The sequence below is a fragment of the Choloepus didactylus genome, chromosome 2 (genome assembly GCF_015220235.1).
Source record: "Choloepus didactylus isolate mChoDid1 chromosome 2, mChoDid1.pri, whole genome shotgun sequence".
Taxonomy (NCBI): domain Eukaryota; kingdom Metazoa; phylum Chordata; class Mammalia; order Pilosa; family Megalonychidae; genus Choloepus; species Choloepus didactylus.
Window position 1 is genome coordinate 46,271,211 of NC_051308.1, and position 144,179 is coordinate 46,415,389.

The window sequence follows — 144,179 nt, forward strand, 5'->3', positions numbered from 1 at the left end:
TTTGACAATATGATTCTGTAACAGGTTATCTTAGGAAGACATAATATTCACCAAGAACCAGAGTGGGTTCACAAAGAACAAGTCATACTGGAATGATCCCATACTTGTCTTTATAGGAAAACTAGACTCATGGGTGTGGGGATAGCAACTGAGGCACTGGATAAGGTGCTTCATTACTTGATATTTGGGGATGAGATAGAGGAAGAGGGCCCAGAGGGAGGAAGAAAAACATCACAGTTAAAAATAGATTGTCACAATTCAGTCATCTAATTATGCAAACTTGAGCAAGTTACTTAGAATTTCAGAACCTTAACTGCATCATCTATAAAATAAGGATTGTTATATTTGTCTCTACGTAAGGATTGTTGTGACAATTAAAATAAGCCAATATAGGTAAAGTTTTTCATGGTGACGGATTCAAAGCAATCTGTAGGTGGTGTGTGTTTGAGAGTGTGTGTGTGTGTATGTGTGTGTGTGAGTGTATGTAGCAGGGGTCACAGGTTGAAGATATGGCTTTTGCTGTCTGACAAATGTTGAAAATAGACTGAGGAGGCTTATGGGAGAGAATTCATCCTAAGGGAAGAGGAAAACAGGTATGAACTTGACCAGAAAACAAAGCCTCAGTGTAGGAGGAGGAGAGCAAATATGACTTGATTTCTGGTCCAGCCACAGGAACTCATGTCTGGTTCCTAGAGAGAGAGGTTATACAGGTAAACTGTCAAAAAATGTTTAACAGTCATGCCAAAATCTATTAAGATATCAGGGGTCCAAACAATACTGCACTTGGAGCCTTCCAACAAATTGTAGCTCAAAACCATGAGAAAGTTGGTCTCACAAAACTTGCCACAAACCACAGCCCACTTTGGCAAATTGAAGACTTCGTTGTAGCAATGGTGGTGCCTGACAAGAGTTGAAACAAGCAGGAGCAGTGCTTTATGGGAAACCTTCATGCTGCATGGAGGATGGCAGTGGTTCCTGGCAGAGGTAGCTGGTGTTATACCCAGCTGTGATGCAAGCTCTGCTCACAGAAAGCAAGAGTACGAAGCAGAAGTGGCAATGAGGCCTGGTGGATAGCACAAAGTGACTAAAGAATGGATATATTAGCAAATGTGAGAAACCACTGAGAACACCTAGAAGAATTGCATTTGGAGGACAAAGTGGAGAGGGAGGGAAGGTTAAGGAGGAAAAGATTCTCTTGGACTGGAGGGCTTGCAGAAGGAGGGGAAGGCAAAACCTTTCCAGTGAGTGACTTCTGTGTTCTATGAGATCCTATTGAACTGAAAACTGATGGAAGCTGAGACAAGTTTGGTTTCTAAAGACAATGGGGTAGATTTGTAACTGGTTGAATGTTGATGGCCAAAGATTGAAATCATCAAGAGAGAGGGTTGTAGAAGTATACCATGAACTCTATCATCACCCATACTGTGTTTTATTTTTTAAACTTTATATCAGTGGTTTAGATAAAATTGTGAAGAGCACATTTATCAAATTTGCTGTTACAAAAAGGAGAACTGCTAATACTGATAGCTCTTACTATATGACAAGTACATATGGCTTAGCAGCAGCATATGTGAAAAAGAGTTAGAGCTTTTAACTAACACTAAGATCAATATAAAAAAATAATGTGAGTGACTACCAAAAAAAAGAGAACAATGTGTTTTTAAGAGCCATTAATAGTAGCTCATATCTAAAATTAGGGAGATGAAAGTTCTTATTCTGTAATATTTAGAACATACATGAAATATGTTGTCCAGATGCTAAGTTTAAAAAAGACATAAATGAAGCATTTATAGTATATTCTGAAGAAGGTAAGCAGGCTAGAAAAAAAGACTCAAAACCAAGTCCAGTGAAGCATTTCTGAAACCACTGAAGATTTCTAGCCTGGAGAAGGAAAGACTCAGTGAGAGAGCTGCAATAGTTATCTTTGAATACAGTGTGAAAGATTGACTAGAGTTGTTCTGCAGGATCTTTTAGAGCTGGGACTAGTAGATGAAGATGCTGGGAGATGGATTTTCACTCAGTGTGAGAGAAGACATTTCTGAGCGAGATGTGTGACATTAGAATGAGCAGCTTCAAGAGGCAATGAGGTTGATTTCACTAGAGGTATTCAATCACGGCCTGCACAATGACTCAGCAAGGGCATTTCAGTATTTGAGTGGGATTCAACCAAATGGCCTTTCTCACTTGTAGGTGGTCAGGCTTGATTAGTGGTCTCTGAGAGGCCATGATGCATTTGATTAAATCTCAGAATCATTTCTGATTCATTCAGCAGGCAGAAGAATAGTGTCAGCTGTGTTCACAGAAAAAAATTGGAACTTTTAGAAAAGCCATGGATGTGATATCTGAGTCAAAATTCTACTTTCTTTGTAAAGATATTTACATTTTCAAGTTTTTTCAAGATATAAAATAAAATTAAAGCAAAATTGCAAACTTTGGTAAAAGCCAACTGATGACCACAGTTCAATGTCAACACGGGGTTATAGTGGAAGAGATGGTCACCATACTACCACCTTACCTCAGCAACCATGGCCTCCAAAGGTATGAGTCAGATCATTCTCACACCACTGGAGAGAATACAGCCCTCTGCATCCTGTACCTTTACCTTGTATTGTAGCTATTTGAATCCATATCGTTTTTGCCCCTATAGATTGCAGGCATTCAGAGTTAGGAACAGCTGTGAATTAGCTTTGGATCCCACAAAGCTCCTAGTATAGGCCTTTACATACACATGGTGCCTAATGAATAGTTACTAAATTAATAAATCAAAGCTTTCTACTAAATAGTTCCCAAAGAAAATCAATCCAACAGATTACTTGGTTGTGTATGTGTGTGTGTTCGTGTGTAATCATGCTTTTGAAACTTTCCAAGTTCAACCTACCTGATGGTATGAATTTTCAGTTTAGCCATTTGTGTTGAAAGACAAATTACAGAGTGGAAAAAAAAATTCCCATTTCCAAAGGGAATTAACCCAGTCTAAATTAAATTTATTAGTCATTTATTGAGACACTACTACGTGAAACTCATCGGGCCAGGTACCATAGGGATTGCAAAGATGACTGATGTTTAACGTATATTTAAGAAGCTTTCAATATTGTGAGACAAAAAGATGGCTGAGCTGTTTTAAGTGTCCTTACCAGCCGGTCCTACTTTATCTGCTTAAGAAATGTTAGGAACTTTGAGGGTTGAGGGTAAACAAATTGCAAAGAACATAGGAGATAATGAGAGAGAGAACCCAGAAACATGAAGGGGGCTAGAGCCCTAGTAAAAGGAATATTCCCTGATGACGTGAATAAATATCGAACTCTTAAAACGGTGAGGTTGAATATTTAGTCTAGTTATCTGCTCTGAGGTCAAGCACATCATTCCTTTGCCATTACTATTGAAATCTTCAGTAAACTGTGTTCTATTAGAACTTTGTTGAGTGAGAGGTATTTGGGGTAAGAGAAGGAGCCACATTTCATTTTGGGGTCCACATGGGTAAAAAATATGATCAGCTACACAAGGTGAGAGATGAAAGAGACTGAAGATTCATTAGAAGGAACAAATAAGGGCCAGAGTGACTATTCGAAATGTGATAGACTCAGAAACCTGGGAAACATTGGGAGAGACCCTGGATTTCCTCCCACATGGAGAAAGGAGATTTGAGCCATTAAATCTGAAAGGACTAGGCAATCCCAGTAGGCTGAAGGAGTTGAGGTCAGATAGGTAGTTGATACATTGTTTTGCAAAGAAAAGAGAAATTTAATTTGGTAAAATAGACAGATGTAAGCAGGGAAATACAAAGGAAGAATCCAGAAATCATCCAAGTTTCCTTTGAAGCAATGGAAGACAATGGCAGAACCATTGATAATGAGAACGTGATAAGTGATAGTAAGAGTGTGATTTAGATCCAATTGAATTAACAATAATGGCAGCATATTTTAGAGGAGCTATCCTAGAGGAAATCAGAAATACAGGGCAAGAGCTAAGTAAGATTAGGTGATATAAAATATGAGTGTTAGGTTAGAGGTGATAATGGAAGTCATGAAATGGAAACCTTTAGAAAGATTGATATGTGATATCCCAAATTAAGAGGTGGTAGAAAGCCAAAGATAGTCGGGGACAGGGAGCTAGGAGGAGAGCCAAGAAGTTAATACAATGGAAGCCCAGGAAGAAAGGACTTTCAATAAGAGATTGATCAGCAGTATCAAATACAGCAAAGATAACATGGAGGAAATAGATAAGGGGAAGACTGTTGGATTTGTACTAACATGCATACCAAAATATTTTACTTTTACATAAAATCTTACAGGATTCAAACATCATGATCATCATCAAATAATGATCCTGTTATGAGAAATGCAAAGGCTATGGAAAATATTTATGCTCTTAAATATATTTTCCTAATGTCTTTACAATCTAAAAGGAAAGGTAAGGGAAAGATTTGACCAGCACAAACATACACAGATGGAATAATTAGGATGGAATTCACATGGTACGAGGTATTACCAATTTCCAGCTTGTGAGTCTCTAAAAGAATATTTGATAAAAATAAATTTGAATTCAACCAAAAAAAATTGGATTTTTCCTTAGAGTTCAATATAACAAGATGCCCCTGGAGACTAACTGAAAAGAACTCAAACGTAATATCTAGGACACACATTCAGAGAGGCACTAGAATTTAGTGCTACCCCCAAGTCAGTCAGCACTCAAAAGCCTAGTAGAAATTGGCAATTTATATATGTGATCGCTGATGCTTTGCATAAAATAACCCTTATTCTGATGATTGTACATTCCTCTTCTTTAATATCCTCCCCCCAGCCTTCCACTTGGAATTTTTTCCTTGCCACACCTCTGACTATTTCTAGGGTGCCGCCATGTTGCTGTACCCCTCTTTCATCTCCGTTCTCCATTTCTTTTCTTCTCCACTCTCAAATTCCTGTTCATTTTTTTTGTTTGTTTCTTACATATAGAATTCCAGCTATTTCTATTATTTCTTTCTTTTATAGGTCTTCTTTCATTATTTGGGAGTAAAGTAAGTAGTTGCATGGAACTTATGGGAGCAAGAAACTAAAATTTAATCACAAACCCTCGCTCTCTTTTCTATTGTTAGGATTCTACTGAGGCTCTGCCTGCAGATTAGCTTGTTGATAATGTGTGGTGGTAGCCTTGACAAAGAGGTGCCTAGTAGGTCTCCAACTCCAGGGAGCAAATCGACTAAAGTTCCCATCAGCTGTGCTCTGAAACCCATCACCACAGTCACACAAAGCCATGCTTCCCCTGGGCTTCTCCCAGCCAGTGAATGAGTGTGGCAGGGATACAAATGTAGGCTGGACCTGGTAGACACTGGACTCCCCTGATGGCAGATTTGGTTTGAGGACTCTCTGAGATCTTGTGGCACCTTCCTTAAACTGCACAGAAGACTAGGACACTTCTCCCCAACCTAACCTTCTTCTCTCCTTCCATGGGGGTCAGTCTTGCATTACCATTTGACAGCTCTTCCAGCTTTCCCTGGTTATCTTATTTCTATCATGGGCATTTCCCCTAACAAAATTCTTGCACATTTAATCCCATCTTAATGCCTTCATCTTGGAGGACTTTGGGTAACACACATGCCGAATAGAAACAAGGAATACAATGCCCTCAGTCTTAAACCTTGGTATTCTCACCAGCATTTGGCTCTGCTCACACAGCCTACATCAAAATTATTGAATGGAAGTGATCTTATTTGCAATGGGGGTGGGAGAGTTGGCTAAACAAGCAAACCTGGTGAGAAATCAACAAGATATTTCTTGAGACTTGTGATCAGAAATTCAAATGCTGGAAAACCTTTGCTTAAACCTTACACTTAACTACACTCACTTTCCATTGTATTTCTCTCTCTACTCAAAAATAGGACTGAGTGAATGGAACTTGGTCGCATCTGAGTCTTTGATCTGTTAACAGTTTTCTTCAATGTTGCCTGCATAGTTGCAGGAAAAGACTGGCTCAGTACTCCTATAAAATTTTCCTGACTCAGAGAACAGAAAGCTAGAAATTTGGTATGCTACAAATGATCTATAAAACAGTGAGATAAAATTTTTCACTTATCAGATTGGCAAATATTTAAAAGATTGATCTCATTCAGTGTTGGTGAGCAGATAAGGAAATAAGCAACCTCTTTATTCTTGCTAAGAATATAAACAGGTACAAATTTTTATTAGGGTTAATTTGTCAGGCTCTAACAAAATTAAAGATGGATGCAAATTGTGGTCCAGAAATCCCATTGTGGAATCTTTCCTACAGAAATTTTTAAAGGGAATAGAAAGAACTATATGCAAGGATGTTCACTATAGCTAATTATAGGGTTGTCTGCAGTAATAAAACACAGAAAGCCATCTAAATGGCTAGCAAGATGAGACTGATTAAATAAGTTAGAGAACATTCATACCTAGGAATATTATGTAGCTGTTAACAGGGCTGACACTAGCCCAGAGGGCAACTTTGCTTGCATTAGAAGAAAGATAACTCCTCCTCTGAGTGAATAAAGCCAATGCCAGGAGGCCTGAATTTGTGTATCGAGTGTGGGCTGGATTTTAACTCCCATTATCCCCCTTTGCCAGTTGCTCCTTTGCGATGCACAATCTGAAAAATACTTAACAACTCTGGATGTTAAAAATAATGAGATAGTGTTATATATAATGCCATGGAAAGCTGTCCATTGAACTAACACCTTACTCCAAGAAAAGAAAACAAAATCAAAAAGAAGGAAAGTTGGAGCATAAATGTTATCTATTGCTGCATACTTAATTCTCCTAAATATAGTGTCTTAAAAACAACAAATATTTATTATCTCACAGCTTCTTTGGGTCAGGATTCCCGGCACAGCTTCATGAGATCTTCTGACTTAGGGCTTCTCACCAGGCTGTAGCCAAGGTGTTCACTGGGGGCTGCAGTCATCTCAAGTCTTGCTTAGAAGAGTCAGCTTCCAAATTCACTCGTGGATGTTGGCAAGATTTAGTTCCTTGTCTGCTGTTGGACTGAGAGCCTCAGTTCCTTGATGGCTGGTGGCTGGGGGCCACCCTCAGCTTGCTCTGTGAAGTTCCACAAGGCACTTCACAATATGGCAGCTGGCTTCCATCAGAGCCAACAAGGGAGAAGAGCCACAGAGACGGTGTGAAGATGGAAGCCATGGTCTTTTATAACCTAATATTGGAAGTGACATCCCATCACTTTTGTTGGATTCTGTTCATTAGAGACAAGTCACTAGCTTTTGGTCCACATGTGAGGGGAAGAGATTGCACAAGGGCATGAACACCAGGTCATTGGGGTCATTTGGAACCTTTGTAGGAGCCACTGACCACAGAGAATATGTATTAAACCGGCAATATGCAAACAGTTATCTCTGAAGCAGAGAATTGGAGGAGGTGCTTTTAAAAATATTATTTTAACCTGAAAGAAAAACTGCAAGAATAGTACAATGCACTCCCATATATCCCTTTTCCCAGATTCACCAATTATTGAAATTTTGTTCCATTGTTTTTCATGCCTTCTCAATATGTATGTTTGTATATGTACACATTATTTTTTCTTTCTGAGCCATTTGGAGATATCACATCCCTTTAAGAACTCCTTAATATCTCTGTATTTTCTAAGAACACTCTCTCTTATATAATGCAGAAAGATATTAAAATCAGGAAATTTAACCTGAATACAATACTATTATATAATCCATATTCAAATTTCATCAAATTTCTCAGGAATTCCTTTATAGCTCTCTCTTCTTCTTTGGACCACGATCAGATACAGGACCATACATTTATTTAGTTGCCATGGCTCTTTAGTCTCATTTTAATTGGGAAGTTTCTCAGTCTTTCTATGCGTTTCTTGACCTTGATATTTTTTGGAGAGTACATGCCAGTTACAAACAACTTGGGTTTGTTCAGTGTTTCCCCATAATTAAGTTTGTTATACATTTTTGTCAGGAATATCACAAGTATTGTGGGGGAGGGATGCTTTTAATAGGCATGTATTATTTGAATTTGTTATAATGAATATTTACTTTTGCAATTAAAACTGAAGATTTTAATAAGGAAGAAAACCCCCCTCTCCATTATCACCATTGGTACTACTACTCCTTTCCATTATAAATGATGGGATATGGCTTTTGCAGTTTCAATCAGTGCTGACCATGAAGCTTATTTATTCTCACCATCCTTGTGATCATCGCACTCTCTTAGATGGGCTAAAAAAAAGCCAGATACTTGGTAGCAGTCATCAGTTAAATAAATAAATACTTCGAAAATGAAATCTTAACACATGGAATGACTTACTAATCTTTAATGACTATCAGCTGTGATGACAGTTACAGCTGGGATGTCAGCAAAAAATTCAACTGTGGTTCACACCAACATTACCTGGCCAATGATAACATGAGAGAATCAGCCAATCTTCAAAGGACAAGGAGAACTTTCTAATTTTAGATCCAGCATTTATTAGCACTTCAAATGAATGGGTAATTACTTTTAAACACTGCAGCTAGAAGAATGATAACCAAACTTTTGGCAGCTTCATTTCCAATGAGGAGGAGAAGAAAGAAAAGAAATAAGGTTGAAAATGGAGGAAATCATATTATAGACTGAATCTGAGAAAGGATCTCATTCGAAGATGTGTTGTTTCTCCATGATCCTCTAATGTCTTTTTTATCACTCTTTTCCATGCACCTTTTCTGAAGCGTGGTCATGGGATCTGTCTGAATAAAAACCTTCCAGGTAGAACACGTATTACAGATAAGCAAGGAAAGCAGGAAGTGTTTAACCACTAGACAGCTTTTGATTTTGCAGTAGGAAAGGGCAAAGGAGCCCTTTTTGGAATGTTCCCATGGGCACCCAGCATTTGAACTCAGGCTGCCTTCCTGACAGCTTTTGCCACCCTGATACAGACATCAGCCTCAGTGCTGCAAAGCTCTGCCCACCAGGAACACTGGATTCTGAGCTTGTATTGCGGGCTTGGTTGCACACAGTTGTTGTTCTCTTTCTCTCTCACGCATTCAGTGCTGGATTTTTGACCTCCATTGGCACAATTTCCCTATATTCTCTTCCCCAACAGGCTCAGGGCTTGGTCGGGAGCCACCACACTCACTTTGCACCTCCTTGACTCTCGTCTTATTATCAGATTTTCTCCACTTCTCCTTAACAGGAGACTCTGGGGAAGGGATTGTTTTGGCTGGAATTTGACAAGGCACAGGTGGTTTTACCAGCTGCAAGTTCTTTAGTTCTTGTTGGCCGCCCACCAACTCTTGGTCTTTTCACAGTTCTTTCTGTGGTGGAGGTGTAGGAGGAGGAGGGGCAGGAAGGGACAGTAGGTCCTTGATGTTGTTGTTCAACATCAACAGCTGTCTCAGGCTGGCATTGAGTCCAGAGCATTTCTTCAGGAAGGATCCCCCCTCCCCCGAATGTTTTCTCCTTGAGACTGGAGGGAGCTGAAGGGAACAGTCACAAAAATGGCAGCTCCACTGCATCTGGGTCAGTTAACCCAGGGATGCAAGGACAGCGTGCTCCCCTTCCCACGCGCCCCTGCTCCAGATGAGCCTGGCTCCCGCTTTCAGATTGCCACCACTTTCAGCCTCCGAAATTCAGGCTCAAACTCGGCAGCTTGCCTCTTCACTCCCTAGCTGGTTGGAGTCCAATGACACCAGCATCATCTCCCAAAATAGACGAAAATAATCCTCAGCTCGGTCTCTTAAATGCCTCTTTTTGAGGAAAGAAAAAAGGAACTTAAAACTTAAAAGAGTTTTTCCTTCTTCCTTTTCCTTTCCAAGCATCTTTTTGATAGCAACAATAAAACACTTGAATGTGCTGTTTGACCTCCAGTTCCACCTCACACACTGTTCTCTTCTCAGCCCTTTTTATTTTGAAAACATTCATTTGACGCCTTTCCTTAGTACGATTTCAAGCCCCTGCACATGTTTCTTCAGACTTTCCTTCCTGTGAGGCTCTGCTTGAAAAGCCTGGTTCTGTTCTCTCCTTGATGTGTGTGGGCGCTCGCCTCCCCCATTATTCTGAACCCATGTGAAAGGGGAATCTAAAATGGCCCTTTATTGGTTAATTCATCTCCCCCTTCTTTCCTCCTTATTTCTTCTGATCCTTCTGCTTCATTTCTCCTTGCCCTCCTCCTCCCTAATCGCCTCATCCCTCAGCACTAGACATTCTTGGATCTTCCTGTTGGCCTTAGCCATTGATTAGGTCCAAGGACTATTAAGCAAACTCCACAGGGTGTGCAGCAGGGGGGACCTGACTGAGACCACCGGGCATTTTCAGAGGCCCTGACTTCTTTTCTTTTTTCCCAGCCCCTTTACTGCTGCACAAAGTGCTGATTCCTTTCTCTGTCCCTGACTAAATTGCCTGATTGCCTCCTGGAATTTATCGTTCTTTCCTACCTCACCCTTTTGGTCAATCCTGTGAAATTTTCATGGTTGCCTGATTCTTCTATGTCCTTCTCAGTTCTGATTTGTAAAAGAAAGCTACAGGAGGCACACCTTGGATAAGTTTGTGTGTATTGAGTTGGGTTCTCCCAGTCCAGAAGCAGCTCCTCCAGAGAATATAAGCCCATTAGCTGTTTAATAATGCTTTGTTGATATTCCAACTCTGTCTGTTTGCTTTGCACACAGAGCATTTCTTTTAAACCCAAACAGTCTGAAATGAGGTGCAGAGAGATATGAAGGTGGAGGTGTGGGGTATGTGTTTGGGGATGGTGAGGCAAGGGGGGGGGGGAGGATCAGCAACAGCAGCAGCAGCAAAGACGACAAGAGGAAAGATGGTGAAGGGCTTCCACATCCCAGATTTTCCTGGGGGAGGACACAGTGGTGCCACCACTGTAAGTATGGATTCCTGCAACTTCAGAAACACTCATTCCCAGAAATAAGCATAAACAAGCACTCTAAAGCCCGGTATAAATGATTATTGGATTACCCACTGCTTTGGATCTTCTAAACCTCCTGTTTAATCTTCTTCAGCCAGAACAAGCAGGAATGGACATTATTTGCTTTAGCCAGCACTGGCATTTTTTCTTTTAAACCATAGTTCCATTTTATATGTCATTCCAAAGTATTCATCATACATAGGAGATGCTGGATATACCTGTCAATTCAATAGAGAAAATCTGCATTTTTCCTCTCTGTTGCTCTTTGCTTTAAGGGCCCAGCAGTGCTGCTCTTTAGCAATATTCTTTTCCCAGTAAGAGCTCACATCCAATCTGAATGCTAAATAATGTTGTCACGAGGTTGCATGGGCACTGGTTAAGATCTATGCCCAAACTATAATGAATCTCTCTTCTCCATAACTGTTATTGTGGCCAAAATTGGTGAACAGCCCATCCCCAAGGGAGCAGTGGGAGGAGACTGGAATATTGTGTTGGATTCTGTCCTGGACATATCTTCAGCTAGACTCCTGGAGCAGTTTAAATCAAGGGCTGGGCTGAGTAGGCCTGAATGGATTTCAAATGACAGATTTATGGAGGGAGGCCCAATTAGATCATGGTAATTTGTAGTATGACAATATCTTTTGCTCAAGATCTCAAAGCAAATTTCTGCCTAGATAGGTGGGCAAAACAAAGATCTGCAAATGTCAAGGAATATTCTCAATGTCAAAAAACAAATCTTTGGGCAGCCTGGGATGACAGTCACACCTTGAATTTGTAAAACACTCTATAGTTGAATTGCGTATTCATATAATTTTATCTTGAGTCTTACAAAATCCTTCGATGTAGTTAGGAATGGTAGGAGTGTTTTCCCTATTTTAGAGAAAGAAGAAATGGAGGAATTGGCAGGCTCAGTGATCAGTCCAAGACCATATACTCAGTAGTGGGATTGATTTTTTACATAACCCATTGGCTTGATAGGGTTCCTGGCAAAGACCTAAGAAATGAAGTAGTGTAACTCAAAACAGCAAGGGCAGAAGGAAACCTCAAAATTCTGAGACTCTGATTCTAAGGACTCAGCAGAAAGGAGTATGCTATGGCTGAGGAATTCAAACCACAGAAGAGCCGAACCGGGGAGCAGTAACGGGAGGGCCAGGGATTCAGCTGGGTCAAAAGCTTAACATGGATGGCAAAGAAAAGTGCTGCAAGTACTTGGAAGTTTGGAATCTGCACATCATGGTGCAGCATTGGCCAAAATATATTGATTATTATATGTGCTGCCTTGAGGGTACTGTGGTGGCATGTCAATCATTTTAATCCAAGCTGCAAACACAGGTGGGGATGCCCTCAAAGAAGAGGAAAAGTCACAGATGGAATTCCTGAACCGTCTCCCAGTGGCCTTCCCTCTATAGGATCACAGAGAATTGCCTGAGCTGCTTGGCAAGATTTCCATTCCAGTGACCATTCATTTATTGATTCATTGGGAATCCATTTCCTGTTGGTCCCCATGAATGCGATTATGGTGATGCATAGATTTTTGCCTTTAAGCAGCCTATGCACCAATAAATGGGCTCCAATATGTGCCTAAATAATAATGTCTGAGGTAAAAGTGTTAAGTGTAACAAAAGAGGCATGTCTTAGTCTCTTCCTAGGCTAGCTTGTAATGGGCATCATCTGGATCTTTTATAAGGGACAGACTGAGTCTTACTCTTTTTGGTTTCCCCAGTAGGACTCTCTGCACTGGGCTGATATTCATAAATATTTGCTGACATCTTGGTGACGGTTTTCTTTCCCTTTTGGTTTCTTAAGTTCCCTTACTGAAAAAGGTAGTTTGGGTATTTATTTTTCCAATCTCTCTCTCTCTCTCTCTCCCTCTCTCTTTCTCCCTCTTTCTCCCTCTTTCTTCAATATGAATACTGTGCCATGTTGGAGATGGAACCAATACCTCCTACTAAATGACCCATCGTGATTAAATGCAATGACAGAGTACTTGTATTTTCTAATGCCTAAATGTCCCTGGCATGTTATGACCAACATTAAACACAGTTATACCCATTTAGCAAATCCAAATATCTTCATTTCTAGAGAATAAACAAGAAGAAATAAAACAAGCTTCTAGTTCTCAATGATGGTAACGTCACAGAGACCCCAGCCCAGGCTTTCCCTGCCTCCTTCTTAGACTTAAACCCAAGTGGACAGATAATGGATGAAAGGCAGCTGTGGGGGTCCTGCAGAATCTCGAGACAGTCTCCCCTGACTGCTTAAGGACATGGCTCATGAGAAAAATCACAAACTGTGGGCTTGGCAGATTCTCCCGGAGCAGGAGGGGAAGGTGATAGCCTTCTCCAAAGTCCTAGAAGGGATGGGTATTGAATAAATCACAACAAATATGTGATATGTCCTGCAAATGGTATGAAAAATTAAATACAAAGAAAAGTGAAGACAGGGCTTCTCAAATGACAGAGCTGGGAAGAGAGTGATGGGGGGAAGTACAGTGAGGAAAGGGGATGAGGCTGGGGGGGCGGGGAAGGGGCAGAGTGCTAAATTTGTGAAAAGAAAAACACTGATTTTGTGCATAGTCTGAAAGATGACATATTTTCCTAGTCCAGATGGCAATTTTTTTTCAGAGTTTTACTTGCATTTTCTGATTGAACAGACTTTGCTTGGATACTGTTATTACTGTTAGAACTCGGGGCCCAGGCTCCTGCTTTCTCGCCAATGCAGGTTGACACTGCTGTTCAGGTGAAGGAGAGTTCAGAATCTCGGAAAGCGAGTAGCAGCTTGCGCTTCTGGGTAAATGGAACGATGAATCCCAGGCAGCCGAGCCCGCCGCTCCATAAAATGGAAGAACGTTGGCTCCCCGTATGAATTCTCTTTGTGATTTGGAAGACAAACACCTCTGCTGAGTTATCTGTGAACAGGTGCTGCAGATGGTTGGCCCCTGGTTCTTACAGGCTGTGTTGGAAGCGAGGGAGGCTATTTCACTCTGCTTCGGCCCCTCTATGTCGTTAGCTAAGGGTGGGCTCTCCAAAGATAATGCATCATGTGCACTTTAAGTAAATTTGAGGAAAGTTGAGGGCATGTGGAGTCCCATGTTAGGTCTCACTATGGATAGGTAATGCGTTATATAAAGTTGCTTCTATGATAAAGTCATTGTGCAGTTTGGAGGTGTGTCATGATTCCTTTCACTACAAGGCAGAGCATGCATTACAGTTTCTTAGGGAATCCCAGGTGATAGGGAATTCCTCAGAATCCCTTCTCATCTTGGTACTGGAATATAAGAGATATCTTTATAACAGCAGAGCACATTGAGGGTAGAAATAAAGGGAGGGCACAAAAATCACCTTCCAAAGTGAGTGTTTTGCTTTTCTTGAGATTTCTCGATAATGATGGATGCTCCATTCCTTTGTTCAGAGATGTCAGCCTGTGAATCAGAGACAAAGCTCCCTCTTGGTTTTAGTTGTCACTGATGTCTATTTATAATCATGGCCAAATGTGACCTCATCCTCTAGGTTCTGCAAGCTCAGCAAAGTGAGGCCAGGTTAGCCTGGCCACAGGTCTCTGAGGAGCACCCCAGATGCTGCAGTGTGTTAACTGTCAGCAATGCCAAGGTTTTTCTCTTTCTGCTACTCCTGAAATGCCTTTCAGCTCAGCACCTCAGAAAGCAAGGTGATTGGAGGAGCCATCTTTGAAATCAGAAATTAAATGGAAGTCCCTGATTCTGGGCAACAGTTGCTGATTTTTCCCTCCCTCTTCCCCTTTTTCCCTCCCTCCCTTCCTTTCTTCCTTCATTCCTCTGTTTTCCTTTTTATTTCTTCTTTTCTTTCCTTTTTTAAAGAATAGAATGGAGAAAGGAGAAAATGGTGAAATCACTCAGAGTTGGATAAATCCCTGATGGAAAAGCCTCCTGGGGGCCAGACCACAAAGAACTTCCAAGGATTCAAGCAGACCCTGATGGCTCCTCTTAAGTGTTTAAGGATTGGGACCGAAGCAGACAACACATCTGAGAAAATGACAGCTCTAGTCTAGTCTTGGGAGGAGACACGGTGCTAATAAGCTCTACCTAATTTCACAGTCCATTTCTTGGTTCCCCTCCCTCATCCAATCAGCATTTACTTCATGCCACCTATATGCCAGGTTCTGTCAGAAGATATCTACCCATTTTTCTGGGGTTTTTCATCCTTAGTTGAGGAAAACTCATTTAATGTTAAAGCTAGAGTTTTACCTTTGAGAAAAACTCTCCATTTCCATGCCATGGTCTGTTTTGTTGAAGTCAGTGGGCAGTTTTCCTTCTCCAATCCAACAGTCTTTACTAAGCTACCGATGGCTCTAATGACTCTTTCCTTTATATTTCATTCAATAAATATTTTTTCAGGATGCCTGAAATAGTATGTCTTCAGGTCTACGAAGTTATAGAAATCCATTGATTGGTTAACCCAGTTGAAAAATCTGTTGAGCCAATTATTAAAGAAAATTGACTATTCGGTCAAGAGCAGTTGCTGTAGCTGCACATTATGTGGACAGAGTGGGTGACGCTGGTGAGGCCTTGTACAGACGTGGCTGCTGCCCATCCGTTAACCAGCACAGACTGCAAGGTAGGACCCTCAGGGAACCCAAATATACTTGGGGGAAAACAGCACCAGAGGAGAAGATTTCTGCAGTAGCTGGGGGCAAGCAAAAGATGGTACACCTTGGAAGCAGGTGTATGTTCTGCCCTCAACTTCTACCAGTAAAAACCATATTTAAACTAGATCTGTGCCATAACAAAGATGTATACTGCAGTGAAACCTACATCGATTGTGTGTGTGTGTTTAAATTTAATTTTTCTTAGATGAGATTAACCTGAATAAAGATGAAAAAAAAAGGGGGAGGGGAGTAAAAATGTGCAGCAAGAAAATGTCAATACAAATATTCCTCTTTTGCCAATGTCTCCATAAACTAAAATCCCAAGCAGCTTCTTTGATTTCATTTTTGGTAATTGTGACAGAAAATTGCATCTGGACTGACAATGTGTATACCATGCTTCAGCCCAGTGTGCTTACAAATTGCCAAGTTAAAGCAAACCCCCAGCAGAAAGGATGGGATTTTGCACAGAAATACTGGCAAACCTTTAGGAGCAGTGGCATTTACTGACACTACATCCTGGGAAAGAGAAATGAACTGGAAACTGTACATCAGCACGATCAACAAGGTCAACTGAGTCCTGAGTTTTCTTCTCAGCCCTCCTCCAAATGATTTGGCTTTCCAGATTGCATCTGCTCTTTCCCTTTTGTAGATACAGAAATTATGCAGTGTCTAATTGGAAGTCTCCTTTCCCTTTTTCCTTTCCTCCTGAAAATTTGTTCATTTTGAGATAATCTGAATATTTAACAGGGACAATGAGAAAACTGTCACAGATGAATCTCAATCACCTGGATGGGGGAAAGTTCCCTTTTTTAAGAGCTAGAACATAAATATTTTAGCAAATATTTAATTCCATCCTGATTTCCCTGTCCCACCCAGAAGTCTCTTGGCCATCTCCCCCAGGCTGTCAGTGAATATGTTTTAAAGAAATTTAAACTTATTTCAGTGTCTACCTTAGTACACCATGAATATTTCTTAACCAAATAGAAGTGACTTTTGCATACTTCACCATTTAGGATTAATGTGTCTCTATAATAATGAAGGATCTAGAGTTAGTTAGAGCTAAGAGTAGATGTTAAAATTTTCATTTTCCTCGAGCAGTGGTTGCCAGCTTTGCAACCCTGGACCTCCTGAGTTTACAGAGTGACTTTAAGAGGTCAGCACATCCCTGTGCCCATCAAACATCATCTATGTACAGAATGAATGAACCAACACCGGGCTGTAGGGCATCACAGAGGGGCCTCATCCCAGAAGACGTGGGGATTCCCTGTTCCAGAAGAGAAAACTTCCAAGCTCTAATCCTGGGCTTTTGCTGAGTTCACTCAAAGAGTTAGAAAACTCTGATCCTCTCCTTGACAAAGAACAAACAAAGAAACACTATATATACACAATCTAAACACTAAACAGAAATAATATGCTGTGTATGTGTGTGTTATTTGTTTATTTGACTGTATCTATAATATAAGCCAACATGAAAAAAATACACCAACATCTAGTTAATCTCAGACAATCATGTCAAACAACGATTAACTAATTCCTTTGGTGGACTATAATAAAAGCAGTTGTTTGATTAAAAGCAACTGCTGTTTCATCCTGTTTCCTTTAAGATGAATAGGGGCTGGTATTTTGTCTCTCTTTTCTGTAAACCTGGCAAATATTAGGTGTTTACAGAATACAGTTTTACTTATTTATATGCTGCAAATAATTATACCTTAATAGTAATTGCCCTCTTCACTGAAATATAGTACTATTTGTATTTTTTTAAACGTACATGATCACTAGCGGTCACATGGCAAGAATTCCCACTAAAACAGGAAAACAAAAGAAAAACCTGCACAAAGTCTAGTGCTCTTTAACATGTTTGTCCCTGTGCAATAAGTCAACGTCCAGTCCTCTAAATAATTATCAGACAGCCCCATCACGCTAAAGTGGGTTTCTATCAATATTGAGGTTATCTTTGCTTTGCCTCGGCTGACCCTGAGTGAGAAAGAAAGAATATCCCGGGCACACCTAATGGCCACTTGCAGCCAAGAGCCGAGGAGAGGGCAAGTATAGCCAAGCAGCGGAATCAATCACCAGACTCATTAACCCGGCAGCCTCCATCCCCCTCCACGTGCTCCCCAGCCTCACAACTTGCCACCACCCCACCTTCTTTATGCTCTGCACCCACTCAAATCACCTTCAAGGGGCTGTGCACCTGCTCACTACACCGCATTTCCCTCCTGGTCCACATGTTCTTGCAAATGTGCAGCTGAAACTTAAAAGAGATTGTTTCCAAAACAGAACCCTTGCTGGCCCCAGAGCTCACACACACACACTCACACACACACATACACTAAGATGGCACCAGCACAGGAGCACAGACACCCCTCTGCTGACATTTCCTAGCCTCCCTTCCTTTCCTGCCCCCCACCACCCCAAGCCCTTCCTCACGTCCAAGGATGCCATGCTGCCCTCATTTGCAGACCCGCGGGCCACTGCCTTCCCTCTCTCCTGCTTGGAAGCGGCAGCCTCCCATCAGGGCTTTGTCTGCCAGCCCTGTACTGTACTTCATTAGGCGGCCCTATTTAATGGTTTCCACAAAAGCCATCATTTTAGCCCAACTGCCTTGACTAAATTAAAATTTCAATCTCTGTTTTAGTGTTCTGCAACTGATGTATACATAAGCAAAACTGGTCAACATCTGCCAGTGGGTTGGCCAAAAGTTCTGTAAAGATGTACTTCACGTTTCTGAAGCATGTGCAAAGTAACAGCGTCCTTATCCTCCCGAGAGCTCTCATGGTTTTACTTCACCATTTGTTCAAACGCACTTTAGCTGCGTATGCGCCGCACAGTTGATTCTCCCCTTGGTTGCCGTTTTATCTGTAGTGTCGTTTTGAGTAATTGGGGTATGGTAGCTGATCAACTTACAGGTTTCTCATTGGCAGAAAGGGACAGTATTGGCACCAAGAAAGAATATGATGGGTCCTCTCGGTGCATAAGCAAGTATCCCTCTCCTGCACTTGGCTACCCAAGGCCATTAGGAAATAAGCTTAATAAAGCCTCCAAGTGTCTACGTCTTCCCTCTTCCCAGGCAGAGGGAGGCACCTATAGAAGAAACATTGCAAACCAATGTGGAAAGATGGTCAATGTACATATTTAGTCAGTGATCTGTGAAAGTTTCTGAATTAGTTTTTAAAGCTTTGTTAAGACCAGAACGCACAGATGTTGAAAACAAGTTCAGATGTAGCGACAGATGGTATTTGATTATGAAGCAGACTGTTCATATAATACAAAGATGCTGCTTCTGCCATACACAAGTAACTGCAGAGAGTGCAGTAGAAATTTTGGAAGGCAGGCAGTTTGAGAGGGTCTTTGTGCAGCAATAACTTTCCCATTTTCCAGCAGTGCTAGAATTGGGATAATTTTCTCCTTTTCTTTTCAATCGGCGCCTCTCTCAGCTCTTCCACGCCCCGCCTCCCTTCCCAGCCTTTATTTTTTCTCCTGCCTTAAAAACTCTTTTCTCTCTTCAGACAGTTGTCTCACTTCAGCCTCACATCGTTTACAGCAGTGGTGTCAATTTGGAGAATGTGTGGCATCAGGGGCAGGTGCATACCCCAAGTTAGGAGGAAATAGGAAATGATTGCCAATGTTCTCATAATCTAAGGAGGAAGACTTCTCAGTTCTTACACTTTGCAATGAGAATTTTTAAACAGAAGCCAGGATAATTATGGCTTCGACTGTGAGGTTGCTACAGCATTTCTTTGCACCACTGGGACTCAGCTGCCTCTTTCGTAAAATGGGGATAACAGTTGCCTTGCTTATCTCTCAGGGGTGCCAGGAAGATCATATAGGATGCTGGATTGGAAAATATATTGAAAAATAGAAATTGCTATGCATATGCATGTGCTTTTCATGGTCAAGCTCTGAAACAGTGCGTTCTAAGAATGGGAGAGTTCTGTACCTTACGTTGAAACGAGAGATCGCCCTGTACCTTGGGAGTTCTTGATCGGAAATCCACTATCTTCCTTACATCTCAGCCCTAGAAAAATGGTATGGTATCAGAAGTTGGGCTTATTTAATAATCTGAGGCCAGCAGAACTCCTGGCTGAAAGAGGTGTGCCCTCCAAATGATTTTTTACACACTGGGGACTTTTGGGGATCAGTCACTTAGAGAATGTGGTGCCACCAGATCTTAGTCAATGGTTGAGTTTGCAGGTGAAGGTTCTGTTTGTACTGTCAGGGAAGGGGCAACCTTAGATAGCAAAAATGTTATTCAACAGCCTCAGTTCCAGTCTCTAGTGGGTTCCAAGCTTTCACATCTAGATAATTTACCAGGTCTTGTTTCTAAAGTTTCCATGGCTCTTTTCCTTCTCTTTCTCAACACCTTTGTGTCCCTGTCTGTGTTGTGGTGTTGGTGGTGGGGGAGGAGGGATCAGGGTTAGGGCATGCCAGCACAGCCTCATTCCTGCACAACTAGCAAGCCCACCACCCGTCCTCTGCACTCCAAGGCTCTTGTTTTGAAGAGCTTACTATGTGCCAAATAATATTTAACAAACACAGATGAGCAATAGGAGAGGAGAGAAAGAACAAGCATGCCAAGATCTATTGGAAGAGATTTTGAGGAAACATTCTCAGACACACAGCTCCAGTAGAGAAGGGGGTGGGTGCAGAGTAGGGAAGAGCTCATGAAGGAGGTGTATGGAGGGAATGGAGAGGAGTTTTCAGGTACCCTCTGGGGCCATCCTGTGATGTTTTATATACTGCTTCTAAAAATACCTTCTTCTTGTTACTTCATTGGTCCACAGGGCAAACAAATCAACCTAGCTTTATTGAGGGTAATGCCGATATGACACTAATTATAATAAATATCTGGGGTTTGATTAGCCAATAAGAAAGGATTTGGATTCTTGCTCCAATTTGCAAATTTGTGTTAAAGCCATTGTATCTTTATTGAAAACGGGACCAGGGACAAAATTTGTGGGGCTCAGCCCAAAATAAAAATGTGTGGCTCCTTATTCAAAAATTTCAAGATGGGGACAGCAGAGTATTAAGTCAAGTGAGGGGTCTTCTAAGAATGCAACCCTGTGCAACTGCACAGATTACATGCCATGATGCTGGCCCTGATTGCAGAGCGGAGTTGGAAAAGTAAACTTCTCTGATTATCTCCCATCCAGAGTGTCTGTGACATTTGGGAGACTTCTGTGCTTTGAGCATCAATCTACTGAACCATGAGACTTTAAACAGATTCCCAAAGGTGTGGGAAAAAATGGAGTATGGTGACCACAGAGTCATAATAGAAAATGGAGTAAGTGGAAAGCAGGCTGGACAAGGATTCAGAATTCCTGGATTTAGACTCAAATCCTACCATTAATCAAATTTATGATCTTACCCATGAAGGGGGAATAATCAGGCCTTCCTGCACCAAGGGTCTCTCAGGGTTGCTATGTGCTCCAGGGACGATGATGTGAATGTGTTTTGTAAAGTACAGAGTGCTGGCAAGGTGGCATTCTTGGTTCAGGCAATATGCCCTGCAGGGTAGGGGGAGGTGAGTTAGTGAACTCACCAGCTAGTGAGGATTTATGGGGCGTCCTTTGTGCCCAGCACGGAGGTGGGTGCTGTTAGCTACTGCAGTGATGACTGGGGAGACTCTGGGGCTTGAACCAGGCTGACGTAAGCCCTGTCTGAGTGGTCCCCTGTGTACTGCCCATTCCCCAGATGCTGGAAGAAGAACCTTTAAGTGAAAGTATGCAAATGCTTAGGAGGTACATGAACCACCCAGCAATATCCACACAGGCAGGGAAAGGCTGCGTTAACCTGTCAGAATTACAAATCGCCTAGTGAACTTGATGGTGTATAGAAAGAATTTTGGTCTCTTGATGAATCAGTGCTAAGTCAAATAGAGAGCTCTGTTAAAGAGGGAGACACACAGCTCTAAATCCAGAGCTGAGAGCTGGGAGAGGCGGCTGGCCTCAGTTCAGGCTGTATTCTCTTCCTCCCTCCCCTTTCTCTGACAGCTGTTTTTAATGAGGACTAACCAGGTGATGGGGTCAGCTCTCTCCATCCCCATAACTTCTACACCAGGGCTAGAATCTCCAAGGGAAGGTTGGTCATCACCTTGGCCAGGAATATCTCTGACGCCAGGAAATATAAATAGCTTACTCTTGCACAGGGGCCTTGTTTCCTGTTTGGGGGACAAATTGTCCACATTACACTGAGAAGACCCGGATAGCTCACACCCAGACGCCTGCCCCGTGGAAACTATGAGGTAACAAATTTGCATTGCTTTAAGCCACTAAATGTGTGGTCATTTGTTACACAGCAATAGAAAATGAATACATACTATGGCGTTATTATATAACAATCACCATCACCTATTGGGTGTCCAACTTACCTACCTTTGCACCAGGGTATTTATACTGTGTTCTCTTCATTAATTCACAGAAGGAACTGGTAATAGAGGTATTTTGAAGCCTGTTTTAGAGATGATGAACTTGAGGCTCAGAAAGTGCAGGTACGTTGTTCAGGAACATGGAATAAGAGATGGGATGAGGGATTTGAACCGAAGTCAGTCTTATTCTAAAGCTCCTGCTAACTAAGTGTGGGGACAGTTTTCTTTTACTGTGATTTCTGCCTTTCTTCCCAGTCTCCATCCAATCCTTTACCTTTCTTGTTTGTTAACATACCTAGATCCTGCTCTGGCCTTGAACTGCCCCCTCTTCACTCATTTCTGCAAGGATCTGGCAAACCTAGCCCAGAGCGCTTGATGCATGTGCCCCGTACAAGTCTCCAGGTTCTGAGTCCTACCTTCGGGGACTGGTAGCACCCCTGAGCATGCCTCAGATGGGGTCCCCTTAACAGTCACCTTTGCTGCCTCCTGGCCTGAAGTTCCCTGAGATGGAACACTTTAGGCTCCAGTGATCTTCATACCCGGGACCCACAATGCCCTATGGGACCCTGCCACTGACACTGTAGTAGGCGTAAGTTTCCTATTGCTGCATAACAAATCGCCACACATTTAGTGACTTAAAGCCATACAAATGTATTAGCTCATATTTTGCATGGGACAGGAGTCTGGGTAGTGGCTAGTCAAGTCCTCTGCTCAGGGTCTCACCAGGCTGGAATCAGGATGTTGCCCAGGACTGTGATCCCATCTGAGGTTTAGGGGGCTCTTCCAAGCTCACCAGTTTTGGGCAGAGTTTGGTTTCTTGTGGTTGTAGGTCTAAAGTCCCTGTTTTGTTGCTGGCTGGTGATCAGGAACTGCTCACAGTTCCTAGAGGCCACACTCAGGTCCTTCCCATGTGGCCCCTCCAGAGGAAGCTTTCAACATGATTGCTTGGTTTTCCAAGACCAAAAGGAGAATCTCTCTTTTGAGGGCCCACCTGATCAGGTCAGGCACACCCAGAAGAATCTCTCTTTTGATTAACACAAAGCCAGATGTTTAGGGACCTTAATTCCTTCTGCAACATTCCTTTGCCTTTGTCATATATTGTACCTGAATCATGGGAGGGATATCTCATCATAATATTAACAGGTTTTGCCCATGCAAATAATGGGACTAACCAAAATGTGCACACCAGGGGATGGGAAACTTGGGGGTTGCCCAAATACTGTCTACCACACAGAATTGAAAGAGGGACTGTCATCTCTGAAGACTAAAGGTCCCCATGAGGTTAGATGTAGCTGCTGGAGTTCTTGATGAAGCTCAGGGGACCAGCAGTTCCAGGTGGATGGTGGCAATTGCATGTTATGATCTCCCAAGTCAGGACATAACACTGACAGCTTGGGGATCCCTTGTTTCCACATTTCCATGGTTTGCAGTAACACATTTTCTTTCCATGCATTTTGTTCCCTTTATTTATGTTAGGGACACAAGTTATTATTATTTTATCAGGAAAATGTCTGTTGTGAGTACAGACAATTTTCCTTCTTGCCCCTAGTTTCTAACAGGGAATGATTTATTGCTCTTAGAGACAACTCTCAGGCTCTCCTTTGTTGTGTGAAATCTAAGTAATGGACATATGATAGAGAATATTAAAGAAACCTGGGAGCTATATAGAGCATGTAATGTGGTATTTAAGAGCATACGATCTAGAGCCTGACAGACTTCACCACTTACTAGCTGGGTGACCTTGGGCAAATAACTTAATGTCTTTGTACCTCCATTTTTTCACATATAAAAATGGTGTAATAATAGCATCTGCTTTATATGATTATGAATATTAAATGAGTTGATATGTGCAAAGTAGCTGGAATAGTGCCTGGTATGTCATAATTCTATAAGTGTTTGGTATTATTGCCATTCACAAAGTAAAGAGCTGTGAGAGACTAGGGAGGGTGGAAAGATGCTTAAGCATACAGAGAATTTGGGGAAATAAGAGTGGAAAGTGGGAGTTAAGAGTGGTTGAGTTTCAGAAAGTTGCTGCTGATGTGGCACAGATGGGGATAGAGGACTATTTGCTGTTTGCTGTGCTTTAACACTTTGTCTTTTGGTATTTCATCCAGAGATTGTAGAAGGATTTGAAGTGATTTTAGTTTTTGTACCAAGGAAGAATGTCTTTAAATGCAGCATCGGACTTAGACTGGGCTATGTGGACTTTGAGACATAATTAGGTTACATGCATTGAGTCACAATCAGTGTCCACTGAATGCAACTATGACCCATGTATTGTGCTAGATACAATGAATTAGACATAGCCTCTGCCCTCAAAAAATGTGGTTTGTGTATGTATATGTATCAGATACAATACAGAATGATACACATGATAATAATAGCTAATATTTATAGAGTACATGCTATAAACAGAAGTAATCCAGGAAAGGCCATAAATAATTTTGTTTGGGAAGGATTCAGGGAAGGTGTTGTGAAAGTTAAATTTAAAAATTTAATCAAGGCATAAAATGTACATGGTAAAATATCAAATAGTGCAGAACAATACTTTCTCCACTCTAGAAACAATCACTTTTAATTATTTGTTTTTATTTTACCTGTTGGATATTTTCATAAATAAAATTTATTATTTATGGACTTTCTGCTTAGCTTACTTATGTACTATTCTCACTGCTTCTCAAATTCTTTACTTCATATTTTTGTAATTTGATTAAATATTTTTGAATCATTATTTCCAGGTATCTATTGGGCATCATTGATGCGTGAGGCTCTGTTCCAAGTTCTTAGGATGCATCAGTAACCAAAAAATATGCTGTCTCTGCCCTCGTGGAGCTTGTGCTCTAGTGTTGGAAGATAATAAATGAACAAATAGATTTATACTATGTCAGATGATGAGAAGTGCTAGGAAAGAACACAAAGCAGGATAAAGATGGGGGTGCCAAAGTCCCCAAAATAAGGTGACATTTGATCAGAGAACAGAAAGAAGTAAGCAATGGAACAGTTTGAATACCTGGTGTTAAGCATCCCAAATAACAGGAAGAGCAAGCTCAAAGGCCCTGAGGCTGAGATATCCATTGTGTTTTTGAGCAACAGCAAGGAGGTCGCTCAACCAGAGTGGACGGAGCCCCCTGGATGGCTAAACCAGAGTGAAGGGAGAGAGGGATTGGGAAAGGAGCTCAGAGAGATACTGGGCACCAGTTATGGAGAGACTTGAGACAGTGGGAAAGATTTGAGTTTTACTCTGCATGAGATGGTGGTTTTTTTGAACTGTAGAAGGTTTTGAGCAGAGGAATAACTTCATCTTGCTTACATCTTAACTAGGTCACTCTCGCTGCTGTGTTGAGGATGACTTATACGATGGAGCAGGGGCAGAAGCAGGAAAATTAGGTGAGAAATGCCACTACTTAGGTCACAGTTGAAATGCTGGTTTCTGGATATATTTTTGAATGTTAGAGCCCACAAAATTTGCTGATGAGTCATGTGGAATGTGAGAGAGACAAAAAAAGCAAGTCTTGCCCAAAGTTTTTGGCTTCAGCATCTGGAAGGATACCATTGAGTTTACTGAGTTAGGGAAGACTGTGGGGCAAGTGGACTGGGCTGGGTAGAGGATTTAGAAATTCAAGTTTTGGGTGTGTTAAACTTGAACTGTTCAGTAGACATCCAAGTGGATATGGTGAATAAAGAGTCAGCTATAACAGTCTGGGAGGTCACTCAGCTGGGGCTACACCTTTGGGAGTTTTCAGCTGCGAGACTGGATAGGATCACTTAGGTGTTGTGCATAATGGAGAGAAGTCTGAGAACAGCTCTAGGGTGCTCCTAGCTCCTCTACTGGTTACCTTTGAAACTTTAACTACAATATTTAAATCTCTCTTTCCAGTTCTATCACCTTTTGACTGTTCCTTTTAACCACCCAGATTAGGATACTAATATTGCCGCTTGCTCTCTCCCTCTGTCTTCTAGCCATATCTTTGCTTTTACATTTTCAAGCTTGATAACATTTACATTATTCTCTATAAACATATGTTAGTCCATATGCTGATTCTGAATGATAAAAAACAGTAAATAACATTTACATTATTACAACTGTATAAATTTTGGACACTGCTAAGCCAGTCAGAATTTCAGGAGTATATTTCCTTCTTTACTAGTTCAAAGTCATTCATTAAAGTTATTGACTCTCTGCTACATATAGGTAAGATCAAAAAGATTTTCTGTCTCTCTTTAATTTACTTTTTTATCTTATAAGCTACTCATCTGTTATTTGTATTGCTACAACAATTTTCTTTTGCTTAGTGTTTGTATTAGGTATCTTCTTTCTAAAATGGATTATCATTTTTTCTGCTCTTACAAGTTGCTTAAAACAATGCTGCATTTCCATTTGCTTTAATTGCACTATAATTTTAATTTTACTTTCTTGTATTTTGTTTTGTTTATTTTTTGCTTCTAGATTTTCTGTTAAATTTTTTTCTTATTATGAAAAGAAACACAATTTCTTTATCATTTCACAAATATTTTCTAGTTTCTTTTTTATCCACCCATTGTGCAGAATTCATTTTATTTCTTCTAAAAACATCCCTCTTGGAACATTGTGTTCTTGCTCTAATTTGGACTAATTGAACTCTAAACCTGATGCACAGCTGTCATCCTGTCCTCTGAATAATTCCAAGTTTGTTTTTTTTCTTTATTGCACATCTTCCTCTTTCTAGGTTTTCATCTTCACTTTGTTGGAATACATCTAAGATAAATGTTTCAAAAAGAGTGCATGGAAAATAGACTTTTTGAATCAGTGCATATCTGAAAGGGTCTTTATTATTCTCACACTTGATTGATAGTTTGGATAGATAGTATATGCTAGGTTGTCATATTCAATATCTGAATAGTGAGTAGCAAAGAGTTCAAACAGTAAATAAGAAAATAGAAGCATTCTATTTTTGTAGAGGAAAAACTTATGTAATTGTATGAAGGCATGAAATAACCAGGTATGAATTGGGAACAACAAGCAATTCAATATTATAGGGGCACAAAGAGCAAGATTTAGAAGGAAAGGAGAAATTCGCAGGAATGAAGTTGAGAGAAAAGGTAGGGGTCATATCCTAAGGAGTCTTGTCAGCCTTGTGAAGGGGACTGAATATAATACTGAAGCAATGGGAAGTCTTAGTCCTCATTGGGGAATACCATGCCCAGAGACGTGATATAGAAAGATTGATTGCTTATAGTAGTAGCAGTATGGAGGACTCACATGAGATTGGGGGGAAAGGAGCCAGCACAAAGGAAGTAGACTGTTTTGGTGGGAGTGGAGAATGGCAGACTAGGAACAAGGAATGGATCATAAGGACGCTAAAAGCCATATAGCAGAGTTTGTTCTTGACTCTGGAGCAATGGAAGACACCCTAGATTTTGAATAGAGGGACAGATTAGTGCTTTAGAAAAATCACTCTGGCTACAGCATAGGAGAATGAGTGGAGGTTGGATGGGAAGACTGGAGTAGAAACTGAGATGAGGGTTGATGGTGGCCTGAGCCAAGGTGCTGACAGTGCAGCTGGAGAGAAGTGGGTGGATTTGAGTAATACAAGTGGTTGACTGGATTTGGGGATTGAGAGAACAAAGAAGAGTGACATGGGTCTTCAGTTGGGCCAGTGTGTATGGATGATGATGTCACTCACTTAGGAAAAGGCCTTTTTGGGGGAAAGATGTCATAATCTAGGATGAAATAGGTCTATCATGTGTGGATGTATTTTCTTCTTTACTTAAATGTAAATCACTTTCATCTGCCCTTTGAAGGAAGGAAAAGAACAGTGTTTTCCTCCTCTGATGCCGTCCCTCCCTCCCATCCTTTCCTGGAGTCATCCTCTTCCTGGCTCTCTGGTTCTTCTTTCAGGCCCCCAAATCCTCTCCATTTCCTCCAAGCACGGGCCCTTTGCACTTGCTATATGCTGGACCTAGAACTATTTTCCCTCCTCTTTGCTCAAGTGACACCTGCTTGTCGTTTGGATCTCAGCACCAAGAGCCTGCCCACTCCTTTCCCAGCCCTGTGGACTCTTGTACCACCACATTCTTTTCCTTCATGTTACTCACCTCTTTCAGCAATAAACTACTTTTCAGTCTGTGAAGTTCGTTTCTGTGAATCACTGTCTTCCCCATTAGAGCGTAGCCTCCATGAGGGTAAGAACAATTTCTATGTTGCTCATCAACGTTTCCCTGGATCCTAGAACAAATGTTTACTGAAGGAATGAATGAGAAGAATGCCCTGCAGCGTAGCTGTGGCTGTGACTACAGAGACTTCCTTGTGCCCCAGAATGACTTTTCTCAGACGCCTCTTAGCAGCTGTTTGAGAGTTGCATGACTAATTCCCAGACAGCAGCTTTATCACATGCCAACCTCTGGGGCATGGTCAACGGTTCTGGCAAAACTGAAACTTCAAGGCCTCTAGGAAGCTCCATTTCATGTTGTGAGTTGAGGAAGCCATGCCTGCTGGCAGGTCACTTTGAGGTAGCAACTTGCAGTTTACCTGGGAGACCAGTTTGGCACACCCAAAGGTGATGCTCTTCTTTTAGCATGTTTTCCATCATAAAGACATGAGCTCCTTGAGTGCAGAGATTGCATCTTGTCCAAGAATGTCCCCAGGACCTAACAGAGTACTGGGCACATAAGATGAGCTCAATACGTATGTGTTAAATAAACAAAGGAATGCATCAAGGAAGTGGTGTTATTGATCTGCCATCATATCATGTTTAAAAAAACCCTTAATTTCCTTTTTTTAAAATTGTTTTCAAAAGTATAAAAGCAATAACCCTGAAAAAGTTCAAAAACTAAATATGGCTATAGAGAAAAAGTAAATGATGCCTTCATCCCTCCTCTCATCTTCTCTCAATTCCCAATATAGATATGATTAATCTATATCTATGTATCTATCTATATGTCTGTGTATCTATCTGTATCTATCTGTCAATCAATCATCTATCTTCTATCCATAATCTGTCATCTATCTATCTATCTATCTATCTATCTATCTATCTATCATCTCTATCTACTTCTGGTACAAATGGATCCAGAACACTCAGAGGCTAGTAATATGATATTTCCTATTCTCCCCATAAATCAAGTTAAATGTGCCTGTTACTGGATTGAACTGTGTCCCCCAAAATACATGCTCATGTCTTAACCCCCCAATCTTGTGAATGTGAACTTATTTGTCAAATGGGTCTTTGAAGATGTTATTAGGGTGGGCCCTCATCCAATACGACTGGTGTCCTTGTAAGGAGAGGAAATTTGGACACAGAGTGACAGAGGCAGAGCGAGGTGCTGTATGATGGAGGCAGAGGTTGAGTTATGCTGCCTCAAGCCAAGGAGCTCCGTGGAGCGCCGGCCACCCACCAGAAGCCAGGGGAGAGGCACAGAATGCCTTCTCCCCTTTCAGACCCTGAAAGGATCTTGCCAACACTTTGATTTTGGAATTCTGGCCTCCAGAACCTGAGACAATAAATTCTTATCATTGAAGTCAGCCATCCTGTGGTGCTTTGTTACAGCAGCCCAAGAAAGCTAAGACATATCTGTATCTACCCACTGTTAGAGTTTTAATGTACCAGCTTTGAGAGACTTTTACATTTCCTATTTTGTCATCTTGGCTTGATATCACATTCTCTATCTGAAAAATCTCAAGATAAGTTAACTAAGTGCTTTGCGTTCTTATGGTGAAGCAGAAAGTTAAGGAAGCACTTCTGAGTCCAGATCCAGCTCTGTGGAACTCTAATTTGCTTAGCTCGGTTTTGTGGCATGAAACTTTTAATTTTAATACTGTTTTATTGTGATGGGACCACACCTATTATCTAAGGTAGGCCTCTGCCATCTGTGAAAGCCCAATAAATAGAAAATTAAAGTTAAAAAAAAAAAAACAACTAAAACAAAAACCTCCATCTCCAGAGCTGGCTGATATCCAACCTCAGTTATCTGGGGGACTCTCTTCTTCTCTTGAGGTTGCTTAAGAATCCTGGGTCTTATGTGATCTGGGAAGATTGAGTATGAGCCCTGGGTCTCCAGTTAATTGTGTCTCTGTTTCTGGCATTTCCTGCTTAAAACCCTAAAGGCTACCTAAATACTAGAAGCAGGTAGCTCTGCCGAGGCACCTCTGCTGCCATGACAAGCTTGGTCACAGGCGTCTTTGCCTCCATATCCAGTGCCATGTGTTTAGCACTTTATCCACCTGTGCATCCCACCTATCCTTCCACCTCAGGGAAGCAGCTTTCTGCACCCCCAGAAAGCCCACACTCCCATCTCCTGCCAGTCACTGGGGCATGGAGTTGGTCTACATCCTTCTCTTCTCCTTGAGGCACAAAAACCTCCATCTTTTCCTTCTTTGGGAAAATCTTGCCAACCCACAGGTCTGTTTAAAAGCTTGTAAAGTCCCCTGGAATGAGTGGGTCTAATTCAACAACATAAAGACCAAGCTTCCTTTCTTAAAGGGAAAGGAAGAAAATTTTCCTCCTCCTTCTCTTCTTTCTTTCTCTTCTTCTCCTTCCCTCTCCTGTTCCTTCTCTCTCTTCATTTCTTCTTAAGACTAGCATACAGGAAAGACATCAATTAAATTTCTCAATTACTTACTCTGTTAGATATATAAATAAATGTTAAACATAAATGAGACCTTATGATATACTGTCTTTCATAGACTCTAAGATGCTTCAATTTCTAAGACATTCCATCATTTTATGTTCTACTAAGAAAAAAAAATGCTACCTGTTATAATTTATTGGACACTGTTGATTGCATAATGCATCACAATTTCAGCAGTATCAAAATATGAAAAAAATGCTTTGAGAATCAACAAATTATAGTAGTGTTATTCTGCTCCTAGCATTTTTCAGTTAATAACTTGTCTTAGAGAATTTTCTGTGCTGATATATAAAAATCAATCTCATTTGAAACCATTCTATAGAATACCAAGTAAAGATATAAAATAATTAATCTAATCTTTCCCCAGTGATACATTAAGTTGCATCTTATGTATTTTTATGTTTTGCCTCAATGAAGATCCTTAAGCAATTTTGTGCATGTTTCTGAATATTCCCAGTTCCTAGAGGTAGAATTACTGGATCAAAGGGTTTGTACATACTAAATTTTCACAGTTACTGTCAAACTGTCCCCTGCAATTCAATCCTGTGATAGTGTCAGGGAGTGCCCACTTCCTGATGCCCTTGTCAAAACTTGATAATATCAATATTTTCCATTTTCTCCTATGCTAATTGGTAAAAAAATGGCATTTTGTTTTAATATGTACATCTCTGATTGCCACAGAGGTTAAGCATATTTTCAGATGTTCATTGGATATATATATTTCATCTCTGGTGTTTTGACTATTCATGTCCTTTGCCCATTTTATCTTTGAGTGATACAATTTTTCACTGATATAAAGAGTAAGGCAATGCTTTATATATGATACATATATTTTCTCTCCACCTATTTATTGTCTCCAACTTTTTCCATGATTTTACTGTTGTTGCTTAGATGTAACTTTTTATGTAGCCATATCTTTCATTTTATTTGCTCATGGTTTCTGGGTTTTGTGTTGCTTAAAATGTCTTCCAAATTGAAAGACTGTAGAATTAATTTTCTAGAATGTTTGTGCGTGTGTGTATTATTTGAATATATATTCTCAACCTTATGTCTATCGAGAATTTATTTTTGGGTATGTCATCTAACTTTTTTCCCATATGATTAGCAAATTATCCCAGTCCAATTTGTCAAATGTAATCTTTTCATCAACTAAATTACCGTGTTTGCCTGCATCAGTTTCTGGATTTTCTAATCTGTTTCCTTGACCTGTTTTTTCAATCCTTGTATTCATAATGTAGTATTTAATTGCTATGACTTTATATTTTGTTTTTTTATCTGTTGGGGCAAATCACCCTGTTATTGTTCTTCTTTTTCAAGTTGTTTCAAGCATTTTCTCTCGTAGGTGAACTTTAGAATAGTTTCTTAAGTTCCGTAAAAAGTCTTCTGAAAATTGATTAGGTTTGCATAAATTAATAAATTGTTTGCATTAATATACAGAGTAAAGTTACAGAATATATTAGGAAAATAGCATATTTTTCATTTTGGTTCTTCTCATTTAAAAAGTTACCCTACCTCTAGGTACCCCCTTTCCTTTCCTGAAAAAAAATGAGGGTAATAGTATTAACTGCCTCCTAACATTTGTGAGATGATTAAAGATATAATCTGTGCAAAAATCTTAGACAATTCCTGGTACATTAAGGGAACTTAATGTTAGTTACTATTATTATCATTATTGTTTGATGTCCAATTGTTTAGGGCTCCTTTAAATAGTTTTTCAATTGATTCTCTTGGACTCTCTAAATAGAGAATATCAGAAAATAATAAAAATTTGCTTTTTCCCATACTAATTTCTACCTTTTCTTTTTTTCATTATTATGTTTTGGAGATCAGAGCCCACTTTGAATTCTAGTAGAGAAAGTGGGCATCCTCATCAAGTTAAGAGGTATTTTCTAATATTATTCGGTTGAATGCTTTATGAGAATTAATTTTCTTTAAAAACTGGAATGACTATTATTATTATTATTTTGATATCCTAACAGAATTTCAGATTTTCTAGCATTTTATTTAGGGTATTTGAATTTTCTTTCATAAGTGGGGCTGCATATGCTTTTTTTAAAATTTTTAGAGCCCAAATTACTCAATTTTAATATCAAGGTGGTGCAAGTCCTGCGGAATAAATGTCTTAATATACCTTGTATGCTTAAAATAACCATCACATTATCCTTTTCTTGAATATATGTCAGCTATCACCCCAAAAACCATTTGGGCCAGGTGCTTTTATGCAGGGGATAGGGGCTGAAGTGTAAGTCTCTCATTGGATAAAATACACAATTTAATATAAAAAATGAGAATGATCTGATCTCAGAGTAAAACTGAGAGTTCTATATTGTCCTTAATTTTTCATTTGTCACATTGCTCTAAACAAGTAAACCAAACTTTCTGTTTTCTTTTTGTTAATTAGGGAAGTTGCAGGTTTACAGAAAAGCCATACCTAAAATACAGAATTCCCATATACCACTCTATTATTAACACCTTGCATTAGTGTGGTCTATTAGTTAAAATTCATGAAAGAGCATTTTTACAATTGTATTATTAATTATAATTACACTATTAACTAAGTCTATCATTTACAATGGAGTTCACTTGTAAACCAAACTTTTAAGGACAGAAGTCACATTACTCCGCCCTGGGCTCAGTCCAACCGGAGGGGTAACTTTTACCTTTCGTCTGCCTAGGACTGAAGGCTGCACCACACAGATTGGAGGCCTCAGGCTGATGAGGAAGAACTGAGGTTGTGTGTGGTCTACTGGAAGGAAAGGCAACTCCCCATTATCCCCAGGTGCCTCAACTACTGAGAACATCATCTGCAAGAGTCTGGGGTCTCTTTCCCCATTTCTTCCCCTAGTCAGGCTCTGGTGATATGGGAAGTACCAACGCGGAGAAAAAAGCCAGATATAGAAGGGGTTATTATGTGACTTCCTCTCAAGGCTGAGGTGTTATCATTCCAAAATGAAGGGTAAATATGCTTTCAATGTTCTATTGTTCATGTTAATCTTTTCCCTTGTCTAGGTTGAGTACATTGGAAAAATGTCTGCATTTAATATGGAAGTAATTATTGCCATGAGAATCTTTGAATATCAGCTTATACAAAATATGCATTTGATCATCTCCTTTATGCATTTGACCATCTACTTTGCAAATAACCATTTTATCGAAAGTTGAGGAAGCAAGTTTGTTTTGAAACACCTGGGAGAACTCATGATGTTGGAACGAGAGGAAATAGCTTGGTGGATTCCAATCATTCTCATGGGGCTCAAGAGAGGAAGTGACTAAGGGTTATAGAATCTACAAGAATTTTTGGATGTGATATGTTCCAATAAAAGATGTCAGTAGAGAGAACTCTAGTTAGAACATGTCAACTGAGGATGCTATGAGTCCTAATGAATATCACATCTCTCTTGTACAAGTTATACAAGTGATTTATTCAATTCAGTGAGTAACTGAGTCACATCACTGATACCCAAATAAAGGATATAATGGCCTCTACTGTTTCTGATTAAAAAAAAAAAAAAGGCTCCCCAAACAAAGATCTTCACATAGAGGTTATTTTTGGCTACATCCAGGTCTAGGAAGCAGTCAAATAAGCACAAGTTTATTTATATATATGCATTCTTTCAAATGTCAATGGCGTTCACATGGATTTTGCTAAGGCAAATTTTAAATGAATACTGCAGTCCTGAATGTTATGTTTAAATTTTTCTTGTCTCTATTCATTTTTGCTGCCATGGTGTCCCCTCAAGTGACACTGGCCTGATTCCACTATGTCAAATGTATGCAGCAGAGAAAGGGGATACACCAGCAGCTGGAGGAGCTGAACGGAAGGAAGGAGACTTAATCATATTAATCCCATTTTAAGCAACAGGCACTGTGTTAAATGCTTTCAGATACAATACCTAGTTTAATCCTCATGGCTCTCCTGCAAAGAGAGCATTGTTATGATTATTTGCCCAGATGAAGAAACTGAGGCTCAGAGAAATTAAGATTTGAACCAGGGTCTGTTTAACTCTAATCATGGGTCAGAAATGTCAGTTCATCCTGAGTACCAGCTAGAACTACCAGAGATCTTAGTCCAGGCCTCCAGGAAAACTTGGGTCCAGATCTAGGGATAATTGAGGCCAAATATGAGTCCAAATCAGTAGGATCAATTCACTTTGTTGGGGGCTTCTTGATTGGCAAGATACTCTGTCAAGACCTCCCAGACGGGCATATCAAAATTCTTTACAACAAAATGAAGGCTCTGCTCCTCATGGGAAATCTGTTATCTTCATCTTTCAGCTCAAAGACCTACTTTCTGGAATTAGGTCACGGACTTGCAGGACTTCCCGTCTATGGTTTTGCTTAGTGAGTGAAGATCAGATGAAGAGTGCTGAGGAAGCTGTAGGCAGAGAGAATCAGTGGTAATTCTTTCCTACAACACTGCACTCCATTCTTCTAACATACCTCAAGTGCATGCCCTCGGCTAAAAGAGATCTGGCAAGAGGAAGATTAACAATGATGACAAAAATAGTCCCTGACTTGATAAAACAAATATCAACTGGGTCAGGGGACAAGAACTGCCCATAACCAACCTTGGGATCTCATATGTTCTTCATTAGGACAGGATTGCACCATCTTAAGTATTTCACCTCATGCTGACTCTGAAGTTAGACCTTATAGCACTGCCCTTGAACTCAGTCAATATTTGCTGTTGGGGGTGGGGTGGGGAGAAAGGATACAGATCAGCAAGAAGGGTAAATGTAAGATTTTCTGGAATAACTTTTGGTTTTCCCTAAGCTCATAATTCCTTATTTGTTGACTTTTCAGAACTGATCTTTGAAGACAAGTCCAGTCAGGCATGTTTTACATGATGTTTTACGTGATTTACATTGTTGGTGGGTGGTGGTGATGGTGGTAAATTTTTATTAAATAAAATGTGGCTTTGTCTTGGTCTGAGCTCCCCAATTTCCTCTCAAGATAAAGATGAGCTCATTTGAACCTATCCGTTGCTGGATCAGTAAACACTCTGCATGGGTCAAATTCCAGCCCCAGCCCCTGGGCTCCTGGACTTCGGGAGCACATTGATTTTTCCTTTCCTGAGGCTTCAGGGTGAGAGGTCAGGGCAGGTGGGATGTGGGTGGTCCAGACTTCCTCTGCCTTCCAGCTCTATCTCCATCCAATGCTCTGCCCAAGTCTCCGATTCCCAGAATTATGAGCATTGTCTCACTAAACCTGGGGCTAGTTTCAAAGCTGAGTGCTCCTTCTACACCGTCTCTCTCCATTTACCCATTTTGCCCTCGACACAAACTTACAGCATAAATTTTGTGCCATCCATTTCTCAAGTTAATTTCTTTTCTGATTACCCACCCTGAACTCTGGTCTTCCTGCTTCTTTCTCAACTCCACTCCACCTCTTCCTTACCTGTAGTAGGGAACTGCAAATGCATAATCACATGGATTGAAGCAAAACACAGCTAATACAATAATTTCTGTAGCTTTGATGTCCTTCCTCTCATAGATAACACTTACACCTACATGCCACTGGGAAGATTATACCTTTTGGAGGACAGGGTACAGAGCTCACCCTTGTTTGTGTACTCTGCTTGCTTCCTTGACCATGCACTCAGTAAGAGGTAAATTGGGTTGGTAAATTGAGAAAACAAAAGAAAGTGGAATAAGGCACTGATGTTGGCATTTAAAATGTCAATCCCCAAAGTGTAGGGGCAACCCTGTCTGCCACTCTTCGAGGTTAAGAGTAATTCTGTCCGCCTGGCTTTTCTGTCTCCTTCCATTTATTGGGCACATTCTGTATCAAGCAACCTACATAAAAGATCTCATTTATTCCTCAGTTTGAGGGGTAGGTGTTATTTTATTAAAGAACAAACTAAGTCTTAAAAAGATTAAAAGCCAAACAAGTCATGGACTAGGCCTCAGACTCCAGTCTGCCTACGCCGTAGCCTACGCCAGCCACTGTGCTGCTACGCCCCCCCACCTTCATTAGGAGACCCCCCCAACAGCTGGGGTGAGCCAGTCAGTGCAGGCACCCGTCAGGAACTCGCCTTCTCTGCCAGTGAAGGGCACACTACTTTTGTCTCTTCATGTGCCTCTTATAAATAAAATCTCTGCACACTTGCTGAAAAAATTTCAACACTGCAGCAATGTATAAAGTAGCAGTGAAAATTGCCCCTCACCTACATACTTCCTTGCCTTCTTCCACTCCTCTGAAGTAGCATTTTTTTACTCTGTTGATATGTGTTCTCCCAAATTGTGTGTGTGTGTGTGTGTGTGTGTGTGTGTGTGTGTGCATGTTTGCTGGGTAGTTGTAGATACATCAATTTTAAAAAAAAAAAACAAAAGTGGAATCACATTATATAAAAATATTCCTATATTTGCTTTTGAAATTCAACAGTATATCATGGATAACTTCCCATTTCGCCATGTAAGTATTACTCGACCTCAAAATTTAGTGGGTATACAATGTTCCATAGAACATGGACTCAAAATACACATGTTACAGTTAAAAGCACAAAAGAAGCTTTAAAAAAAGTATAGTTTTGGGATGGCTGTGGTGGATAATAGGGAAACCATTATTCTTGGGGTCAGTTCTACCCAAGTTAAGTCCACCTTAAAGAGGCACAAAATCACACAATTTATTTTAACATTTCACCTACTGATGGACATTTATGTTGTCTACAATTTTCCATTATTCCATATAATCCTGCAATGAATACCACTGAACATGCCACATAAAATTTAGACAGATTAACTGAGGTCCTTCCTGCTTCAAACTCCAGTATCTGTGACTCTTCCTCATTCAGTCAGGGATAAGCATTGCTTCTAGAAGGGATTCACAGAGCAAATGATCGGACTTTTGGCTTTGGAATTTCTAACTAGGGTCTTAGAACTCAAGAAAATGGTCTTCAAAGTCAAGGCTCTTAATTTACCAGAGCATGACTTTTTGTAATAGAAAAGAGGTTTTTAGTTTTGAAAGTTTAAGCATTAAAGAAATCAAAGCATAATGCTCAATTCACATCAAGGAGCAGCAAGGGAACAGATGAGGAGCCAACCTAGCCCACCCTCACCAGCTGGAAGAAGTTTGCCTGGGCTAAGGGACAAATGGATGTAAGCAGACCCTGAGGGATGTCTCCGGAGAACGGCCCTGCACCTTATGCTCTGGTCAGAGTCTGGGGCTTGGGTACAGTTGTGGTCTAGCAGAAGGAACTTGTGCCTGTGTTCCACCTGGCAACAGAGAACAGAGTAGCCGTGTGGAAATGGCCTTGGCCAACATGGTGTGGCTTCTATAGGGCACAGAGGGCTGTGTGGGCACCAGGGGCTGCAACAGCCTCAGCCTCAGAGTGGCTTAAGAAAAGAGACAAACTCTGCTGTGCCCAAACCGCTGGATAGAGGTTATAGTGAGGGTCTGAGGATGGCTGAGTGGAACGTGGTATGAACCATACTGGCCAGAAGCCCACTGTGGTGATGGCCACTTTAACAAACAAAAGCCTAGTGCAGTGAGGACAACTCAGAATCAGATGTCTCATGACGCCCAATTCGGGGACCAGAGGGGACAGCATTGTGGAAAGTCAGCAAATGACCAGAAACCCCCTTCTAAGGCCTCTAGGTACCCAGGAACTTAGAAACCACCTAAGGGAAAGGAGCAGAAAGGGATGGAACCTAAGTGGAAACTGCTGAGCAGCCTGAAAGTGACTGGATTGTTTTCTGACATCAGACAGAAAAGGAGCTTGAGGTAGAGATTGAGTTGTTAAAAAAAAAAAAAGTAAAGAAAAGAAAGTCACACATTTTGCCCTGAGTGCTTTGCGATACCTGTCTGTACCTTCATGCAAATATTTCTATAAGTTGTTTGCTAGAGGTGGAGTTGGTGAGGCAAAAGCATGCACATTTTAAAAAAATATGAATATTGCCAATTTCTTTCCAAAAAGGTATTTCTGACTCGCATTGCCTGTCCCCTGGACAGTTGGAGAGCACCTTCTTTCTCACACCCAGCTGAACTCTGGATGTTGCACATCTTTAAAATTTTTTGCCAGTCTTACAGGGAAAATGATAGTCTCTTCTGACATTTTTACCACTGTCTATTGCTGTGAGTTTTGGGCATGAGTTCTCCTATGGATTCTCTCTCTTTTCTGGAGTCCCAATCGGCAGGGAAAGAAAAGGGAGAGAGAATTGTCGGGGAGGCTGGTATTGCTGTAGTGGGGTTGATTCCACTTCACATAGGTTTAGAAAATTAAACATAAGAAAGCACATTTTTGTGTATTATATCCACCATAAAATAAAACCTCAGAGTTATGTTGCTCATAATGCAATTCTCATAGCTTCACCAAATTACCTTGAGTCAGCTAGGTCAACACTTCTTTAAGGGCTAGTATCTTATCCTTTCTTCTTAGCATATAAACAGATAGATAGGTTTTAATTTTTAAATCAACATGCCAGGAAATGAAAATGTCATGAATTCTTTTATGTAGAGTGACTAGTCTATCTATAGTCAGGATTATTTTTAATGCAATTTTATTGAGATATATTCGCACACTAAACAATCCATCCAAAGTGTACAATCAGTGGCTCACAGTATCATCACACAGTTATGCATTCATCACTTTCCATTTTCAAACATTACTTTTTGGGGTTTCTCTCTTACTTTCTCTCTTTCCTTCTTTTTTTCTTTTAAATTTTGAGGGAAATCCATAAAGCCATACTAGAGGAATTGAACTTTTTCCAAAGACTCAGAGTTCTAATACAACATATTAAAATGAGATATGGCCTCTGAGTTAGGCAAGCTGGCATGTTAAAATGGCTGAAAGGGCAAAGGCTACTTGGCCTTAGTAAAAGAAAAAATTAGGAGGCAGTAGCAAATAATGGTCGAGTTAGCTGACAGACCCAACAGGGAATATTTTTTTCCATTGTCATTAAAAGGAAGGAGGAAGCAAATGAACATATCAAGAAACCCCTTCCTGCTTTTCACCCAAGAGCAGGTCAAGAGCTTCCTTCATCCCAGTTTGTCACAAGTAATGAAACTTGCTTGTTTGTAGGATAATGTTTTTCTTACTATACCGCTGGATTGGATTTGCTTATATTTTTATTTAGGATTTTTGCAGTTGTATTTGTAGAGGTGGACTTCATAGAATGAATTTGGTTGTGTATATTAGGGTCTGAATTTTTTTATCCACTATGTTCTATTTTTTGAATGATTAACAGACTTCACCCATAAGACCGTAAAGGCCAGGTGCCTTTCAGGTTGGAGAGGAAACTTGTGTTTTGAACAACTTTTTCAATTTCTTGGCCTTGGTTCTCTTTAAGTTTTAGCTTCTAGAGTATATTTTGATACCATCTTTTTGCTTAGAAATGCATCCACTTCAATGAGATTTTTCACAAATGTAACTACAGTGGTGAATCCAAAAATTCTTGGATATTGAGTGGAGAAAAGACACCAATAATACATAATTGTCAATCTATATATTAGTCATGATTTTCTCTAGAGTGCAGCATCCTCCGCTGAGATGCACATGCCCGAATCATGCTTGGACACATGCATGTTTTCTCTTCTCTGTGCTGGACTTCCTGCTCAAACTTACTGTCAGTTTCCAGGATTTGTGAAGGGGGATTTAGGGAAAATGTTTCTTCTAGTTACCAAAGAAAATGTTTCTTCTGGTTACCAAAGATTTCCCAGTTGTGAATAATTGGAAATAGGACCATTGATTTTTGGAATTATTTCCCAACAGGTCAAGGGTAACAACAATGACAAGAAATCCATAGCTTCAGTTTTCATGGTCTAGAGCTGCTCATACCAAGGAATTTCCAATACCAGCAAAGCACAGAGTGCTATTTGCACAAGCACTGGGGAAAACCCAGTGCTTTCTACACTGGTAGATTTATTTGCAGAGACACAGGCATTTTTTCCAGGGTGGCTGCCAAACTATCTCCTGAGCCTGTCTAGCTAGCACCTGGGCGACTCAGCAGGGGGCTTTGCAAATAATACCCTCCCCTTTGCCAGGGTAGAGGCAGCCTAAGTGATCCTGTTTCGGCCTGTTATGGCACCTTAATCTTTCTAAGCTGCTCCACTCCTATTCTGGGGCGTACTCCAGCATGGCAGGCTGAAGGTGTGGCCACAGCAGCTCTGTGCCTGGGGAAGCAGCAAGAAGGGGGCAAAGGCTTTCAGTTCCTAGAGAACCCCTCCTATGTTCTTCAAATTTTGAATGTCCTGGGGACTTAGGGTGGATCTGGGTGTAGTTCTTTGATTACAACTTAAAACAGCATGGTCCCACAACAACAGGGCCTGACTGGGGAAGAAGGAAGGGAATTAATGGTGATTTGGCATCAACCATGCTCCAGGCTCTGTGCTGTTTCTATGGTGTAAAAATCTTTTTTTGAAGCTTTGATAGAAATCAAGATTTTAATCTTCATATTTATCCTTAATTGGCTCTTACCTTATCCACTGGGAGTATTGTTGTGTTGCTGTTGTTCAGCAGAGAAGGTTTCTTTAAATGAGGGTATGAGAGAATTTATTTGTTATTTAATTCTCATGTTCATACTTAAAGATGTTTTATCATACCCAATGAGATGATAGTTTTTAGCAGAGAACTCCTTTTTGTTTATTTTTAAATGAAATGTTTATTGCACCCCCATATAAAGATGAAGCTCCTATGCTTAAAAGAGTCCCCAATCGTTGGTCCCAAGGTAACTCTGCATTACCCTAGAGATCTAGGGGGAGAAGCCATTGCATTAGATTATCTCTAAAACTTCTTCAGGGCTAATCACTGTTCTCTGTAACCAGTGGAGAAAGGTCCCTCTACCTGTCAGTTCTTATGAACGATTTTGGGAAGATTTGGAAGGATTCTATGACCATAGGCGGGAAACAAGTCCTGAAGAGAGAGAGAACGGAAGCCTGTGAGGCCGAGATGCCTTGACAGAGCTTACTGCCCTCAGGCAGGAGGATGAACAGGGCACAGCACTGGGTGGTGCCATTCAAGAGTCACAGCCTTACCTTGAGCGGGGAAGGCCTCCAGCTCCCAATCACCCCATTCAGTTGTACCCCACATGGAACCAGTAAACATATATTCCTGTGCATGTAGCTTTTTATGCATATGCCACTGGGAACAGGAATATATCAAGTCAGTGAAATCTTGACGCCATCTTTATTAAATGGCTTATCCCTGTGAACAGAAGGTGGGTTGGGGCAACACGGGAGCCCTGAGTGCTTTGGCAAGGGACAGAAACCCTTACCAAGGGAGAGCAAATCAAGAGAAGGGAGAAAAGGATCCAAGTCCCACTTGGCCAACTTCAGAAGTTTGCCTTTACCTTGTCCTGAAACGTAAATTGCCTTTTTCACAACAGGCGAAAACCATCCTTAGGAGAAAGTCAGCATAGTGGTGCAGCAATTCTGACAATCAGCTAGCCCTTTATAGTTCATGACACTCTCCTGGGAGACCCAAGGGTCTGAGGCCTGGCTTAAGTTTCTCTGGATATGACGTAAATATTTTTAGAATAGAATTGATTGGAGCCAGGTCTTCTGACACCTAAAGCAGGCTCTCCTGATTACTTTTCCTCTAGTTTCAAAAGTTACCCTTTAGTTTTTACCTCAATGTCTTGACCCTTCCTCCAAAAGTTTATATTATTGGGAAGGGGGTGAAATGCCATTTCTTTCTTTAGTAATCTTTCACAATTTTGCCTAGTTATTGTATCAGCTATTTTCTTTTGTGTCTACTTTCCTTGTATTTTGTCTTTTAAAAAACAGGATTGTTCATAGACCCCAGGACTTGGTATTATATTATAAATATTTTATATTTTTCTATGACTTTTATTCAGAGACATTTATTCTTTACCTTAATACGTGTTACTAAGCAAATTGTGAAAATGATTTTTAGCTGCTTGCTTTTAGGAAAAATTTGTAAATCATTCAGGATGACTTTAAGGGAGACAAAAATGAATAAAATCAGACTTTTCTTTATTGTTTTCTTGCTGGGAAGTTTATACTTTCAATTATAAAATGGACACTAATAAATATCAAGACATATGAAGAACAAAGTTTATGATCGGGAATCATATTAGTGTGAAGAGTGGTGGTACATACTATTCCAGACCAACCTAATCAGATAATTTGGAATCACCAAAGCAATGATGTGAAGCTGTATTTCTAATAAATCTACTCTCAGAAAATATTATCACCTCTGAAACTTCTTAGAATTTGGTTGCTACCTGGATGATCCAATTTGGTTCAAAGCAGATGTGTTAAGTAAGTTCAAGATGGAAGGGTATACGTTATGCTAGTGCAAATGCCAATAACAGTGGAATGAGGGGAAATCCCTTTTTTCTTCAATCAAGGAATGACTATTTTGGCACAGAATTATAGACATTTTCTTTTGAGTGATTTAGTTTTGAGGACTAGTATTTAAATTTGTGCCATTGATAAAAAAAAGAACTAAAAGTAGAAATACAGTTATCATTTAATAAATTATTGATATTGTGTTGATTCCAAGCACTCTCTGTCAACAGGGTCAAAACACAAAGTGCTTTTTTTTTTTTCAATCATGCATGTGAAAATGAAAGAAGAAATCTGGGAGATTAAGAAGACTCAGTGGATAATAGTAAAGATGGACAGAAAGGAGGTATAGCTGCAGCAAATGATGTAAAGTAGAATCGACTCCAAGCAGGCCAATGATTTCTGCTAAATCCTCAGGTTTCTGATTCCAGGGTAAAAAAATACAGGATTTTAATGCAAAGCAAAAGAAATCTAAGGAAATTTCAAAAGCCATACAGCGAATGTTCTTAGTATGAAGCATGCTATCAGTCATGTTTAAAATAATACTGAGAAAGGTTTCAACTTTTTACATTAGAATTTGGTCCTGAGCCCAACCAGAAAATGAACAAAACAAACTCTTGATCCCCACATTCCAAGTGATACACTGGCCATTCTGTGACTTTTGGGAACATCTTTTGTTTTTTTTAGAATCAATACACATTAGCAATCATTGAATTAGGAGTAAAACATGACTTTGAGCTAAAGGTTTTGTTCTTTTTAAATTTTGAGGGCTACATAAAGTTTAAACGGAGAAATGAGGGTACAGAGAGAAATCTAGCCAATTACTACAATCTTCTGAAGTAAAAAAAGACCATATCCATGAGTTGCATGCATTGCTGTTAGGCTTGAATAACTAAGAATGTAACTAAAGGAAAAAATCCTTAATTGATATTACAGTCACAACTACCCTGATATCCTAGAATTGGATACAAGTCCAAAAACTAAATATCACACATTTTCAAATGAAAAATCAAACGGCACTGAGCTTGTAATGTATATTTTATTTTGCACAAGCTTGCATATATACTGCACATACATTCAGTTTAAGAGAAGATGGAAGGCACACAAGGCAATTGGACTACTGTATCCTTTAAGTGGTACAAAGCAAAAAGGTAAAAGTTTGGAGAGTATACAAAAGCTTAAAACACACAAAGTAAAATCCCCTTCCCCCCTCCCACCCAACAACTTTTTTCCTGTTTTAAAATTTAGTAGCTGCCAAACTAAATTTTTTTACTTTTACTTTAAAATCAATTGTCTACTGCACCTTTTTATTTTCTTTTTAATATGGACAGGGAGTCTCATTGTTTTTTATCATATCAATTAATATTACAGTACATCCTTGGTAATACAAAATTGTACACCTTCATCAAATAAATTAGGATAAATTAAACCAATAAATTATGCAAAGTCTCAGAACAATAGACAATAACAAAAATCCACAATTGAAATTGCCTCTAGCTAACAAAAAAAAAAAAAAAAATCAAAAATTGACTTTATCAGTTCAGTTATTGTACTATATTTAAATCAAAGGGTCTTTATTACAAAAAAAGAGCTTAATGCTATTTACAACATATTGCTAAATAATATAAAGGCAGTGTTTTGTCATGGTTTGTAACTATATACATATGAGAAATGGCTGGGACAATATAAGGGGGAAGCCACAGCCTTTGATTCTTCTAGGTAGCACTGAGACCAACCCCCAGATATATTTTTTCTAACTTTAATTTTGCAGTGGTGATATAAATTAAAAATTTTTTTTCTTCTAATGTGGAGTAATTTAATATTTTAAAAATAGAGAATGAATAAATTTTCACAAAAGAAAGCCAGCTTGTTTGCCTTTTCTACTCATATTTGTGCATTTTAGGGGGTGTCAGATTTGAGTGAAGGCCCAGTTGAAAAGACTCAAAGTCCAGATGCTTCCAGATTCTGTTATATTCTTAGAAGGGTAATTATAAGAAGATGCAAAGGTTAAATACCAGTTTTGATCCCAGCTCTGAATATGAGCATTTTAGCTTTAGTTTTATAGATGGTTTACGACCAACAGATCTACAGAAAACAAAACTGCAATTCCTTCAACATAACATTTAAGTGCAATATAGTAACTGCTTACTCATATAAACCAGTTACATTCTTTTAAGGGGAGCTTTTTGAAAACAATGCTTCTTATAATTTGCAAACATAGAGTTTGTACCAGAAGGAAACATTTGTACTAGTCACACCAATGAGTATAATATACATGGCAAAGAGATTTTGCACTGTTCTCCCATGTACAGTGTTTCTTTCCAGGGAGTCTGTAAACTACTTTTTCTCCGATGAATTTATGATTGCTTCTGGGGAGCATCCTATTTTTAAAGCCCCCAAATCTTTAGCTTTATAACTTAATATTAACCTGTATGTGGGTGTATGGGGAGGGGTTACTTATTAAATATCTTCATGTACATAGAAAAGAAATTTCATAAATTTACAGAAACTGCATTGCCCTTGCCCTTGACATCTGATGAAAGAGACTGTTATCTTTTAAAAGTAGAGAGCAGGATTTTCAAGAATGCTTTCAACTGTCTATACAGTCACTGTAGTGTTCCTAATAAATTCAACAGATGTTGTGAGAATGTAGTTATTTATTAAAATCTCATGTCTTACGTAACGACAGCCATGAGGTTAAATATTTACATTGCTTTATAAAAGTTCCCCTCTTGGTTTAGTGTTTTTGTTTTGTTTTGTTTTCAAAACTTTTAAAAATGATATTCACCCACATCCCTAGTACAGTAACAAAAGATTCTGCAAACATAAAACACTTTAAATAATACTCAGAGGCACAAAGCAAACTTCAGGAATATGTGGGTGAACATTTCCTTAAATAATTACTACATTCTAACATCTTCCACGTGTTTTACCATTTAATGTGAAACATCTTCATTAAACAGCCAGAGATACAGTAAGAATGAAATGTTTTGTTGTTGCAAATAGAACATTCGTTTCACAAAACATAACAAATGTCTAAAATAGGATCTTAAATCTAGATAGGAAAAGGTAAGCTTTCCACTTCACACACATATATATATATGTATATTTTACATGTGTGTATATGTGTGTATGTGTTCACATGTCTGCATACACATATATAGCACATGGTATGAAATATTGCTTCTATACTACTTTTCATTAGGCTAAGAAAACACAAGATTTGCACCACAGTTACAAAAAATTGGCTTCTACAAGAATTTTCAAAACTTGAATGCTGCTCAAACAATTGAGGAAAAAATAATTTGCGGTATCAAACTGTTCTAAAAATTCTCTTCTTCAAAAACGTATTCTCCCGCTTTGTTTTAAAAAGACACAAAATATGCATAGCTATTAACGTTATGTCAAACAGCCAGAAAAAAAATCGAGTGTTTATTGCAGCTGTAATAATTGGAAATAAAGTCAAAAAGATGAAACTGAAAGCCACAGAAGGCACAAGAACAATTGTACTTGTGGGAGAAAACTGGTATTTTGAAGGATTTTTAAAAATCCCCCCGCTGGTGCATTTTAGGTCTAGGCACAGACTATAAACTCAAGGGTATATGCAAAAATAATTTAGAGTTAGCAGAAAATAAGTGGTAATGTGGTATTTCAACATGGACTGCAGACTTTTTTTTTTCCTATGTAAAATGTCCCTCATCTTTCACCCTCCCACCATAAAAAGTTAACTTCCTTCCAACTAGCCAATTTTCACTTGGTGACAGTTGATCTAACATTTGAAAAATAGTGATTTTTTTTTTCTTTTTTTTTTTTTTACTGTTAATTAAATAGGAGTCTTGAGAGATAGGCTTTTGTTGTTTTTTAATGCAGTGGGAGGCACAAGATTTTATGATTATAAAAGGGGACAAACCACCTAAAAGCAAAGTGATTGAGTTCTGTCTTCAGGACAAAAGAGGTGAGTTTATCCTCCTGGTGCAATCTCTACTCTGAAATAATTTCTACGCCTCAGTGAGCATTGAGAGGATATTATCAGTAGATAAGCACATCAACATTTGGTTGTGAACACAAACTTTCACTTCATTTGTCTATTTAAATTAGAAAGGCAGGGAAAAATACTAAAAATCCAAATAAAGTCTGGAATCAATACTATTGAATTCGCCCCAGATCAAGAAGATACCTAGCAATCTGTCTACAGAATAAACCAGGGCTTTGCCTTTTACCTTGCAAATGGTAAGGTGATATTGATATGAATTACTAAGGAACACCAAAGACCCAGTGGTATACTGATGTGGATAGTGAATGCCATACTCTTTCACAGTAAGGAAGTCAAGAGACTGTGACCACAAATTGAGATTGCTTCCCTACTTTGTGCTGATCAGATTTTTCTTTTCCATCTTATTCTGCTGCAATGATTATCTGAACATGGCTTTCCTAAAAGCCAGCAAGAACTAATAGCAAATTGGATCTAATAATTCTGTGTGCATCACACGTGTTAGGCGAGTGAGAGCTGGGAGATCTGGTTGGTTTTGGGTATGGAATCAAGTGGTTGATGCTCCAGTCCATCCTGCTGACCACTCTGTCCACACAGAGAAAGCCTGCACGGCTGCTGAATGATGCAGCATAAGATTGCACCATTTAATTTAAAGTCAGCAGGTTCTAAGGCTTTGTGCTGACAATAATTGCGTTCATACATTCCTGTCCATCAGCAGAATTTATAAATGACACTAAATTACAGCGATTGGGTCAGCTAGTTAGTCACATGGGTCAACCTGCATTCTCCAAAGTCAAATGGATTTCTTTTTTTAATTAAGGAAAAATGGTACTTATGTTCTATATGATCTAAATACCAGATTTGTTACTGTGTCAGTTTAGGAAGTGTATATCAAATTACCTGAGGGGCAGGGGTTTGCAAGACATTATTAGAAAGAACAATGAATTCTTACTGCATCTGCACACAAAAACCCATCTTAGAAAATGACACGTGTGAATGTCTTATGATTTCTTTGAAAGCAAGTATGGGACATGACACACCTTTGAAAAACTGAAAAAAGAAATTAAAAAGGGGGAGAACCATTGAAGAAAGCATAAAATAGCAGCTAGCTTTCTTAAGTGTGCTGAAATTGTGTTTTTTAGGTTAACCCCAAACTTCTCTATGCTATACACTCTTCTCACATTTTGGTCAATATTAGCTTTTGAATTAGAAAAGACTTTATCAACTGCTTTAAAATGCTACACCCAAAAGGAGGAAACACTTCATTGGACTGTGACCACTTTGACCACCCATCAAGGGTTGTGTGGAATTGTTTATGAAAATAGGTCATTCTCATATGTGCCCTTCTTAGGAGGTGAGGGTCAAGTCAGCTAACAGCTGTCAACAAACTACTGGTAAAAGCAGGAATTTTATGATCAAGATAGAATTTCCTTACCATAGAAAGGTATTCAGAAAATAGTGTTTTAGAAAACAAGTATTAAATATACAACAAATAATAATCTTTTAAAGCATATAAACAAAAATTGAGCAAGGAGTAAATTGGAAAGTAATGTGCCTTTTTATACTGAAGCAATATGAGGATAATTAGAAAATGACAAAAGGTTAGGGTTTTTCTCTATGAAGGAGGATGTATACTCATTTATTTTGAAAATCACATTGTAAACTTGAGAGAGGTGGCTGGCTAAACAATCATGCATAAATTTCCAGTCTTAAACTTGAGTCAGTTTTGTGCAAAATTGCTTTGCCTCCATAAGGAACTGGTACTAGAGTTTGGGGTGTTTATAATTTCTCTTAGGGAAAACTTGATAGTTAATAATCATTTTTCTTTTTGCCTTTTGGGGTTCTTTTGTTAAGTAAGGTGCTCATCCACCATTGGGTTTTTGTTTTTTTTTTAAAACCTGTAAGAAAAAGCAACTTACTGAGCTCAAACCAAACAAAATATTTAAACTTGTATAGTGGTTTCATTGAGTTTCAGACCTCTTAGCAGTAAAAACAAGAGACACATCATTCTGTGCTGTGTCACCAGGTTTCCCTCGGACAACTGCCATTTGCAATAACCCATCAATCAAGCAGAAGCATCTTTAACAAATGCCCTTCCTTCTCATCAACATTTCTTTTTCCTGAAAATTAAGCCTATTTTAGGTCTCCAAATGTTAAGGGCCTTGGGCAAAAGTAAACTAAAAGTGAAAGGAAAATAACCATCCCCTTGCAATGGAAAACCAAAGAAAATGAAAGATCGTGAGGAGGAATTACCAGCTGATTTCCATAACATATCCATGCCTCCCATACACATATATATGAAATAAAAATTTAGACACAAGTAACTTGGACATCCAAAGAGGACTGCTACTATTCATACATTCAAAAAGAGTTGTTGAAATTCCTACTCATGAAGCAGCTCTTGTAGGCAGTTCGGGGATTTGAAAATCTCAGGGACTTCACTATCCAGCTTGCAGATGACCTTGTAAATGGCCTTCTTCCAGGAAGGATCAACATCTTTGCCTGCGATAATGGCATTGAAAAACTCCCGTAACGTGATCTGCGCAACTTCCAGGAATCTCTCTGGAACCTGCTGATACAAGGAGACAATGGCATTAATAAAGTTTTCAGTTTCAAGTCTCCAGTTCTTCAAAGGAAACTGAGCTAAGTTCTTTCTTTCAGAAAGGGGCTTACATGGCACCTGTATTTTCTAAAAATGGCCGGGCTCTATTCTCTTATGTAAAGTTGTTATATATAGTAGCATTGTAATGTGAGGTTGACAGCTTTGTAGAGTTTTAGAAAGAGACTCGTGAAAAGACATATACAGACCTCTCAAAAAACTAGGATTGCAGTGTGAATATTAGGGTAGAAAAGAGGGACATAACTGTTGTGATTCTTCACTTTATTAAATAGGTGTCTCCCAGAAGAAAATCTCCAGCTGATTTTTCAGAATTTGAAAGATATTTCCTTTTGATTTCCAGTACGAGAACAAAATGTGCTCTCCAAAGTAAAAGAATGAGTGATCCTAGAAATGAGCCTGGACCTGGCATCAAGGGATTGAGAATGCCTTTTTGACCAAAAGGGGAAAAAAGAAAGGTAACAAAATAAGGCTACAGTGGCTAAGAGATCTCAAATAGAGTTGAGAGACTCTCTTGGGTGTTATACCTATGCAAGCACCAGCTAGATATTCCAAATGCCCACAGTATGCCATGCCCTTACCAACAGTAGTCCCGAAATACTAAACAATACCTGGATCCCTATCTGAGACTCTATAAAAGCTTCACTCACTAAGTTTACTTTTCAGAAACTTAAATCCCCTGGAGTGTTCCTATGCCAAGTAAGTCTCAAAACCCAGAGGCAACAGCCTCTTCAAGAACATCAGCCAGACGCAACCCCCTTCCCCACAATATCAACACCCCTTTTCAATATGAACAAGTTAGGGTGGTCACTGCCCATATATCCCTGAAGACTGAGACAGTTACCTAATGAGAGAGAGGGGTAGCAACTGACGAGATAGGATTTAACAAAGGATTACGAATACTGAGTCTTTATATAAATAATTTTTTTTAGTCTCTAGGGTACTAAAATAGCTAGAAGGAAATAACTGTCATGGTGGAACTGTAACGTAGATGCTTTGAAATTGCTCTATAGCTACTTTGAAAGTTATCACATTTCTGTATATATGTTATATTTCACAATAAAGAAATAACTGAAATGGTGGAACTGTAACCCACAACATTCTTTGAAATTTGCTCTCTACTTGTTAAACCATGACAGTTATCACTTTTGTGTATATATGTTATATTTCACAATAAAACATGTAAAAAAAGAAAGAATAAATGATCAGTCTTCGATATAAATTAAACCCATACTTCAAATGAAGGAAACTTTCGAAAATCTTCATTTCCTACTTGTGTCATAGGATTGTTGACTCAAATGCTAAATTGTATGTTAAAATAATCTGAACTAGAAAGGGATCTACTTACATAAAGGAGGAAGATAATGCCATCAACACTGTCAAGCAATATAATATTTGAACTGAATCGTAAAATACTACATCGGAAAATATAACCTGAGAGCCATAGAGCTCTGTAACAGTGATTTGTGCAGCTGCTGCTATACTACTACTAAACATTTATTGAGTTATTATGTTTAAGTACTGAATGTGAATTATTACATTCTCTTCTCCCAATATCTCTATGAGATAAGTTCTATTATTTTGCCCCCTTCAAAATGAGAGAACTGAGGCTCAGAGATATGAGGGGTCATTAGATTCCAAGATAAACCTTCTCCCAAAATTCTTTTTAGGATACCCATTTGTTAAGCAGTTTCTTCCTTAACAATTTGTGTGTGTGTGTGTATGTGTGTTCTCATATTGTTTATTTAATAGTCTTGACCTCTTAACTAGGCAAAATAGTAGCTATCAGTGTATTTATTTAGTATTTGTAAATTACTCACGGTTAAGCACGGCCTATCTGTCCACACACCAAGAAAATAGGTTCATAAAATCATTCTGTGAACTCATTTTTTTTTGCAAGTACATCTTGACACTCAATAAATTTCTTTTAGTGTGTACTTATGCGTAAGTAATGTTTTATTTTTTATATTAAGTAAAGATAGATGAAGAAGTAAATGCACTGTAGTTATATGTATAGGCAAATCTGTCTCCACAAACACAAGAGGAAAGATTTTCATCTTAGTTCAGACATGCCACTTACTAAAGTAAAAGGAAAGTATTTTCAGGTTTAACATGTTAAACACTTTCCTCCCCACTTTTTCTTAATTGTTGCAATGGACCTTTTTATAATGATAATAGCTATTAACACTAGAATAATCACAAGACATTGCAGTTTTTCACATTTAAAATCAGACAAAGAAGTTCATTGCTTTCAATGGCAAGCCACTTCTCCCTTGCAGAAAAGCCTAATAACTCCCCTGAAAAAATAAAAGGGCCCTATCTGCAGTTGATCAGAGTTTGGGGAAAGTAAGACTTTTTGCTATTCCCTCCAAAAAGATCTATTCACTTTCCAGTATCTCAGGACGCAGCTCCCAAAGCTGCCTGGAAAATCATCCAACGTGCTACCTCCTCCCTCGGGGACTTGCAAACCCATTCCCTCATGAGAGTTCCTCTGGATTTTCTATAGAATTCCCACCCCCACCCCCATCCCCAATCTCCAGTATCCACATGAATACTTGAAGGATAGGAAGGGATTGGGGCAAAGACTGGCTCTCCCACTCACCTTATACTGAATAAAAAGTCATTAAGCGGCCTTTTTGAGTATGCTCCCTTCCTCCTCCCAAAGACAATTCTTCACATTTTATCATATGGGCAGCATGGAGGGAGAGAATCTGGCTGGCTGGAGAAGAGTTAGTTAGGCAGTGCGACTATCCACTCTAACTGCTTGGCTTGGGAGCTGTTAGCCAAATGCTACAGAAACATAACCATAGGCATTTATTAAAATGAATATTTCAAGAAGTGTCGTTTCAGTGGCCACTGGCAACAGAGCCATGGTGGAGACCTTTGTTCCTTGAACACTCGGGGATGCGACAGGGCATGGCTGAGAGCTGCGAGGGGCGGGCCAGAGAAGGCCAGAAGCCCCCTCCCACACTCCAGGGTCTCACAGGAGATCTGGGGTGCTGGGGACCGAGGGAAGAGGGGCACTGTTTGAGAAGGCAGGAGGCAGGAGATGCATCTGGAACAGCATCTGCACTAGAGGAAGGAGGGAAGTGTGGTTCTAGGATTTGCCTGAGACAAAATCAAGGGAATGTCTTTGAGGTTTATGTACAACTTCCACCCTTTATTCTTAGCATTCATCATGGTTGTTAATGGGTTTTAGTGGTTTTAATCCTGTTTAAAATATTCAATTATTATGAATAATAATCATAATAATAATCATGGGCTGGTTTGTAATGTTTTCTGTATTTGTATCTTGATGTGATTTAACTTTTCACCTACTTATATCCAGTTTTAATTAAATTGTCATAAGGTGTCTTTAGATAAAGAACCAGATTTCTATTCTACCACAACACCTAGCAGAGATTTTTTTGCATAGTCATTTGACAAATAGGTCAGAATGAGATCTTGCCTTCTGCTTTACTCCACATTGGAGTCAAACTTATCTTCCTCCCTCAATACTTTGTAATAAAAAGGAAATTTAAAATAATGATAAAATAAGGTAGAATTTAAAGAGTTGAAGCAGATCTCAGAAATCTTCATTTTTATAGATGAAACTAAGAATCATGTGACAATAACTTGTCCAGGTGTCTTGATATTAAACCATGCTGGCTCCCTTTTAATCCATTTTAGCAGTTTCCACTTATATGAGTCATCAACACCTTGACAAGCTGTGGGTCTGTGATCAAGAAAAACCACAGAGGAGCTAGTAACTTCAGAATAAATGGAAACTATATAAAAGATTCCCAGAAAGAGAATTTGGTTATTGGCTTATGTTTGGGAAGGGATGGATTCTTTGTGAGTAAATAAAATGGTATGCTAATTTACTCTAGTGCTTTCCTTAAGGCAACGCTCATGCACTGGACTGGACCTGGACAAAAGCAAGTTACAATGAGATCATTCAATACTGGAGCAACTAATCCATTTTTGTGGCAACAGAAGAAGTTTACTGTTGGACAGCAGCTATTCTTTTGAGAGGGTGCCAAGGTATTCCACCCACAGGTAGAAATATCACCCATGAAAGAGGTACCCTCACCCTTCTGCTTGAAAACTTTTCCCAACTCCATTTAACAGAGTAAGGGGGTGTCCTTTCTGATGTTTGTTTTTTGGGGGGGAGGATATCTCACAATGCAGGCTTATGCGAATGACGTTGCCCGTATTTTTCTGCACCGCTTCACACCTAATGACTTTCCAATCACTAATAAACATCTGCAGAAAATCCCTTAGTGACAAGTAATCCCTTATCTAGGTTTCTTTTAATAGAACCCAAGAATCTGCAGAATGAACCCTAGAGTATCTCCTCAGCATCAGGTGGCAACAGTCAATCAAGTCACTGGAATGCAAGACAATGCAGGCTGCTGGAGGAGGGGGAGGGGGGAAGGCTGTGCCTTTGGACATGCCACAGGGAAAAAACAAAAGGCTTCCAAAGTCTCTGGCTTGAACTTTGAAGCTATTGTGGGAGCTGCTTTGTCAAGGGTTCTTCAGGAGAGGAGAATGGAAACTTTGCTTTGATAAAAAGGCACCCCAATAGAGGAACCTCACCCCAAATGGACTTGCCTCTCCTAGCCTTGATCTTTGGAGGACAGTATCATTATGATGAAATACTTAAATACACTCATAAATTTGAAGGGGGCTGGCATTGGCATCAACCAATTTTCCACAATTGTTTGTACTTGTGTGCCCTCCGGGCAAATGAGGGCCCTGAGGGCCCTGTGGGCTTCAAAGAAATGGGAAAATGGGAGGATGTTTTCACCTGTTTCAAGTCTGCTCAGTCAGCGGCTGCGTTGCTGTGTATTGGGTGGGAGGTGTCTTTCTGTTTTGTTGTTGTTGTTGTTGTTTTTTAATTTTTTTTAATTGGAATGAGTGGCAAAGACACATTTTTCCCCCCTGTCTTCCTCCTCCTCTTCCCAGTTGCTTTACCTTCAAGGATGATTTGTTTTATTAAACTGGCTGTCCCTAGCCTCTGCAGTACATAATAAAAGCCTGACATAGCAGGCTGCCTGCCTTCTGTGTCCTGCAGATACTCATCATAAGTGTCAGGACATACCAAGGTTAGCGGTCACTGGAAGTGTGCTTGGCTGGCCCAAACCTTGCCAAACGCACTTGGCAGCTGAATGAATGTCACAGAGAATAGAGGGGGAATTACAAAGGTTAAAAAGAAGACAGCCTCTCCTATTTTCTGGAGACAGACAAGCTGATTTTTCAAACCTCTGAAATAACCATAAGCTCATTCATTGGCCTCTTGGAGGGGATCTAAATCTCGCCTCTTGCACAGTTCTCCATCCTTGATCCCCTTGGCAAACTGGCCCACTGGCCTAATTTCATTAATGAAATGATTTTTACTATAATGGATGGATGAGGATCCAGGCATACATCTGTCTCCCAAGCCCTTCCCCAATAACCAAAGGTTGAAATGGTTTATCAATAGATAACAACATTATCAAGAGAGAGAATCTTTCCAGCTCAGCTTTTTAAACAAAAAAATTTTTCCCTTCCAACTTACTTTAATGGGGAAACTGAAAAGGAAACATACGTATGGGTAGGTCTGACTAACTGATGGAAAAGTAAATGCTTGGCTGATATTTTGGTGAATCAGTTTGTGTGGGTTTTCTTTCTTCTTCCTCCTCCATTTTTTTTTTTTTTTAATACTATAAAAGGGCAATAAAATGCTGACTGTAAGAAGACAATGTCAAGGAGAAAAGGGTATTGGTATTTTGGATACTCTTCACTGCTCGCCTTGGAGAGAGTTATTCTTGTCACAAACCCTTTTGTCTGCATCTGCTGACTGCTTGCCTGTAGCCAGCAGCATACTTTAACTGTTTTGTCACCTCCTAACATCACATGCATCAGCTGTTGGGCTTTTGTTACGGGTATTGTAGAACTAATCCGCTGTGGCTGTTCTACTGTGCAGTAAATAAAACAGAAACGGGCTTCTCAGACAATTCTGCATGAATATTTCAGATGGCTTTTACAACTCTGATTCACAAAATCAAATAAATAAATAACTCCCACAGCCCCCCACAGTCCCGACCCCCACACAGAAACAAAACCCCTCAATCTAGACCCAGATGCCTCTGAGTCAACTGTATTGAAGGCACAGACTTGAGCCTTAAAACAGTTGTTTCAGTGAAGTTGAAGGAAGAGTGCTTTCTAAACTTCAGCACCATGTTACTCATATTTGTTATTAGATTGAAACAAATCTAATGCTGGACACTGGGTAAGTGGCTCTGAAATTCTGGAAAACTACTTTTCTCCTTGGACCTTTTCAAAGATTATGTAATTCCATCAGAAATGTATAGTTTGAGTTGCCTCGTCAAACTGATTTTATTGCCTCCATCTCATTTTCCTCCCTTCTGCACACCTGAAAGGGGTCAGAGGAAGAACCTTCTGAATGTTTAGTTCAGTCTAAGACCCTTTCCTAAATGTTTAACATGTACAGGTACACAGAGGGAAAAAACAAACTTTGGGTTGGTGTTTTCAAACCTTAATTTGCACCATGAGCTGTCTTATGATGTGAACAGTGGACTAATCATAAAGCAAAGCATTTTTCTAGATGACTTCTTAGTGTCTTTGGAGAAGTTAAGAGAAAAGGGGCCTGTGCACGCATGCACGCACACACACACGCACACAAAGATCCTAGGAAAGGAGACAAACAGTTGAAGTACTTTCCCGAGCATTCATTCACCCTGGTGTGCACATGATTCCTCTAAACAAACTCTCCCATCCCTGCTGTTTGTTAAGTAAATATTGATCAAGGAGAGACATATCTCCTGACAGCAGTGGCACAAGCTGGGGACTTATACTGCAGACAGAGTGGACTTAAATGGATAAACTCAGATGCTTTATAACTCCTCATAGAGATTATCAGATGCAAAGCAAGAACAAATATGTTATTGCTGCTTCTCTCCGCTGTTTCACTTTCACTGAACTCTACGGCTGGAGACAGAAAAGGGGAACCATGGAGCTAAAATATGGTCACAAGATGCTGTTACTAAGAGTCTCCCTTTGCAGTCATGCATGCATTTATCCTGTGTTTACAGCCGGGGACTAACTGACCCTTCAGAAAAGAAGAAATGGTGCGGGATGTTACACATAGAGAGACATAGGCCTGTATTCCAATGCCCTCTCATTACACGGAAGGATCAAATGAGAAAGCAAACATGAACGTGCTTTAGAGAACATAAAATATCATCCAGTGTAAGCTGGTGGTTTGAACCTGTAAAGAAGAGCTCTCAGTCCTGGGAAGTCTTTCACTGTGATTAGTAAATATGTGCAAAGCATTATTTTGAGCGATGCTTTGAGGGGGGTTGCCCGGGCAGTTTTATTAGTTGAGAAAAGGTACTTTGTGTTTCCTCAGCTTGATTTTGGTCATTTCATGATTGTGGTTCTAATCTCTGTTTTCTACGCTGTCCGTAGATGAATGGAAATGTACACTTCCCTGGGAAGGCCAGTAGCAAGGTGTTATAATAGGGATCCCAACAAGTGACTAAATGGCATTTAAATTGTGTTAGGATGCTCGCATGTGTGCTTAGAAGGACTAGCATCATCCCGAGGGCACTGGCTCAGAAGCAGCACTCAGATGTCTGCCGTGTTACATTGAGTGAGGCAGAGGAAGGTTCTGCAACGACTGGGCTTTGGACTAACATCTCTTTCGTTCTGATGCTCCTGCTCCGAGTGGCATTCAGTTTTGGGGGACCTTAAAGGATTAGAGGAATCTAATGCCCACACAATTGTAGGCCCCAAGAGTGGGCCCACTTCCTAGTAACATGTTTTGCTGCTTAAATATGTGAAGAGTAAACGCTTGTAGGAAGCGGCTATAGTTCAAGGCTGTCCTTAAAAAAACAGTTTCCTTGGTCTAAGCAAAGCAACACACGGTAATAACAGTCTGTATCAATTTTTTTTTTCCACAAAGCTACAAAAGAACAATGTCCTGTTGAGCAAAATTCAGTAGCATTCTGTAAACATTAATTTAAGGAAATCAATAGACTCAGTGAGCTAAAGCCATATTGCAAGATAAACTGGTCAGAGTGCCACTTTGTCAAATAGATTTTCGTTTTCTCGGCTAGATAAAGACAATTTCAAAATGGGGCAAACGTGTTGCAACCAAGGTTTGAAAAGTATGTGGCCTTCAAATAGTCTGCTTGTTCCTACTATAAAGCTGGATAAACATACTTTAAAAATGATAAGATTGGCTTAGAATTGATTTTGCTTCCAAATTTTACGTACGGTAGATTTCTTCGTTGTCGCATAGGAAAAGAATAAAACAAACACCATGCATTCAAGAAGAGAAAACGTACTTGAGAGAAGGGGTTAACTTGTCTTGAGAAAGAGAGCTTTGGGGGAGGTCTCAGTTGACTTTAAAAAAGAAAGAAAGAAATCTTTATTCATGCTGACCTGATGGGCAACAGGCCTTCCTGCCAAAATCCCAAAGCCAAATTCTCTGGCGAGTTTGGGATCAGCGGTTTCAGACGGTGGAAGCTGCTCCTGCTCCATGCTCCCCGTGCTGTGTCATGTTAATGTGAGGAGGGGGCACGGGGATGCGGGGAGCACGGGGATGGGGGGAGCACACCCAGGGAAGGCCTGGGGAAGGCAGCGGAGCGGATGGCCCACACACCAGCCCCAAGATTTCTCTCAGCCAGACTGAAAGAGTGGTGGGGAGAATTAGAAAATGGGGCAAAAGGAAAGCATCTCTCCAGGCCTGCTGCCATGGCAGGGGTCTGCACCGAGCTTGTGGCATGTACACGTCCAAGTTAAACCATGAGATCCAGCAAAGCCATCTCTGCCCTTACAATCACCGGTGGAGTAGCAACCAGAAATGAACGATTTCGTGGAAGTGGCCCACTGGGGGAAATGGAATAAAAACTAAACACTCACAAGGAAACTGCCAAGGAGGGAGTCAAGGATCTCCCTTGGATGGATAGTGGGACTTCACAAAAAAGGCTCTGTGGAGCTGGACTTCAGGCTGCAGTGCGGGGAGCAGGGTGCCGCTATTTGTCTTTGTGTGCACCTCTCTGACACAAGCATGAATCAAGGGCAGAAACATCCCCTAAGTATTTATTTCCTCACCAGAATTTGTGTATTTGTCTTTTAAAAGAGTGGGTATTTAGAAAATATAGAATTCACAATAAAATTTCTATATATTTTTACTATGTATAGATAGAAACACCATATAAGTATCAGCAATGTGCTAGAGTTGAGCATTTTGAATAATTCTGACTTCCAAGTAACAGAAAAGGAATTTCTTAACGTCTTCTAGTCTATCTATTAAATTTTGCATACATTCTTTATTATATAAGCATTTCATTGGCAATGCTGCCTGTCAGTATCAATACAAGTAAAACCGTCTCTCTTACGGCCCCAGAAAAGGAGGAACTAGTTTGCGGGGAGCAGAATGACATGCCATTATTATAAACTCTATGAGACTGTGCAAATTAGTTCGAGGTGATGAAATTTGGTTTACTGAACATGCTTGGAAGTCTTGGCGTGACATATGTTAGGAAACAAAATGACTGCCATGTTATTTGTGGTAACGGAGTATATTTTCCTTCTCTCCCAAATGCTGCACATGTCTCCAGGAGTGACTCCAAGTTTAAACACACAAAATAAAACAAGAATGAAATCAAAGAAAAAGCGTCAAAAACTAAAACTAATCCCCGCCCCCCCAACCTGAGATACTACTCAGATACTGTCTAATCTTAAAATCTGGAAGATCTCTTCTGGGATTACACATCCGGTAGGCTGTTCAGGTAAGAGCTGGATCAAAACTGTTCCATCAAAGAGTCACGGAGTTTTGGAACTTCAGAACTAGAAGGGACTCTGAGAGTTCAGGCACTGTAAGAGAGAAATAACCCTCAGCTAGGGGTTAACAATTTTATTTTCTGTAAAGGGCCAGATAACAAATATTTAGGCTTTGTGGGCCAGATTTAGTCTCTGTTGCATATTCTTCTATTTTACAATGCTTCAAACATGGAAAAACCACTCTTAGCTTGGGGGGACGGGGCGGGGGTAAAAACACAGACCAAGGGCCACATTTGGCCCATGGGTCACAGTTTGCCAACCCCTGCTCTTAGCCAAACTTGGGGGCTAACAACTTTTCTGAAGGCCTAACACTCTTTCATTCTGCACTAATCCTGGTGTGCCTTGCTGGGCCTGTACACCGGTTGTTCTTGCAGGGTTGTTGGAATGGACTCACCCAAATTCAACCTGCAATGTAACTCTGTTCCTCAGATGCAGTTAATGCTGCCCATGTCTATGGGAAAAGAGTTAATAAATCACACACAGAGAGATGGTCAAGAACCAGGAGAACTTCAGGCTCTTCCTGCTTTGATTAGGCGCTTTCCTGCCAGTAAATATTTAATGTGCTAAATAGGGAAAACTATTCGTGTTCCATGATATATCTATCCCCTCAGCTTGATACATTAGATGAAAGAATAAGCACTGCAAGCAGTGTATCAGTCCCACTGCAGTGTTAACTAACTTTCCTTCTAATTGGCACCATGAACAATATGTCATCACTGTCCAAGTCCAAGACAACATGATGCTCCTTGAAGTTCGACCTTTGCTACAATTACTAGGCAAGATGGTAAAATAGATAGATGTCCCTATTATTGGACAGATTATTCAAAAACAACATGGCATGAACTCTCCAATATTGCATGAAGGGAAGCTGGGACACAGATAATCCACAGTAACTCCTGGTTTGTTCGAGAATGCATTACATGATTATTTTCTGAGGCAGATTTACCTTTGTAATTAGGCTTTGCTTCGGCTAATATTAAAATGAGTCTGCTTGTCCTGTGGGCACGTAGATGGAGCAATGTCAGTGGTGGGCCTGAGGAGAAGCTGCTGGGAAGTGGGGATCAGACAGGATGCTGGGAACAGCGTTGCTCATGGTAAGCACCCAGGAAAGTGCCATGTGATACAGATGGTAATCAAACAGAGCGTCAAAGAACTCTGGATCCTGGATGACATTGCCAATCATCTCACAATAGCTGATCATGCCGCAATAATATCTGAGATGCTTTGGGAAAGGACAGGATTATCAGTCTCAGTCCCATCACTTGGTTTTGATCGAAAGATCTTTGTTCTGTCCCAGAGATTCCTTTTTGCGTTTCTTAGGAAACCCTATTGGTTTCTCCTCCACAATTACCCATGGCCAAAACTAAGGATGGGCTGTACTTCAAAAGCTACATTAGCACTCATGAAGGGCTTGGACATCTGATATAAGAATGGTGACTAGTTTGGAAAGACACAGAAAGATTCCAGAATAAGCTCCCAGCCTTGGGAGGTTGCTCTACCTCTACCAACACCTAGTTGCATTTCGGGTGACAGGGTGGGAAGTTTTAGGAAGCTGTCAAGACCTGGAATTGGCCCTGTTGAAAGGCAGTTTCAGGAATCAACATACAGATTATCTCATACATCTTCAGGTCATTTAAAATGACGTTATCTTTGCCCCTGTGTTTTTCTTGCTAAACGTTGTCAAGCTTAAAAGAAGAGGAAAATAAATCTCTGGCTGGTGAATATTTTATGTCCCAAATAATATGTTAAAGTCTACCAAGGTAACTAAGTTATGGGTGTTTTCTCTCTTTCATTATAAGCAAGAAAGTTAATTTGCAGTTGTAAAATTATTATGGGACTGCAAACCTATTTGCTGTCGTAGTTGGAAATAATGATTCTGATTTTTAGTCTGGGAAAGCACATATTTCCAAACCTTGCAGTATGAATTTTGATAAGGGAAAGACTTTTTGTGTGGTAACAGAAGGAAAATAGGACTTATTTACACAGTGAATGTTCACTCTGTAGAGGAACTTCCCTCCAGTTATACATCTTCCCCTTACTTTAGCCACCTCCACATTTGATAAAGATGCCAACATGTTTCAAAACCAAACTTGAAGGAAGGGGCCTAAATAATTGTTGCTCCTGTAAGTGAATGGCACTAATTACTGTATTGTGTTTTTTAATAGGGAGGTGCATTTTTGCTAACTTGAAGGAATATGCTGTATTTTGAATAAGTGTGTGACTTAATATTTGGGTTTTTTTTTCTCCTTTAAAAACTGGACCTGAACACAAGCTTTGAGTTGATATTTGTAATAATCTTAGGACCTGAAAGACTGTAGCATTTAGTGTGTCTTAAAATTATGTACTGTACCAGCCATGGATTTTTGTAAATATACCTGTCTCCCTTTATTGTATTATTTTAGTAAAAAATAAATAAATAAATTTAAATTTAAAAAAATGATGTATCATTGAAAATAGGTTATATGTTAAAGGAAGTGCAGTGGCCTTGAAACCATAGCCTTTCATGTTCTTTCACCTACTTCAGCTTCATGTCATTTCTCTGCTTTTGCCCCTCCTCAGGTCCCATACAAGTTCTCAGTGAATATGTTAGCTTTAACTAAAAGTCACTTTTAGTACCAGGTTTTACTTCAAAATTTTAGGATAGCCTTAAAAAAAGAAGTTGGGTACAGTAACTATAAGATACACGAAAAATTCATTACCCAATGACATGTGAGGATTTGCTATGTACCAACCCCAAACTCACAGGGGAAAAAAAAATCCCAGTGGAAAAGACTTTTATGATCTAGATTGCTATCCTTCTGGGAATATTTAAAGGAAAGGATGCTGTCGGATTTGCAAAAATTACCAACCAAGCCTAGTAGTGCAGGTAGTTATACCATCTAAAACAGCTCATTCCATCCCCAAAGAAGGGAAACACTGTATATTATGTAGCGGGTAATACATATCACAAATGCTAATTTTCTGCATCGAGGTGTGGCTTAGGTTGAAATCTGTGTGGAGTGTGCAGACTCCCCCTTAGTCTGTCCCCCTCAGCATCGTCTTCCGGAAAACCCACATGCATGAAGGCTTTGAGGACAAAATTTTTCATTGTTTGGCCACCCCAGCCAAAGCAACAAATAAAAGTGAGCAGCAAGTAGACTGGCTAGTGCCAATTCAGTCAATAGATTGTTTAATAATTTTGTAAATTAATCTCTATAATCCCAGCAAGGGAGTTGCTGCGTCTCCAAGGGCACTGCTGAGATTTGAATCTGCAGAGAGGGCCTTAGGAGAAAACTAAAATGGGTGCCCTAGGGAGTTTTACTCAGATAATTAAGCCATAGCAGAGCCATAAGGGTACACATGGCCCCAAGGGGAGCCCGTCTGGATAACCAGGGCCTCCACACTCACCACTTAAAGCTCTGCGTTATGTCTGGGATTTGAGAGACTTTATTTTTAAGAATGCACAGTGATCTTTCTTAGAATCACAGAATTTCAGAGCTACAACAAGCTCTGAGTTTCATCTTGTCATTTTACAGGTGAGCAAAGTAAAGCCCAAGAAGGCAGCTGTTTCCAGAGGGAAGCCGACCCTCCAGTCCAGAGCTCATTCCATTATACCCTGTCATCTCATTGCCAAGTTCCTCATCTGAAACAGGTAATTCCAAACTCCCAGAGATGTTCTGTTGAAGTCTTGGGGCAGGAAGAACTGCTTTCTGGTTTTACAACCAGTTTTTCTTTGAGTATTTGTCCCAATTCTCAGAACAGGGAGGATATGAGAGTTCCCTGCTTGCTTGTTTGTTTTCCTATTTCGGGTCGGTAGGAAATGAGGCAATAGTTGGGTATCCACGTGGCAGTGACACAGTACCTTTTACTTGGCTCTGCAGATGAAAAAGGGCAAATGCTTATACAGCACTTACTATGTGCCGCTTAATTCTCACAACTCCGTGAGGTAGGCACTGTTATTTCCCCCTCTTTTCAGATAAGGAAACTAAGGCATAGAGACAGTAAGACACTTGCCAATGCATCACTGCTAGAAAGTGGCAGAGCTGGGATTTGATCTCAGGAGCTGTCCTCAGAGTCTGTGCTCTGAAGCTCTACAATAGTATTGGTCCACGACAATTGACAATGGAAAGATCCCCCAAAGGGTTTTCTCTTTAAGATTTCAAGGTGGTGCTTTTATATAAAATGGTGCCTCTTCATAAGTGAACATTTTGATTTCTGCCTGAGAATAATATCAAATAAAGTAGAAACCAGAGCTTTTTTGACATGGTTGTCATTTTTATAGCCTCAAGCCCAAGTCTAAGGCTGTGTCTTCATGTCAAACACCCTGATGCTTTATCTACCAAAAAAATTGAAAACAACTGGGAAGCAGGCTGGATCTGCTCCTTTTAAAAATTCGGCTGGGTATGTCCATCAGATTTGCCAGACTACTTGACAAGGGTCTCATATGTTGGTCTCAGAGGATAATTTTAACCACTAAGTGCTACTGAGATGCTACTCAAGAAATGCAACTTCCAAGGACAAACTTCTGGGGCAACCGAAAAAGTCCCACTGAGTGTGCATAAAACACAATTTCCAAAGTGTGGTGTGGCTGCCCACACCTGGAATTCTGCCCTGTTGTTTAGCATCATAACTGCCCCTCAGGAAAACAGTCATGCCGGAAAAGCATTACAGACGGGCAGCTAAAATGATCAGGGGCAGCCCGCTTACTGTATGAGATTAGGCTTTTAAAAAGGATTAGAGCCCCTTAATCTGGAGAGATGAAGATTAAGAGGGAGTAATGATCAAAGTCTATAAAATCAGAAAGGAAATGGAGAATATGGCCACAACCCTGTTCACAAATCCCAGGATATTATGACAAGGGATATCCCTTTGGAGTTTGAGGGGCATCACGTTAAGAGCCATGAAAAGAAGGTACTATTTGCACAGTAAGCAATAAATTTAAACAATTATTATCTCAAGGAGTGGTACATTCTGAGAAGAGGGTTAGATTTAAAAATGGCTTAAATAACCGTATAGGTGATAAAACCATAATGATCTAATACTAGGAGGTAAGGAGTGTCCTGGGCACCTCCTGAGTCTTTTGAAGATGATTTGATTGCATGGCGGGTACCAGCCACTCCGCACATGCTCCCTGCCAGGGCTGACCCTGGGCTCAGTGCCCCACTAATCTGACCACCTCTCTCCTCTTCTTCTCAGCTAGGTTGCTGCTGGGAGGCTCCTGATAGTTGGAACTGGGCTCAGTGACCGGAATGCTCAGGAACCTGGTACAATACAAGCAGCTCATTCCTCAGAGGGAGATTTCTTTAATCTTTACCAGGGACTCTGTCCTAAGATTCTGAATTAGAATTTAGGGCAACGATCTGACCATAATTCTCATAAAATATATGTATTTATCCCTTTAGCTATGTCTCAAAACTAAAACCTATGTTTAAATCAGAGAAGGAGACATTTAAAGCATCTTATGTCACAGTGGTTGGGGGATAAAAGCTAGCCAAACTCTCCATTGGGGAAGCGGCTCATAATATGCTAACACAGATCAATTAATTCAAATTTAAGGGGAAATTAAACATACCAATTATGTAGTACCCATCAAAGACCAAGATAATAAGTCCTGAAATTTACTGTAGTTAATGTAGAAACCAATATACCTTTAAAAGCTGTGGCTTTGTTAAATATCTAAAATAAAACTTTTAGAGAGAAATGTTTATGCTCATTCCCAGAACAGCTAAGTGTTAACCACTTTAAGTATCTAATAATAGGTCACTGTGGAGGGCTGGGGAAGTTATGACAGCAGAAGGAGGAGGAGAGGGTATTTTGGTAGGGGTAGAGTGGAGATGAAGATTTCATTCAGAGAAAAGGAACCTTCGGACGACCGTAACATGCACAGTGAGGTGTGAAGAATATTTTCTGTACTCCCATTTTAAATTGCTTTCTGAAAACCGGTAAAAGGTAGCAATGCTCAATAAAAAAATAAAGGAGCCAAGAAAAGAGGGAGGGAAGGGGGAGGAGAGGTGAGGATGAAAAAGAAAGGCGTACATATAATCAGTAATATCTAACAACCTCTAATTCTAACCCTGTCTCCCTTCTTAACCTGTAAACAACAACGTGGCATCTTTTCCAACTGCAAGTTTGAGAACGTAAGTCCTTACGGCTGAGAGCTATTCAAAGTCACTATTCGTTTTGGGAGTGAAAATGTACAAGAGGTCAGAAGGAGTGTGATGGGTTAAGGGGGAAAGAGTCACCTTGTTTCTTATTGTAGACCATGGAGTGATTTGGGCAAGAAAACTGGGACATCTGGAGTTCAGAAGTCGAGGAAAATGGGGGAAGAATCAGGAAGATGAATACATGATCATCAGCTACACAAAAGAATGGAGCAAAAAGAAGCCTGGATTTGGGCACTCGCGTCTGGCAAGGAGGCCGGCAGCAGGGCTAATGAAGCATTTGTGGCGTGGGACGTTTGCCAGCGCAACAAAGAAGATGTGCTTGGGCTCTGCAGATGTGCCAGGGCCCCCAGAGCAAAATAATGACATAATCACCATCAGTGTCACAGACCAGACTGTACACAAGGTGACAGGGGAGGGGAGGCCTGGGGGACACTCACAGGGGGGCCACCACGACCCACGGCGGCTGCTGCCCTGTGGGCTGGGATACGGGCAGCACTCCCACCTGCCTAGCCCTACCTCCACCCTAAATTCTAAGGGGAGGCTTGTCCCTACCTTTGGTGGATGTTCCCATCTAAGCCCAGCTGCTCCTGACAGAAATCTGTAAAGCTTAAGAGAGATTTGGACTGGATGGAAAAAAGCTGACTACCAAGGAGCAGGGGAGAGAAGGAAGGAAAGTGTTTTCTGAGCCAGACTCCCTTGTCTTCTGGGAGAGCTCCAACTTTCATTAGCTTGACCCTAGCCACACAAGCCAAGGTATAAATATCATCAGGGGTGTCAATGTTTCACACTGTAAGGAGAATACAAGAAATATTTAGGGGGAACTTGATGGGGAGCACGAACGAGCAATAAAAGGAGCACCCCAATGCAAAAGCAACAGGAAGGCAGGAGAAAACCGCCACTGCCCACTTTAAATAAGGCCTCTCGGCGGCCCTGGCACCTGCCTGTGGCTCCTGCTCAGTAAGGTGGGTGTGTTGGTACAGCTGTCTGGCTTTTAAGTGACTTTTGTCAGTTTGAAAGTGAAAGTCTGTTTGAGGAGCTGAAAGAACAATAGCTCAGAGCCCGGAAGAAGAGCTTGCAGCACAAAGGACTTGGCTATACTGGTGTCCCTTTTCATTGCTTCTAATGAAAGATTCATAAGAATAACTTTAATTTTTTATGACCTCCTTTTTGGTATGACTGTATTAGTTGTGTCAACTTCCATACACAGGTTCTCTTTAAATACCAAAAGGTTTGTCGTAAAAGTGTTTTCAGAGCACAATGGGGTCAGAATCAATTGTGGCCGTCCTAGAGGTCTCTTCCTCCAAGAGAAATTGCTATGAGGGAGGCAGAGATTTCCTTCAAATATGATTCCCTTCAACCTCGACGTCGTCATGAACACTGCAATGTACTAGTCTTAAACCTTTCTAATTTACTAATTCAACTGCTCCTCGGAAGAATGATTATATTTGTTTTTCTTGGCTTCACCCTATTTAACAGGAACAGTGGTATAATGATCATTAATAGACAGTTCTCCTTTTCCTATATACTTCTCGAATAGCTGTCTCTGGATTGCCTCTTTATTTTGTGTCTCAGCCAAAAAAGGGAGGGAGAGGAGCAGATTGTATTTGTTTTATGTCATGTTACAAAATAGCACTGAAGATTGGCTTAAGGCAATCATTAAAGGTGAAATAATGTTTTTAGGCTGGTAAAATCTATCTTCAAAAATTATATTTCTATCCTGAACCAAAAGGAATGTTTGCAAAAATATTGCATGTTGCGAATGTATACTGACGTATTTAGGAGAAATAAGCGAATTTTCTGGCATAAGACTGAAAAAGAACCAGTTAACGTTAAATAAAATGCTGGGCCGAAAATGAGCAAATTTGATTTAAAATGTTACCTGCCATTTGAAGGGGAGATCGTCAACTTTGAACAAGCTTTAGTTTGCTAAATGATTTTGTTTAATCTAGATGAAATAAACAGGCTAGTTTTCAAAAGGTTGTTAAAACTTCTTCAGACATTTAATCCAAGATGGGTTGAACACAATGACAACATCCCACTGAAAACTACAACCACCACCGACAGCTCTCAGAAGAGAACTTGCTCTCTTTCTCCTATTGATAACCCTTTGTGGGACGAAGAAAAAGAGCCGAGGCAAGGAGAACTGAATGTCAGACAATAGACATCACTCCACACACTGTCTCTGAACTTTCCTCATCTCTGAAGGACAATTAATTATGAAGACCTTAGGGGTAGGTCGAAGCAAGGGAAAACCCTGTGTCGTCCCAGCACTGCAGCCGCTATCTCTGTGTTTGCTAAATGGCTTCGCCTGTTGGGGTACAGCCACGGAGAGAAGCAATAGATCATGGGATGGGGGTGGGGGGGTGGGGGAGGAAAGCAAAAGATTTTTTTGTGTGTGCGCCTGCCCTTGTATAATTCTATTCTCACTGTGAATTCATCCATACACAAAACACAAGGACAATTTTTTTTTTTTAAGAGAGAAAAGCCACAGGGTAGGTTACAGTCAGAACGGTCTCTCAGTGGTGTGTTAAAAAGGATGGTCTTTTCACCAAATCATTTCACAGAGGCAAAACAGACAAACACAAAGAGTTGAGACTTTTTCTCCTACATTAAATGGAGTAACTGATAAGGTCAGACATATGATACCTAAAGACATGAATCTGTGAACTCTTGAAGTCAAAGGGCCTCTCTGTGCCGAGGAACAATCTTTCAAAGGAAATAGATCATAGAACTCCACTGAATCCCCTTTAAACTTTATGAAGCAGGAGGAGAAAAAGCTCTAAGTAGGGAAGCTTGACAGAAGAGCCTTGAACTATTTTCTGAAGGAAAGATGAGACCCTCCCTAGGCTGCCACAAAACATCTTTTTTTTTTTTTTCTAAAGGCTCCTCTGAACTTTGATATGTGCCAAGACACTGCTATTGAAAGCTGTATAATTATGTGCTATAGCCACTGTAGAAAATGCTTTGTTCACCCCAACAAAGGACAATAAGCAAAGTAAAGCGACATTACCCTGTATCTTTTTCTTTAAGAATGTTGAGAAAGGTCACGGAATGCTATAACTAATAAAGCTGTTGAGTAAGGAGGTTTTAAAGTTGATCTTACTGTGCTTGAATGTAACCCAATGACAAAAAAGACACAGGGAGCTAAAAATGCAATGACATTACCAAATAGCTGGTAAATCAATAGGCCTGCTTCATTATACTGATGAACACCTTGAATCCCAAAAGGAGAGCGCTATAAAAACGGAGCCTCGCGGAGCCTCGTGCATGTTCACAGAATTCTACCTCTACCCCACCCCAACCCTTTAACCCCACTTGGTTTCTTTACTGCTCTCTCCTTCAAATTTCAGGCCAATAATTCTGTAGAAGGAATATGTGCCCAGACAGCCTTGTGTGTACGTATATTTGGAGAACATCCATTTAGTCTCTTAAAGGATCAATTTGGCTTGTCAATGGTGGGACTGGCAAGGAAAGAAATGTAAGGGTTTCTTTCCCTCTTTACCACCCACCAAGAATGTGTTGTGCGATCATTTAAACAGCTTAGTGGCTTTGAGGCCAAGAGACTGCAAGAGCAGTCTTCCAAATGATCACTCATATTTCTAAGTATCTATTTGGAGCAGAGGGAAGCGCTTCCTAAATCCACCTGTCCTCATTTTTCTTTAAAGAGATGACAATGTAAATGAAAGACTTCCAAATACATTAAATCTTAAACACGTGTTCTGCTGCAAGCAGGAGTGGGTTGCGAATGGGGGTAGGGATGGTGGAGAGAAATATATAAGTAGGTGTATTTGTGTGTGTATGTGGTGGTGGAGTTATGTGAAGGGTGCTGCTTTTTAATTTTCTCTTTCCAAGAGGAAATGAGAAAACACGTAAGTTTGTGGAAGTACCCTTCTTGCCTGTCACGTCACCTAGAAAAATGTCAACTACACATGGTCTGCGATGGAGCAGCTTCCAGTGGGATATCAGTACCTTAGGAAATGACATTTACAAACCTGGTAATCAGTGGATCCTAAGGCCTCTGTCCAAAACCCTGAGTCTTTTTTGAGGGGAAGGGAGGTTAGCCACTCCTACTGGTCACTGGGACCCTCTACAGGCAAGCGGTTAGCCACGGAGGGGCCCATGGAGGCTGCCTGTCTTACTGCCTTGGGGAGAAGAGCTCCCTCATGGCACCCCAGAATGAGAAAGAGTACCCCAATGTGCCTGGATACAGATGTCACACACATTCTCTTCTCAGCTTACATTCAGACCATCCCAAACCTCACAACTTTTGGATCATGCCGCCTTTCTTAGCTCACCATATAATGATCATTACCTTCCTTACTTGCCACAGTTGAGTAAAACAGAAAAACAATAAAACCTAACTTATAGTGTCCCTAAAGTCAGAAGTATTGGTATGATTTAAAAACTGGGAAGGAATCCCAAACCTTCTTTTCTCCCCATAAAACATTTTTTTGGAAGCTCTTCAAAGTGAAGTGAGAATGAAGCATGGAAATATATACCATAACACCTGGAAAGACAAATTCATTGTTGCCAATCTCATTAAATGTGAGAAGCAGGAGTGAAGGATGTAACCTGTAATTGAATGCCCCTCCTCTTGTACACATTTGCAAACTCACATTCAGAATCAAGATGTTCCACCCATGTTATCGTGCCAACTTTTGCCCCTTTCGCACAAACTAAAAAGCATAGTTCTTTTTTTTTTCCTTCAGTGTCTTCTTCCACATCCCCTGGGTCTTCTCAAGCTCTCACCACCCTAAGTCTGAATGCTGTGCCAAGAATCTTGGCAATTGTGTAGACTGATACAAAAGGCAGAACAAGCTCTCCTGTCACTTAGAAGGTCCTGACTCACAAAGGGCAGGAAATGCAGGGTCTAGAATAGGAGAGAGGCACAAGCCACTCCCTCTTTGCTAGTGATAAACCTTCCCCACCTGCTTTATTTTCCTGTAGGCCAGAGGTCAGCACCCTTTCTGGCCTTGAGAGTCAGCAGCAGCAGGGGCTGCAGAGGATGGTGCTAAGCTGTGACAGAGGTACCACCAGAAAGTTTATGAGAGAGGCAGAAATGGGACAGAAAGCTGAAAAAAGACAAGGAGTAGAAGGAGAGAAAGAAGGAAGGAAAAAAGTAAGCATGACAGGGAAAGCACTGGCTACATCCTCAGGCCCCTTTCTCTCTCCCTGCCCCTGCCCATCCATAATTACTTTAAAAACAGCAAAACTTTAGGAACATGGAAACTTTTCTCCTTATTACATTAGAAATGGTGTCATTAATATCGTGCCCATTAATTAAGTTGATGTTGGTAAACATTTAGAAGAGGGCCTGCAACATGGTACAGGGTCAGCTAATATTGTCTATACTATTATTGCTACAAACAACTGGATGAGAAACTTAAAAATGCCTTCAATAAGACATTCATTATTTGGCCAGCTAAGACTCAGTTAACTGGATCTTTGGGCATCATGAAGCCACAACTTTCTCTACCATGCTCCATATCTCTATTTAAGAATTGAAAGAAAAATAAGGTATACAGTTCTGTACTCTGCCTTCCTCTTCCCTCGCTCATACTTAAACTATAGATTCAGTTTACTTGAATCTGTAGTTTAAGCATGAGAAACGTAAATACAAAGTGAAGTAGCACACAAAATATCAGTTGAGGTATTTGGCTTGAGGTGCTGTGTCTACTTTTGGCTCACAGCCACGGCCCACACTGCTAAAGCTCCAATGATAAGGCCAGTGGCTTTTTAAGCATGTCACTTGAGCACTGACCTCCATGCACAGAGGCATGGAAAAGAAGGGATCACCTTATCTGAAGCTTTTGTTAGTAAATGCGCCAAACTGAGAGGCTAAATTGAAAACTACTTAGTAACGTTAGAATCCTATGTGATGAAGAATGTGTATCTGTGCATACCTACATGTGAACGTGTGAGGGAAGAGGGCAGAATTCATGGTCCTGCTTCTTTCTCACTACATTGCTGGCAATATCCTTCTTCTAACTGAAAGAGGAATTAGAACCAGAATAGTCTAGTAACTTGTCTGAAGTCACATGAGAAGTGACAAAATTCCTCCCCAGGCCCCATATTCCTTGTACTGAAGTGGTCTTAAAATAGACACTGCAGATAAAGGAGAGGTAGCCTGGCTGAGAGTGGCTATGATTCACAAAGAGAAATATCAGATGTTAATCATATTAAAGGCGGATTTAGATGATGCTAAATGGAGCAGCCTGTTGGGTACCTCTTGATGCCAGTCATCCCCAGTTTGTGCCATTTTGGCCCATGAGCTGTGAGTAGGGGATTAAATTCCATCCAGGTAAGGTTTAAACAACCCTGAAAATCCTAATGTGCACTTTAAGGATTTGTTCTCTTGAGTTTGTTATACAGAAATATGCAAAAATCAACCCATGATTCTTGGGCAATTCTTTTATGAAGCTTGATCCATCCTGCCAACTGAAAATTTATATCATAAACTGCACACAGTCCAATAGCAGACAATCGAAGTCTCTTAGCTTAAGGTTTTGAGCAACAGACTTATCAGAAAGAAAGAAAAAAAAAAAAAAAAAGAAATGAAGCTTTAAATTAAGACTTCTTTATAATGTTTAGCCATAATCATATACTTCAGCTTTAGAAGAAATTTGTTGAGCATTCTGCCAATATAGTACACCATACTCGGTTACAGCAGAAACTTTAAAATAGTGAAGCAGTACAAAAAGGATCCCTACCTTTCATGTGTTCAGCAAAAGAAAATTTTAATTTACCCTATGGTTGGCAAGAAAATATATTTTCTTGGATGACAAAGATAAATTGGTGGCTTACAGTAAAACCATTCAAACTTTCAGAGTCAAAAACCATAACTTCACCACCACTAACTTTCCACACTGAATTCTTTATGATCCACCATAGCTAATCTGCACCACCAAAAACAGTAAGGGAGAGAACCCAGAAAGGAAAGGGCCAGCAGGGAGGGCACTAGGAATCAGGTCCTGTTATTGACAAGGCCAGACCAAGGTGCCACTCTCTCCTCCCAAATAGAGAGCTTCCTGGGCATTCATCGGTACCTACTCACATGAGGAAGGCAACAATTTTAATGTGAGGCTCCAGCACCAGCAGTTGTGGGAGAGAAGATTCCTACAACAACCCGCCAACATAGTACAAGAAATGGACCAACTTGATCAACCCACAGCCTGTCCAATCATCAGGGGCTACAGCCTGCAGAATTCGTGCTACATTCTGCTTCCAGCTATTGTCACCTCAGTCAGCAGGGCTCAGCAAAATGCCTTTGTGAGTACTGGGAGATTTGCTAGTATTGTCTTGTAGAGAGTCATCATGTTATGATAAAAACTGTTTGCTGAGGCACCACATTAGAAATGCCTTACTCATCGTCACACATCCTTTATTGTTACATGGATATTGCTTTCTGGAGATTGTCTATACTGCTTTGTGTGTATCTAGAATATGCATGTTGTAGATACATACTAATATCAAAGTCTAGGAAAAACCAGCCACGTGCTTGTACACATATGCACAATGAAGGCAGGAGTCTCTCCCCCAAAAAGGACAAATACAAAGACAAAAACAGTAAAAAAGATGTTGATGGAACTCTTATGATCTATACTTCACAAATTCTCATACCATTTCCTCCACAAAGGAAATACATATCTTTAAGAGTTAGAAACCATGGAATCACTCCCTCTCCAACATTTCCAGACTTCTTTAGAAAACACCTTTTATAGTTACCATTGAATATAACACATAATGGTTCAACTGACCTCCCAGACCCTATATATGAAAAAAGTCTATTGGAGCAGAGACCTTTGCTCTGGAAAGGGAATCACTAAAATATCTGCTGCCATTTTCCTTGGTTTCTCCAGTACCCTTCTCCATGGCCCAATAAACCCTCCACACAAGAGCAGAGACAGGGAACGGGAGAGGAAATGGAAGAGGTCAGCTCCCATGATCTGGGGGATGTTTACCTGAGAAACCAAGACAAAAGCAGATTTGGGAATTTTTCTACAAAAGATACATTTTTTTTTTTTAAAAAAAGGAAAAAGGTGATGACCAAAAAATAAAGATTAGTTCCTACCTCAAAGTCATTTGCTTTATTGTAGTGCATGTTCAGAGCCCTGTACAGCTCACAGTCTCTGGTTATAGACAGCTCTTCAGTACTGGTGACCCCATCATTGATGGCTTGACGCGCATACTTCTCCATCTGAATGTAGTAAAATTCACGGAAATTGCTAAACCACTTGATGAGCTGAGAGGTAATGCATCTGTTGAACTGTTAAATTTAAATGTTGAAAAGGATAAGAATATTGCCGTTTCCTTCATTTATTATTTGAAGCATTTTAAAAGTTTCCCTCCCCTCTTTACTTGGTAAGGTATGTTTTAAATTCCTCCAAAATGGCAGCAAGATTGGTGAGAGGAATGACATACTTACAGAATATTATCAAACATACCAATAATAGAAATCACATCACAACTCTCTATATTGCAAATGGAAAATTCACATTGTAAATCTGATTTTCCTTAAACCAAATGTCTTTTTAGAAACATTGTTCTTAATCTTCCAGTGAAACAATACCATTTTTATACTTCTTGTGGAAATTCATTCAAGCTATAGAATCCTGGGAAGTGTTGTACCAGAGATGATGAGTCACATGACTTCACTGCTAGCATGATTTGTTTAAAATGAGAACTCCATGCCACCACATCACAGCCTCGTTCAACGCTGGAAAATGACTTTCATGCAAAAACAGGAAGAATATGGCCTTTGCTTGTTTTTGGTAGTGAGTGATCCCCATGCCTATCTGGCCATGATTTCACTCAACATCAGCCCACAGTACCCATGTCCAGTGCCGTCTGGGCAGACTGCCGCGCTGTTCATCTGTTCTCTACAATCAGCACTGGATGAGACCCATACTCCCTTCTGCTGGTGTCCATGCTGTTAGGGAGGTGTGGTTAAGTCATAGTGCAGAGAAGACATAGACACAATCTTTATTACATTTTTTTAAATGCCAACTTACTATAACATGATTAGGTTTTAAAACTTTGTTTACCAAGGTTTCCCTATGACCTTTTAAATGAAGATGTCTTCTTGGATTCACTGCAAATGATACCATCCTTATTGACAGTCCTCTGTTCACGTAAAGGACAGATGCATCTCAACTTGCCAAGTCAAAACCAATAAATCTATAGCTTTATATCAGGCTGCCTGACAGACAACCCCCTGCCTTTTGTCATCACAGGCATTCCCTTCTCTGGGCCCCCAGAAAAAGATGTACATTCATCAAAAATCAACAAAGAACACTTATCAAACACTGGCCATGAGAACATCCAGACTCCAAAAAGATGACAGCTAAAGTGTGTATTCGGGCAGTAATTACTACACAGAAACTTGTTTCTATACTAGCAAACATAATAAATGAATGAAAATTTATGGCAGAGAATTGAAGTAACAAGGAAACAGAAACAGGGAGACTGGTGTTTCTCCCAAAAGGCCAACTTGCATCATAATTGCCATGCAGTTGCAAGGGTCCTTACAGATAATTGACCAGAAAATGATTAAGCCATCAGCAAATCGCTTCTGCTTGCAAGAGTTCAAACATGTACTTAACCTATCCAAGAATTATATTTTCACTCTGTGTGTCTGCTCTGTCTCTATTCAGCCTTGCGGGGAACCCGATTAAAAAGACAACTGAAGGACCCCCGTTATCTGATCTTCTGGTTGCCGATTTCAATAGAACTTAAACCCATTACGATTTGCTGAACTTGGAGTTCTTTCCATTTTATCTCAGCAGTAAAATACACTGTCCAAATTTCCAGACACTGAGATAAGGACTACAGGCCCCCGTGACGGCTTACTGTTCCTTTTTAATTCTTTTAGAATAAGAAACAAAACATTACAAAATGATAGCAGGCTGTGCACTGGGGAATGAAAATTGCTTTGACATGGAGATTAGGCTTCTGCATTGTTACAAGACATTGTCTCATATGGACAAGAGTACTGTAGAGGAAAAAAAATAGAAGGGCATTTTTTTTTTCTAGAATGGTCATGAATGACCTAATGGGGAGGACAAAAAAGTAAGTGCACTTGCTATTATTTAGGAATGGGACATAAAGGGAGATTTAAAGCTTATTGTTGGAGAATGGAAATACCAGAGAGAAAGAATGGACAAAAACAACAGACGCCCCAAACATGAGACAAGTGAAATGACCAACACAACGGCTTGAAGAACAGCGTTTCCCTCCACTAGAAGTGAACTGAAATTTGTTCGGTTTTAGTTGCTGGCTAAAAGCAAAAAGCAAACCCCCTGTTTGTTTTCCAGATAGTCACACCGGGTGAGAAAAAGTGTTAAACCTTAAAGAGTTAATTTCTACCATTCTGTAGTGGCTTACAAGAAAAGGATCAATTGTTCTATAAAGGAAAGCTCTGTAGTGTGTTAATGTGTTACTGCAAAAACTAATCGCTACAATAAAGAGGCTGTGTTTCCACAGTGTACGAGTCTCTGTGACTTTGATTAATGCTTCCCACGGGACATCTCAGCCTCAATATGGGCTGAAGAAACTTCCTAAATATTCAATGAGCATGGTCAAAAGATGTATAAAACAAATCAATCTGACACCTTAATCTGGCTAGGCAGCAGTTGACTCAAGGGGTGGAGGGAATGAGATACATCATTTAACACTGCCGGGTTGAAAAGCCTGTGAGCGTCTGTTCTTCAAAGCTAAAATGACACCGAATCTGTTGTATTTAGTGGTCTAAGAGTTATTAGTTTATACATTAAAGTCTGCACCCAGTAGGGGACAGGAAGATGGTACAGCCCATCCATCCTTGGCATCTCTCTCACATTTGCCCACTTGCCCTTCTCAGAGGATTTGCAGCCATGATGAGCTGAGCTTTTCGTCAGGTTCAAGGTCATTGTGAGGGAATTAAGTCGGACTCTCTGTGAGAACATAGAACTTTGTTTAGAATCTTACTCTAGGAGTTAAACTAAATCAGCCCTGGTTTCATCCTTCATACACTTCATCACTGTAGAAGAAGAAACTCTCTTAACATGCCAACATCTTGGGATCAAATATGATTTCCTTCCTCTTTCTGTTTAAAGTAATGTAAAAGCATATGCCTCCTACCCAAATGGAAGTCACTCATCAAAAGTTAAGCAGTGTATCCATTCCAAAGAAAAAGAGTGTGCTGCACTCCTTCTCTGGCTCACCTTCTGGAGCTGGTCAGAGGACTGGCCTAACCCAGCACTGTCCTCCAACTGTGACTTTGATGTCCACCCAGGCTACACCTTATCCATGGAACAAAATAGTTTCTGTGCGTGTCTCTCTGCTTTTAACTTGCAAAACTAACATCTAATCACTGCTTGAAATGACTTTATGATTTGGAAAGGCACATTTTGTTAGCATTAGGAATTTTCTCTTACATGAATGTAGCCCATTGAAGTATAGGCTGGTATCTTTTTGGCAAGCGTTACTTGATCCACAGAAACAGGAATATGTCTTTTTTAAGACATAGAATACTCTGCAGGGTTTCATTTCAGGGTTTCTTTTTACCAGTTTCTAGGGAAGGACCTCTCAGTTCTCTAGTGGTTTCTTGAATACTGATCAAAATAAAATTTTGGATTGTGTATTGACATATAGAGAAATACCTAGCTATTGCAGCCTGGCAAATAAGTATCCACATTTATATATATTTTATATATATCTACAGATGTACAAAGCTATATATACATGTATTTAAAACATGTCTTTATATCCCTATCCATATATAATTTACATATCTACATATGCATTTATGCATAATGTGTATAGGGCATAATATACATATACTTGTATATGTGAGCATATACATTGGATTTCCAGATTATTCTTGATATTAAGAAATCCCAAATGCTTTGCCTTAGTTCTGGGAAGTTTCTAGATCACTTGCCTGGCTATGTTTCCTTTTCATGATGGTAGCATCAGTGTTAGCTCAGGGAATAAAAATTCATTTATTACTAGCCAAAAAAAAAAAAAAAAAAAAACATAATTAGGAAAGTTAAAAATGTATAATTCATTCCAAAAATAAAAGAGAAATGACCTTCAGTGATTTTTTTGTTTTGCATTATATGCCCTATTGTTTCCCCTCCATTAGAGTGAATAATTGGGAGTTATTAACTAGACTCACATATACTTTAACAGCTTTTTCCTTCCAGCATAGATAGAGCATAGATAGAATCTATAATCTGAATATTAGTGTTTAAAATAAAATATTCATCCAGGTATTTAATTATTATTTGCATAGAGTACGTGCCTATTTGCAAAGCTGAATTACTGATATATTCTAAAGGAATGAGAACTATTTCTTATGGATTTACATTGCATAATATTTATAAAACTACAGCTCAACAATCTCCCCCACCCTTGCCTCCCACCCCCTTCCACACATACCCAAACACGAATGCTTGTAATATTTACATCTACTTGTTGGGTAGTGTTGCTGGCTCAGAATGGCTGCTGCTTTCCACCCTCCAGGTGGCTGTATTTCAATGGTAGGTGAGTGATCCCTATGTATGCGGTTTGTAAAGCTCTTTGGCATCCTTCTGGATGAAAGGTGCTATATCAATGATATCAGGTTTTCTCATTATTATATCACAACACTTCAGGTCATTGTACTCAGGGGCGAAGGAGGTTACATGGACATCCACACACGCACACACCCAGGCATGCATGTGCGCACATGTTAGTGCTTTCACTCCCCTCCCCCTCGTCCTCCTCCAAGAGCTAAAGTGTTGGAAGGATTCCCTGGAAGAAGACTTTGCCAGGTTCTCCTGGGCTCTAGAAGCTGGCTGGCCCTCAACCAGTTGACAAATTCTCTTAAATTTGTCTATTCTAGAGGGTCCCCCACGAAGCCCAAACCCTTTTTCTGGCCTACTGTATCACTCAGCCTTTTTTGTGCTTAATGATTCTGAACCAGCTGTTGAAGTTACTGGCTTTCTCTGACTTCCCTGTCTCACCCAGTTTGTTGGCACTGAACGAGGAGAAAACATGCCTTCCCCTTAAGAAGCACAGCCAGGGAAGGAGAAAGATAAAAGGCTTAAGTTGATACACAATTCAAAAGCAAACAGGAGGGGAAACAGAACTTTTCTTTTAAGGCCAAATAAAACATCAGTGAAGGCAACTGGAATGAGACGGCCTGCAAAATGGGGCCAATGAAGCAACTTGGGCATCGAGTACAAAACAAGCAGCGTGGGGGGCAGCCATAGAGGAGTGAACATGTTTTGGCAGCCTGTGAGTTCTCAATGGCAGAAATAGGAACTTGTACATATGGGGGTGGGGAGGGGAGGAGTGGGGAAAAAAGCAACCAACCCTAATAAACTAATCTCAGCTAATGCAATGTTTATCAAGTTCCTTGGATAATGATACCATGTGTGTCATTATCATCATCAAAACCCAATCTATGTTTTAAAAAGTTACAGATGATTAACACAACATCAAGTTGATGCAAACAATTACTTAAAACACACACACACACATACAGACACACACGCGCATGCATACACACTCAGAACCAGGAGGTCCCAATATCTTGTAGAATAAGGGAGGCTGCAGCTGTAGGCCGACAGCTTTCATATCCTCATTTGAATAATGTGTCCTGAATCTGTCACTTTATTCATTCTCCTTATGCTCAGTGTACTCTACATCAACAACAAATTAAGTTGTAAATAAGAGACAATCATCACTTTTGTTTTTAAGCAGCTACTGCATAGTGAATTTCAATGTACGCTCCTTTTCGACAGGGAGAAAAAGAGGTGCTAGAGTTTGCTTTCATAAGCACAAATATGGGGAAACCAACAGAAACAAAAACAGAAACAGTTTACTGTTGCTGAAGGGAGGAAAAAAACATTCTCTAAAGCACATCCATCCATTACCAGCTGAACTTTCTTCCAAGAAGCTACTAAAACAGACTATAGAGAAAACCCATGTAGCTTATTAGTAACAGTCCTTCAGTCTTTATACACAAGGGGCATCTTTGCTTGGTTCGCTTTTAGACAAAAAGACAAGTGCATTAAATCAATTGCAACACAGGTGTATTAAGGAACCAATTCCATGTTCAAATCATTACCACACATGTAGGTGAAAAAATTGATAATAAAAAAATGTCCCTACCTTTACATCGGAGAAGTAGGTCTTCAGCATATTGGAGCTGGGATAACGGGTATAAAAGAACATGAGCTTTGCTTTTTTCAAGTGATTGGGTGACAGTCCTTCCTGCATGTAGGATGCAATTGGTTAAGGAAAAAATTTCTTTAAACACAAGGAGCTGCCACCTCTACCTCTATGACCAATGCCATCCCCGCCCCGACCCCCAGAGAATCTGAAGGCTGACCAAGCCGCCGTGTGAATGACTTGGGGGTCGATGGCCCTGGCCATGTAATCCATTGCTAACTTGCTGCTGCTTGTTCAAAACAACCACTGCCTCTCAGAAATTACCAAATGTAATGGTGAAGATGCACAATTTAGTTGGAGAGACTTGGCTACTCATGGTGAGGGAAGCAAAACATCCCCCCCCATTTTAGGTCTGTATGCTGTCTATATGTTCACTTGTTGCTAAGGAGACAAATGCACCCACATGCGCTGCACAACTTTTATCATAAGAGTTTTTTTCCTTCTTTGTCATTACAGTCCTGTTTATTATTCTCTCCACACCATGCAGTTTGCATCAAATTATTATACTGATGTACATGAAAACATAAAAATGCATTATTTTGAACATTGTTATACAAAACTTCACATTTTACCTTTAGGGATAGCAGAGCATCTTGACTCACTATCTCCCTATCATATTATTATAGCCTTTTAATTGTTTGCTTTTAAATAAGAGCTAAAACTTGGGAGGGGCCATTTTGGCACAGAAAGAATGGAAGTTGGGGGTGTTGCTTTTGTTAAAGCAACGATCCAAAACCAAATACAATTTGCCTCTCCTGGATTTAGTTAACTCCTTTAAGAGTGACACAGGAGTTGGGGCTAACAAATCAATAAATGTGGGTTACCAGATCAATAAATAGCCACTTACCCAAAATAAGAAGGCCTATTTATCTGGAAACATCATTACCTTTTAGATCTGTAAACAGCAGCAACTAAAACCGTTCCCAAGAGAATGTGAGGCTAACCATAACAATCCAGGCTTCCTGATTCTCCCCCAGATTCTTGGCACTCCTCAGCAGACGCGGAGCTGGGATGGCTCTGGTCACATCTGTGCTGCAGCCTGGCCCTGCCATTTCCTCAGCAAATTAATGGCTTTATAATTTATCAGAAATGAAGATGCACGTGGAGAAAATCAATGTGGTCCCCCCAAGGTCAATTAAGGGTCCTTCCTAGAAGCTTCTCTAAGGAGCTTCTCTTAAAAGGGAGTCTGGGCTAAAGAAAAAAAAAAAAAAAAAGGAAAGAAAAGAGAAAAACATGCATGTTTGTGCAAACTCACACACACACAACTACACAACCAAAATTTCACACTTTATGAAGAAAGGTCAAATAAACACAGTTATTTAGGAAATGGTAAAGTTTTCCAAATGATCTTCGTCAAGTACACCATGACCCATCTTAAGAATGAAGGGAAACCAGCAAGCTACTTGGGAGGCATAATCAAATTAATATTGATAAGCTCCTGACTACTTATAACAGGATGTTTAACCAAATATTCTGAGAATTTCTTCAATGAGTGCTCCCTTGAATATCCCATGTGATTTTTCAAAAGAACATCTTTATTTTTGTAAATAGAAAAGTTAGGGATTGTGCTTATTTTTTTCCCACTGAAAATAAAAACCAAAGAAAGAAATTTTGGTTTTATGTTTGTAAACCCAAGCAGCTTAACTGAACTTGTGTTTTCATTCGAGATCTTGAATGATTAGAAAGATGGTAATTTATGACTGACATACTTCTTGTGCCAAGGAAAGAGCTGAAAGGCCCTTCAGTAACCTCCATTAGACTGATAGAGAAGACTGACTAAAGGAGCCCAGCACCCTTCAGGGCCATCTGTCCAAATGGATAAGTGAAATAATAGTTGCAAGCTGTCTCCTCTTGCCCGTGATAAGAGTTTTAGGCAAGTCAAAACTTCAACAAATATTCTCAGATCTGGGTTCTAAATTTTCTCTTTCAGAACTAAACAACATTAAAACAACCTTGTACTTTTAATTATTGGTGAGGAAGAGTCCTAAATCTTTTACAATTTGATGTCATACAAAATACAAGTTGTTTTGCTAGGGTTCTCAGATAAGCACAGAGCTATCAAATCTCCCAGAAACTTTCAATACATTTCAATTATGCTAAGATGTTTCAGTTCCTTTTATTGAAAACACATAAACGATTCATCCTGTTTTGATCAGGATTTAGAGGCTTTTATTTAATGCAAAACTTATTCTAATTTGAATTTCTCAAGTTAATTTTTGCTTTAAAATGTTTCCTGTTGGTAATACTTGGAATTGGGCAATTGAAATGAAACACAGAATAAATCTTTATCTCTTGCTCATCATGTAATTAAGATAAATTTCCCATAAAATATATGCTTCTAATAAACTATTAAAAATAGCTAATGAAACATTTAAAAGCCAAGAGTTAGATAATCCTTTTTTTTCCTCCTCAAAATAAATCTGAACTGACCAATTGGTTAATTTCCCTTTTAAGTGCTTGTGCTGAAAAGCAACTGTTCTTCCAAGAAAGCACTAGCTGTTTCCAGGATACTTACACACGCACAATGACTCATGATGGAATAGATTCAGTAAACATACAGCTGTACTGAACACGAGCTAAGCTCCATTCAAGGCCAGGAAGGAAAATGAGCACAAATAAATATTAAGGAGGTAAAGGGGGGTGGGGGTGAGGGGGGATGGAACGCAAACAAGATCTGTCCCAGCAGCTCATGTGGCTTTGCCTCAATTCTCTTAGCCATAGCTTTGTGAAGACAGATGACATTCAATTCTATGTGTAATGCAAAATAGACAATAACTGCTGAAACTTGAGACAGCTGCCAGGTGTAAAAAAAAAAAAAAAAAAAAAAAGAAAAGAAAAAAGAAAAAGAAAAAAAAAGAAAAGATGATAAATCCATAAATTAATGAAAGACATCTGCTTGGGAATATAAAAGATCAGAGAAGCAGGGTATTGCAGCCGAACCTAAAGCAGTGTTCAAACAACCTCAGAATCTAAGTGTTGTCTGTTTACTAAGAACAAAATAACCTTACCTAAACAGCAGCAGCGGGAGGAGCAGCAGAGGCAGCAAAAAGGCAAATGGAAGAATAATAGGTTGTGAAGGCTGGAAGAAGAAAATTCTTTTTTTCCAGTTGAACTCTGGATTGTGACTAGAGATTTTACACACTGTTGTTCCAACCAAATAGATTGGGCCTACTTACTAATATTTTCTAAAACACTTTGAAACCGAAAGAATTTTAGCTTTCCCCTTACTCTTCAATTTTCTGTTTCTAAGAGGCTTTTCCCCTAGAAACACTTAATGGAGAAAAGATTGAAACTCACTCATTTAATGATGGTAGTGATAGAGAAAGTTGTTGTTCCACAAGATGCACAAGATGTCCAGAGTAATCAGTGGAAGGTGTAGCTTATGGAAATATTTTCTTTTTAAACTTACTTACTTCATAATTTTTTCTGGGTACAGAGGGAGGACTGGGGAGCCCAGTTTTTTAGTCTTTAATCTAAATGTATCCCTATAGATAACAGAATTATTAAAGCCCCAGAAGACTTCTAAAAATGTAAAAGATCAACTTCTATGGATTGTTTCCACATTTTAGAAATCCATTTTTAATACAGGGTTTCAGCAGGATTTTAATTTCAAATTACTAAGGAATTTTCCTTTCCAAACTTCAAGTATTTTTGGCATTCTCCATAAAAGTCGAGCAGGGAAAGGTGTCGCAGAGACAGGCTCAGTTTCCTCACCTGTGCATCCTAACAGCTTATAATACTACTCTTGTGCTTTAATTGGGTGTATGCAAATGTTTGAATCCTAAACAAGGCTATTTCTCTTGAGATGCAAAGAGGATGCATGACAAGGAACATCATGAAGAAAAACAATTGGCTGGCTGTTTCTTTTGGAATTTGAATAAAACTTAATATTTGATTAAATGGATTCATTTGCAAAGATACTGAACATATATTTTATACCCAAGACATGAACTCTTGGAGCAGGTGTGCTGACATTCAGTTTAACACGCACACATTCAGCATTTCCTTCCTATTGAAAAAGGAGAATGATACAGTTTGTTCTATTATATGGAACATATATGTTTAATATGCTGTACTTAGAATGGATTTATCTAAGCTGATGTTCTTAACAGTTCTTATCTTGGCTACTTTGCTCAAAAAAATAGATGATGCCCTTGGAGCATGAAAAAAAAAAACATTTGTTAAAAATTAAATAACTTATAACAATTTGGAAAGATATGAATTAAAAGTAAAAATATAATAATGACAAACAGCGATATTTCATCCCATTTCTATTCATTTCTATTGATCCTTTCTACGAATAGCTGTATAACAAGTTCAAATACAGTCCTGAAAACTAAAACTAAAGTAAAACACCACTCACTCTGCTTCCCAGAAGTTTTATCACACTAAAAGCTTGAGAATTTTGCCTATTTCCCCTATGAGGTAGGGAAAGAACTCATTGCTACATAAAAGATGAAGACAGAAGAAAAGTTGACCCAATCTCCCAACCAACACTCAGCTCCTTCCTGGCTTCAGAATCGTGTGGGCTACAGAAAAGGTGGCTTGCCTATCTTCTTCCTGAGAAATGACATGTAAACGTGAATTAGAAAAAAAGAAAAACAAAAACAGAGAATTGACAGCCAAAAGGTGGAAAACGTAATCATTAATTGCAACAAGGTGCCTAAGTTATTTAGCTATCAAAAAAGAAATAACTGCAGGTGTAGGCCACTAACAGTTCATTTGAACATGGAGTTTCTAAACCATCCATCTTCAACAGAATTTTACTAATGGTAGGAGAGAGAAGTTATTTCTCTGGAGAAGAAACACCTGTATCTTCTTTAATGCCTTTAATACGTATAGAAATAAAAGGAACTTCTTTTCATTCAAATTCTCAAATTCCTCAGAGGATTTAGAGAGGGTGAGACAGTGAGCATAGCTAACACTTAAAGCAATCCAAAAGATTCTTTTTCCTAGATGGTCCAACTTACTAAAAATGAATAAATAAAAAACACAGGTATGATTATATGCTAACAATTGAAATCCAATTTAGAAAAAAAACCTAGTCAATGGAACTAAAGTGTTTAGAATGGACTCATAGGACTTTGAAATCTGGCTTCAAATAGTTAACCAGCAGTAGGCATGTCTCTTTACTTTGAAAATGTGTGTCTATATGTGTGTGCATGATAAACAACCCACCATCACTGCTATATTTGCAAAAACATAGTTAAGAGAATTCTGAGGAGCAATAGCAATGGTAGACCCCAATGGTAGTCTGGACATTAGCCTGGCAAGAACCTCAGAAAATGCTCTTCCTTCAAAGGGTTAAAAAAAATCCACAACATTTGAGTCATTGGGTCTATTTACTTTGCTATATTCCAATCATTTTGACTAATATTTGTTGCATGCTTATAATTAGTGAGGCACAGTGCTTGGCACAGCTTTGATTCATGACCGGTGGACTGAACTTTTAGATCTTTGAAAGAAAGAAATTAAATCAGCAAACAAACCAAGACTTACTTTCTATTTATATATCTAAGTACTCAACATCTTCTCTTTCTCATGGCACTATTCTTTTCCTCCTCATTATGGAAAGAGAGTCTGTTTAACTGCCCAAGTGGGCTTCATACTTGTGGGTCCCATTCACCTTTTCAGAATTCTTCACTGCTGTCCTGAGATTGGCTTTAATGCTGACCTCCATTAACTAGGAAAACACATTTCCACCATAGCTGGGACTTTGCACTTATGTGGCAGCCTCTGGAGTGGGTTTAGATACTAAAATGTCAATCTCTAGTCATCAAGACTATTGCTCAAAATCCTCAATTTAGCAACAGCCAACTTAATTGCTAAATTTTATATCCATCTGGTAATTTATTATTTAAAAACTTGCTTCCACCTGTCCTAAAATGCTACTATTCTACTACCCTAAAACACCAATGCCCACAAGATTTTTAAAAAGTTCCTGAAAAAGGCCAATTTACAGAGAAAAAAATCATCGGTTAAAAATAGCTGGAGTTCAGGATGGTTCTAATAAAAAACATAACTAGAATTTCTACATAAAACTCAGGTTCAGAATTAAAGTCATAAAAAGACAACCTTTTAAAAGCCTAATACAGCTGAGTTTTATATTTAATGGGGCACTCTCGCTTTCCAAAATAATTTGCTTTGTGAATGTTAGGACAAAAGATTTCTGTGTATGGCTGAACAGAGGTTAATCATGCATAGAGGCAGCTGCACCAGTCCCAAAGAACAGACCTTGGGTGAACGAGAGACCGATGCCGTTGGAATAAATCAGTACCTGTGTATTTCCTTTTAAAAAAAGAGGTTTCACTTAAAGATTAAAGAGAAAATCTAACCTCTCCACTCCACATCCATCTTTCTCCTATCCCAACCTCCCACCTATAAAGTATTCTGCCTAAGATTTAACCTGGGCTTCTTTAAACAGACCAGGAGTCTTGCTGACAGTTTAAAGGGAAAATTCTTCTTATGGTATCTTAGGGATCTGAAAACGACTTTTATTCTTTATTATAAAACTTACCATCTTTTAAAAAATATCTGATTGAGTACAATATTTACAATGAGATTTTTTTTGCCCTTTCTTGGAATCTACTCTTAAAAAAAAAAAAGGATAAGAAGATAATACAGGAAGAACAGCAGGAAAAACACTTCTGAAAAAGCACCTTATTAAATACCAGCTCCTTGAGGCAATTAACAACTTGACAAAGTGTTAAAGATTTTGGTTCAGTTTTAAGCTTTTGTGGGGTCAGAAATGTTACAGACGCGTCGATAAAAGCCTATTACTTTGAATAATGAGAAAGATTGCATCTTTAAGCACATACTAGTCTACATTATTTTATGCATTGTGGAAACCTAACCTTTTGGGGAAAACTTGTTTTTTGCTTTGTTTTTCCTTGAGGGAAAAATAAAAGGATATTGCACTTCCCGAATAAGGTGAGATTTCGGACATATCCTGAAGGTCACCACACTCGGACTTTATGAGAGACAAGGAGAGCCCTTCGGCCGTGCTGGGTGGGTGTGCTGGGGAACAAGGATGGTGGCTCAGGTGGTGGGATGACATCTTGGTCCTCAGACTTGTTGTCTCCCTAGTTAAGTCTAAGGATTCAGGAGAGGCTCTGTCTTTTCCAGAGAAGGAGCTGGAGGGAGCACCTAATGGACTCTGAAATGGGTAGGCCATCAAGGGAAGGGGGAAGGGGTGGCGGAAGGTGGATGTGGTGAAGCCGGCGGTGGCAGAGAGAGGTGACTGGTGCAGTGGCTGGTGGTGACCGCCAGCCGGGGGGCCAGAGGCAGACTGGTCAGACGAGTTTTTGCGCACAACCAGGGGCAGTGCTTCTGTCTGGTCTGTGGAACTAGGCATCTGCACGTTGCTAAAGGTGTCCAGGGGGTTCGGAATGATGACATCGCCAAAGCACTGCAGGCGCTGGTTGGCAGTGTGGAAATTGTGGTTTTCCCCATTGACTGCAAACCTGGCCTGGGGGATCTGGAGAGGTGGGAAGACCTGAGGAAGCTGGCGGGAGGGCTTGGCCGAAAAGACTTTGACCACAGTGTCCACAACTTGCGACATGGCAGTGTTCAGTTCCTGTTTCAAGGTCTCAGCCAAATGTTTGCCTTCTGGTTGTAAGGAGTTTGGCCCGTGGTCTCTTTCTTTGTTGTTGCCCTCTCGTTTCGGCTTGTTTTCCGCCATCTCCTGCTCTCTGATTAGCGCTCGGGCCCGGTCAATAAACTGGCCTGGGTCGAGCTCACACATCTCATTATCCGACCTCCCGACAGAGTCCTGGGCCCTGGCATCCAGGATCTCCGAGCGCATGCTGTCTTCAGACAGGTTACCATCTTCATCATTTTCAGAATCAGTGCTGTCATAGATTTGGTAGAACTTTTCCTGCAGCTGGCGCAGCTGTTTCTGCATGTCCTCCAGCTGCTGTTTCAGCTGTCGGCGCTCCTCTCGCTTCTGTTCTTTTCGGGCTGAAACCAGCTGCTGGAAACTCTGCTGCTGCTGCTGGGGCAGCTTTTGCTTGCGTTTGTTTTCTCTGTAACTTTCCCGGGGACTCACAGACTGCGGGGCCATCTCTCTTTCATTTTCATTGCCCCTTAATGCCACACTAGGGGAATGGCTCATACCCCGAATTATATTCTCAACCCGGGCGCGCTTTGCTTTCAGGTGCTCATCACAGAAGCGATCCATATCAAACTGGCTCATAGTAGGCCTGCCAAAAGGGGAAAGACACTCTGGGGGGCTGTCTCTTGAAGAGTTGCTGCATATATCCTCCTGATGTACTTCGGAGCCTGTGCTAGAGAGACCGCTGGCTTGGAAACTGGGCTCTGTGCCACCATTTTTGTTCATGTTATTTTTCAACAGCTGGGAAATTATGGTTGCTCCTGGAAAAGGCATCATGGCATCTTCATATGAGTTCGCCCTCTTCAGCAGCTTGCGGAGTACATTTGACTTTTCCCCATCTGCATGCTGCACCACTGAATACTCAACATCCTGCTCGGAACCTTGGGGATTCATGGCACTAAAAAACGTTGCTCTTGCCTTAGCAAAAAATGCAGATGCTGTCCCTACCGTCCTTTTCACTCCAATGTCAACTCTTCTCCTCTTGGTTTGCCGGCTTAAGAGGGCTGTGCTGTCATGGTCAGGCATCACTGGACGGTTATTGTGCCATCTTCAAAAGCTCGTCAGCTGGGCACAGCTCAAGAATCCCGGGACCCTGGCCAACAGAACAAAAGGACTGATGAATCATTTTCTTTAAATTTCTCCAAATTTCCTGACCTCAATCCTGAATCAAATGCAAAATGCATAGGCTCTGGGATTTATGGCACATTACAATTATTGCAATTTATTATGCACTCTGCTTGAAATGAAACATTTTTAAATATTTCTGCTCCACCGGTTTAAGATGGATTAAGATTAAAAAAAAAAAAAAAAAAAAGCAAAAACTGCTTAAGCACCAGTAATATGATTCTCTTTTACAAATGCCTAAAATGATACTGTTTATCTTCAGAAGAAATAGTAGATTATAAGAACATAGCCTCTGACAACCGATTGATGAAATTCTGGGCATTGAGATTCATATTATAAAAGAAGATGAATATGGTCTACATTTAAGAAATAAGGTTAAATTTTGAGACTGCATGAAATTTGGATGAAAATTCCATTTATGCATTAAAATGATTGTGGTTTTAATGCTATTAAAGGGAAAGGACTCAATTAAAATATTCAGAACATACCCTTTATTATTGAATTTTAAAATATTCCTATTGTATGTGAAATGGGAAGGAAAACTGCCTCAACAGCATCTTTCCAACATAAATGGTCAGTTTAGCATTGAAATAAATGAACAAATACTCATTTGACAAGTCTGCTTATTTAGCATAAGTTATGCATTTCGGAAATCATATGTGAAGATGGTATCTGTTGCTATATCTTATTGTAACTATGAGAATATTTATAAATTTTCACCATGTCTTTTTGATGACTTAAATAATTATAAAGTTGGATCCACTGCAAAAGAAAGACATTGTCATATTTAAGAGCTCGATATGTAGAATAACATAATTGGACTAGGCAAGAGCAAATGTATCTTCAGTACTAGTTTTCTTCTGTTAAAATCTGCCGAAATAATACTTCAAATGCTTAAAGAAACCTTTTACACTCAATTTGTGGATCTTACTTCCTATGCCAAATAAAAGTGGGAATAAAAGAAAAAGATCGAAAGAAAACATAAAAAGAAGAAAGAAAAGAACATCAGTCAAATGTATGAGAAAGGGAAATACCTATCTGGTTTATGAACTTCCATTGTTTCTTGGGAACACAATATAAAAGACAACATCCGTCCTTGCCTTTTATAAAATGCACTTGACATTTTGTGATTAACATATTAACTAGTGATGATAAACCCAAATTTCATATAAATATAAGATGTTATCTTTTTGCGTACAATTAACATTTTATGAAGAAAATGAAAATATTTTTTTCACACAGAGTTTATCTAATATTAAACTTCACATTTGCTTAACAGAGCACATCTTCACAATAACAGGGTCTATTGCCAAAGGCAGCATGCAGAGTGCTTGGAACAGCTCCCATCTCTTTCGGTTCACCTGTAAAAACATCTACGTGCTCCCTAGGACTGCATCTGTGGCTAGTTTTAAAGAATGACTATCCATGCAAATAGGCATAATTTCAGCATGAAATAACCTGTAAAAATCAAGAAAATGCTCAGTGCTTAGATGGCAACAATGTGCTTTTTTTTTCTTTTAAGGGACAAAGATTTCATCCTGCAATCTTTGCTCCTGGCTTCTATATGAAGAAACATTTTACAGTCTTATGAAAGAAATATGGTGCCTCTCTATGTTTCTTTTTACATAAATTTTCTGAATATGGAATGGAAACAGAGATCTCCAAAACTTCAATATTTGGTTCAAAATTGAATTCAGAATGATTGAAACTCCTCATGCACTAATAATAACATTGGTCTCACTCACTAAAATAAAATAATAAAATGCAATGACAACTATTTCACTAACACATTAGATCTGATAAATCAGGTGTTGCTGTCAGGTGAGAGAATTAGAAGGAGAGACTGAGACAAACCAGAAAAAGGACAATTATTTCAAAGCTCTTATTGATCACAGAGAGACTTGCATGTTTGGGGTGGGGTGGGAGCTTTACAAGGAAGACCTTTAAAAAATTTTTTTTGCATGTATATCAGCTTTCTGAAAATAGAGTTCATTCCCACCATTTAAAAATTTTTAAATTTTTTATGTGTGTTCAAATCTTTTTCTCTTTAATATCACCTGCAAAGCATTGGATTTGATCTCCAATCAAAATGTTACACCAACTTTCTGCAGTGCTTTTTCTTCCCCTGTCCACCTCAATACCCAAACTGGACTTGCCTCCAACCCTTCCTTGCTATGGGGAAAAGAGCACCTCTGCGTCAGAGGTGCGGAAACGGCCGGTGTAAGAGAGGAGCACAAGGTCATCCCCAGGCATCCTCCCTTTTCCAACTGCCATTTACCTGTGCGTCAACTGCACTTCCTCTCTTCTAGCCTAGGTAACAACAGCTGTATCCCTGCCACATGCTAGAGCCAAGAGTAGGGCTGTGCTCTTCCTAAGGTGGAAAGAAATGATGCTCTCGTCTTCGGTACAGGATAAATGTTAATTAAACAAGCTCATTGGTTAAGAACAAAGTATTCTGTCACTTTCTTCAAATTCACCAAACTAAACTGATTTTTGCAATTCTCATTCAATCATTTAACATTTTTAGATCCAATAATAATTCATTTCTATTTTGGGCTAAGAAAATTCAAATACATTTAGGTCTTGCTGTAAAATGTCCAGGCCAGATCAAACAGGATCAATTATATAATCCTGGAAGAAAAGGCAATATATCAACATGCACAAATAAGTATATCTCTCCATAGGGCTTAGACCTAAACTTTGAAATAAGTATACTAGTAGTAGATATTGGAACAAAAAAATCCATGGAGGCTACAGGCAAGATGAACTAATTATAATTGGCTCACATAGCACTTTATTAGCATCATGCCTCATAAGCAAGATATATATGTGACTATGTTCATCACATAAGAAAGCGCACTGTTAAATGACCATAATGTAAATTAAATCTCTTAAAAACATTTGTAAAGTGCTTTCATGATTTCTCAATTCAGAATTTAGAGGATGCTACATAATGACTTTATCAAGGATATTGTTATAACCCTTAAGATTTTTGAAATTCCTGTATTTCTCAACATAGGCAAATGAAACCTTTTGATCAGTACTGGTGAACATCAGCATAGCAAGTAGGCAGAAAAACACTGATGTAGAATTTGAACCCAAGTATATTATTGACCAGATTCACACATACTATTCCTGTAAACTCCTTAATTAATGCAAAAATCTATACGGAATATCTTTTCATTGTTGCACCAGTTTGCATGTAATTTTCACATATACTTTAATAGCTCTTATACAAGGGATAGCTTAACATAGCAGATTTTTCCCAGAAAAAGAAATATAAGACGAAACATCAAGGTATGATCAAGTGAAATTTTAACTATTCCAAAAGATTCTTCATTAAAATCTGTATTATCTCACATTCTATTTATTGTGTAGAATCTCAAGGAAAATGATGATGATAACAGAAAAGAATTTTCTGTTAAGAATTTTAAAGGAACCCTGTAGTGTAAAGAAGAGAACGGTTAAGCGTTGTACTTCAATAAAGAAGTTATTTGGTGGTGGTGGGGGGAGTGGTATATGTAACTTTTACTGTGTCTGTCTGGAGTTCAGATTCTGGATAAAGAAGGGTTTTCTTATGATAATTGCCCAGATAGTTCAGACAATTCTTTGATGGGTCTGGGGAAGCGAAACATTGGCATGGTTTTCTTGTCTGGATTATTTAGATTATATTATTGAAGAAATTGCTCAAGTCTATGTTTTACTTTCTTTAGAAAATAACCTTTGAATGAGCCTCTAATCTACTTGGGTCAACCTAGTTATGAAATATCAAATGGAATATCATTCAAAGAAAAAACATTTTTAAATCAATCTGGAAATTAGTAACTCAAGGGAGAAAAATCAGATGATTTGAAAAATTGCTAAACTGTCCACTTCATTGTACTATATTAAAGAGTTCATTTCTGCTAATTAGCAACTTTTCCTTCATAGATGTATCTGCTTACTATCAGGTTAAGAATGCCTTTGATATTTATTTTGAAGAACAATCTGACATAAATTAGTACTTCAATTAACTAAGATTGCATTGTCAAAATCTTACATCGAGACTTAAAATTTCCTATCATAAAAGAGTTCTCAACTGAATTTCATTATTAAGATTCCCCATCCTATCAACAATTCCTTACATTTTTCACCTGAAAAATGAGCACACTGCATATTTTGAGCCATACCTAATATATTAATTTCTACTTACTTTAAAAGCAGTAGTTCACCAAATTGATAGATAAGAGAGGGCAAGAAATAATCTTAAGAAAGAACATTTACACTTTTTTTTTTTGCAGATAATTGAAAGGTCCTAAATATCCCTTGAAACTTTAGAATGCACTAGGCAATACGATTTGAGAAATTCCTTATGCATATGTCCTTCCTATTTATGCAGTTCTTTAATTAGAATCCTATAATAATATATCATGCACAATCCATTTTCATATTATAAAATCAGTAACGTTTTTATAATTTCTTTTGTTAATCCTGAATTTTAAAATTCCTTATATTAGCAGCTGCAAAGGTGAGACAATTCCTCAAATGATATAGGAAATTTATGTTAAAAAAACGTCTATTTGAGTTTCGAACAAATAAAGAGCAAGTATGGAAACTTATAGAATAAGCTCACTTATGTTTAAAAATTCCAAGTGCTGCTTAAACAGGAACGATGCTAGGAAAGGAATAAGTGAAAACAAAGATGGATGTTATATATGCATGACTTTTTTTCCCACAAGGTGGTAATTAAACTAAATAGAATTCTGCATAATGGACACATAAAATATCAATAAGTGCCAAGCACAGATAACCCCTATTAAAAATAAAGCAAATGAACATAGCCATAGATGACATTTTAATTACCAAAGAAATTCAAAAGCATCCAAGGAAAATATTGGGGGAAACTTTGATGTTTAAGTCTAAAGAATAAATGACACATATTTTCTCATTTTCATGGAAACAGTGATCACTACTCAAACAACAAAACCAACAAAAACCATTTGCCATCTAACCTATTGCTATGCAATTCAGTTTAGAGAAGTAACCTGATTAAAGGGAAAAAAAAGATCAAGTTTTAAGAATTCAGATATAGTGCTTATATTGAGTGAATTCCCAACATCTTCCCTTACATATCAAGCCAGAGTCCTAACTTAGTCTATTTCACCATTAAATAAATATGCCCATGTTGTAGCCATATGGACTGGTTAACAATAAAAAGCTCTCCTTTTTCTTCCCCACCACAGACAGTCCATTTCATTTTGAAAATACTCAAAAGTGTTTGCAAGAAATTCTTCATAGACCTAACTGCCCACATCTTGAATCAAACAGAAAAGCGCAGTTACCTCTCACGTACTTGAGATTTTCCTTCTCCATCAAAGTATTATCTAGGACATCTGGCACATGTCTGGTATAATGACAGGCTCATTCTACTTTATGAGTGTATTTAACATATGACTTGAAAGAGTTTATGCACACACCTATTCTTTCTGGGCAGGGAGAAAGCAGGCTAAAAAGATAAGCTTCAGCAACAATAACACTTTCAAACTGACTTTGGTATTCTTGACAATTACACATCATCGATGGCTGTCCAAAACACACACACACACACACACACACACACACACACACACACACACACGGACAGCCATAACTCACTTCCCCTCTCTCTCTCTCTCTCTCTCTCTCTCTCTCTCTCTCTCTCAATCTCTGCCAAGGGAGATAGGCATAAACTGGAGGAAAGCAAAGGGAAAGTCAATCTCCCTCCACCTGCTGCCTGAAGCCAGGGTGTTTTTGGCCGACTGGCAGACAGGAGCCTGAGACAGCCTCAGCAGCAGCCTGCCAATATCCTTAAGAAAAATAAACAAACACATACCAACTTGACCCCCACTCCCCAACAAAAGAACTCATATGGCAGAGTTCAAAACGTAACAACAGCCCAATTCCCATTAGCACAGACAATCCTATTAACCAGGATGACCATAAATTCATAAACCTCTACAACCTCCAAGCAAGCACTGTGGTCTGGAACTGCACAAGCACACACAGACACAGAGGAAATTTGCACCTGTCTTTCTTGACACAACACACCTGTCAGGCCCTGCCCCTGAGCACTCTGCTAATAGACTTCTGTCTACCTAGTTTAGGAAAGGAAATGATTTTTTTTTGTAAGGGAGGTCATGGGTGAAAAGAGAGAGAGAACACAACCTGACTCTTCTAGCCTTGACTTTGAGAGGAGGCCACCCTGCGCTTGCCCTGTTTTTATAAACTCAAGGAGACAACACAGACCTTCTTGGAAAAATAAAAACAAGTAGTTGAGTTCCCAGCCTTCCCCCAGGCAGAATAGGGTTCTGGATTGCCAAGAACAGCAGGTTCACACTCCAACCTGCCTCCTTGGGCTATTAAAGACTTATCGTCCAACCCCTCCTCCTAGTTCCGCTATATGCCTGTCTGGAGGTCTCTCAACTTCCGAAGACGCTGGAAGGGACACGGGAGACCTGCGAGTCCCTCGAAGGCTACTCCTTTTACCCCCTCCCATCAACTCTCTCCACCAACGGTCAGTTTTAGCAGGAGGAGTAACTGGTTGGCACACCAGAAGAACCAACAACTTGCTAAACTGGACTTTGGGTGACGTCTCTCTCCCCTCCTTGTCTGCTCAGGCAAGATATCAGCTCTCCCCGCCCCCTCCGGCTGCCCTCCTCACTATCCTTCCCAGTAACAATCACTCTCACCTCTCCTCGCCTCAGTGCTCCGACCTGGGGCAAAATTGTGGATACCACCCAGACAAGACAAGACCGAAGCAGCCAAACACCACTGACTGTCTGCAATGACTGTGAGATTCTTCGCCTCTGACACCCGCTGCCTAAGATCCCCCCCCACCCCTCTCCCGGATTCCAATCCTTCTGTCCTTCCACGGTGCTCAGGCCCCAGTCTCTCCACTACTTAGACTCCGGTGCTTCCTTACCCAACTCAACTTGACCCAGCCCTGGTTCCATCGATCTCATGCAGAAGACCGCCGCGCTAGTTTCCCGATACCCACCTCTCCACGACTCCAACCCCGATTTCTACATTTTGGCTGCCACAGCATTTTGAAAGGAATGTAATAGAGCGCCCCCCTCGTCCCTTTCCCCCTCCTCCCCATCCCGGGCCTCTGCTGAGGTTAAAAAGGAGAAGTGAAAGGTATGCAAATGACAAGCAAATTGGAAGAGGCTGGAAGAAAGGCAGCTATAATAAACAAGACAAAGAGAATGAACATAGGCACTAGCCTGGACTTTTAACCGGGGTTGGTAGGGAGAGTGAGGGGGTGGTGGGAAGCAAGGATCCAGAGGAACAAAAAGCGACCCGGTCCCCCTCGCGGTCCTCTCTCCTGAGAAGAGAGGGCAAGAGAAAGAAGAAAAGGAAGCAAGCGCCTCCTCAAGCCCCAGAAACAGTACACAAAAGGTGATAAGATCAGCGACAAGTCCAGCAATATCAGCCTCCCTCAATCGCAAACACCACCCCAGCCACCAGCAGGAAAGAAAGAAATAAAAGCCAAGGGGATCACTTACTCTTAGGAACTGGGAGGAGCGGAGCGCTGAGTTCCACTGAGGTTCAAGCTTAGAAACTGTTTAGAGGCTATTTTATTATGATTCATTTAAATAACATCATTTTCTCCTGGAAAAAAAATGTTTACACTGGTATGAGTAATGGAAGTCTATTTTCTTTTCTTCTCATTCAAGAACAAGCCAGTACAAGTGATTCTGGAAAAGGGGAGGGGACTCACGAGGGGGAGAAGATACTTACGCGGTGCAGAGAGCAGTGGGACTGAGCCTCTCTTTTTTTTTGCCGGCAGAGAGAGGAAAACGCGCGCGCACACACGGTGATATCTTGCGGGTGATGAATATGATAATTGGACAAGGGACGGTGAGTCTGTGCGAGCGAGCAAGCGGGGCGAGAGGGAAGGAAAGGGGAGAGAGAGGAGAGAGGGGAGGGAAAGAAAAGGACAGGAGATAAGAGAAGGGGAGAGAAGAGAAGACAGGAGAGGCGAGGAGAGGAGAGAAGAGGAGAGGAAAGAAGAGAAGAGAGAATAGAAGAGAAGAGAAGAAAAGAGAGAAGACGAAGGAAAGAGAGGACGAAGCGAAGCGAAGAGGGAGCAGGCAGCCTCGGCGAGAGCTCTTTTGCGCCGCTCTGCTTTCCCTGGCTGCAATGGTGTATTATTTCAGAGCGCTCCCTCAGCTGAGGGCTCCGCTCCACAACAAGATTTACTTTAAGACACAGCTGAAGGAAACAGGAAGACTGCACGTCACAGTCTGACTGACGTACCCGGCCCCAGCACCCAATCGCGAGGCGCCTTCGGATTCAAGGGGGGATAGCGAGGCAAGAGAACTTGGGAGGAAAAAAAAAAACATAAAAGGGGTGGGGGTGAGAGGCTGGGAGAGAGGAGGGGAGAGGGGCCCCGCGCTCCCCCTCACGGGCCTCCATCCTCGGCCTCCCCCCACTCCCGCCCTGCCCCTGCTTCGGTGCGACTTGATCGCAGCGCCGGGGCCGGAGCGAGCCATCTGCGAACACTATGCAAAGCGGGCGACGGCGCGAGCGGCCCCGGCTCCCACTCGCTCTTCCAGGACGCAGGTCCTTTTCTTTCTTGCTTGCTTTCTTCTTCTTCTCCTCTTTTTCCTTTTTCTTTTTTCATCTCTCAGATACAGCTGATGGAGTTCGCCGAGTGACTGAGAGAGCGGGCGCTCCATGGACTTGGGTGGAGGAAGGCACGGAAAAGTATACTGGAGGGAAAATGAGGGTTTTAGGGGTGGGGTGGCATAGGAGGAGGGGGTAGAGGATTCTCAAATCATTGCACTTTTTAAAGGATCATTGGTAGTATCAAGAATACATGATATTCTTGCTTCCTTTTAAAGAGGAGAAGAACAACAAAATATAGGTAGATTTAGGATTAAAATAATAGATGTCCGAGGTTTCCCCCGCACTGCTATTAGAAGACCGGTATTGGCTGCGTACCAGTCAATCTCCCGTCAAAATTAATAGGAAGAAGAATATTTAGCCTTGTTTACATCTAATTACGTTATTTAAATTGTAGGTACACCAGCCTTTCTGGAAAAAAAAAAAAAGTTACAAACGTTACTTCGCAATTACCCCTAACTCACCCTAGAATTTCCGAAGACAGAGAGAGGCGCAATAAGGATTTGCCCACAGTTTTGACGCCTGAGTAACAAACTTTAAAGTTTGCCCAATAGGGCAAGGAATTTCAAACATTTAAATCTCGGGCTCCAACGTAATGCCATTGAAAATTCACTTTGGTTTGGTATTTCTTGGATGAAAACAAGAAAAGGGAAGATTTCTTTAGATATTGTCTCTCTGAAAGAGTTCCTTGGGGCTTGCAAGTTACAGATACTAAAGAGCCAGCCTTCAGCCGCCCCTAGACCGTCCCTTTCAGGGGGTGCAGTAAATGTCTTTTAATAAAGCAATTGCGTTTATGACTTAAAAGTCTTGTAAAAGCTAAGATGTGCAAAGGCTGCTAAACAGAAGTATTCATATTTAGCTGAGTAGATGCTCATTTTTGGGATAGAATGGAAACCAGTATTTTACGTGTGTCCCTCGAATTTAATCAGATCAAAGGTTGAATCATGTTGTGTCATGACAACAGGGTGTTTATGAGGTGTTACAAGTACGGTGACCGAGCACTACTACCATCTTCTGTGACACGCACACACTTTTCCGAGGACATTTACAATTTCAGTCTCAAATTCAGAAAACTATGAGGAGGATATTGAATCTCTTTGAAAAAGAATAGTGATGAATGCCCGAATCTATACATTGCAGGAAAGTTTCTAGCATGGAATTCAAAAATTGAGAAGAAGGAAAAATCAGGTCGGCCAGGTTAGGTTTCAGTGATAACAAAAGACTTGTGTTAGCACCCCAGCCTTCATTTCGCCCCATTTCACCGCCCCCGATACCCCCCTCCCCTTACAGAAACAACACAGAAACGCGGGCACACACAACTCACACTTCCAATGATCGGCCATTGTATCAAGCATTCTAATCGAGATGTGAGAATTTAGACTGGAAATAGAAATAATCTGTCAACATGCCCGTTAGATGCAAGGACAGAATAATGCTTCTATTGCTTGGGTCCTTTCGAGGTAAGCGGGTGTATGGAGCGGGGGAAATTTGGGCTCTGTAAGTGAATCAAGGCTCCTTCCTTTCTTTTTCTATTATTTTTCTTTAGGATCCCAGTTTGTACATATAAATAAGAGCCAATTCACAAATAAACTGGTAGGAGTAAAGGAGATATGCCCTCCACACCTTAAGACCAACTGTTCAGTTTGACGTTTTAAAAGGAGCAGGGCAGGGAAGGAGGAGGTGGAGAATGAGAAGAAAGGGAGGCAAGGAGAGAGAAAAAATTTGGACTCTGGAAAGAAATGGCTTGAACTTTAGCTCACAAGTTTGTGTCCTTTGCACCTAGCACTCTGATGCACGTTCTGCACACGCCACGCCCGGGAACTAGCTGCAGGGAAAGTTCCCTGAGAGCCCCAGTAAGTCCTCCATCACACTCGGGGGAGGGCAGGCCCAAGTCGAAGTCGGGGTAACCGACTTGGCAAACAAGGAAGCTCCCCCACCCCCAGTCCTGGCGATTGAGGCTCGCGGTTCGCTACCCTCTGCGGCCGCCGCGACTCGCAGCCGGCTTTAGGGCGCAGGAGCCGCTCATTGAAATAGCGCGCGCCACGCAGCATCAGCGAGCTCGGTCTGCAGCCCCGCTCTGCGAGCTGAGCCCGCGGAGCCCTTTCGGTCCCCTACTGTGGGGGCGACGTACATGTCAGCCTCCTCGCAACCTCTTTTGCCCGAGCTGGGGCGCTCTCGCGGGTCTCAGGCCGCCCTGGAGCAACGCGTATGAGGCCCGAGTCTCCATCTCGGGCGACTCCGGTTTGTATTCTGATAAGGAAAAAGGGATTAGTCTGCCAGAAGAAGAGAAGTCGCCTAGATATTGGCCCGGTGTCTGACACCAACTGCGAAGTCTAGGGTCCACGCAACCCCTTCCTCTACCCCATTACCATCACAACCCCAGTAGCTTAAAAGTTAACACAAGTTCTGAATGGTTTTCCAGCAAACCTTAGCCTGCATGTTGCGTTTAATTATTTGTCTGAAGAGCGATCTGTGTGTTCTTAGTCAAACTCCTGTGACTATCACTCATCCATCTAGTTCTGGGCTAAACATACTTCGCCATGACATTTCCTCGGTGTATTCCACACACCCCCACCCCGCCCTCCTATTCTTTCTTGCAGCCGTTAGGTGGGGGGTAAGAGGAAGTATAGTGCGTATAAGTAATTCAAAACCTTACAAATAATTATCATCAGATCTAAATAAATCAATTCTGGGAATTTCGACCAGATCCAGGTGAGGGGCAAGCGTGGGCGTGGATTTCGGAAGGATGCTGTAGATCTTGTGATGACACCCACCCCTCGCCGTCGTCGCCATCACCACCATCACCACCACAGAAGAGTGGGAAAGAAAAACAAACAAACAAACAAACAAACAAAAAAACACTACAACCCCAGGAAGCAGGCCGGCATGTTTCAGGCTGTCTGGAAGCAGCCTGCCTGACGGCCTCTCTCGGGGCGTTCCCATCTCTTGTGCCCAGTGAGACGCCAAGCCCAACCTGGATTTATTCTGAATGGGTGTGGGGGGCGGAAGTGAAATGCCATAAGATCAGTAGCTAGTAGCAGCTGTGGCGTTTCTCTCCTGGGAACCCCACTGCTTAGAAGTCTCCCGAGTACGTTTGCTAACCAACAGCTTTGAAAGTAAACAGAAGCGAATCACTCCAAAGTTGAAATATAACCCTTAAAAGAATTTGGAGCCAGTGGTCCTGGCAGTAAAGGGAATCTTTTAAGACAATGAAGCCCTTCCGCCAAGGGTCCACTACATAGCTTTTAAAGGAGCCCAGAATTGTCATAAAAAATTAAATTCGTTGAAAGGTCACATTACATAATAGAGTGACCTTGAAGGAAATCACTCTTTCCCCTACAAACACACCCCCACCGGGATGAGGGAGTTGTCGGTCACTGAAGAGCGACACTACTATTTGATTTTATGGAAGTGGGCGAAAACTACAAAAAGGAGGTGCATTCCCTACCATGGAGTAGAAAGGAGTAGGTTAGGAAATGGCGCTCTTCGCCGCCAACCCGGGCTTTGCCTCAGGCGCCGAACTTTCCACATCAAGATATTAACAGATGGTGGTGAGCACATGGAAGGCTGTTACTTACATAATCCAGCCTCACCGCCCGGCCGCGCAGAACCCGGCGAGGCGCCGACAAGGCCGCGCGCGCGCCTTTCGAGGGGTGTTGCCCCCCGAAATGACTTGCCTTTCTCCAATCCACCCTCTCCCCATAGCTGTGAGGGCTAGGATTTGGAAATACAATGATTTTAAGGGGGAGGAGGGATTAATATATATATACATCAATCTGGTTTTGCTTTACATTCTTCATCTACAGCAGTGAAGGATAGAAAACCAAGAGCTGAGGGATGCGGAGGATATGTCTTTGGATAGATACCTTCAGTATCCCGGGGGCGACCCCAGCAGAATTTACGCAATTTACAGCCCCCACCCACCCACCCAATTTCCCCAGACTAGTATTTCTTTATCTGTCACCAAATACAAAGGAAGGCTCAGGCCGCAGCCGAGTGAGGGGAGGTGGTGGTTGTGGTGGTGGTGGTGAGGGTGTGTGAGAGGACGCCTTTGCACGCGGGGGCGCAGTGGGCAAAGTTACGCAAAGCCTTTGGGCACTGCCACACTTCTGCGCTTTTGCAGGTTTTTAAGCGCTCGTTCCCGCAGGCCGGGAGTCCCTGACGGTTGTATGGCTGCCTGCTGCTTTCGCGTCCTCAGCCACCTCTAGGGAGGCCCATTCTCTTTCCAGTGTGCCTGTGTACCTCCCTGTGTGTGCCGGAGGACGTGTATTTGTCGATTCTCCTCCCTGACGGCGACTCGGGGTCGTCACAGCCTGCGAGGTATACGCCAGCCTGCGTGTGTTAAAAAAGTTTCGGGTTGGGAGCGAAGGCCGGGAGTCTTTTCTCCTCCAGTCACTCAGCGGAAGCGGGGCTTCTTTGCCCAAGGCTTCCTCCTGATCTCCTCCCTCCTGCTATCCCCTTCTTCCTCGCTTCGGCCCCGCCCTAGGTGTCGCGGCCTCTCGGCCCCAAGAGCGCGAGCGCGAGATGCTGCAGTGGCGGCGCCGCGCTCCCGGTGGCTGGCGCTCCCCTCCCGCCTGCGCGGCCCATGGGGGTCCAGGCCGCCCCTTCTGCTAGTCCTGACGGTCCCCGCCCGGGCTCAGCAGCCCGCTCCACGGACCGTGCCTCCTCACGGGCCGCCGCGGGGGCTGGAGCTCTGCTCCGCTCTCCTGGGCTCGGCGCACGCCTGGGAGCAGAGGGCAGCCACCTGCTCCCTGCGCTCGGCGGAGCGGCGGAACGTCCGACGCCGAGGGGGAACGTCCAAAGCCGCCAGGCCCGCTCTTTCTCCCCGTCCTCCCCCACCCCTGCTGCCCGCCTGTTGCTGCGGGGCCATGGCCGCCTCCGCGCTCTCAAAGCCGGTGCGCGAACAGTTAACCTGAGGTGGAGGGATGGGGGAAGGCTCTCTCTTGGGACCGAAAGAAGGAAAGGGACATTTTAAGGGATGAAAATCTCCCTTTCGGCCCACCCACTTTCTTTCGTCAATTAATCTGAGGATATTGGACGATTGCTCCCAGCTTCCCTTTTTTGGTCTTTTATGTCAAGGATATGAATTCGAAGGAGGTGCTTTATTTTCAGAGACTTCGGTGTTAGGACTTGTTATCCCTACTGTCCATCTTACAAGGCTTTTTATTCAGGATGAGGAGCAAGTTAGAAATAAATAGGTGTAGGTCAGGCACAGAGGAAAAAGAGAAAGAGGCTCCCAGTAAAGATTTATTTAGGGAGAGAGTAACTCTGGAATGTTGCATTTTGTTTAAATTAGAGCAAGGCAAAGTTGAAAGCAGATTTCTATAATTTTTCTGGTAATATTTCTTTTATGAAGTATCTAAATGTCTCTTTGTCATCAATTTGAGATCAAAAGGAAAATCCATATGCTGCATAGTTTTTCGACATTACTATTTAAATATGTTTAAAATGTTTTATCCAACATGTAGAAGGTTGCTCAGAGGCAAGACTGAGTGACTTGGATAGCAAGGTGGTTTGATGTGGAGCAGTGGTCCAAAAACCGTGCTGATCATCAGAATTACCCAGGAGCCATCTCAGTTGGACAATCAGTGATTGGACATGGGAAACTGAGTGTCACACTGACTGTGTTTCTAATTACAGTTCAGCCAATCATTGACTGTGACCTTGGGAATGTTACTTTACCTGAGTCTCAGTTCTTTTTATCTGTAAAATAGGGATAATATCCGGTTCAGAGTTGTAGGGAAGCTTTTACATAAGTAAAAGTGTTCGGCACAAGATTGGAATAAATGGAACCTATTTTGTCTATAAATGTGTGCTCTACACACTCGCACTGACTGGTACTCCTTGTATACAGGACCTCCCTGTGGAAAGTTTTGGTGCAGCTAGCTGGAGTGCCTTGTCATATGTACATGTATGCACATTTTAGCGTATGCATAGTTGCTACCTTGTACAATTTAAAAGCTCAACCCTACTTTCTATGCCATGCAAAATAAATTAGAATCAGTGTATGTTTGGAAGCTAGGCCCTGTGCTCCTGGACCTAGAACTTCAAGTCATGCCCTCTCAGAGAGAAGGCATTTGCCAATCTGGAAATCTGGAGCCTGCTGCCTGGTTTTTTGTCCACCTTTTTTGGTCCTTTCACCTTCCTTGCTTCATAGATGGCAAACCCATCCTAAAGAAGCCACCCACCAGACCAGTGAAGCTCAAGGACAAAAAGTTCTATTCAAGGGGAATAACAAGAAGGAAAAAAAGTAAACATTCCTAGGTATGACAATAACAACAAAATGCATATCATGAGTCATATGTTTTTATATTTGAATGAACACCTCCCCCAAGTCCATGTAGGGTAAAATACAAACCTTCATAAAATTATGTTCAAACCAATGGATACAAGCACAAATGTCAATTCTGCCCCCCCCCCCCCCCCCCCCCCCCCCCCCCCCCCCCCGATAATTAAGAGAGGGCCCAGTCAAAGACCGCTGTGAGAAGAGAAGGAAAGACAGGCAGGAAGGTGCCATCTCTGGCTGCGACTCTGCAGTAGTGTGAGAGGAAGAAAGCCAGAGAAATGGAATGGGCTGAACCAGCAGAGAGCAGATCAAAAAGGCTGACCATTTTAGAACTGGATAAGGTTGTGACTAGCTAATTAAACATCGCAAGGAAGGTACTTTGCTGGTACTCTCATCTCCAAAGGCTTAAAATAATCATAATGTGTTCCAGGGAACACTCTCCAGACAAAAGAATGAATGTCAAAGCATCACTCCTAGAAGCTTGTCCACCCAGTGTTGCTGGGTGTCTTTGGGCAAGTGTGGAAGATTACTGCTAGGATGGCTATTCTCTGTAACCAGGTGGGAAATGATTGTACACACAACAGCCAAAAACAACTAGAGAGAAACACACAACTGGGGCCAAGCTGGTAGGGGGTTTCATGGCCATTCTGCCTTATCACACTCAAGCACCCTCATGGTGGAGAAGAGCTTTTGCCTCCGCTTGTGGGTGGCTAGGGGGCATAGGCAGAGTGGGGACAAGTGTGAGAGGGGGAAGGATGGGCAGGGTGGGGTCGAGGGAGAGTATAGGTAGGGGGTGGGGAATGGGGGTGGTAGGGGAGTGTGCTGGGTTGGTTGCCCGAGAATGCAGGTGGGACAGGAGGGGATGGGGGACAGTGTTTGTGGGAGAGACTGGGCGGGGGAAGAGAGGGTAGAAAGAGACAGTGGGGTACGGGCGTGGGGGACAGGCATAGGGGCGTTGGGAGCGGGGACAGTGGGAGTGGGAGGCCGGGAGGGCGCGTCCCCGCTTGCAGCCCAGCGCCGAGGCTGTCGCGAGGTGGGGGGCGGGGGGCGGGCGGGTGTGGAAGTGTCGTTTGAGGGGCGGAGGGAGAGGCAGGAGAAAAGGCGAGATGGATCAGCTGCATTTGGCTGCTGCTCAAGCCCTGATCAACGGCGACGCGTCTCAGCTTCCTCACGCTCTCGCCCAGTCTCGCCGAGACTGTTGAAGAAGCTCGCCTGCTAATCCGGGCTTGGCCGGGGAGGACTTGGACCCGACAGCTTCGCGGCCGCCGCTCGCCGGGACCAACGTCCCGGGCCTCTCCCGGGGGTGGGGCGGGGTGCTGGGGACCCGGGCGGGCGCGGCGGGGACTCACCCGCGCCTTCTTAGCTTGGCCAACACTGCGGTTCCCCTGGCTCCCTTTTCAGATCGAAAGTGTCCCGTTTGCCCTCGCCCTACTGCGCCTCCACAGGACCCGACACAGGGCGGCCGGCAGCCAGCTTCCTCCTTCCGGCGCCAGCTCCGTCTTCCCTCCATCCCACCCGCGGCCCAGTGTCGCTACTTTCACTCTCCCACCAGATCCCACTATGACCCATTTTTTTTTTTTTTTCCTCCACGGTAAGGCGAGTTCACCCTTTACCTTCTCGATGCTAATCTGGTGATGGTGTTGGGGGGTGGGGTGGTGGTGGGAGGGGAGTGCCTAACCCAAGTGGTCTCAAGGAAAATTGAATAATTCAATTCAACAGATAATTACTGTTTGCAAGGCACTGCTAAGCATGACAATTGGTGACCCTGTTGAGAGAGCAGAGTGGACTGGATGATTTTGGTTCTGACCCAACATAGGCAGTTATTATCTATGTTTGATTTAGTCAGGTTTCTGAAACCCCAGTTAGGAACAGTAGTCTTGACGAAGCTGAATGAGGGGCAAAAGTGTCAACATCTCAGTCTCCCCATATATCCAAAGTGTGCTTTCAGTGAGAATGTGTGAAAGAGGCAGACAGGCATGGTGATAATTAGCAATAATAATTCTAGCATTTATTGAGCACTTCATATTTGTCAGAACTGTGCCAAGCAGTTTTTGCACTATGCTTTCATATTCTTGTCAAAAACACCATAAATTATAAGATACACCATCAGTTTAAAGATGGTCTTTGGGAGATAAAGAAAACACAGCGACCTTAAATACACAATCTATTGTAAGACATATGTTGATTTTAGGGACATTATAAAATTTGGGGGAAAAAAAGTGAATCTTAGAAGTGAAGAAATAAAGTGTATTATGTGTAATTTTCCTGACGGCCCTGATAAGGATTATCCCCACTGGATGGAGGAGTAAACTGAGACTGGCAAAGTTTTCACACCTGTTCAAAGCCACAGAGTCATTAAGTAGCAGAGCCAAAAGTGGGTCTCAGGTCTGCCTGGGGTCAGAACCAGACAGTTTTTCCTAGAGCTTCACATAACCTCTGAAGGCATTGGGTTTTGTCAGCTGCATCTGACCTTTTTCATGGCCCTGGGTTTGTCTTGACCCTTTTACCATCAGCAAATCCCTCCCCCAACTCCCAATCCCCACCCCCACCAAGTTTTGGTCATTTCTATGAGGAAAAATTAATTTATTGGGGGAAAAGTTACAAAAATAGTCAAATTGCATTTTCAGAATCAAATAAGGTCTTTAATCTAAGGGTATAAAACATGCATGCCAAGTTTTACTGGGCACCGCAGGAAGTCAATGAATTTAAGGATCCCAGTATTGGTGAAAATAGAATTGTAAAAAATAAAGGGGGTGGGGGGGAGAAAGTGAACGAAACTAATCCTATTAAATGTGGTAGCATGTTTTTGTGGCACGCAGGGAGAGATTAAGCACAGGAAAGGGGATAAGTACTGCTTCAGTTTCACTAAACTAATGTGACAACTTGTCATTGGGAATCTTTGCAGCTTGTTAGCAGATGACTAGCTGATTCAGAAGTGTTTTCTCTCATTCCCTTTGTGTCCCCCATGAGTTTTTAAAATTTTTTCTTTCTTTTCCTGTTTCTTTCTTACCCATGCTGCTCTATTTTGCTTTTTAATCCTCCTTGTCTCCTTCAAGTCAAAACATTTAGCTGGCACTAATCAAGATTTGATTTTGAAGATACCCCTTGACCTTGTGTTGCTCAGAGAAACCCTAGAAGGGCCTGTCTGCCACTCCTTAACCTGAAGACTGTCCTGTAGCTTGAGAAACTGAACTTCTGGGGAAGAATTCTCATTTCAGATTTCATTTTCCTATAGTCCTCCTCCCTTCTATCCCTTTGTTCTCCCCTTTTTGCTTTTCATTTCCCAGCCTCTATTCTTTTTCTGATTTTTCCCTCTTCTCTACTATTTCCCTCTTCAATTCCCCTCTTGTCACTTGCTGTCCTCCCATTTTCTCTTTTATCTCTTACCTAGAATTTCTTTTCCCTCTTTGTTGCACCCTAGTAGCTATCTTATATTTTTCTTTTTTTCAGATAAGACATTCAAATTCATAGAGCAAAGTTATGAATCCTTGACAGTCTCCATGTTTAAGTAACTCCTGTGGTTTGGGGCAGGAGAGGTGGGGAGGGGGCAGAGGGCTGATCACAGACATACAGGGAGCAAAAGGTTAATCTAAATCAAGAGGAAGCAAGAATTTTAGGGTTGGTCACTGTCTTTCCAAAACAGGTGTCTAGCTTGTTTGGAAATGTGACTGACTGTGCCTCTCTCTTTTGCTTTGGAATCACTCTCTCTCACTTTCCTCCCTCCCTCCCCCTCTCCCACTTTCCCCACTGGCTTACCACCAGAGGCTAGATGTTGAGTCAATGGAAAAACAACATTCACCAACATTAAAGGGAGACTGTTTGGAAAAGGAAGGCCCTGCTGAGGTGCAGAGGAAGCCTGTGCATTAACACTGGCCACCTCTTATCTGGGGCAGCTGGGCCCAAGTGGCCCATGTGGATTCTCTGGCTTTGCCAAGAGGTCTTCAATGGAGAGGCCACCTTAGGGGGTGGGGGTTGGGGGGAGCTGATCCTCACTCAGAGGCATCACCAGAACTTTTAGAAACAAAAAGTCCTTGCTTTTCTCTCTTTTGTTTTTCTCCCAGTACTTAACTGGAAAGCCTGGACCAATAAGCAAAGTTTTGCAAAATGTAGTACTTCTCAAAATCTCTGTCTCTGAGCACTCCTTACCATGAACTTGGCTACTCATTTCCAATCCTTTTGGGGTCTCCCAAGCACTGTAAGGTTTGGCCATTCTGACCTGAATGTGCTTAATGGTGAAGGACAAGCTAGAGTGACCCAAAGGAGGAGAAAAAGGCATGTGGGTAGATCCACCTGGCTCTAAATTGCTTGCCATTAAGTCTTGAGCTAGCTCCTGATAGAAAGATAAGGTAAATCCCTAATCAGTCAATAATTAACCGCAGCTCCATTAATGGTCCAGTCAGTCAAATCCTGCTGACACCTTGGGAGCCCTGCTTTGGTGGGAAGGGTTAGGTAGAACCCTTTGATAGAAAGGTTTGTCTATTCAGCCTGTCACAGACCTCACTCATGGATTATCATAAAACGGGTAAAGTTATGCCCATACTTGCTGATAAAATCTTTTCTTGGGTTAACTCCTTAAGATAACTTCTGGAAATCTCACCTTGCAGAAACCCATCTGTGTGTGTGTGTTTGTGTGTGTGTATGTGTGTGTGTGTTTTCTGTATAGAACAGCTGGGAGATCCATTCTGGTTCCAGATCAGTTTGGATGAAATCCCAGGTATGTTCTGATTGTTATTGCACTATTCTTCTTGGAGGACCATGTTTTCTTTCCGCTGTCCCACTCTTAGTTTGCAGTTTATTCCATGTGTCTATAGAAAGTTCTGTTCCTTGTTTCTCAATGTTAGCTTCTCTTCCATTTGTGTTAAGTAATAAGCAACCACACACTCCTACCAAAGCATGAAAAGAAATTTTTGAATTTTAATTACATAGGCAAATTAAAAGACTAATAAATATTTGATTTTAGTACTTCTGGCAGATTGAGTTCTTTTTCACTTCCTAGAGAAGCAAATTTTTAGGGTGGTGGGCTTAGGTCTTAATTTTTTGTTTTGTTTTTGTTGTTCTATGCAGAATTTAATGTATTATTATATGCTTGTGGTTATATATACTGTTAGTTGAGAAAAATAAACCTGGTTTGAATATTTCCTAAGGTCAAATTGTAGATTATGACCATATGCCAATCAAAGATCTTTGCTTCTAATTTTACCTGTTAAAACCACTTGGAAAATGTGTTCTTTTAGACACAAAAGGAATGGGGTACATGAATGTGGCTTAATATGAATCCATCCACACCACAGGAAAAAAATGACAAAAAAAAATTGCATGTTTGTATGATGGGGTGTCAGTGGTGGTGTTCTTACGTGTGGAAGATGCTAGTTCCAACTACATTTCTGTTGATTCCACAGTGCTGTCTCTAATTACCAACAGATCTTTATTCTCCTTTCCTCATACAACCCAGTAGTCTGGGTGCTCAATTAATCTTTGGCTCCTTGGTTGAGTTTCCAATGAGTAAAATTCTGCCAATGGTCTGTGACACCCTTTTCAACAAATATTAACTGAGTGACATTTCTTTTTTCCCAAATTATCCATCTGTCCTTTCTTGAGCAACTTTTGAGTTTCAAAAGTGTAGAAGGCAGGCTTTCTTTGGGTCACAAATTTGGCCTAAGAAGACAAAGTATGAATTGGACAATATAATCTGTTGCTTTATAAAGAAGTCTAAAGATTCACTAGAATCAACATGCTACGAAGTATAAAATAAATTAAAACCAGCCTTCTTTTCTCTTTGCCCTTTGTTTTAGTTTCTTAGGTGCTAAAACAAATACCATACAGTGGGTTGGCTTTAACAATGGGCATTTATTGGCTCACAATTTTGAGGCTGGAAGTTCAAAACTGAGGTACCAGCAAGGCAATGCTTGCTCTCTGAAGACTGGCTTCCTGGGGCTGGCTGCTAGGGATCCTTGCATCCTTGGCTTTTCTGTCACCTGGCAATGCCCATAGCCTCTTCTCTATTCTCTTCTGGATTCCGTTGACTTCCAGCTTCCAGTTGCTCCCTGTGGCTTCTCTTTCTCTGTCCAATTTCCTTTGATTAAAAGGCCTTCAGCCATATTGATTAAGGCCCACCCTCATTCAATTTTGGCACACCTTATGTAATAACATCTTCAAAGGTCCTGTTTACAAATGGGTTCACCCACAGGATGAGGGGTTTGGACCTAAAGATGCCTTTGTGGGGGACATGATTCAATCCCCCAAGCCCATTAAAAAGTATTTTGTTAAGACAATAGGTTAATGGCTAGATTCAATGTGCTATATGCTTTTTAATCACTTGGGGGTACAAGTGGGAGTGGGAAGGTTAGGAAGAAACAGTGAGAAAAAAAATTTAAATTAATCATTATTAAATTTGTAGGTAAAAATATATGGGATACAGTTTTCTTAGCTTTTATGCTAATTCATTATTGTTTTAAAACATCAAAAAGTATTTTCACTTATAATAGTGCTGCTAAGTAAAGTAGAGTATATACATCAAGTTGTCTTTGTAGTCATGCTGCTTGGATATTAAAATGAGATTTTAAGAAGTGTAATTGGCATTTATTTTTTTTTCAGCAGGTCAAAAGGCATTCATAATTATGAGTATTGTGCTAATTGAGGATAGGAAAATGTAGACCTTGACATTGCCATGTTTAGTTACACTCACTATGAAAAAAATGTTGTTTACCCCTCGAGAATTTCTTAAGGAAAAGAAAAATCAATCTACATCAATGAACAATATTTTTCTCCCCAAGGGATATTGATTTGAACATTGACTTCACAATGGGTGAGTTATTCCCTCAGACCCCTACTATGAGTTGTTAGGTGACATGCCTTTTATGAACCGATAATCATGTTGTTTCTAGTATAGTAATCTCATCGGGGAGGTTCCAGCTTCTGAATAAGGCTGGTGCAGAATATTTCAGCTTTTATACATCTGTGTTAACTATAGTCCTGTGGACTATTTTCCAAGTTTAAAGCACATCTTGTTAAAAACCATTATTTCTCATTTTTTTCTGCCTTTTAAATGAGGTATAGCTTTTGTGTTCCTTCTGGGGGAGAAGCAGGTGGTTTGCTCCTCAATTGCATGTCCTCTCAGCTTGTGCATGGAACCAGGAAGCACTTGCAGTCATATAAATGTTCTCATGATGCTCTTTTCTCCCTTTTTGTAATGGCACAATTTGGGTGGCTCTAATTATGAAAATGAAGCACATTTTCAATTTACCAGAGAAATCATTGTGTAAAGGAATGCCGTGGTGGGTGGAGATGAGGGAAAGAGTAGGGGGTGTTGAATTCTTGTTAACATGAGTGATCATTCTCCAATTTGCCTGTTATCTGTTTTCTGTTTGGAGTTATGTATAATGTGTTTTCTCAAAGTGCTTTCTCAAAGTTTTTGTTAGATTGCTTTGGGCTTATTCATCCCTTCATTATTCTTTTTTTTTTTTAATGTATCAGTTATTTAATTAGGTTCTTTGCAAGAAGTTTAGAACACCAATTTGTGAGGATAAACTCCATTTGTGAGAGAGAACACAGAACGCAGATAGCCTTGGAGGTGAGGAACAGCTTTTGATTTTTTGGCATAAGTTGTGAGTCCACAGTTTTCTGATCAACCTTGCACTGCTGAGGGGTTTTTTTTTGCCATGGCTCAACAGCTTCTGAGGCACACCTTCAGCAGGATAATATCCAGACATTTTGCGAAGTTTAACCACTCTGGTACCTCCATTTTTGTCACCACCAACAGGTTTTGTGACAATAGCAAGAAACAACTTCTTCTTTTTCTTTTCAATCCTGCATTTAGCTGTTGAATATTTCCTCTTGTACATGGCCTTTCTGGAATACATTGCAGATCAAGAAAATCCGTCAATTCCTCTGACAAGAACTGGATTTCGACTGCAGTGAGGCTTCCCTTTTTTGGTCTTTTTGGTCTTGAGGCTACTCTTCTTAACCTTGCCACTGGCATTGTCCTTCTTGGCCTCAGGTTTCTTCTCCATAGTAGCCAGCGTCTCAGCCTTTTCACCCCCCATCTTCTGAGATGGGAAAGAGCCCTTCATTTATTCTTCAACAAATATTAATTTAAACCCTAACATGTGCCAAACACTGTGCTCAACATTGGTGATACCAAGATAAAATAAGACTCATCCTCTTGTTCACTGTAGAATTACCAATACCTAGCATGGTGCCCGGCATCTAAAAAGTACCTGACAAAAGTTTGCCAAATGAATGAGGGAATGAAGTCATACTGGTTCAAGTAGACTCAAAGGAGTAAAAGGATAATAAATAAGCCTAAATGGGTTATATAATTTTTCTGGTTTCTCACCAAGTTCCCTGACTGTGTCTATGACAATATCTGTATCTGTGTGTTAACTTTGTATCCAATATGAATCCACGTCAAACCTAATTCTCTGTTCAAGTTGATTATCTCCACACTGTTTATGCAGTAATATTGCATATGTTCTTCTTACTTACCATGTGCAAAACTGCAACTGGTTGGTGAATGAAATATTTATGCTTTGAAGAATTGATGTTCTAATCATTTTCTATTTATACTGGCGACCAACTATTTCTCAGTGAGGAGGAGGATAATTTTTTCTGTGATCTCTGTGCTTTTAAATGACTAATGAAGTCAATCTGGGCCTGGCAGATTTTGCCACAACTTGGACAGACGTAGTACTCATGGACGCCGTGTTACTTCAAAGCTTGCTGGTTCCCTGGTTCCCATTGCAATGATCTCATTAATGGCATTTTGTTTTCGAAGCGCTATCTTTCCCATTGTGCATAAAATTATGCCTCTGTGTGGCTTGGTCTTAAGGCACTGACTACTACTTTTCTTTCAACCAAGCTTATCTTTCTAAAATAATATTCTAAAGATTAAATATCTTTGATTAGCTTTGTTTTAATTTTTGGTGAAATGAGGGGAGAGGGGAATTCATGTTCTAAAAATTATCTCTAGCTTGAATAAGAGAATTGGACTTTGGAGTCGGTTTGAATTGAGATCAGCAAAATTGGGTCCATTTGCTAGACTTTAAGTTAGAAAACTGAAAGGCAGAAAGGAGACAAGGGACTTGATTGGTTCCCTTCCTCTTCTTATGCTATCCCCTGGCTCCACTTCCTCCATGAAACAGTCTGGTTCCTAGTTCCTACAGAGTCCATCACTCTGTACCACTCACTGGTCAAGAAACGCTGTTAAGGGGAAACTAAATCAAGTCCATACTCTAAGTTCATGTTGGCTCTTAATCACACTATTTTGAACTGTCCCACTTCTTTCTGTCTCTCTCTATGCATATTTTTGTTTCCATAATCAGATCCCAAGTTCCCCAACAGAAAAATATCATATTTTATATCTTTTGTTAACCATTTTCCTCAACTTCCCCCTCCCCATGCTCTAATAATGAGGTCTCCAAGTAGTTGTTGCTCACAGAATTGGAGAGAAATTGAATGTATCTCTGTCACCATGCTGTTTTCTTCTTATCAATTTGTAACCATTATTATTTTTTTACTTACTTATTGCTGCCCCTTCATAAGCTTCTTAAAGGCTGAGAACCATGTCTGCTTTGTTGACCAAGGTATGTCCAGTGTTGGCCAGAGTGAACTATTTAATGAATATTGGTGGAATATAGGAATGAATGTAGAGAAGGGGCTGCCTTATTCAGGGTGAATTTCTGCTTATCTTAAAGAAGGGAAATGAAAGCAAACTTTGATGGTTTTTGTCTAACTGTGAGCAAATTGGCATGGACAGAGAAATTCAATTAACTGTATTCACTAATTCTTATCTCTGGGTTGAGACCAAGAATTCTTGGTTCCACCCCTTTTGTGACATTAAAAAAAATAAAAACCCTTGGCATATTAGATGAACCAGATTTTTTCCTTTGTCTCAAAGAAGGCTCAGCTGAACACTAGATTCCTCACCCAGTGCAACAATCAAAAACGCAGGAAACCTCAGCTGCCTCAGATGATGTCACAGAACCCTTAAGAATGCTCACTGCTGAGTTGGGCACAGGTCCAGGAAACACAATTTTTTCTGCCAGTTATTCAGGGTCTTTGACAGATTAGGTGATCTTTTTTCTTCTTCTTTTTTTCTCATCCTCTTAAAAGGCAGTTGCGTTTACCTCTAAGCAAGACATTAGCTCTGGCTGCCCCAAATAACATTTTAATTGAAGTCTCAGTCCAAACAAATGCCCAGTCTCTTTATTAACCCCAACAGTGTAATTTTTCAACCTAAGACTGATGCAGGGGGAAACTGTCTCACTTAAGCTGCCATGCAATGGAACACGGCCGTTTTCCTCAGTCAGTCTCTTTTCTGACCTTAATTTGAACCTTAATCTCTTTTAACCATGTTCTCTTTATTAGCTGCTCATAGCCGTGGCACAATACTAATTTTCCTGTTTTTAGACTATCAGTTTGTAGAGGTTATTTCACTCCCTCTTCTCCTCTCCAAATGTCACCAATCAAGGTTTCACGGACATTTTTGGGGAAGGTAAGGTGATACTTATTCCTAACATATTTTAGGTTTAGTAATTTAAATAGTGGCTTTGTAAAATGTGCTATAGAATTTTATATTGTGTATTTCTATGCTACATTAAAGTTTATAAATTCTTTTTAGCAAAACATTAAATTGTCAGAAAAACCTGAAGAACTCTTTTAAATAATTACGAAAGAATTTGCATCAATAGACAGGTCCACACATATAATAAAGCAGGAAATTAAGGCTATTATCTTAATAATTCAGGCAAAAACAGTATGTTTTTATTAGAAACCGCTAATCTTTTGGGGGAGCCCAGAATTATCCAGATAATTGCTTCAATTCCTTCCTTCATTTTAATGCTTAGATATAATCAATGAGTAACAACAGAAAATACCTTTTTTCTTAATTATACCTTCTCATATTTTGACATTGGTAAAATGATCCAAATTAAAAAGAAAAAAAAAAAGCATCCTTTCAATAACAATTAAAAAAAAAACAACATTGTGTTTCTTTATGTGGAGTCTACCTTAATATAGCAGAACTATGTAGGTAGAAAAACAGTTCTTATGATCATGTGCTCAATTAGATTTATTATAGGTTTTTGTACTTTTTGGCATTAGCATGAAAGCATATTGGTTATTATTCTTTATAATCTAATTGGAGGCTTTGTATCTAGTTACCCCTCTGTTCTCTCTTAATATAATAGTTTGTTGATTGCAAAAATTGCATTTTTATGACTTTAAAGTCCTAGAACTTGCATTGTCATTGAAAGCTGGAGATTCAGCCCAGTGTTTGGGGGGCAGGGACCCATTGCCCTCTGGGTATGAGGAGGTGGGCAGCTGGAAACAATGGTCTGTCCCCTTCAGGGTTCAGAGACATTAGCATTGTATTGGTATGATTAACTTTGCCTTCATTTCACCAGCTATACAATTAGTGAGATTGAATCAGAATTCTCCTGGATTATAGTTTATTCTATGCTATTAAATTCCATTATTCAGGAAGTTGTTGCCACAATTGTAAAACTTCCCAACAGCTCCCACAAAGCCTCCATCTCCATTCCCAGAGTGAGTGCATTATTGTTATCTTCTCTGATAGACAGGATTTTTTTTTCTTTTCCATTGGTACCTATTTAAAGAGCTAAGAGCTAATTTGAAAATACATCTTTGAAAGGAAAACAAAATGAGATGTGAAAAAATGGATGAAGATTCTTAATTAGTCCATTATTTGACATGCACGATTTAACATGATATGCTTAGCATTGTGCATTCCCCAAAAGAACAAGGTTCTTTTTTTATCCCAAACTTTAACTCCCTCTCATTCATTATATCCCTTCTTGTCACTTTCCATTAGCTGATCATGACATCCTTGCTGGAAGGGTGAACAAGCAGATTACTTGCAAACTGGTGTAAGTGACACTCGAAAGACTGGCCTGAAGGGGGTTCTGTTATAGCAAATAGTTCCTCAGCCCCTGGAGTTGGAGAATGTCACTTCAATAATGTATTGGAGTCCATTGTCACATCATTTCTATAGCAATTGGAAACTTCCCAGGGGTGGCAGAGATGAGTCTTCTGCTGGAACTTGTGGATGATAGTATCTAATGTTACTACTGTTGCTGATGATAATAATAATAATAATAATAATTTACTGTGCCAATCCAGTTCTCTTAGCAGCTTGCATTTTACAGATGAGTAAACTGTGCCCATGGCCACAGAACTGATAAGGGACAGAGCTAGGATTTTAACTGAAGTTTGATGAACTCCAAGCTCATGCCTCTTTCTGTTAGAGCAGGCTAAACAGCACACCAACTTCTAGGAAACTTCAGTATGTCTCCCTAAATCTAAAGGGTAAAGACATGATCAAAAGAGTGATAATTTTTTTTTTTTTTTTTTTTTTTGATGGTTGACTTTTTTTTTTTTTTTTTTTTTAAATCATCATTTTATTGAGATATATTCACATACCACGCAGTCATACAAAACAAATTGTACTTTCGATTGTTTACAGTACCATTACATAGTTGTACATTCATCACCTAAATCAATCCCTGACACCTTCATTAGCACACACACAAAAATAACAAGAATAATAATTAGAGTGAAAAAGAGCAATTGAAGTAAAAAAGAACACTGGGTACCTTTGTCTGTTTGTTTCCTTCCCCTACTTTTCTACACATCCATCCATAAACTAGACAAAGTGGTGTTTGGTCCTTATGGCTTTCCCAATCCCATTGTCACCCCTCATAAGCTACATTTTTATACAACTGTCTTCGAGATTCATGGGTTCTGGGTTGTAGTTTGATAGTTTCAGGTATCCACCACCAGCTACCCCAATTCTTTAGAACCTAAAAAGGGTTGTCTAAAGTGTGCATAAGAGTGCCCACCAGAGTGACCTCTCGGCTCCTTTTGGAATCTCTCTGCCACTGAAGCTTATTTCATTTCCTTTCACATCCCCCTTTTGGTCAAGAAGATGTTCTCCGTCCCACGGTGCCAGGTCTACATTCCTCCCTGGGAGTCATATTCCACGTTGCCAGGGAGATTCACTTCCCTGGGTGTCTGATCCCACGTAGGGGGGAGGGCAGTGATTTCACCTTTCAAGTTGGCTTAGCCAGAGAGAGAGGGCCACATCTGAGCAACAAAGAGGCATTCAGGAGGAGACTCTTAGGCACAAATACAGGGAGGCCTAGCCTCTCCTTTGCAGCAACCGTCTTCCCAAGGGTAAAACTTATGGTAGAGGGCTCAACCCATCAAACCACCAGTCCCCTATGTCTGTGGTCATGTTAGCAACCATGGGGGTGGGGTAGGCGAGTACCCCTGCATTCTCCACAGGCTCCTCAAGGGGGCACTACATCTTTTTTTTTTTTTTTTTCCCCTTGTTTGTCTTTTTTCAAAAGAGTGATAATTTTAATGCAACTGAGAAATATCCAGTCACCAAACACTTCTAAATGGGGGCAGAGGATGATTGAACGAGTCAGCCAGTGATCAGATATGGATAAATTGTGCTGACTAGGAAAACAAGTAGAGAATCTGATGCTCTGATCAGATCAGCCCTGGATATGACTGTTTCCTAGGCCATTGACGTTGTCTTCCACCATGCTTTCCTTTCTCCTCAAAGCCCAGCCGTGGGACTCAGATCCTCAGCCTTGGAGAGCTGCTCCAGGAACGATGTGACCTGGGAAGAGCGGAAAGCTTGCAGATATGTGTATCCCAAACAGACACAGACAGTGGCACACCCTGATCTGAGCAACAAAACCCACTGGGACCAATCCTGGCTGCAGTGTCAGACCTGACACCAACTTCTGGCCTCCTATGGTTTTTTGCTCCTGAGTTTTCTTTGTTAACCAAGTTTTGGCTTCTTTTCCCAGGAACATTTGAAATGTTCTGATTATAAAATACAGAGTATAGAAATGTGGATAAATGCACTGATGAAAAGAAAAGTCAGATATTATCCTACAACCAGGAGAAATTTGTTAGCCTAATGGTGTATATCTTTCTAGTTGTACTCTATACGTACATATGCTAGGCCGTAAAATATGGTGGTTATACAGACAGATCCTGAAATCAGACTGCCCGTGTTTAATGTAGACACTGCCACTAGCAGAGTATCCCAATCTCCTGGAACCCCAATTTTCTCAGATGTAAACTGCCTATCTCATGGAGTTGTTGTGACAATTGATGATCTATACGTATAAAGGAACTGACATATGGGAATCAGCTAGTGCATTTTAGTTATCGTTAATGTACATTTGTCTGGTGTTCTTGTTTTGCTCACTATTTCTGACCATGCCCCAGCCTTCTTGCTTCCAAGCCCATAGGTAACTTCATCCTCTTCTCAGTTCGTTTGGCTTGATCAGCCTTCCTCTTAGCACTACATCAGTGATTTTCAAGATCTCAATTCCCGTCCATTTAATTATAACTCTTAAATAAGCATATCCAGCATCTTATTTTGTTTCCTCTCTGTCTGCTGGACATATTTCTGCCTTGATGTCCTGCTTCCTCAGCCTGACACCAGGCAAAGCCTGAGCAGCCTCCTTGTTCTCATCTTCCTTCAACTCCTTGAATTAAGTGCAGATGAAGGCAAGATCAGGAGTTTGTGATGATAAAAAGAGCAGCACCGTCAATCCACAATTCTGGGGCCTCTGGAATGTCAGTGACAAACTAGCTTCCACTTATATCTAGGCAATACAAGGGTAAGTTTATTTGTCTAAATGATTTTAAATGAAAAAAAAAAAAGATATTATGAAGGATATTTTCTGTAGTATCTTCTTTTTTAAAGTCTTTGTCATCGATTCTGTTTTTTCAGACATCTTTGCCCCACTGGGAAGGAAAATCAATGTGTGTGTTTGTGCATTTCTTGGAGGGAGGGGGGATGAGAGAGTAGATGGCCAGCGACAGGATTGAGAGAAGGGAGAATTACATTTAATGAAGCTGGGAGTTCAGGTGGACCTTTCAGTCTTTAAAAAAAAAAAAAAAAAATGTTGATTTTACATGCCAAAGTCTTGAAAAGGGCTTGACAGCTCACAGCTTTGGTGGGTTTTTCCAGATGGCAGATGCCATTTTATGTTTTGCATAAACTGACTAAATTTGCTTGCTCTTTGTACTTATTTCAGAGGAAACCATTCTCTGCTTTCAATAGGGCAGAAGAGCTCCTTGGCACTGGAACCCTCCTTTTCTGGTGAGAGAGGAACGGCTAAGGGACTGTTCTGAGGATAACCAGGCATCATCCAAAACTTCCTACATTCAGAATGAGGAAAGAGGCTGGGCCAGGGCTTTGGATTTTAAGGTTGGTTCTGACAGTGGGAGCAAACCTCTGCAGGTAAGCTATGCCGAAGAACTTTGGAAAGTTCTCTTTCCAGGTCGCCTGTTCTTATGTCCATTGAATTGGCTCATTATGCTCTTATTTCAGTGAATTTACTTTCTGCTAACTGCTAGTTGTGTGACCTTGTAATTTAATTCTTCTGGGCATCAATTTCATCAGCTGCAAAAATTTAGGATGAAAATAATGACACATCTCAGAGTTGTGAGGATTCTATGAGTTAATCCATATGAAGGGTTTAGAACAGTTCCTAACATATGGTAAGTGCTTAAGAAATGTTGTTAATTTTTTTGTTGTTGGGATTAATTTCCATGGGAATTTGCATTTTTTCCCCTATTTCCTGCTGATTGACCTTGCCCTGCTCCTGTCATCAGTATGCTAACTCTAAGTCATTTTTATGGAAAGAGGCTAGTAACAGAGTGGTTAAGCCACAGGCTTTGAAGTCAAACAGTTTGGAGTTAAAAGTCCTTAAAGTAACACTTAATAAGCTACCTTTCTTCAGAAAGTGACTTAATTTCTTCAAGCCTCAGTTTCTTCATCTATATAATAGGGATGATAATAGGACCTGCCTCTAATCCACTTGTTGAGAGGATTAAATGAGACTCAATGTTTGCACAATGTCTGGCACACGGATTTTGGAGGACACATGTTCTAGAGCTGTACTCACAAGATGGAGGCCACTCAGCCTACATTCTGAACAAAAACAATGCTTTATTGGTTACACTATTGAGAGTTTGGGTATTATTTATTACTGAGATTTATCTATCTCATTCTGACTAATATCTAAATATTTCAGTCAGGAAGGAATTCAGTGTAAGGAATCAGAAGCTTACAGAACCATGGGAAAACTGGGAAGTGAAAGTCAAAGAGATTGCTACTTATTTTCAGGAAACCTGAAGTGGAGGAACCACTGGGAAGTCGACTTGCCACTGATGATCTCAGCTGCCCACAGCACTGAAGTGAGTGATTCACAGGAAGATGCTCAGAGGCTGACACAAATCCCCGTATCTGTTATCTGCCCATGCTTGCACACCTGCCTGTAGGTACCGCTGGAGAAAAACATTCTCTTCTTCTTCTTGTCCACTTTCCAGTGCTTGTGAGAGCACTTCTTGATGGCAGGGTATACCAAGAACTCTACTGGCAGGGAAGCTTATGGAATGTAGTTTCTAGGATTTCAGCCTTTGTGGTACCAGAGGCAGCTGAGAAGGGCAGATATGGTACTGAATTTCAACAATTAATATCTGGCATAGGAAATTCTGGTGGTCGTTCTCCATAATCCAGCTCCTTGAGGACAGGTCATAATCAATTCTTTATCCCCAGTACCAGGCAATTCCAGGTAATAACTTGTTTTGGATTGATTTGAATGGACAGACAATGAAATCAATTAGGAAACAGGAATGCTATTCCCATCAGTTAAAGTAGAATTTAAGGTCTCTCGTCCATGAAATCTACTAATTCTGCCTAATGACTGCCCTAGATTCTGTCTCAGCTTAAGCCATTTTCCTCCTAGCCTGCTCAGAGTGCCTATGAAGAGAGGCTTGCTCAACAAGTGACCTTGAACTTGATCTCTGGGTTCTGCCTGCATAACCAAAGAAAGGGAATCTAGTATTGCTTTGGTTTACTGGATCCATGGAGACTGTCAATCATATATTTTGTTTCTTTGTTTTAAACTGCATCATTAAGTTCTTTGTGTAGAGTTAGTCAAAGTATTTCTGTATTTTATTCATGTGGTTCTGAACTTTGACAGAGTTGGGAGCTCTTTGAGAAATGGGGAGTTTTGAATTCATGTTGGGGTAGGATGGAGAGTATTCTGTATAGAAGGAGAATGTGGGATGGGTGTTTGTGTGCTAGGCAGCTCACATTCAGCCATAAGAAAAGGATGCCTAGGAAAGGGAGGGTCAGACTCCAGTGTGATTTCATCTGAAAAGGTGAAACTCAGAGAAAGGTTAAATATATGCTCTAGATATTTGTTTTCCTCACCCCAAAAAGGTAAGGCTATTGTGTCTGTGGTAAGAATGATATTAGAATGAATCAGAATTATTTATAATTGTCAAAAAAATGAAAGATATAGATCAGGCCATTAATTAATCTTTTTAATTATAAAATGGTGAACATATCCAGCTGAAGAGTGCTGTGTACATAATAACACAATTATGGGGGATATGATGATGTAACAGCTACTAGTGCCCAGCACTTAGCTTCTCTTTTCCATTCCCACCCACCCTGATCTCTGGCTATATTTAGTTGTTTTACACAGTACACTTTGACCACAATCTATTTTACATTTAAAAGTGTAGAAGAGTTCGGGTTTTCATAGAAAAACCAGGCTCTACTCTTCATTAATATGTTTTCTCCTTCTTGGTACTTAGAATCACGGATGAAACAATCATGAGTTTACTTTGTGTAAAGGGAAGTAGGGCATTGAGCAATCATCTAATGAATATGGTCAAGATGGTTAGTGGATCTGGAAAATTCCACTCTCAAAAAAATTACTTTCTCTACCCTGTAGCAGATTTCCTCTTGGGCTTAATCATCCACAGCATTGTCCAATTTTCTGATACTTTTTACTGTTATGCACATCACCTTAATAATGTATTTAATAAATTTCATTGGGTTCATTTGGAACCATTTATACTAAGTGGCTTCTTTTATCAGTTTATTTACTTCTTCAATAAACATAGAGCATGGTTCCAGTTATCTATTGTTTTGTAATACACCAACCCAGAACTTGGTGACTTAAAACAACAATTTATTGTTATCACTCATGGTCCTTGGGGTTGATGAACTCACTGGGCAGTTGCTGCTGTCCCCCGTGGTTGCAGTCAGATGGTAGCTGAGGCTGGAGCCACCTAAGTGAAGACGAGTGAAGACATCTTCACTCATGTGTTTGGCACTGGGCTAGTCAGTAATCCCTCTTTCTCCATGAAATTAGCTTGGGCTTCTTCACAGTTTGTTGGTCTCTTGGTAGTCAGACTTCTTACACATGATCAGCTTCCTCCAGTGTAAGTGTTCTAAGAATTCCAGGTGGAAACTGCAAAGCTTCTTGAGACCTAGATTGTGCAGATCCTTTTAGCTATATTCTACTTTTTTCAAAGTAGTCACTGGCTAGCCCAGATTCCAGGGCTTGGAGAAATAGATTTCACCACACAATAGGAGAATGGCTTGAACATTCAAGGAGGGAAGAGGTTAAGAGTGGTCATGTAATGACAAGCTACCACAAACACCTACCATGTGACAAGAGCTATGCTAGAGTTGAACAAGACAGGAGCAGTCCTGTCCTCATGGATATTAAAGTCTAGCTTAATTAGCTCTGGTTTGACTTGACAGCTTTCACAAATGCTGCATAATAAATCCGAATACTAAGTTATTTGGTTATGAAACCAGCAAATCGTTTGTGGTCTGTTCTTTTGTGGCCTGGTCATTTTGATATTCTCAATTAATTCAAAGACAATGAAATTTGAATTAAATGTGTGATTATCTGATCCACAACTTGATCATCTCAATGAGCTGATTCATTATGCATTCTTTAAAACATTAATGGGATATTTATCTGTCACTAAACAAGCATGTATTGAGTTCCTGATGTGTATGATGTTGAAACTTGCTTCTTTGACTCATAATAGGGAATATAAAAGAAGTTTCAAGTCAGATTTTGCTCCTGATGAGTTTCCATTCTCTTTAGCAGTTTTGATGGTGGGCAGATGGGGAAACTTCTGATAATCACAAAGCAAGATGGTGAACCCAGACAACACATGATAAACTAGACAAGCTGTATCTTTCAGTTTCCCTCTTGCGAATGATCTTTTGGAGAGAAGTAATTGATTACTTGCCTCAGTTTTTCAGGTTTGTTAAGTAAAAAGAGATTTCAGGACAGGAATGTTGACAGAAGAATTGGCAGTGTTCAACAGTTCTCGGTCTTATCATTTTTGGCATAGTTTATGTCCATTCAGTGGTACAGCTATGAGGGGCAGAGGGAGGGGGCTCATGATGACGCAACAGATACCTTGACATTTCAGACACAAAGGTCAAAGCCTGAAAAGGCCCAAGAGCAGGCAGATTCCTGGGCACAACTGTCAAGTTCCCTGCCATGAAACTAGTATCATATTGTGCCTTCTTATACCTATAGAGATAGATTGCGTTGTCTCATGTAGTATGAAAGGATATCATAGGGGATATTTTAAGTAAAAAGCAAAACACAAACACAAAAAGCACACTTTGCTAAAATCACCTGACTTTTTCAAGCAAAGCAAAATTTTGGCTTAATTTTCATATAATAAATCTCTTCCGTTAATCCATTAACTTGAACTTTATAACTTATACTTCATCAGCCTGGATCTTTTCACACTAGTGAAACTTTTGGCCCATAGGTATGATTTGCTAAATTATACTTCTCTCCATTTCTCATTCCAGTTTATTTATCTGAAATGCCTTTTCTTACTTTCTCTGGAAATTTGTAATAATCATATTTTTATTATATCCTGCTTTTCATTCTTACAGCACATAATTATTGTTTTGTGTTCACATTGTTATGTTATGACGGTTAATATGTCACTTTATAGTTTTTCATGGGTACCTTATTTGCCCAACTAGATAGTAAAGGCAGGAGCTTCTCTATTCTATCAATATATTTGTATACACACAAATATACATACATATGTATATGTATATGTATAGTATATCTACACATACATACCCAGGAGACACTCTTCAACAGCTGATTGACTATTTCCATTATCCACTTCCCTTTGCATATTTTGCAGTTGTATGATAAATTATATGATAAATTAGATCAAAATATATGTCTAATGAGTTATTCAGGTTTTTAAAGAACCTCAACTTCATATTCATAAAGTTAAAATAGTCTAGATCATTGCTCATTTTTTTTCATTTGAGAAATTTTTTTCATAAATTTATGACAAATTTACTTAAGCTATGCAAGTATTTGTGATTGGTTGTTTTGGCTAAAAGTGACTTCTTTTTTTTCTTGCCTTGAATTATGGAAGTTATCTAACTCCTCAACTAGAGGTGACAAAACCTGTGAATTTCCAAGTTGATCTTATGGGGTGTTATTCAGGCTTGCTTTTATTGGTCATGAGGGAGCCACAGGGTGGATTGGAGGACCTCAACTTTCCGTCCTAATGTCTATCGGTATCCTACCTCTGTTTATTCAAATGAACATATAATTTAAGCAAAAACTTGGGGCTGACTTGGCTAATTCAGCCTCAAGAAAAATCTCCAAGCCAACATGTCACACCTACTTTTCTTCTAATCACATTGCTGTTCCTAAAACTTTCCTATATGGAAAGCTTGGTGCTGCTTGCCACATATGAGTAGATGAGAGGCTTCCTAACATATCTGATTTCAGGGCCACCATGAAATATTTTCCATCCTTCAAATTCCATTGAATTATTTTGACATTCCTGATATTACCTGAACATGAAATAAAACTTTCTTCTTAAAATTGGACATAGAGTTAAAATGCAAACACTGCTGGAAGCGTTAATACAAGAAGTCCTTATTCATACAACATGATAATGAGTGATACTAGATCTTTTCTTGAAAACAGGTTTTGATTAGGGCAAAGTAGTGACTGAGTTTGACAGAATGGCAGATCCCTGCATTCTTAAATCACCGAGCTTAGAAGTAGGGTGTCCATACCCCATGGAGAATCCAAAATGATCCATTAGTATGCAGAAAGAAAATATTAAAACTTTTGTTGATTCTAATTTTTATTTCATCTTTAAGATTTTCTTGGTGCATTTGTTTTGATTCATGCCATACAATAATTCTTATACAATTTATTAAAAAATACAGAGGTATGATATGCTCAACATTTTTTCCTTAATAGACACATGTACTCTAAAAGTTTAGAAAACACTGATTAAAAATTAGGACAGATGTGGATAAGGTGTTCATGATGCTATGGAGAGGAACAAGGTATGCTTACAGAAGCAAGCAACCTCAGAATTCTGACTCTGGTAATCACTGGCTTTAGTTATTTGATCAATAGGGAGTTTACTAACTTTCACCCTGAGGCCAGGACAGTCCCTTTTAAGATATCAAGGAATTGCTCAATTTTAGGATGTTGACTAAAGAAAGTAGATTTTAGTCATACTTTTTTTTTTTTCCATTTTGTTTTCTCAAGGGTCCCATGGGAACAGAAAGTTTTGAGGGAGTTTACTGTTTGTGCAAGATGACTGGTTGGGTAAAGAAGTCCAAAGTATTTTATCTGCAGAACAAATAAAGCCTGGGCAAAGGTAACTGAAACAAATGTCTCCCACCTTGTCCCTTTTGCATGTCTAAGGGGATGTTTTTACTGACGGTTGCATAATAGAAAATGTGAAATGGAAAGGAGATGTATTTTAAAATCCTACTGGTTAGCATTAGTTGCTGACCTTTATTTTTCTTAATTTGGTAAGCAACTGTTGGTAGTGCAACTGCAAAATTCAGTTAAAGAGTGAAAAATCTATTTGTTGATTAGATATTTCTAAATATTCAGATATTGTTAGATAGACAGCATTTGGATGGCTGAATTAGAATTTTTCACCTTCCTCAATTGTAGACATGACACAGCTTGAGGCAGATACTAAAATGAGTTTACTAACTCATGGTTAACCTGGACTTTTGTTGTTGTGGTGGTGGTTGATGACAACAGACAATTGGATTGTCCTTATGGTTAATCCCCAATAACTGCTGACAGATATCCAGAATGGACAAACATAAAGTGTAGGGTTCAACGAGTCTTCTAGAATATGCATTCTTATGCATAAATGTTGATGAGAAAGTGGGATATGTTTGAGTGGTTGAGGTTAAACATGTAAATTGGGAAAGATAAAAATGCTTTGGGTCTTAGAGATGCCTATTGACCAGATCTTTGCTTGATCATTCCCTTTATTTTTACTCTTTGTTGTTGTTTTTGTTGGAACTTGAGGTTTATAAAGCCAGTTAAAGAGGCATTTTACATGGAACAGTCTTGAAGTATGATAATGAATGAGCCAGAAGCCAATTATGGCTAGAAACTGAGTAAATAAAAGAGCTGATTGCCCATTTTTAAATTAGATAGTCAAGAGTTTTATAAACTTTTTCCAAGTATGTTTATCACCCAAGAATTGTTTTCTCAAGGAAATATTTTAACAAATGACTCTAGACATTAAGAACAAAGTGGTTAGGATGAGATTCCTCACCTCATTTTTGGATGGTTGAGAAAATCCTGGTGGTACTGAAAATGTGCTGTGGTTTTCCTCAGAGAATTGCCCACATGAGCATGTATGGAAATACAGTTAACAACTGAAACCATTTAATGTCCCAGTTATTTGAATAAACACACCATTTACTGGTACAACTGTTCAAAAACTTTAAAAAAAATCAAAATTTTCCAATATGGAGAAGATGAATTCGAATTTCTAAGCCTAACCCTTGCTATGACCTATGGTTTGGAATTTCACTTATGACTAGCCATTCATATGGAAAAATGGATTAGCAGAAATTTAGGTTAGACATTTAGAAGTACTTCTGTTATAGACTGTGAGGTCACAAATAAGGTTAGTAAATTCTGGATTCTTTCAAAGTCCAGAATAGAAAATCATCCTTCTGAGTTGGTATATTTGTAGTTTTTTCCTGAAAATAATGACCTTTGGAGTTTCCATCAAGCCCTAGGATACCATCAGCAGCCATCCAGGGCTCATGGCATTTCATTTTAAAACAAGCGACTTTCTGAGGAAAGTTGGGGATTGTGGGAATATGTGAATGTTGAGAGAAAAAGTGAACTGCCTGAGTAGAGATAATGAAACACTGTGATTTAAATGTGGGCTTATACCTGCAGAATCTATTAGATACATTGATTAATAATAATAAAGACAATAATTATAGACCAAGGAACATTAAGACATTTGGTGAAGAAGATGGCAGAATGTAAGAGAAAAGGAGAGACAGAAAGACAGAGGTGGGGTGGGGGTGGAGAGTGAAAGCACACTTGAGGCCCGGGGCTGGCTGGCTGCAAGCTCAGAGGGCCTGGTTTTCCAATCTGGCACTCAGCTGGATGAGTCTGTTTATTCAGCCACAGTATCAGACATTCCCTTTTCCTGCCTGAAGAAGTCCCCTTTGAAGAACTGCTCTGCTGGGGAGTAGTTTCCCCTTGGACGGGCTACTCCTTTTTGCGGTCCTAAAGGAAAAAAACTGGAAATGCCACAAGAATGTTCTTTAAAGTGATATTCCAGCTCCATGTGGGGGGAGGATGAAATAGCAGTAAAAGGTTTATTTCCTGGTTGAGGTATTTTTTTCCCCTCTCAAGTGAATATTGCATTGAACAGAGATGTCACATGAATGCAACTGGGGTCAGATGTTCTCGGTTACCCCCAAGTCTGTGTGGTCAGGTTGAGACTGGGGGTGGGAGAGCACAGCTCAGAGCAGTAGCTTATCAAGCTTCTGTAGGCCTGGAGCGTGGGCTCATCTGTGAGGGGCAGAGATGATTCCACAGGCCCTGCAACCCAGCCTTGCGAGTCTCTATCTGCAAAAGAATCAGTGGTGGTGGTTTCTCTGAGGACCAACTTATACCTTCAAAGCAAAGCAGTGGATGAAACTTTATGTAGCAAATTGGGGAACAATGTTCATAGTCGTGTTGGGCAATTCACAGGTTAAAAATGTTACTTTAGGACATTATTGTTAATTTCTCATATTTCAGTGACAATTTTTTCAAAGAAGTTTTTCATCAGCCCTCATGTCAACTCCATAACGTAACTAGGGTAGATGTCAGTCACCTGGCTTTTCAATCTCTTTAGACAAGGATCTGGCCAAAGAGAAATGGTTCCCCAGCTCCTTACTGGTGGGGGCAGAACGACAACCCAGGTCTCTTGACTCCTGGATCAGGTCTCTTTTCTCTGTGTTCTTGGGACTTGTACAAAGGGATATGGGAGTTTCAGTGAAAAGGAAGGTGACATTCTCCATCTCCTCCCACGTACATAGAAAGTTGCTCTGACTTTGAAGCCATTGCTCTCTGTGTGTCAAAATCTCTCTCAGGGACTGGCCTATGGGAGGAGGTTCAAAGTGAAACCTTCAGAGGGCAAGTCTCATGTTCCAGTCACTACTGCTGCCCATGCCTCTGGGTGATTTATTCATTCTTTACTTGTCACATAAACAGGAGCTCTCCAGAATGGAAAGGATCTATTGCTCCATGTCTGGGATGAGCCCTTTGAGTCAGAGTGCTGCCTCACCGTGAGGCCTTGTGTTCCAGGAGAGGTTATGGATGTACCCAGCCGTCCACACTCTCTTCCTGGTTCCTGGCTGAGACTTGTAGGATTCACATTGGCTCTTGGGACCTGGGAGTGAGATTTGAGCCCACAACAGCTACCATATCTGAGAGTAGGAGTGAGCCAGAATTTCCTTCCAGGAAACATGGATTTATGTTTGTCAGGGCCTGAAGGGGAAAGTAAAGCAGTGTTACTTACAGGCTGCTTTTCTTGCTTTGATAAACAGAGCCTTATATTTTACCCAACTTTTCCTGAATGCTTGTATTTTCCCTACAGGTAAAGCTGAAGTTTCGCAGCATTTGAGCCATATCATATAATTATTTGTATCCTCTGAGGGTTCCTAGTGCTTAAACTATCTGAAGAATGAACGGGAATCCATTTTCATCCAGTCCTTTATCCCGGTGTCTCTTAGCCTATAGTTTGAATAAGAATCACCTGGGAAACATGCATGTGTACTTTGAAATAACTGCTGAGATGAATCTCCTCTGCACCAAAGTTTGAAAATTCTTGCTTTATCCTTTCTCCTCCTTGGCTTTGAAAACTCTTGGTGACTTTGAACAATGTTATAAGCACAAATACAATCTGAGATTTGTGTAGTTTTATGATTTACAAGATCTATTTCACATGCTTGCCTAATGAATAGCCCTATGATGTGTGTTCTTTTTTGACCCATTTTATAGATGAGGATGTTTTATGATCACGTAGGCCATTTGTGACAGAGCCTGTGCTGACCCCAGGTTTTCTGATTTCCCCACCCCCCCCTCCCTGCTAGCTCCTGTGGTCTCTGTGCCCTTGTTGGGCATTGCTGTTTTTTGTGTGGAAAGTGTTATTCCTGATAATGCCTGCTGCCCGTATCATAGGAGCAGTTACTGTGGTGTATGTGTGAAGCCAGCAGATTAACACGGTGTGCAGTCCTAATGAAGTATATAGTAGGGTAAGTGGCTAAGACTAATAATGAAGCGTCCTTTCCTGCAAATATTAAATAAGTACAAAATTTTGGTTTCTAACTGAACTGGAAAAGCAGAACTGGGAACTGGTGAGAGGTGAGAGTCCTTCCAGAGAAGGACCTGTGACTTAAACTGTCCTCTCCTGACTTCTCTTCCCATTTCATTTTACTGGAATTGGAGAAGGGATGGGAAATGGCCTGAGCTCCTAGAACTTGCTTTGTGACCTGGAATCCCGGAGATTACCAGGCCAGCTTTCTTGAGTTTGACTGTTTTAGTTGTCTATGAGGTTCACAGCTCGAGCCAAAAAAGAGTACTCAGGAACTAGTGTGGACATGTGGAAAGTTGTAAAGCTTGAGCAGTTCACCTCTCACTTAATTCAAAAGGAAGAGAATGCTCCTAAATTCACCAGATGCTCAATGGAGCATGCAGCCATGCTTCCAATGGCGATTTAATGGTTTCCATGGTATTCTAAACAGAACTTTCTGGATGACTCTTTATTCTTCGATTAGTTACAAAGTGCCGACAGCCATCAGAAACTGAGACTTGTCAACGGAAAGAAAAGGTGAGCCTGAAACTTCTGCTACTACCATTTCTCCTCCACTTAACTGGGAAAGGACCTCTTCTTTAATCATGGAGTAATGGATGATTGATATGACTGTACCTTGATTAGAAAAGGTTTCATTTTACTTGTGCATGGTACATGGAATTAGTTAAGGGTTGCATAGGAAAAGAAGTGATGGACTATTGTTCACATTAAATTATAATGACAGCCTTCCTAACCACTGTGTATTTATTATGTAAGAAAAGAAAATGTCTGGTAAAATTCTGTATAGGTTAATAACACCTTCATAATATACTCCTTCTTTTCTATTGACTTGAATAGCCCTCCTACTGACTTTTAATGGATTATTAGAGTTAATTACATCAATTGCAATATAATTGATTCTTAAATACTATGTAGAAACCTCATACAATTATGGAAAAACAAAAGTTATCTAGACATCTCAGATCAAAAAAGATTTGGAATTCCTGCACATTTAATTTCTGATAATCACTAGTCAGTTTGGACATTAAGATTGCATGGTGTTTTGTTTTCTTTTTGCTAGGTTTTGACAGAATTGATAGTTTTACAACATTTAACTCAATACTCATGGAAATATAAGATTAAAGCTGTGAATGCAATTTTTTTTTTTCCTAAAAAAGATACTTCATGGCTTAAAAGCTAAAATGTGTTACCTGTATAACATTGACAGAAACAAACTCAGGGGAAAATCAAAAGTGGATTTGATGTTGAGCTTTTAGAAATCTCTTCTGTACAGGTATAAAGATTCCTGCAGGTCTTAGGGTTTGTTACCAGAGGGCTTTAAAATATGACAAGGGGGATAAATAGCCTAAAGGGGCAAAAAAATTCCTTCCTATTTTATATTGCGATATGGCCTATGTGTCCTAATGTCAAAACCACTGGTCAAAAAGAGAAACATTCATTAATATATGATATTTGATGTCATTTAGAGCAAAAGAAATTCTTGAATTAGAATAGTTTGAATGCAACCTTTTCATTTTTAACTGATTTGGGGAACTAGTTTGTGGGTATTGATACAGGTTTAAATGTTAGTTTTCTAAAGGAGTATCCTGCTTTATAGATACAGATTTTTAGTTCATTCCAAAATAGTCTACAAGTAGGTGAATGGAGGCAGCTTGGTGTAACGGACAGATCACTGGAACGGGATTCAGCTGATCTGGTGTTGTGTGTTACTAGCTAGCTGGATGACTTAACTTCTCTGGGCAGTAATGTTTTCATGGATTAGATGAGTGAGAGAACCACTACATTTTCTCTGCCATGAATCACCTACCTTTGAATTTTGTGCTTTTATTACCTATAGTAATTCATTTGATTCTTAATATAAGCTGTGCTTTCTTCTAACTGGGTTGTAAGTTTCCAAGGACAAGGACCATGCCACATACATCTCTGTAACCTCCTAATATATATGATAGTTTCCTAGCATAGAATAGGCTACTGTTTGGTTGATTGTGTCCATCAAAAGGAAGTGTTTCCATTTACTCCTGAAATTCTTGATATGATGTAATAAGAATAATGGCAGAACCCATTTATTATAATCTTTTAACTTTTAAAAGTGCTGTAAAATATATTTATGAAACAATTAAGCTTTGAATCAGAAGCATTTAAGATTTAAAATTTCACCCAATTTTTCTGCAAATTGAAATGCAGTTTCATTTTCTATTGGGATTTTTAATGGAATTTGAGCAGTCTGTTCTAATGTTCATCTGGAAGAACAATGCATGACAATAGCCATGAAAAACAAAAACATTAAGAGGAGTGGAGACTTGACCGAATAGTTATCAAAACAAGCTAAGCATCTTAAACAATTAATATACAAGGGTAGTGATAGACACATCAACCACTTGAAAAGATTAGAGTCCAGAAGCAGATCTAAGAATATAGAGGAAGTTAACAGATAATTTTGAAGCATTTCAAATCAGTGGTGAGAGTAGACTGTTTAGTAAATGGTATTGGAGCAACTGGCTATCCAACTGGACTCATACCATACATGAAAGTAAATCTAGATGGAATAAAGCTGTAAACATGAAGATAAAATCTATACAAATATTGGAAGAAAATATAAATGAATCTTTTAAAGATAATCTTGGCCTATAAAGTCTATATCAACAAGATGGAAAATCCAGAGGCTATTAAAGAAAACCTGACAGATTTGATTTCATTAAAAAAATGCACACAAAGTTAAAAAACAATGACAGATTGGGACACAAAATTTGAATTATACATTACTGAAATAGGGTTACTATCCATTATTCAAAGAGCACCTACAAGTTGATGAGAAATATATAAATAGCTCACTTGAAAAAAATGAGCAAAAGATAGAAAATAGGCAATTCTCAGAAGAAAAAATGCAAATAGCTAGTAAACATTTGAAAAATATGCTCAACCTCATTAGTGATAAAAGAAATGTAAAATGAGTTGCTGTTTTCTACCTACCAAATTGGCAAAACATTAGGGAGTTGATTGGATATATCAGTTAGAATGAATGAATATACCATACATACCATCAAGGACAGATGTTGATGATGAGTTGTTAGGTGTAAAAAGCATGTTGTATAACATTCATTATATTGTGTCATTTTTGTAATACTTTAAAAAAAGCATATGTATGTAAAATATATTTTGATAGTATTTATGCATTACAAATACATGACACTATCTTTTATAGTAGTTGTCTCTCAAAGTAGGGTTAAGGTGGGTCTAAGAATACATCTCTAATCTTTGGAACACTTTGCAATGGGGAGTCAATCCTTTTCTTATGCTTTATTTAACACTCATCAGGCGGAATAACTGATCATTAGGAGGCAGTTAAAAGTCATTAGTTCAGGGGATTTAATTGAACTGATTATTCTATGAATACAGGGCAGTATTTTATGGAATCCTAGTCAACTCTGATAAAATTTTTCAAATTAATCTTGTTGAATTAAATAGTGTTCTGGCCCTATACTGTGATTTCAGTAGTTGGACCCCTTCAGTCTTTAGGTTCCTAAGCTTTGTACAAAGGCTATGGTAGATTTGCCTCTTCTCTTCAGCTGTCATCATTCCATATGACATCCAGGGGCCCTCCCCACCTGCTCCCATGAATACCCTTTGTGTTAAATAAATCACAACATCCTGGAAGCCAGGCCATCAGTGGGGTTAAACAAGTCAATGTAAATAAAGTCTTGTGATTAGTTTGAACTTGCTTCCAAGCTGTTTGTTAGCAAGGACATAATAAGTTCAGACCTTTGGTCATATGAGTCTTTAAGGAAAACTTTTTCCCCATTCCAATGACTTCCTGTTCAGGGGAAAATGAGAGGAAATGAACCTCTAGCAAGAGGATGGACCCACCCTTTTCCAGTCGTGTGGCTAATTTGTCAGGTGTAATATTGGCACCTGTTCGCTTGTGTTGGCTTCTTGCCCACCCTTGCTGGGGATGTGTCCAAATACTTGTAAAAGGCAGTAGAAAACTTCAAAGCCATTTGTAAAAGAAAAGGATATTGTCATTAAAGAACTTAATGCCGAATACTCCCAATCATTTAGTGATTTCAGATAAAAGGAAAATTTTAAAAACACATTATCTAGAGTTTTTTGCTGATAGATCATATGACTTGTTAAAACAAAGCAATGCAGTTGATTTAGTAACAGTAAGGTTTCATGGGTATATTTATTGATTAAATATTTAGCTTGCTTGTTTTTGAGAAAATCAGCAAAAGGATCAATTATTTATAAGATGAGTATAAATTGTTTCTTTATGGAGGATATAATTCTTCAAATTCACCTTTATATAGTTACTCTCTTTGTGCTTGCTAATTGAACTGTTTCCTTTCAGTCATAAAAGATAACTACAACAGTATCAAGTGGATCTGATAAATGACAAGGAATGATATGGGTTTTCAGAATTCATTAGGAATTTTGGATGGGCACAGCTGGTTTTGTTCCATATCTCTCAAATTTTCACTGGAAATAATTACTGCCTTTTGAACAAATGGTATACTTAATTTTCTTGCGATTCAAGGTAAATCTGTTCATGAATGAAGATTAACCAAACTATAATCAGTGGCCCTTAATCTATAATAAAGTCTATATAACAATGGAACTTTTTTAATCATATAGTTAATGTAAGCTTTATTGACTTAGTGTATCTAAAACTCACGTGGTGCAATCAGCATTCATGGATATGGAAAACAAAAATGATTAGTCTCCCTAAAGCGTACATTCATGGTCTCCTAACTTATAAACCTCAATCAGATGATTACTTCCATCAAATGACCCTTAAGTCTTTATTGGGTTTTTATTGGCCTAAAACAGTGTCAGAGAAGTTTACTAAATTATTAACTGAATATTTGTTGAATGTCTTCTCTGGTGAAAAGTATGGAGATTTGATGACTTCCATAGGGAACAGCAAGGACTCATTACATAGGGGTCCTTCAAGCCTAAGAGTTGATAGCTCGAGACTTCAGAGATCTTAAATTATCTTGCAATCTACCTGGCTGACAAGCTTAAAACATATAAATAATTAGAAATAATACATTGTGTGACATAAACTGTAAATGGGGTGGGAGTTCAGAAAAAAGAGAGATCAGTGTTGATTGGAATAACCTTTGAGGAAGTTAGTTAGCTGAATCTTAAGAATGAATAGGATTTAGGAAACCAAAACAAAGAAAACAGTAGGCACTCTAAGTGGGTGGGAACTGGGAATAAGCGTTGGGTGAGGCAGATCCTTTGAGGAGATCAGATGATTCCCGCACTGCTTGCATGTTCCTATGTGGAAGGAAATAAGGCAATCATTTGAAAGGTCTTGTAAGCTCAGCAGAAGAATGTAGGCTCTGGAAGTGCAGGGGAAGGGGGTAAAGTGATTTAAGTAGTTTAGGAAGATTTTTTTCCAGTAGTGATCTATAGTGAGGAGAAGCTGTAAGGAGGGAGATGTGTTAGGAGGCTCTTGAGAGAGACAAGGATAAAAGACAGCCACATGATGGTGATGTAAAAAAGGAGAGAAAAAGAAATGACCTTAGGAGATGAAGGAAGGAAGAATGAGGTTAGATGGCATTGGATACCGGGACTGGGGGAGGAAAAATAGGTCAGAGATTACCCCAAATTTCTATCCTGGAAGGATGGAAGATAGATAATATCACTGACCTCTGGATGAGAGAAAATGATAAGTTTTGTCTTAGGCAGGTTAGATCTGGAATCAATTAGGATGTCTAATAGAAATACATTAAAGGCAAATTGGAAAGACAAGACTAAAGAGAGGGCAAGGGGCCAGGAAGAGACATGGTGAATTAATGATAACCAGCTATAATATTCCATATTGCACGGTCTGATTTTCAAGGCCGCCCTCACCTAGCCTCATCCTACTTATTCAAATTCATCTTCAGCTATCCCACAGTCTGTACCCCTCCTTCCATTCCAGCCAGTCTGCTCATTTTATGCTTCTTTTTATCTTTGTGTCTGAACTCTTGCTGTTCTCCTTGCCTAGAACCCTCTACCTAAATCCCTAATTATTAACATCTCCCATGCGATAGGGCTAGCTTATGTCCTTGGTGCTTCATGAGGATGTTTTTTAAGAACTCCAGTCACACAAAATCATTTACAAGTCTATATTGTTATTTAATTGGGCCAAAAATAAGTGCCTATCTTTTCTGCAAATATAAACACCTTGAGGATAAGGATCGATGTTCCCCTTGCCTTAGTTAAGAATTACATTTGACTGCTAGGAGCAGAGGTCCCTAAACGGTGGCTTAAAAAAAAATTAGGGCTCTTATTTTTCTCATGTTATGAGAAGTCTAGAGGCAGGTAATCCAAAACTGATTTGGCAAATCTTGATAACAGCCGAGACCCAGCCTTCCTCTACCTTATCATCAAGCCATCTTTGGGGTGCATTTGTCACATCCGAGTCCCAAGCTGGCTGATCCTCTTCAAGTATGGCATCTGTGCTCCGGGCAGAGAGGAGGGGAAAGGCAAAGGGCAAGCTGGGCTTGCGAACTGTATCAGCCCTACTTTTAATGTGGTTTCCTGGAAGCTCCTTCCTACAACTTCTGCTCACATTTCACAGTTGGTAGATGGATGTATGGTCACTCTTATTTGTAAGTATGGCTAAGAAAAATGTTTTTTAGCTGGTTATATTGCCATACTCAACAAACTCTGGGTTCTTTTAGGAACAAAGAAGGGCTATTGAGTAGGCAACTATTGTCTGTCTCCATATATAGAAAGAGAGATTATGCTATATGACTATCTCTCTCTCTATTTCTATTTGAACATGAATATATATGTCTATATGTATATATATATACAAATATGAGAAAGACATTAAAACTGATCAAAATTAAAAAATGACATAAAAATATCCTGAAATATTAAATCTTTTGCTAATTACCATGTGTATTATAATTAGACACCAGTGGAACATATTTTTACAAAATTACTTGTTGCAAAATTACTTTTACAAAATTAACACAAGTTTTTTTTCTATTGTTATGGTAGCTTTGATTAGTTTTCTTGTATCTATAGTCAGCATTCGTGCCCTTGGATTTCTTAGAAGTTAAAGGCAGTGAATTAATGATTCTGGATTTAGTTCTGTGTTTTTAAAAGTTTTCCCTTTTGTTCCCTTCCTTCTTCATGATTTAACCATTTATCCTCAAACGGTATGTGTGAAACATTTTGAATCTTAAAATTATCAGCACATTTGAAAAGATAAACATACACCAAACAAAGCTAAAAAGAAATCAGTGATAATTCCAAATGATGATCACCATTCTAACAGTCACAGAGCCTGCAGAAGCATCGCAAATATTTTTTCCTTTACTTGTCGCTGTTCACTGTATGTCACTGTTCACCACCTTGACTGTGCTCTCTCAAGTATCCCCGAGGAAGTTTCTCCTATGATCTAGCAAACAAACTTCCCATGGTGCTGGCTCTTAGCTTTACTGCATCCATTCTCTACACCACCTTGCACAACTCTGCTCCACCGTACTGATAGCCTTTGCTGTAAGAAAGTGCCTACTTAGTGAGAACAAAAACGTATTTTGTGCTGTGATTGTATTTTGGTGGCATGCTGGTAAAGGCCCAGATGAAGGACTCATGTATTTTCAGTTGAGGACCGGAGGACTTGGGAAAAGATGGTGCTGTTCAAACTTGTGCCTTGGCAGCCCTACCCCTTGCCCCCAATTGTTCCCAAATTACTGGATGGGGGTGAGAATAATAGGAGTTACGGAATGGACTCAAGAGACTTGCAACCATCAACTCTTTTGGCTTCCTAAATAGACCTGCATTAGACACACTGACTTGTGGCTCTGAATTAAAGCAAGAGAACCACAGGGAAGAATGTATCTTTACCCAGCATCTATTTCATTTACAGAAAAGTGGCTTGAACAAATTACACACAGAACTATGATTAGGATTCAGCAACAACAACAATAACAATTTACATTTGTGTAGAATTGTACTGAGTGCCTCGCCAGTCAGACAGAGCAGACATTGTTTCTCCTTTTAGATGAGGAAATGCTATGAGAACCATGGCAGGTAGTGGACGAGCAGCGAACGGAATGCGAGCTCATGCTGCAATGGTCATGGCAGGTGCTTTCCCCCAAAGATGACTCTTACTCAGCAGCTTCTCTTTAATCAGGTCAACAGATCAGAATGCTCCCTTATGAATCCCGTGGATTAACCTGTTGGGATAAGGTGACATTTGCCTGCAAGGCTATTTCCTATCCACCCTTCCTATTATTTAGTCTTAGCCAATGTAATTACGTGCTTGTATTGGAACAACGAAACCAATAAGAAAAAGAAATTCACTCGCCCCTCTTGCTACACATCACTGCCCTCAATATGGCACCCAAGTTTCTAATTTTCTAAGACAACATTATCACTTAGGGTTTAGGCATATCTTTATCTGCTGACGGATGGAGCGTGTGGCAGGCATTTCCACACCAGGACTGTATGTCATATAATTACCTAAACATTAGAAAGGAGATAAATAGAGGGCACATTGAGTATCTGTTAAGGGGATGAAAATGATTACAGCATTGGCTTGATACTAACAGTGTGGTAGCATGGATCGATGACAGTGAAATAGTTAAAGACAATCAACATTAATTGGAACTTATTGTTTGCTTTCTTTTGAAAATTTAAAGTTATCCAAATGATGTGTTAGTTTTGTTTTTTTTTTTTAAAGAAATGTTTTCTTGGGAGAAGACAATATTTTGAAAGGTTTTTAATTTATGAGAGCCCATTGCCTTCGGTCTCCCATTGCTGCATGAGGTTGAACAAATGTTAGCTGTAACTAATTAATTAAGTTTGCAGAAAGTAGCAGCAGGGGATTGGAAACTTGAAGTGGAAATGAGCATTTTGACTGTAAACATGGTAAACATGTTGCCTGCCTGAGAGACTATATCTGGATTGAGTGGTTGCTGAGTTATCCAAAGAAACGCAGTATCTGTGGGAAAATCATACTTGGCGGGGAGAGAAAAATAACAGTATCTCTTTGCTGGCAAATCCATTTATTTATTTCCTAGGCTCATTTTCACATGCTATGCTTGGTCTGGCTGCATACTATTATTATTGAGCCATCCTCTGTGCAGGAAGGTGACACCACGAACTTGCTCTCAGAGGAAAAGGAACTAATATTTGTTGAGTGCCTCTTCTGTGCCAGGCTCTTTATATATATTATGCCATTTCTCTGTGTAAGGTAGATATCATTTTACAGATAAGGAAACTAGGTCTGAGTATTCAGGACCTCACTGAGGATCTCAATTTGTAGGTGATGGAACTAGGATTTGAACCCAGGCTAATCTGACAGTGGAGCTTTTTCATCTACACCAGGATGCTTTCCCGTGCTGGGAGGTAGGGGAGAGCTGAAGGGAGCCACGGCAGCCTCTTGCCTGGCTTCCCTTATGGCTGGTGGAATGATAGTCAAGGGCAAGCTCTGGGGCCTTGGAATGTAGAATGGGATCTGTAAGTGATTTGCAGGTCACACTTTGAGAAATGTTGGGTTAGAGGGATTCCTGAATACGATTCCTTTAACTAGCGCCCTTGTAGCCTTCAGACTACACTGGGATAGTCATGATCCTTCTCTCAGGAATTTGAACCCATACATGATTCCAAAAAATATGAGGGGATTAACGGCAGACATGAAAGCTGAAAGGGGCCATGTACAGAGGGAAGGAACAGGGCAGCCATAATGGACTCTGGGCAATCTGAGGTCATGCGGGAGTAGAATAACCATGACTAAACAAAGGAAACTTTGTTTAGAAAGAAGAGGTTAAGAGAAGAGCATATAGAGAAGCAAGGACATAGCATGTGGAGATCGAGTCAACACCCCATCCGTAGAGCTTTTCAGTTCCCAGGATCTTGGCCGTAAGGCACAAGGCATGTTGATCTTGTCCTTACAAGTCTGCTACTTCAGACTCATCATTTGCTCTTTGTACCATCAACACTGGGCAACATTACTGTATAGATTAGAGACTTGTAGAAGAAATTTATTAGAAATGCAGTAGAACAATTCAGGACACTCAAGAAATTCTGGAATATCTGAGTAGAATTGCACATACTTTTCTTAGAATTTAGTTAAGACTTAAGAACAGATCATTCTTAGAATTTAGTTAAGACTTAAGAACAGATCATTGGTCTTTTATTGAGTTTATAGTGGATATTACTAGAAAATAATAAAAATAAAAATTGCAGTATTTGAAAATGTACTTGGTAAATATATTGGAGTCTAAAAATTGAAGAATGAAATCTTCTTGACTAAGTTTAGATTTGCAAAATTTGAGTGGATAAAATTAAATTTGATAGAACCAATGGACACAGATGAAAACTCACAATGCAAGTGCTATAAATTATAGAATTTAGTATGGTAAAAAATACTGATCAATAAGTCAAATCTTGTTTGTAAATTCACATCTGAATATTGAACTAGATTAAAATCATGTCAGTAAAATAAGAATGAGATGGAAAAAACACTGGGAAAAGTTTGCCTATTTTATGTAGAAAAATATTTTTGAAATTAATTTGGACTAATGGGAGCTTCTGCTCCTGAATAGTAGGTGGTGCCAGGCTATCAGCTCATGCTGTAATAACTAGAAAAAATGAAATAAATTGTTAAAAAAAAAAAAAGCATATTTTATAGACATTGGTGGGCTGGGAAGCAAAAAGTATTAGATAAATTAAAATTCCAGAGACAAGTTCTCTTCTTAGGTGAGCTGGCTATTTCCTGGGGACAGTTGCAAGTCTGACCACAGGCTGAGGATCAGCCAGACTTAGCCTAGACAGAGGGACTCTGCTGGGGAAAGACAAACCTCTAGTGCTTTGGACAGCCACATAAACTGATGCACTAGAATCCAGAGGAACTCCAATGCCTTATCCAGTTTTTCCAAAAGACGTCTTCTGAGTACTGGGGGACCAAGATCCCAGGGAGCTGGGCTGGAAAGGCAAAGTGAAGTGTCTCGCTGCCACATAGAGCTTGGGGAACCCTCTAGATGGAAGGGGCTTCAAAGAACACACAACCGTTCTTGAGATATTTGAGAAGAGGTGGACCAAGTCTAACTAAAGCTTCAATCCAGCTCCAAGTCAGCTTAGTTCCTGAGGACTGAGGTGATCAGTCCCTCTCCTCTCTGCCTTTCAGAGGAATGAGCAAACCCTGTGGGGAAAATTAACTTCAATCTTTAAGATTCTTTTACATAGCATGTTCAATGTACTATAAAATATTATGTTATGTGGAGAAGAAGAAAAACATGACTGCAATTCAAGAGAAGAAACAAGCAGTAGAAGCAAACACATTGATGATCCAGATGTTGGAGTTAGCTCAAAGGCTTTAAAATGACTGTTTATAAAAATAATAAAGAAAATGGAGGAAATGATGAACAACATAGATGAAAAGATGGACAGGTTCAACTGAGAATTTGAATCTATCTAAAAGAAACATATCTATAACCAATAGAATTTTTTTTTTTTTTGACAGAACAATAAAGCTTATTATCTCAAATGCTGGTGTATAACAAATCACATGCTTAATTAGAGGATGTGACAGAGAGAAACATCAGATACCTGGGTGGATTTCTGGGCTGGTTTAAATCCTTTAAAGATTGACGGCGAAATTGTTCATAAAGTCTTTTTTGTTTTTTTAGTTTGAGATGTACAGCTTTCTTTTTATGTGACAATTTTCATTAGCAATTCTTATAATATGAAGTTCAACTAGTCTTTTCCCTGTCAAGTTAAATGAAAAATAGAGAGGGAACAAAACAGAAATGTTCCCTAGTATATAAGGGTGTTAGAAATAGTTTGTTTTCTTTGTGCTTTCACATACGTTTTAATGTTTACATTTGAAACATCATTAAGGGCATCTTAGTTTTTAATTGGTCTTAATTTTTAAAATTGTCATGGTGATGGATTCTCTTGAGTTATAGATCATAGTAGCTTTATAGATGTTGCTAGAAGATGATCCAGATACATGTAAAAGCAAAATTTCAGGTGCTTTTGGAAATACATTTTAAGATATAGCACATGTGATATTTATTTCCTTTTGGATTTTCTCATCCTGTTGGGATACTGAAAACTCTGTCTTACACAAAAAATTAGCTTTGGATCACTTTAGCTTGAATAGATTACAAAGTTGGGATTTTCAAAGTTTTCTCAACAGGCTTCCAGTTCAAACAATTCAAAGACATCTTGTGTCCTAAGTTGGACATTTTGCTAATTTTTTTCTCATTGCACAGTTAATATCAGTGGGCTCTTTGTTGGCAGTTTGTCTCGGTCATAACTTACTCTTGCAAAACCATTCCTTATGGTAAAGCAGATAGGAAAGATTTTCCCCAATGCCAGGAAAATAATCTGGATCAATAGCAAAGCCAAAGGCATAGATGTTTCAGGACATTCTAGAAAAGAGGTTTCAACAGTCCTCAGATCATTTTTCCTTTTGTTTCAGCTGTGTAGTCACTGCCCTTTTCTCTTCAATTCTGCAAAACAAAAACAACAAAAATTTTTTTGGAAGATCAAGTTTTTCACAGGTATGGAACTTTTGGAATGAACCCAAAATGTACTGGAATGTGGGGTCTCTCCTTGAGTAGTTTCCTCCTCTTCTAGCAACTTTTAACTACTGTCTGTCAATAATCTCATCATAGCTGAGTTCTTGGGTCAGACGATTAACAACCGTAGGTGAAAAAAGCTCTTTGATAAATGCAAACTGACCAAAATAATGCCTCTGAAACCCACCATCTAGGGCTGCTTCTCTTGCTCTGTTCTCAGAAACATGTTATTGACTTTTTCAAGGACTGCTGATACTTTGTATCAGCTGCCTGTCTTCTGGATAGTTGCAGTGGTCCTCCCAGTCGTCAAATTCCTTACCCTATCCTTGCTCTTGAAGTCAGGGGCTGCAATCTAGCCTGGCTACTCCCCAGGGTTGGGACTGTTCACAAGGCCCCTTTTCCCTCAGGCTGTGCCATGGGCTGGGCCTCCCCTTCTTCCACTTCACCTTTCTCCTTGAGCTGTGGTGGGGCCCCATTGCAGGGGGGGGGGGGAGCTCAGCAATGGTTATCAGTCCCCACTCACTGCCTACCTCCCTCTGTGGAAGTCACTCTCGCCTGGCATTGCATCTATCTGCAAGTCACTGCTCTCTTCATGTATCTCAGACAGCACCAATATTCCAGACATCTTACAAGTTGCTTGACCACTTGACCTAATAGAATTCTGATAGTAAGAATTCATTGGCCAGGTTTAACAGCATACTGGATATAGTAGAAGACAGGATTAGTATACTCAAAGTTTGGCCCAAAGAAAATATCCAAACTGAATGACAGAAAGGAAAACAAAATAGAAAGAACCAAACAGAACAAAAGAGATACATGGAGCACAGTCAATACTCTTAACATATGTATATGGAATCTCAGAAGGATAGGAAAAAGATAATGAGGAAGCAGCAATATCTGAAGAGATCATTGTCAATTACTTTCCAAAAACTGATGAAAAATGTCTACTCATAGATTCAAGAAGCTCAGCAAATTCCAAGCAGGATGAATACGAGGGAAACATTTAGGTAAATCATAGAGAATTTGCTAAAAAACCAGAGATAAATTGAACTAATGGAGTTCTCTCTGGAAAATTGTTTCTCAATGAAAATTTAATGAAGTTGGCATTACTCTGATTAAAATGTTTACATTTAAAAATACAAAATCGACATGATCCTGAAGCCAAAGTGGAGGAATAAAACAAAACAAAACAAAAGGCCAGGGTTAAAGGGTCATCTTTTTCCTGGCATGAGTTGGTGAGTTTATTCCTTGCCTGGAATTAGTGGGTGAGTTTGTTCCTTGCAACCAGAGGACCTACCTGAATTTTCCTCTAGGTATTCCCACCTTACAGGGCCTCTTCTTCCCTTATCTGATCATTCTAGGGGCTTTTAGTTCTGCCTATTGACTTAATTGCTATCTGTAATCCTGGAATTCCTAGGTTTTCAAAGTTACATTTCTCTGGCCATTGCTGATTCACTGAGTGAGGGGCCTGTGGGGTTCTGATGAAAGAACCAGCTTGGTTTCTGACCCTAAAAGCAGTGACCAACACCCAATTACTTTTGCTTAGCTAAACTGTTTACTCCAATATGAGCAGCCAGTCAGGAAGAAACAGTTCAATGGACCATGATTGTACTTCAGAATTTGTGCAAGTGATTTTAAAAATAAATACATACACAAATATTAGAATATAGGTCATCCCTAACTTAGGGATAGATGGATAATGGAGCATCCTTAAACTCCTGGAGATTGATAGAGTTCAACCATTTTCCTTTCACGCAGGTGAAGGAATGTATGTGCCTTGTCTAATTTGAATATTTTTTGTGACTACATTTTTCCATGTCTTGCTCCAGGTTGTAAGGCTGTTCCACCTATTTTCTCTTCCCTGCCCAGTTCCTGCCCCAATACTAGACAAGCCTGGTACTGTATCAAGATCCCCATGACCTATGGTAAATGCCGTCTGGAACTGTGGTTGGCTGCTCAGAATCAAGAATCAAGGATACTTCTTCAAACTTCTTGAGCCTAACCTCCGTCATTACCCCAGTTCTTCCACAGTGTCTCAAACACTGTCTGGACTGTGGCCGTTTAATTTGGGGCCCAGAATAGATTTTCTTCCTGGCTCTTACTGTTCCCTCTGCCAGGAGATAGATCCTGCTTTCATAACCCTGACTGTTATTTGGGGTTTAGTCCGAAATATTATGAGTATCATTTGATCATTCATTATTTCTTTTAATAAGTTTTTATCGATCACTTACTATGTGTCTGGCACCATGTTAGGTGCTAGATATTCAGTGCTAAGCAAAATGATGTAAACTCCACAGAGTTTATATTCTGGTGTAGAAAAAAAGACATTAATGAAATAGCTAGACAAATAAATATTTAAGTACAAACTGTGATAAGTGCTGTGTAGGGTAAGAACAAAGTTTGAAAAGAAAATAGCAAGCAGAATTGAATTTAGGTTGGGTCAGGGGCCAGGGAGAGCCTCCTGGAGTCAGCCAAGTGAAGACTAGGGTAAAGAGTATCTCAAGTTGAGAAAAAGCAGGTGAAAGGCTTGGAGTTAGCAAAGAGCTTGTCCTTTCTGAGGACATCAATAGTGGCTAGTGAGACGAGAGCAGTGGTTGCCAGCCCTGGCTGTACTAGTTTCCAAGACTGCTATAATAAATTACCACAAACTTAGTAGCTTAAAACAACAGAAATTTATTCTCTCTTGGTTCTGGAGGCCAGAAGTCTCAAATCAGTATCATTGGGCTATAATCAAGGTGTTGACAGGGCCGTGCTCCCTTCCTGGGCTCTGGGAGAGAATCTCTTTCTTGCTTCATCCAGCTTCTGGTGGCTGCCAGCATGCCTTGGATTGTGGCCAAATAACTCCAGTCTTCAGGGCAGAATCTTCAAATTTCTCTCTCCTCATCTTCATATCACTTGTCCTCAGTGTGTGTCATATCTCCCTCTGATTCTTTCATAAGGACACT

General features: G+C 40.1%; 1 protein-coding gene and 1 pseudogene across 9 annotated transcripts; both read right to left on the bottom strand.

Moving 5' to 3' along the window:
* Window positions 1–43,741: 43,741 nt before the first annotated feature.
* PROX1 (prospero homeobox 1) lies at window positions 43,742–104,545 on the bottom strand. Of its 9 annotated transcripts, none has more exons than XM_037823947.1 (6): window positions 96,001–96,530; window positions 95,766–95,871; window positions 86,419–88,210; window positions 79,446–79,553; window positions 73,378–73,572; window positions 43,742–49,284 (listed from the first exon to the last, which is right to left on the bottom strand). In XM_037823947.1, the coding sequence occupies exons 3-6, from the start codon at window positions 88,141–88,143 to the stop codon at window positions 49,096–49,098; spliced, it is 2,217 nt and encodes a 738-aa protein (XP_037679875.1). In that variant the 5' UTR covers window positions 88,144–88,210; window positions 95,766–95,871; window positions 96,001–96,530; the 3' UTR covers window positions 43,742–49,095. The 9 variants fall into 9 exon arrangements, with proteins under 9 accessions (XP_037679875.1, XP_037679927.1, XP_037679916.1 ...); XM_037823999.1 differs by having other exon boundaries at window positions 43,742–49,281; window positions 96,001–96,526; XM_037824001.1 differs by lacking the exon at window positions 43,742–49,284 and adding an exon at window positions 58,881–59,196.
* A 36,757-nt stretch (window positions 104,546–141,302) lies between these two features.
* LOC119525363 lies at window positions 141,303–141,859 on the bottom strand (annotated as a pseudogene).
* Between the last annotated feature and the right edge of the window lie 2,320 nt (window positions 141,860–144,179).

Coding starts and splice junctions, on each gene's coding strand:
- PROX1 (XM_037823988.1), bottom strand. CDS start 88,143: ATGCCTGACCATGACAGCACAGCCCTCTTAAGCCGGCAAACCAAGAGG. Junction 73,573..79,445: donor CCTACTTCTCCGATGTAAAG/GTAGGGACATTT, acceptor TAAATTTAACAG/TTCAACAGATGCATTACCTC. Junction 49,285..73,377: donor ATAAAGCAAATGACTTTGAG/GTAGGAACTAAT, acceptor TCCTTGTATCAG/CAGGTTCCAGAGAGATTCCT.